The sequence below is a fragment of the Amia ocellicauda genome, chromosome 5 (assembly GCF_036373705.1).
Source record: "Amia ocellicauda isolate fAmiCal2 chromosome 5, fAmiCal2.hap1, whole genome shotgun sequence".
Lineage (NCBI taxonomy): Eukaryota > Metazoa > Chordata > Actinopteri > Amiiformes > Amiidae > Amia > Amia ocellicauda.
Window position 1 is genome coordinate 33963991 of NC_089854.1, and position 144179 is coordinate 34108169.

Here is a 144179-nt window from a genome sequence, read left to right on the forward strand (position 1 = left end):
TTTAAAAAAATTATCCTTTCTAACAGTATTAAGAAACGTGGTTCGAGACAACGAAAGGCCTTCCACATCGAGGGCTTGTTTCGTTTTACCTTCGAGAACCGTAACCTTTCAAGAATCTGAAAGGCCGTCAGCCCCTGTATCTGATAGCGGTGAGTATACACTCACCTAAAGGATTATTAGGAACACCTGTTCAATTTCTCATTAATGCAATTATCTAACCAACCAATCACATGGCAGTTGCTTCAATTCATTTAGGGGTGTGGTCCTGGTCAAGACAATCTCCTGAACTCCAAACTGAATGTCTGAATGGGAAAGAAAGGTGATTTAAGCAATTTTGAGCGTGGCATGGTTGTTGGTGCCAGACGGGCCGGTCTGACTATTTCACAATCTGCTCAGTTACTGGGATTTTCACGCACAACCATTTCTAGGGTTTACAAAGAATGGTGTGAAAAGGGAAAAACATCCAGTATGCGGCAGTCCTGTGGGCAAAAATGCCTTGTTGATGCTAGAGGTCAGAGGAGAGTGGGCCGACTGATTCAAGCTGATAGAAGAGCAACTTTGACTGAAATAAGCACTCGTTACAACCGAGGTATGCAGCAAAGCATTTGTGAAGCCACAACACGTACAACCTTGAGGCGGATGGGCTACAACAGCAGAAGACCCCATCGGGTACCACTCATCTCCACTACAAATAGGAAAAAGAGGCTACAATTTGCACAAGCTCACCAAAATTGGACAGTTGAAGACTGGAAAAATGTTGCCTGGTCTGATGAGTCTCGATTTCTGTTGAGACATTCAGATGGTAGAGTCAGAATTTGGCGTAAACAGAATGAGAACATGGATCCATCATGCATTGTTACCACTGTGCAGGCTGGTGGTGGTGGTGTAATGGTGTGGGGGATGTTTTCTTGGCACACTTTAGGCCCCTTAGTGCCAATTGGGCATCGTTTAAATGCCACGGCCTACCTGAGCATTGTTTCTGACCATGTCCATCCCTTTATGACCACCATGTACCCATCCTCTGATGGCTACTTCCAGCAGGATAATGCACCATGTCACAAAGGTCGAATCATTTCAAATTGGTTTCTTGAACATGACAATGAGTTCACTGTACTAAACTGGCCCCCACAGTCACCAGATCTCAACCCAATAGAGCATCTTTGGGATGTGGTGGAACGGGAGCTTCGTGCCCTGGATGTGCATCCCACAAATCTCCATCAACTGCAAGATGCTATCCTATCAATATGGGCCAACATTTCTAAAGAATGCTTTCAGCACCTTGTTGAATCAATGCCACGTAGAATTAAGGCAGTTCTGAAGCCGAAAGGGGGTCAAACACAGTATTAGTATGGTGTTCCTAATAATCCTTTAGGTGAGTGTATATCTGCCGCCTGTAAGAGGTTAAAGCTTTTTATAAAGCGGGGTGGTTAAAGGTTAAACATGTCTCTTACCTCCACAGAAGTGCAAAAAGCTAAACCAGCCGAAAAACATAAGAAACGATTATTCTTTGGAGGTAAGTAAGATCTTTCAAACTTTAATGTTTTTAAAAGGGCTTTGTTTGCCCGTTGAGGGCTAATATTTAAGCGATGGGTGCCCGTTTCCTGTAGGGCGGGGGGTTCTTGGAAAGATCTTTAGAAGTCCGGACAGGTCTAGGCTTGTTTCTGGGGCACGTGTTTAGAAATGACCGATTGCCCTACCGTCTGGATAGGAAGTAAAGCCGTCCGAAAGGTTTTAGTAAGTTGTTTGGCTTATCTCCTGCAATTATACTTCTGTTTTAAAGTGGTTGTAGGAAAAGGCTTGAAGGTGTTCATTGTATTTAATATTTAAACAGATCGTGAAAACGTTTGTGAAACAGGAAGTCCCGGGATCAGGAAGCGTTTACACTTGGAAGGTTCGTTTAAAAATGAAATGTTGTGTGTGTGTATAAAAAGTGTTTTATTAACAATATTACAGTTTTTAAAGAAACATTTAAGAAACCGTTTATTTACAGAGGCTTCTCTGTTTTACATTTATTATCAAGTCCTAATAAATATATTGTCTGTAAATAATAAGGCGTTGTAGTGAATGTCTAAGCCTATTTTCAAAGGTCTAAAAAAGCTAAAGGTTTTGAAGGTCCTGGACATGTTGTTTTAAGTTTGATTTCTGTCGCCGTTTAAAGATGTAAATGTAAGGTATATTTTTATTCTTCCCAAGACTCTTGGGATAGTCATTCTGTGGATGAGCTATTGAGGACAATTACCCCGTCTAAGTGGGATCAAACATCTTCCCCGGAAAGATCACCGAGAGGATCCCCCACGGTGGTCTTGGAGACCCCCCAACATCTACTCAGGCCACAGCCTTCTGGGGGTAATTCAACACCCCAGATTCAGCCCGCCGCATTGTTGGGCGGAACAAATACAGGCAACCAACAACCTCAGGGGTCGCCGTCAGTCAGGGTTGACACACCACCCAACGACGGACTGGTTTCAACATCGTCCCCCCAGCCCCGTTTCTTGGCTACAGAAACGCGGAACAGTACCCCGCGCTTGGCCAGGGTGTCACCGCAAAGGCCTTCTTGGTCTCCGTCCGTGAGTATACGCTCGCTCCCTGCCTCCTTCGACCGAGATTTACCGGAGCGACCATCCTTTGAAGCTGAGCCAGGCCACCATCCCCCGGAGCTACTTCCTGAAGGTCGGCATGAGTTGCTACATACTTTGTTACAAAATCAAAGACTTGTGTTAGTGGGGCAAAATCTTGTGATAGAGAGCCAAAACACCCTTATTAATACCCTTACTAACGAATTGTACCGTATTTAATGTTTTAATAGACACAAAACGCCTTACTATTGTGGGTTGTTGGAAAAATAAAAAATAAATAAAAAAATGTCCGGACTTGGTAAAAGAACTCACAAACTAAAGGATTATGAACAAGTTAGGGCCCCAAAAAGACCTTCCCGAGAGAACATCCCCGGCCCTGTTGTGAACTCCTCTGATGTCCCAATGAACCAAGAACTATTACAAATGATAAATGATTTAAATAACCCCCAATCACCACCGATAGAATGTGAATTAACAGACTTACCGGTGAACCCCGACCTGTTACAGATGGTCAATGATCTAAATAACCACCTCCCACCGGTAGCGCTTATAGAGGTTCAACCCCTAGTTCACCCCGATTTGTTTGAAATGGTGGAAGCTTTGGAGGCGCTACCCCGACCAAATTCTGCCCCTATTATAAATGATTTGAGACAATTAGAACACAGTATGGCGGCAGAAGCAGCCGTCACTATAGAGGAGGGTCTTGACATTAACCGGTTGGATATCTTTGAAGGACTTTTACAGGCTTTAAATGAGCCTCCTCAAAAAGGGGGTTTTGTAGATGTCAGCAGTGGGGGTGTTCGGAATGTGGAGGGTTCTGAGACTGATAAGGCTGTGGAGGACATGCTCTGTGAGAATGTAGGGGGTGAAGGCTTTGTTCAAAATGATGATGTGTCCAAGAGTACCAGTGATCCCGTGATAATAGATAGACCGGCCTATAACAATTTTGAAATGATTCAGCGTTTTAATTTTGCAGAACTTTTAAATTGTGACAATTATGCAGAAATATTTGTCAACATACACGAGGCCTTGCAAAACATGCTTGAACAGGTTGCTGAAAGGGTCAGACCTCGAGATGTTGTACAGTTAGAACTCAGAGGGGATGATTTGTTTAGCAACCTATCTGTAATGCTGAGTGGAGATAATTTAGATGTTGATGAATTTCTGGCTAAAATCGAAGCGTTATTGCAAAGTAACGCAGCCATCTTAGCTGATGAAAGTCTGTCTCTGGTAATGAATGTGGTTCGTAACCCTGAGGGTGGGGCGCTTAGAAGACTGTCGAAATGCTTGAAGAACGACATAATTAGGAACAAGCTCAGGCAATTAGTGGTGAGTTCCAATGGGGACAATAAGCTCTGTTTTGCTTACAGTTTAATAAAACTACTCACCCCCGACATGCCTGAACCCCAAGCTATGCAAGAGGCTTTAATGCTTCATCAGAGGGCCGGCTTAAACTCTCAACAGATGGTTGCCTTTTCAGACATTACCATGTTTGAGGAGTTGTTGTCTTTAAAAATTGTTGTGTGGTACCGTTGTGAGGTAAAGAAGTATTTGTGAAATTTCAGACACATCCTGAAACCCATACACAGAAACTGTTTCTCTTCCTAAGTGATAGTCATTACTTTGGAATAAAGAGTTTGACGGCTTTTTTGGGTTGTTCGTATGTTTGTCATTGGTGTTATGAGGCCTTCAATGATAAGCTTAAGCACCGCTGTGACGGTTACTGTAACGTCTGTTTCAATCCGCAATGTCGTAAGGGTTTGGCCCCTACCATCCGATGTAAAGATTGCTTAAGGATTTGTCTCTCAGCGTTCTGTTTTTCCGAACATAAGGTACAGAGGGCCGCTGCTGAGGGGGTTAAAAAACGGAGTTATTGTGATCAAACTAAATATTGCCCGCAGTGTTGCCTCCAGTACCGTTTTCATGAGGTTAAACCACACAAATGTCTGGAGCCGAGATGTAGGATCTGTAATGCTGATTTAACCCCGGGGTCTGAACACCAGTGCTTTATTCAGCCGGTTAAAAAGGAGCCGCCGCACAACCGGTATGTCTTTTTTGATTTTGAATGCCGGCAAGAAAACGGGGTCCACGTTGCTAATTATATACACTGTATTGACATGTTGGATCGTGAGTGGTCAGCTAGCGGTGAGAGTTGTGTCAGGGATTTCTTTACGCGGTATCGCGGTCCAAAATACCTCAATTACACATTTATTGCCCACAATGCTAAGGGTTATGATTCTTACATTTTGATGAAGTATCTGGTGGAAAATGGGGTGACCCCAAAAATAATAGCTCAGGGTGGCAAGATCATGTGTTTCACCGACGAAGCTTTCAACCAACGTTACATAGACTCGTTAAATTTCCTCCCCATGAAATTGAGCGCTTTGCCTAAAGCTCTGGGTTTTGAGGCTCAGAAGAAAGGTTGGTTCTGCCATTTTTTTAATACTAAGGACACTCAAAATTATCGAGGGTCCTACCCGCCCGCCTCTTATTATGGGGTTGATACTATGATGTCTCATGAGAGGGAGGAATTCTTTAAATGGTACAATACGGTTAAGGGAGGTGTTTTTGATTTCCGAGAAGAGATGGCCGCTTATTGTAAAAATGATGTGGTGATCCTTAAAGAAGCCTGTTTGCGTTTCCGCGCCGAGGTTATCAACACATCGGGTCTCGACCCTTTGCAAAGTGTGACCATAGCGTCTCTCTGCATGAAAATGTATCGGTCCAATTTCTTGCAGAAAAACACTATAGCGGTCACCACTTCTGACAACTATCGTGCTAGACAAAAGAACTTTTCGACTGTCTCCATACAGTGACTGGAATATCTGAGTGCCCGGGATAACATCTTCATCAGACATGCTTTAAATCAAGGGGAAGTTAAAATGGGGCCTTACTACTTAGACGGTTTTAGCGACGTGTCCGGGCGGCGTACCGCTTATGAGTTTGCTGGTTGTATGTACCATGGTTGTCCTCAGTGCTTCGACCCAAACACCTTTAACCCCGTAACACAAAAACTCTGCGGTGATATGTACTATGATTTCCAGGAACGAATTGAAACTTTAAAAAACACCTATGGTTTGAATGTGCTGGTGATTTGGGAACACGAGTGGACGACCCTGAAGCAACAGGATGCGGGGGTACAACGGTTTATGGAAACCTTGGACTTTCCTGAACGTCTAGAGCCTAGGGATGCGTTATTTGGGGGTCGTACCAACGCCCTCTGTTTACATTATGAGGTAAAGGAGGGTGAGAGAGTAGATTACTATGATTTCACCAGTCTGTACCCTTATGTCAACAAGACCAAAATGTACCCGGTGGGGCATCCAACCATTGTTTATCGTGACTTTCTCGAAATCGGACAGTACTTTGGTTTGATCAAAGTCACCATGTACCCTCCTCGCAAGCTGTTCTTACCCGTGTTGCCTTACAGGTGTTCGGGAAAATTGATGTTCCCTCTGTGTAGAACGTGTGTGGAAACGGAAAATCAAAATACCTCTTGTCTGCACAGTGATGAAGAGAGAGCGCTGACAGGTGTCTGGTGTAGCATTGAGCTTGATAAGGCGGTGGAGAAAGGTTACAGAGTCGGTAAGGTGTATGAGGTTTGGCATTTTTCTGAAAAATCTGATACTCTTTTTGCTGATTACATTATGACCCATCTGAAAGGGAAACAGGAGGCATCGGGCTATCCCTCATGGTGTGTTGACTCCGCGGCCAAAGAGCGGTACGTTCAGCAATATTTTGAAAAGGAAGGGATCCGTCTAGAGCCGGGGAACATAACTGTAAACCCCGCCAAGAGACAAATGTCCAAACTGATTTTAAACAGTCTGTGGGGTAAGTTTGGGGAAAGAAATAACCGTCTAAACACAACCTTGATTAAAACCCCTGAACAGTTTATAGAATTTATGTTTTCCAAACAACATGCAGTATCACACTTTCAATTCTTAAATGACCACGTGGCACAGGTCCAGTGGAGGGCCCCTAAAGATTTCCTCACCAAACAGGGGAACGTTAATGTTTTCATAGCAGTTTTTACCACGGCTTACGCCCGGCTTGAACTGTACAACTTAATGGATCAGCTGCAGGAACGCACGCTCTATCATGATACTGACTCTGTAATCTTTGTCACCAGGCCAGGGGATTGGGTCCCTCCCCTCGGGGACTACCTTGGGGAGTTAACGAGCGAGCTAGATCCTCAGGACCACATAGTGGAGTTTGTTTCAGGGGGTCCTAAGACTTACGCATACAGAACGGCTGCGGGTAAGACATGTATGAAAGTTAAGGGTTTCACTCTGAACCATTGTAACAACAAGCTCATTAACATCAAGTCTCTGACAACCCTGGTACAAAGTTTTGTAACCGAGAAAGACGCGCCTCCTTGCGAGATTATTACAGCCGGAAATCAGATCTATCACAATAAAAAGGGGTACACAAACGGTTCAGGGTGGTGTACAATAAAAGAGTGTTGAAGACTGATTATACCACTCTGCCTTATGGATATTAGCGGTGGTTTTGATAACAGACTTCAACACCCTTTCTCCTGTATTATAGCCGGTCCCTCCAATTCGGGTAAATTCTTATAAAGAACATCATAGAAGATGTGGACGCAACCGTGTCCCAAGCTCTTGACAACATAGTGTGGTGTTACTCTTGCTGGCAACCTCTCTACGATGATTTGGCTTCGAAAAATAATAATCTGAAATTTGTGCAAGGTCTCCCCGCCTCGTTGTGTGACGATGACTTGTTCCCGCCCGGACAAACTAATCTAGTGATCCTTGATGACCTGATGGAGCAGGCCGGTGACAACAGTGAAGTGGAAAAAGCTTTCACAAAGTACACTCATCATAGGAATTTAAGTATTATTTATTTAGTTCAAAATCTATTTTTTCAAGGTAAAAAAAGCCGCACTATTAATTTAAATGCCAATTATATAATTCTTTTAAAAAACCCCAGAGATAAACTACAGGTTACCGTCTTGGCTTGTCAAATGTACCCTAACCAGACCAAGTTCTTTTTGGAGGCATTTGAGGATGCCACCAAAAAACCCTACGGGTACTTGATTGCGGACTTAAAAGCACAAACCCCAGAAGACTTTCGCCTCAGAACAGGTTTGTGCCCGCCCGATTGGCCGGCAGTGTATGTGCTAAAGAAAAGGAAATAAATAAGAATGTCTGTTCGGATTAAAAGAAATCTGCCGCTTTTGCAAATGTTATTTGAGGGGAGCCCGCGCCATAGGAAAGCTGTGCTGGCTGGGGCCCCCTCAGATTTGATCGAGACCCTGTGTGAAATAGCTTTTAACATCTTACGCGGTAATATACCCCTAACCCCTTCTCAACATTCTAAACTCAAAAAACAAAAAGCGGTTATCAAGATCATCGCTAATAAGAAGTATTCTATTAAAAGAAAAAGAAAGAAGATTAATCAAACCGGAGGTTTTATAGGACCGCTGTTGAGCATAGCCGTGCCTTTCCTAACCAGTCTTCTAGCTTCCAGAGTGGGTTAATAATGGAATATGCTCAGAAAATGTTTTTGATCCCTCAGGAGCAGCTTGAGAAACTGAGAAAAAATGTTGTCGGGCCAGAGCCCATTAGACAAACGGCCGAAAACAACCTGGACTCTGAAATGAAAGCTATACTGGCCAGGGCCGATTTAAATCAGTATTCCAAAGCCCAGATGTATAGCAACACGTTACAGCGCTACCTCCGTCTGGTTAGACAGGGTGAAAAAGATCAAAACATTTTAACTTTAACCATGGCCTCTCAAGAAAATGGTTCTGGGGCTGATGCGGGGGGGTACGGTTGATAAAGATGTTGCGGTGACCGAACCTGTTGAGAGTTCAGAGGGAGATGTTGTAACGGGTGTTTTGAGAAACATGCCGGCCAGAAGCAAAAGACATGCAGAATATATTCTGCACAAAATGGTTCAGAAACCGCGGGTAACGACTTGGAATGAACAGGGTGAATTTGTTTTTAAAGGACAACTGATCAAAGGTTCACACATGTTTGATTTGTTGAAGAGTGTCACTAGCACTAATAAGGTACCCGATAGTCGCCGACCTGTAGGCTGGAATGCTTTCCTACAGGCGATGGCCTGTCTGAACATGCCCCAATCAACAGTTCCTAACCATGAAACGCGACAATAAATCCGTCTGTGTAAAGAGGTGGTGACTGATCTGACTCCGATATCTCATTACTCTGACCGTGCTGAGCAACCATCCTCAGGATCTATCCATCGTTGGGAAGCTTATTAATCTCATGTTTTTATTTGTCTCCCCTGTAAATAAGGACCCGACAAACTATTTTTTTTTTTTTTTTTTTTTCAAATGTTGTACATTTATTTATAACATAACCCCTGCTTTGTATAAGATTTCTGTTGAATAAAAACAAAACTAATGATTCAAAGGCTGTTTTCATTATTTTTTCACTTTAACACGCATGACATCTTTTAAAATCCTCACAAGAACACCCCATCTGTATACATGGCTGGCTAGGGTCGTAAGTCATTGTGTTATAAGGGGGGGTCCACAGTGTCCTGACAAACTCTGCCACTTTTTTATCATTTTGGCCTAAATCCTCACTGTACAATGCCATAATATCGGGGTATGACCTTCCTTTAGATCTATGATATAAGAAAAACACACAGTGTTGACCACAAGTGAAGGTCTGAAGACTTTGTACTTGACAACCGCTGTAAATGGTTTCTTGACAGTTGTTGAGCAGAAAGTTATTGATCTTCCGAGGGAAAGGTCTGAAATCCGGGGGGTTTCCATAGGAATCAAAAAATTCACCACGGCGGTCCTCCCTTAGATAAATAGCCAGCCAATGTTCTCCGGGCATATTTTTAGGGTGTGTGTTGATTATGTACATTGCAGGTAAATTCTTGATCTTAAATTTAGGCAGCTGGTCGCAGGCGTAGACTCCTTGAAACAGTTTCCGTGAGCCGGCCAGGGCATTCATGATGTGGTTGAGCTCTCTGGTGTTCATTTTAATAATAATCATACGGAACGTTTCTCCTCTGATTCACCTCAATAATGTTGTCAAACACAGCATACACGACCATATTTACAGTGCGTGGTAGAGGCTGCTTGAAATGCATCTCCAAACGCATATTGCCCGTCTTCATCAGTGAAAAATGTTGTCCAAACTCTTCGTCAGGGGTCAGGTTGAAACCGTACAGGGTGTAACCGCTGCAGTATTCCCGGCGATCGATCAGCAGAGGTTGATCCTTGAGATGGCGACCCGTAGCCAGTACTAGACTGTAATATTCACGAACCGCGTTGCCGTTTTCAAAGTCAGGTTGAAAAGGTCTGGATGGAACCTGCACACCATCGACGTACAGCGCTATAAATTCCGCGTTATAATGTTTAAAGTTAAAGGGGTTCTTGTTGTAAACCCCGGTAAATGCATCATTATCCACGAGACCTATAATAACCTGTTTTGGGAGCTGTCCTAGAAACAGATTTTCCTGGTTCATCACCCGTGTCCCTGCGGGGATACTGTGGACTTTCATATAGACTCTTTCGATCAGGTACTTGGCGTTTGCCGTCATTAAAGCCTGCACATCTCCTAGTTTAACCACTGGGGAGACGGACACTTTTTTCACAAACAGCGAGGCCGATAATATGGTCAGTTTATATTTTTCAGTATCAGGGGTCATCAGACAAAAAGCACTTTTACTACGGATCATTTTAATTTTAATGTCTACCCCGTTGAGCATGAGTTTTTCTTGGAAAAATATGTCTGCATGGATATGTCCCATTAGCTCAAAGGTCCTCCCTTCTGTTGAAAAGGCCGTTCTTTTTTGCAAACCCTTATTGAGTCCCTCTGGATCCTTGTCGTCCATAGCTTCCGGGGTGTCTTTGAAGAAAAGGCCGGAGCTGAACTGTTTGCTTAGGGTCTCCTCACTATAATTAAGGATACACTTCATCATGGCCCTATAGGGGTAAGTATTGCTGCTTTGACTAATGAGCCGATCTCCCAGGGTCACATCCACCTGTGAAAACATGGTGGCCACCGGGTAATTGATGACCCCAGCGTTGGCCGTCTTCTCGATTGCATCGCCATCCTCATCAGTCACTTTACAGTTCATTAAAATAAATGTGTTATTCAAATCAATATAATCCTCGCCATTGCCAGCTATAAAAAACTCCAGAGCGGCCGTGTCTGAAATTGCGGAAAGAGGGGGGATCTCTACATATATGCTCTTATCTATACTCGTTTGAGTGTATGGAACTGTAAACAGATCCAGTTCTGATTTGACGCATTCTTCCGATAGACTGTGGACAAAAGACATGTTTAAAAGATGTATCCTGAGGCTCTATTTGTCTTTCTTTGAGACTTTCTTTTTGCAGGTTTTTTCTTGTGCTGCTTCCTTCTCCGAGTGTTTCCACGATATGTTGGAGAATGAGAGATTCTTCGTTTTTTGTTAGCCACGGATCTTCGTCGCCCTGGTGGACACATGCTGTTTCTTCTTTTACCCCCCCTCCTCGCCATTACCATGAGACCCGAACCCTCCTGATGCTCATGGCTAGCTGCCCGGTTCATAACATTGGTGAACACGTCACTAACAATATTTTTAGCCGCTGATTTCAAGTGGGGTCTGGCTATAGCAAAGCCTCTGTTAAGCAGGGGTACGGCCATTCTAAAGAGACCACGAAAGAGTCCTCCTAGACCGGCGCCATACATTGTGGGGGCTCCTACAAAACCGGGCAAGCCGTTCCCGGCTTGCATCTTGTAATAATCCACATAGGCGCTAGGATCTACATAACCCCTCGAGGTAGCCATTTTAATAATGTACACACTGTTTCAGGGGTCGAAAATGTAGTTTGACAATAACTTTACCGAAGCGGAAGGGTACGTTGATATTCTGATCCGATTTTACTTCGATCGTGATGTTGTCAAAGTGGGTCTTTGAGACTGGTACGTAGTGTGGCTTGTCATAAGTAATTGTGACCATGTCATTGCTTTTACCTTTAATAAGTACATTTCTCAAAAGGGGGACATAACTATCCCCGACCCTCTGGTGGGTTATGATATCCGTATACACATAAAGAGTGTAAAAGCCGCCCCTGATGTCAGCCGGGAAGGGGGCCACCACTTCTGAGAACCTGCTCTCTGTGTCAGAATAGAACCCTAATATACGCCCCAGTTGGCCGCTGGTTTGAATGCTAATACCAGGTTTTGACACCTTGTACACTCTGTTTTTAATAGGGTTGTAATATAGCTTGATGTTGGGGGTGCCTTCTGAGAACTGTTTATGCATCTCATCTAATATCTTATCCACATTGTCATAATAACCTCCTTGTATCGTGAATGTCCATTGACTCTTTTTAACATCATCAAAAATGGCGAAGGTGGCATCCTTATCTTGTAAAACAGCCCAAGTGTAAGGATACTGTATTTCCACCAACCCCACTTCCCACGACCCCCTTAGATCTATAGATTTTCCAAATTGTACCGTGTAACTGGATATTTCATTTTTAGGGTATATATCGAGAGAGGCGTTACTGGGTAGAGTCACGTAGAAGCCTCCTGATTCCATCTTGAGTATCGAAAGTAATGCCCCCAACACACCCGCGGGCATGTTGTTATAAGGCTTGAATATCACAAACCTGTTGTTCCGGGACCCAACTATTGAACTTTTCAGGCCATCCAAGCCATTTCACCAACACATATTTTTTCCGGTTCTGGGTTTTTTCAGCTAATATCTTTTCAACTCTGTATACACTGTCTTTACCCACAATAATTTTTTGTAACTCGGCTTCGTAAAACGTTCCTTCTATATCCTCCCCGTCATAGTCTTTTAACCGGTACACGGGGGGGTCTCTAGCCAACTGTTCGGTAACTGTAAAATATTCGTCAGAAAATGTTTGTTCATAACCTTTGGCAAAAGAACTCCTTAGCTTTGAAACGCGAACCACATCACCGATGTTGAACTTATAAGTAGTTTTTCCCTTCTTAATAAATGGGCCGTATAATTTTTTATAGACCTTAAAAGAATTACTTTGATCAACATCTATAGGCTTCATTTTAATACTGGTGTGATACCCTTGGTTGTAAGCATCGATAAAATCCTGAACTTTATCAAAATACTTGAACGTGTTGACCGCTGTAAAATATCTCCACATTTTGGTCTTTATGGTGCGGTTAAACCTCTCCACCACCGATGCCTTAAGCTCATTACCGGTGGTGAAATGATGTATTTTGTGTCTCTTCAGTAGATTCTGAAATTCTCTGTTGAGAAACTCTTTTCCTTTATCAGTCTGCAGTTTTTTAGGACATCGTCCCTGGGACAATATATCCTCAAAGGCCCTTGTCACCGCCCGACCTGTTTTATTATGTAGAATGCGAGCCCAGGCATATTTTGATAACACATCGATACACATCAACATAAATTTGTGACCATTGTTATGTTTTGATAAATTTGACATATCGACTAGATCCATTTGCCATTGTGAGTCTATGTCAGTTGCATATACGCGGTTTCTTTTAAAGTTAATCCTGAGAGGTTTATGTAAGGTATAGGCGTCTTGTTCCCGTAACCATTCTGAAACAACCACATCATTAACCTTCACACCGGCCTCAGCGAGTCCTCTTTGAAAACCCTTCTTACCCGCCAAACCCCCAATCTTGGATGGGTTGTATATAGTTCATGCATTTGGGGAGCTTGCCGAGTCATTCTGTCAATTAAACACACAGACCCACACTATGCACAAAGTTTTTATACAAGGTTTTTTATTCAACTTCAGGAGAGCAGATACCCCTTTTTAGACATTTGAGAAAAGTATAACATACACAACAATTTTTTCTACGGTCCAGACAAAAAGAAATCAGATGATTGGTTACTTGATCTATATCAACAAATACCTGTTTCTTTATCTTGTAGGCACACACCTCAGTTACATATGTAAATAAAACAACAATATGACCTATTTTAAAAGTAAACAGAGGGGTATTAAACATGCTCAGTAAAAGGTCATACAGATGTTGATGAAATGGCCTAATATCATTCTTGGCCCCCTTGAGCGCTTCATCTCAGTGTTCGTACCCCCCGGTCTTTGTTACAGCAACCATTAACTTTTCCAGGTTTGAAAGTTGATCCTCATCGATGGTTAAATCTGTAGAGAAAAGGCTCGCGTTGGCTACTTTTCTGTCAAGCACATGGTGTAATAGCACTCTCAGGTTAGCTGCAGAGTGTTGATGACAGAACCAGTTGCAGAAGCAGTCCAGAACATTCCCCATGTTCAAAGTCCCTTGGTTCAGGTCAGAGTCTGAATCCGTGGCGTAGATGTCGAATTCTTCGTCGCTGCCCCCAGCTTTAACTTCTTTACGGAAGAAATAAGCTTTTAGCTTGCCAGCGGTTTTTCTACTCGGCTCATCCAGGTCATTGAGCAGCTGCCCAAGTTTCTCTATTATAAATGGCTCCTTTTTCAGATCCAGCAAAATCTCATCTATGATTTTCTGGACTTGTCCCGCAGTGACATGTATGTGGGAGTAAGACAGCGCCTTGATTAGTGCCGGTTTCAGCCACAGTTTGTTCAGTCTTCTGTAAAACACGTTGAAATAGAACAGGAAATAGTAACGGTCTGGTTCAAACAAACAACTGTGTCTCAACTGACTGGGGTGATTCACTTCACACCCCCGACAGACTTCTTTCAGAGCTCGGTCGATGAGAGCACTCAGAATATACACCAGGGTGCTTTTAACCACTCTGCTTACTTGGTCACATACCCCGGGCATAAATCCTGCATCTTCATCACGCCCCTGGGACAGTCCGATGCTCATTGGGTCGCCTGGTGGTTTGTGGGGTGTTTCTACCTCCATTGGACTGACCCCCTCCTGAGACACCCAGACGGTAGACAGTTCGGCAAAATCGAGGCCCTCCATGAGCTCCAGAGGCTGGGGATCCCCGAGACTCATTTGGACATCCATCGCACCGCATGTTGTTTCGTCCTGAGGGACCGGGGTCTGAGGTCTTGGAGGGTAACCGCAGTCAGAGGGTTCCGGAGTGTATACAAAATCTGGGGAATAGAACCAGGGGTGATCCCGGGTTTGAAGAGGCCTGTAGAGCCTGTCGACGTCCGCAGCTTTCGGGTAAGACATTCTCTTTAATTTTAAACCATGAATGAATTGTTGCGCCTTTTATCCTATCTCTTCACTACGTCACGACACACCGCCCTCTTAGAAGAGAGTAGCCCCTGAGCCGTCAGACCCCCCTCCAAAACCCCACACGTTGTCTGTTTTATCATCGTCGTCGTCATTCAAGGGGGATATATAATCCATAATCCAGCATATTCTCCTTCTAACCGAATCCAGTTGCGAACATTTGGTCAAGATGTCAAAACCATCATTTATACAGTTTATGACCTCTTTCAAGAAAGGCCAGTCCACGGCGTCAAACATAATTTCAGTAACCTGTTTTTCTGGATCCTCCACAACCCCTTCAATAGGGTTTGTAATCAGGGTACTGCTAAACAAAACCTTACGATCTGTAGTTAGAGATAGACTCTTCACCACTCTACCGTAGTTCTGCAAGCTTTCCCATTCACACATTTCAAAACCCTGAGTCGGAGACTCCGTTTCGCATTCTCTTGGACCCTCTTGCAAGCCTTCTAGAGTCTTATCCACAAGCCCCAGGTCTCTCCAGGCCATCACCTTCAACCAGTCCTCATAAGAGTATTCAATCACCGTCTCAAAAGGTTCCAACGTACCCTCCTTCTCTCCCAAAGCAAAAAGCTCCACTCCAACATAGCTGGGATCCCTTTTAAAGCGGTAACCCCGTCGAGCCCCCCAGAACAACACCCAGGAGCGTTCAATCTTCAAATTGGTGAGTACAGGAACCCTTGCCCGGATTGTTTCTTGCAGGGTTTCATGTTGATGTCGCTGGACATGATGAAGAAGTGGGATGTTTCAGATGCTGAGAATTAAAGAGGTATTGCCTAAAAGCAGCGCGGGTTCTTAAATAGAGAGGAGAGTTGCCTTCAGAGGGGTGGGGGTATTTATGGGTGGCCTTGTTGTTCAGGGTTTTATGGGTGTACACTTTCTGACGGATATGACGTAGGAATAATTAAGGAAATAACTCTACCTAAAATCACGCCCCCCAATTTTGACATAGGAATATTAATAAGCTTAGGGCATACGTCATAACAAAATAGGCCGCGCCCAAAAAACCCTACTATCTACTGAGGGCAGCTGGGAGTTTGGATCTCTTCCACTTCTGTTCAGCGGCATGCAGACTGGATTGGGTTGAGCAAAGAATGGAAGAGATCCAAGGCTGAGGAGAGGAGGGACAGACAGGATTGGACGTGAGAGGACAGAGAGAATCAAGGGAGGAGGTGAGAGAGGAGAACAAAGAGGAGGTAGCACAGTTAACTGACAGATGGGAAAAACAGTCAATGGAAGGTAAAAGAGTGAGAGCAGTGGAGGCAAGGGTGGAGGGGGAGGGGGAGCGGAGATTACGGTGGTGACAGATGGAGTGGGTGGGGTGGGGAGGGAGGGGAGAGAAAGGGAGAAAGAGATGAAGTGGTGGTCTGAGATGTCCAGGAATGTCACGGAGAGCGTCAAAGGGGAGCAGCCTCTAAAGAAGATGAGGCTGGTGGCCTGCCCGGTGAGTCGGGGGAGACGGGGAGAGAGAGACATTTAAAAGAGTGGAGGAAGGGATGAAATCCGGCAGAGTGGGAGGGGTTGGAGAGGTGGATGTTGAAATCTCCCAGGAGGATGGTAGGTGAGGACAGCGAGGAGAGGGAGGAGAGAAGAAAGTCGAGTTCATCCAGGAAGAGGCAAGTGGAGTGATAGAGGAGAGAAAAGGGGGACAGAGAAGAGAAAGCCTCGTTCATCCTCCCTGCCCGGTAAGACGGGGGGAGTGGTACAAGACAAACAGGATAGGGCAGCAGGGGTGGTTTCAGTTGTTGTTCATGGCTTGTATAAAATGTTTCTTTAAATAGTCTTATGACTAGACTCTGGCAATCTTACTTGATCAAGTTAAAACAGGTGGGCAGTGAATGCGTTAAACAGTAAAAATATTAAATATTAATGTTTTTAATTAAAGGATATGTCAGACAATTAAATATCCATCATCAAAGCACGGGTTTGAAAGTAGCATTAAAACTTGAGTGCTGACACTTGGACAATTGTCCAATTTCTGTTATTTATTTCCCTTTTGTTACCTATTTCACAATACATAATGTAGTTCTCAGAAGCTGATTGTGCAATTTCTTTGCAAGAGTAATATGCATTGAAAACTCCTCAACCATTGAGATGAGTCTTTTCATTTGTTCAGTCTTTGCAGGTTTGTAATAATCATTTTTTGTTCCTTCAACTTCCTCCTTTGTATAGAACATTGAACATTTAGCTCAGACTCATTTCAACCACTCATTTAGTTTGGTCTCTTGGTTTTTACAAAATGGTTGCATTCACAACCAAACTTAGTTCTTCTCAGTTCAAGATATGATCACTACAAAAACAACAGCTACAATTAATAATGATAAAAAAAATATTTTGAGTATCATAAGTAGTTGTTCACTTAGTATGATAAAATTGAGCATTTAGCCCAGACTCATTTAAACCACTTGTCCTTCGTTTAGAGTGGTCTCTTTGTAATTACAAAACACTGCATTCACAAACAAACACAGTTCAAGATATGATCACTGAGGAACTGCATTTCTTTCTGTGTGTCTGTGTAAACAAGGTCACTGTCTCGCGGCCTTGCTGTGCTATGGTACTGTGCCATAGTGCAACACTGATACCCAGAGGAACAGAGTCTGATAAGACCCAGTTTTCTCCAGCAATTTGGGCCTGATACATCGTACAAACCCCCTTATATTAAACATTACATATGCCTTACATTTTCCCCAGTTTAACCATATATGGGTTTTCCTAACGAGTTGTCAGGCAGAAACCAAACGTCCACTCATCACAGGACAGACATGTGGGTCCTGTTATCTTTCTCTCCTGTCTGCTCTGCATAAAAGTGCCTGTAGTTTGTAACTTCTCTAAGACTGTTCTTGAGATCGCCTCTTGAACCTCTTCTTTGCAGCTGCTTGTAATAAAAACGTTTAATTGGAAATATATATCTGTCTCTGGATTTCTACGACTCTTCAATAACTGTTAAAACAACAGCTGCAAATAATGTTGAGTGTCATAAGTTCAACAGACACTCTATTAAATAGTAATAGAATACTCAAAAGATGTTGTTGTAACTAATTGTAGCTTAGAAGTGTTGTAACTAATGAAGAACATCTGGAAACTTGGTAGGAAGGGGACATTATTTTCATGGCAGACATTGTCAGTATTTTTATTTTATTGCAAAAATAAGTGGCTTTATTGCACATCAACTAATGTTTGATTATGTCATATAATGTTAGCTTTGAGTTATTTCTCTAAATAGTAGACTCCTTTTCTATGACAATAACAATAAAGCCAACGACTGGCGCACTGGGTGGCGGACACGATCTGGCTCACCTCAGGGACTGCTAATGTTCCCATGCCTGAACACATCTCAGGCCACTCAACGAGAGGACAAGCCACATCGTGGGCTCTCTTTCACAGTGCCACATTGAAGATCTGTGCAATGCTGCAACCTGGTCCGGTCAACAGACCTTCACAAGTTTCTACCACCTCAATGTGGTGGACCGGCTGCACCCAAGCTTGGCCTCCCAGTTATTTCAAACTGCTAGCCCTCAGGCACTGTGAGGCTCTACTATCCTTGTCATTGTGGGTTTAGGCTTAGTCAGGTGTAAGGACTGGTATAATATAAGGCTCTGGTATAATCTTCCCATTAGGTAAGGGCTGTCTTTCGATTCAAAAGGGAACGATAGGTTATTATCATAACCCCGGTTTCCCCGGTGCCATTACTCTTCAGGGGTCGCTCGACCGGACGACCTTCTTGATGAAGAAATGGCAGGGAGCTGCAGTCAGGAAGAGACTTTTCACACACACCGGAGCCGGGCCTTCCTCCTGCCACCAGGGCCCCTATTGGGCAGCTTGGGTACATGCTTTCAGTGATTGGCAGGTCAGAAGGCTCTTCCCATTAGGTAATGGCTGTCTTTCATTTTCAGGGAACCGGGGTTATGATAATAACCTATCGTTACCCAACATGATCATTGTTTCCAGTAGAGTTAAGTGTATTATATGTCAAAGAAAAATGCAGGGGGGTGGGGATTTATGACACTCCTTGACTATAGATAAATGGCATATTTTGTAACATCACTAAATATTTGTGAACTACCATGTGACGGTGGGGCTGAATGAACCTCAGCTTGGTACAACTAAATGGCAAGATAATGTCCTTGCAATAAACAAGTCCATGAGCACATGCATGGTTTGTCTTTTACCATATCACAATTAGAAATGTAACACAAGATATTTTCATTTGTTTGATTCAGGTTCCAGTTCAGATTTTAAGTGACAGTAATTGGTTTCTGTGGGGCCTGTAAGATTTTGTCTGTAAGATATATTTTATGCCTGTTTTGTATACCCAGTTCAAAGTCTACATCAGTAGTATCTGCCACAGATACCCCTGAGGTGTTATTAGAGCTGTCTAATCATGAACCTGAACCATTAACTTTACATATATTAAGACACTCCTGTTTCTGATGAAGAAATTCAAATACAAATGCAATCTTTAACCTAATCTACTAACTTTTAACACTTTTTTAAACAGTAAACAGTAAAATGAATGTATTACATGCAGTTAAAGCCTAAACCAAATACTGAATAACTCTGTATATAGCAATTAAAAATAAAATAAATATGGCTGTTAAGTGTTAACACATGTAAAAGATAAACTGCTGCTTAAAATGGTGTCCGGTCTAATCATCTTGTAATATTGTTTAGGGAGAATTAGCAGGTAATTATGTATTATACTTGGTAAAAGTGCCTCTTGCTGCATATCCTTCTAAGGACAAATTTAGTAAAAGAGTGCACTCCACCCATCTATGACACAAATTATTTCAGTTGTGTCATCCTTTATCCTGCCAGGGCAGCTTCCTGTTCAATTTGTTTCCCTGATGTATGACATTAAGAAAAGAAAAAAAAAGAAAAAAGCATGTTCTTGAATTCTGGAAAACTCTATTACTGCTACTACTATCGATTGTGAATGTTTTGATTGCAGAATTCAAAACAGGCTTTGCTTAGAACAAAATTAACCAAGCCAGAATACACTCTGTGAATGGTTCTGCTGGTGGAGCATGAAGATTTACAACAGAGCTTTAAAAAGCTTTGATGTGCTCTAATGATTGCTTGCTGTATTCACAAGCTGTGAAATAATGTAGGAGAACAGATGTGAAGCTTGGCCAGATTTCTTTATTAACAAAACATGTAGCTATATATTTATTCAAATGTATTTATTTATTTTCAAAATTGGAGTTTCTAATGGAGATTCTTCACAGTTTTTACCATTTTACTGGACTTGGATTCTCCATATAATCCTAAACTGTTGTGGAGCTTTTTTATTATCATAAATCTTAGGAACAAATATAATGTGAAATCTAAAGGTGACAGTATAAAACAGCTGGAGCATTATAATCTGTGTAACATTAAGTTTGAATGGAAAGCTCCATTATAACATGCTATTTATGGATTATATCATATAATCAAGCAGACCAGCAAGTGTGTTGTCACAGTTAATATCTGTTGAAACCCCACAGGACGTATTCCAGTAAAGTTACTGAATGTTTACAGTTTCTTCCAAACTTAACTCTATGTTGGATTTAAACAGAGCGAATAACAATACAGAAAAGTTCAATAGTTTACAACCCCAATTAAGATTTGGCATGAGCGATTAGTAATGTGAAGGCTTTGGCTTAACTCGCTTGGCTGAGGGGAACGACGGCCTGGTAGAATGGGCCAGACCGTCACCCCCAGCACAATCTGATTTTTTCGTGTTACTCTGACAACTGTTTGTGTTGTTGCTACCACTGGAACAAGAGCAACACAACAAAATCAGATTGTGCCGGGAGAGAAAGGAACAAAGAACATCCCCTTAACCAATCAATGTTAAGATTACTAAAAGTTTTTTCTGAAAAAAATAAATGTGTTTTCCTAACCTTTTCCTCCATTAAATTCTTTGGGAATTTTTGTGATTAAATGTTTATGTTGAAATACCACTCAAAATGGAACTTGTTATTTTTGGGTGAAAATAGCATAAGACAGGAAGGCATAATGTGTATTTGAAACCTAGCCTATGCAGACAAGTTTTGAGAAAAGCTGTACCACAAAATACGCACAAAGGTGTGGCCCTTCCATTTTAAGGGCCACAAGCTGTTATGTGCACAGCCTTGCGGGGGGGCAGTGGCTGAAACAAATGAAGGGGCAGATCAGTCTGGGAGTGCTGATGAAGTCGAAGTGCAGTCCGGGGTGGGGGTGGTGGGTGGATTGATGAAGTGCGGTCCAACTTTCTGGTTGTGGGTCAGGGGAGGGGCAATCGGGGCACAAGTGGGGCACTTCAGAAGGTTAATAATAGCATTATTATTAATTATGAAAGCTATGATTTCTTTTAATGAAAATTTAAAAAAAAAATGAATCTGACAATTGTTTATTGAAATACTAGTTTATTGGAAAACTGCAACTTATAAGACAAACTGGGTGACATTTTGATAGAAATTGAAGGAGTTTTATTAAAAATAACAATGCTTGACCCTGTGCCAAAAAGTCTTCATTCATAATGAATTCCAATTCAGTAGCTTACAACCCCAATTAAGACTTAGCAGAGGTGAATGTCAGTCAGGCCAAATAGGCCGCACCATTCAACCCCCCAGTATGAACAAACAGACTCCTGTACTGCCAACACACAATCATTTTAATGTGCTTGTTTTAGGTCACAACATTTCTGAATTTAATTTAAGAAAGAGTCCTCAGATTTAAATGGCCAGGATATGTTTATATGGAAGAGCATTAGGGCCATTTAAGAGAAAGAAAATATATATATATTTTGAAAAAAAAGTTGAAAGTTCAGGTTCAAACACCAACAGCATGGATATGGTGTTATAAGGGGACTGGGTAAAACCCGAAATGGGTTCTAGATGAGGAGAAGGTTATCGTGTTAAAAAGACTGTTAAAAAGACTGTGTAGAGCTGTATTGAAATATCAAATATCAAATGGACAAATAGTATAAACTATTTTGGGTGTATGTTTCCAGTTCCAAAAATAACTCCCCAGCAAAAACTACTCTACCTTAAAAAGGACTACAATGATTTTGGGGAGTTGTCTTTTCAATATTAGAAAGCAACCCTTGGAAAGCTAACAACCCAATCTAAGACACAAACTTGTGGCAAACTTGTGGGGACACTTATTTGGTTGTCTCTTCCCAGTCCGACAAATGGCTACTCACCTAAAGGATTATTAGGAACACCTGTTCAATTTCTCATTAATGCAATTATCTAACCAACCAATCACATGGCAGTTGCTTCAATGCATTTAGGGGTGTGGTCCTGGTCAAGACAATCTCCTGAACTCCAAACTGAATGTCTGAATGGGAAAGAAAGGTGATTTAAGGAATTTTGAGCGTGGCATGGTTGTTGGTGCCAGACGGGCCGGTCTGAGTATTTCACAATCTGCTCAGTTACTGGGATTTTCACGCACAACCATTTCTAGGGTTTACAAAGAATGGTGTGAAAAGGGAAAAACATCCAGTATGCGGCAGTCCTGTGGGCGAAAATGCCTTGTTGATGCTAGAGGTCAGAGGAGAATGGGCCGACTGATTCAAGCTGATAGAAGAGCAACTTTGACTGAAATAACCACTCGTTACAACCGAGGTATGCAGCAAAGCATTTGTGAAGCCACAACACGTACAACCTTGAGGCGGATGGGCTACAACAGCAGAAGACCCCACCGGGTACCACTCATCTCCACTACAAATAGGAAAAAGAGGCTACAATTTGCACAAGCTCACCAAAATTGGACAGTTGAAGACTGGAAAAATGTTGCCTGGTCTTATGAGTCTCGATTTCTGTTCATTCAGATGGTAGAGTCAGAATTTGGCGTAAACAGAATGAGAACATGGATCCATCATGCCTTGTTACCACTGTGCAGGCTGGTGGTGGTGGTGTAATGGTGTTGGGGATGTTTTCTTGGCACACTTTAGGCCCCTTAGTGCCAATTGGGCATCGTTTAAATGCCACGGCCTACCTGAGCATTGTTTCTGACCATGTCCATCCCTTTATGACCACCATGTACCCATCCTCTGATGGCTACTTCCAGCAGGATAATGCACCATGTCCCAAAGGTCGAATCATTTCAAATTGGTTTCTTGAACATGACAATGAGTTCACTGTACTAAACTGGCCCCCACAGTCACCAGATCTCAACCCAATAGAGCATCTTTGGGATGTGGTGGAACGGGAACTTCGTGCCCTGGATGTGCATCCCACAAATCTCCATCAACTGCAAGATGCTATCCTATCAATATGGGCCAACATTTCTAAAGAATGCTTTCAGCACCTTGTTGAATCAATGCCACGTAGAATTAAGGCAGTTCTGAAGGCGAAAGGGGGTCAAACACAGTATTAGTATGGTGTTCCTAATTATCCTTTAGGTGAGTGTATTATTATTATTATTATTATTATTATTATTATTATTATTATTATTATTATTATTATTATTGGTGTTGTTATTGTTATTATTAGTATTAAAGTTCATTATTAATATTATTTACATTATGTAATACAACATTTTCAATTAAAACACAAATTTCTGAAATCCCAGAATAAGTATTTTTCTGTTTTAGACGTCTTTGTAAATCTTTCCACTGTTCTGACATTTCGGGTTTTACCCAGTCCCCTTATTACACCATATCGACGCTGTTGGTGTTTGAACCTGAATTTTCTATTTTTTTTTAAATTTTTATTTCACCTTTAAATCTCAAAACTTTCAACTTTTTTTCTCAAAAGTTTATTTCGACTTTAAATCTCAAAACTTTCTTTCTCAAAATATATATATTTTTTCTCTCTCTTAAGTAGCCCTAATGCTCTTCCGTATGTTTAGCATGGATTGATGATTAGTTAACGATTAGTAGCAAAGTGAGGCATTTTGATTTTTATAACATGGGGTGACAAGAGCGGATTTATTGGTTACATGTACTGGCCAAGCTGTCAGAGTGCATAAGGGCTGTATTTGTTTTTTAGTTAAACTCGAAAAATGAGTAGCGAGGGCAAAATGGTTAGAGCCCGTGTGACATTGTTGGGGTGACTGGGAGGAGGAATGATAGAGAAGGGAAAACAGGGGTCCGGACCATGCCGTGTCGAATGACAGTAAGAATTGGAGTGAGGGAAATGAATGCATGACGCCAGGCCCACAGGTAGGCAACCTGAGTTGGAGCTGTGTGGTGAGTGCCTGTTGTGGCAGGGCTGTAGTAATGGAAACCGGGGAAGACTGTTGGCTTGGACTGGGTCGGGTTTGCACCTTGAGCGTGCCAGTGAAAAGTGTAAAGGAGAAGCAGGGAGAAAGGAAAGCTGCAAAGACATAGAGGACATTGCTGGATGGGGTGGGTGGAACAAAGGGGATGGAAGAAGTCAGATGGGTGTCACAGCAGGTAGAGTAAAAGAAGCATAAATAGCAGACAGATAGACAAGCATGGTGGAGAAAGGCCTGTATCCTTTCAGGAATCGTGGGATGGGATGATCTCATCAGAAGAGTCGGATTGAATGTCTCAGTTGCCATGGAGATCTTGGCAAGCTGTTTGCTCATCTGTCAGGCTACCTGTATAGAGAAATTGTAGTTTGGAGAGTTCTAGGGAATTGCACTCTACATACTTTAGAGATTTATTACAGGCAGGTGACAGTCCAATCCTTATCATTATAGAACCGAAGACTTAGGAGCAGCTATATTGAGCTAGGGTAATGGATGTAACTCTGGAGGGCTGAGGGGTGGATAATTGAAGCTGGATTTCGGGTGAGCTGTGAGCTAGGAGGCTTACTGACAGAGCTGGGAAGTCGGCTTCCAGCTGATCTGGGAATGGGGTAGCGTAGACTGCTTAAGCCACTTGGTACTGACAGATGTCTGGCAATCCATAGAGCGACCTGCTGGAGTTACAGGAGGGGGGTCAGTTTGTAAGGCAGAAGATCCAGGGGCCAGCCTGTGGTATAGCAAGATTGTGCTGGATGCTGTCTGGTCCATAGTCGACCTGCGTGGTGGTGGGAGGGGAGTCATGAGTATGGTAGTGCTGATGAACAGTAGAAGATCTAGGACCTACCTGCAGGAGAGATTCTCTTTTTTGTTCTCTCTTGCCCAACACAAGATTAAGTACTTTTGGTACAACTTACAACTTTTAGTGCCTATTTTTAAGTCTGCACTTGAATTATCCTGAATTATGTTATGCATTTAGCTGCTGTACTGTCCTGCATGGCTGCTTATTCTGTTTTGTTTGATGCAGTACTGTTGTCATTAGGGTTTTGACTTTTTTCTATGCACTGCATTATATTTATCAATACTATGTACTTGTGAAATATAGTGACATTGTAAATATTATATACACCGATCAGCCATAACATTATGACCACCTGCCTAATATTGTATAGGTCCCCCTTTTGCCACCAAAACAGCCCTGACCCATCGAGGCATGGACTCAACTAGACCTCTGAAGGTGTGCTGTGGTATCTGGCACCAAGACGTTAGCAGCAGATCCTTTAAGTCCTGTAAGTTGTGAAGTGGGGCCTCCATGGATCGGACTTGTCTGTCCAGCACATCCCACAGATGCTCGATTGGATTGAGATCTGGGGAATTTGGAGGCCAAGTCAACACCTTGAACTTGTGATTCATCAGACCAGGCCACCTTCTTCCATTGCTCCGTGGTCCAGTTCTGATGCTCACGTGCCCATCGTAGGTGCTTTCGGCAGTGGACAGGGGTCAGCATGGGCACCCTGACTGGTCTGCGGCTACGCAGCCCCATACGCAACAAACTGCGATGCACTGTGTGTTCTGACACCTTGCTATCAGAACCAGCATGAACTTTTTCAGCAATTTGAGCTACAGTAGCTCGTCTGTTAGATCGGACCACACGGGCCAGCCTTCGCTCCCCACGTGCATCAATGAGCCTTGGCCGCCCATGACCCTGTTCACCGCTATTCCTTCCTTGGACCACATTTGATAGGTACTGACCACTGCAGACCAGGAACACCCAACAAGAGCTGCAGTTTTGGAGATGCTCTGACCCAGTTGTCTAGCCATCACAATATTCACTATTCAGCCTCTTTTTCCTATTTGTAATGGAGATGAGTGGTACCCGGTGGGGTCTTCTGCTGTTGTAGCCCATCCGCCTCAAGGTTGTACGTGTTGTGGCTTCACAAATGCTTTGCTGCATACCTCGGTTGTAACGAGTGCTTATTTCAGTCAAAGTTGCTCTTCTATCAGCTTGAATCAGTCAGCCCATTCTCCTCTGACCTCTAGCATCAACAAGGCATTTTCGCCCACAGGACTGCCGCATACTGGATGTTTTTCCCTTTTCACACCATTCTTTGTAAACCCTAGAAATGGTTGTGCGTGAAAATCCCAGTAACTGAGCAGATTGTGAAATAGTCAGACCGGCCCGTCTGGCACCAACAACCATGCCACGCTCAAAATTGCTTAAATCACCTTTCTTTCCCATTCAGACATTCAGTTTGGAGTTCAGGAGATTGTCTTGACCAGGACCACACCCCTAAATGCATTGAAGCAACTGCCATGTGATTGGTTGGTTAGATAATTGCATTAATGAGAAATTTAACAGGTGTTCCTAATAATCCTTTAGGTGAGTGTATATATATATATATATATATATATATATATATATATATATATAGATAGATAGATATATATATATATATATATATATATATATATATTTTTTTTTTTTATTGAACATTGTAAGTCACCTTGATCAAGGCATCTGCCAAAACAATGTAATAATAAAAATGAAGAAAGGCTACAGAAATGTGTATTCATTATTCAGTACTGTGTGGAAAGTGACAGAAGGTGACTGACTTGGCTTAGATAATTAAACACATTACCAAGTTTTGAGAGTTAATCTGGCCTTCTTGCTTGATCTGTCCAACCAATGTTTCATTTTTACTGCTAGGCATTCCTGTGGAGTCTTATTAGGACCACTTGTGAAAAGCACAGACTAGTACAGCTCATCACAACTTATTATAGGAAGTGCAAGAAATGCCAACAAAGGGAAAGGGATCTTGGCAGATAAGAATATACTTCATCCTTGGAAAATCATAATTTCAGCATCCTAAAAACTTTTAAACATTAATGAATATCATCTCTCCTGTTTTTTTAACCCTATACCTTTTCAAAGCTCAAGGGGTTTCTTGTTAAGTTGTAACTTTTCTTGTTAAGTTCTTAACTTTGATCTCCATCGTAGCATTAGGGGTTTATGACCAATGTTTGCTTTCTGTTTTGTAAACATGTATTTCAACTGCACAATCCATACAAAATGTAGCACTCACCCCCCCAAATTATTGTTAATATCTTAAAAAAACATAACCACTGGAACTTTTGTTTCAACTGCAAAATGTAGCACACACAACAGACACATTTGGTTTCATTCTGTTGTTGTTGGGGAGCTGAGTGAAGTCACTCACTTAAAAAAAAAAAAAGTGAATATCTTAAAAACATAGCAGGACAAACGTTTATTTAATATCATTATTATAAACATTTTAATAACACATACAATAAGGGTACAATTTTACAGTAGTATTCTGAATAAAAAAAATCTTCAGCAATTAATAAAGAATGCAAAACTTCAATTTAGAATCCAGTTGTTCTCATGTACATGCATTTCTAAATTACAATTTCTAAATACAACACATTTATAAATGACTAAATATAACAAAAATACTTTTCCTTTCAAAATAATTGAGCTGATAATTCTGTGGAAGGATAGACTTTATGAAAGGCTAGCATTCCAATCAGTGGATGTGACCCCTTGGATGCTTCCTTGATTTAGCTGTAAATTGGATGGTAACATTCCAGCAGGGTTTGTTAGCCCACATATTGACCGATGCCAATCGTGAGAATGTAATACCATTTCCTCCTCCTCTGCAGTGGGCTGCTTTGGACAGGTGGATCCTCTCCAGGAGTTTAAAGGTTACATTTTGATGTGACTCTGTGTAATCTAGACTTCCCAGGCAGTGAGCTGCCAAAGGGAATTCTAATGGAAATGTGGAACATAGTTCTAAACCACATATGGCTGAAGCAAAGCTTCTCACAGGCAATCTTAAGGCTGAGCTATTCTGGATCCTTTATTTTGATTTTCCCCATTTGTATTTACTCCTGTTTGCACTTAGCATGAGAAAATAACTCATCTAACCTATCTATGTTCGACTATGTTTGCCAATGATAGGGCCTTCCATAAAGCACTTGTGCGTCATTTCCATTGTGATCAAATTTACTCGGGAACACGAATGCAGGAATTTAGAACTTAAAAGGCGTGTATGTTGTCCATTTTATGACATCCTCATGCATCAGTTATAACCCACTCAAGTTTCAGGTATCAGGATCATTACTCACCCCTCCCTTAGTCAATCGTCACGTCTCCTCCTCACGCATCACACCTCACGTTTCTTCCTCATGCATCACGCCTCAGATCTCCTCCTCACTACTATTTGATTTATTTTATTTATTTAATGTTTGTTTGAAATCACTCATTACCACCTGATTAAATTAAACTTTACTTAATGCTAACAAATGGACTAAATGGTGTGGTTAGGTCACTGAACTCCAGTGAGGGAGACCAGTCCAATCCCTGATGTAATATATTATTTTTTACATTTCTTAATTAGTAGAAATACGCATCTTTACTGCAATTAAATGTGTTCATTTAACAACCTTGTGAGTTGTTTAAATTACTGTAATGATTAATTTTGATAATTTTAAGAATACATTATGGAAATCCAAACCTGTATCCTTTAATGGCAAATAGTAATTGCTAATTTAACAGAAATAACATTATATGTCAACATATGTATACAATGCGTAAATCAGGGGGTGAAGAGTGTTTTTGTGAGGCATGATGTGTGAGGAGGAGACATGACGATTGTCTAAGGGAGGGGTGAGTAAGGATCCTGATACCGGAGACTGTTAGAGAAGGTTAGCATGGAAAGAGGTATTGTGGATCAAGGATTTTCTGTCAAAGCAGAATTAGGAAGATTTAGAAGCTGTGCTGAAAGCTTGTTAGAAATTTACCGTGCGAATACCAGTGGTCTGAAAGTGGAATTCTTCTGCCAGCTCAGATGGTATGTAAATGCTCTACTGGATGGCATTGCTTCATAACCATATCCATCACTATGTGTTGGTCTTAACACTGGGGAACAGCATTTATTTAAAAGGACACTTGACTTCCGTATCATTTATCCTTGGTCAGTGTCTGCAGTATATAACAAAACATTTTCACAGGCTTTGTGGAGACTTTATTTCTCGCTCTCCTGAGGTTAGCAGAATAAAATGATGTCTTTATGCCTTCCAACATAATAATCCCCCCCCCCCAATAGTGCTTTTAATATGTTGTAGAATTATTGCAATCTTCCCTATAGGGGCCATGAGTCTTATGAAGCCCAACCATAGACAGGATTAAAGGATGAAGATTATTATCCTTTGGTGTCAGTGATGACAGTCCAGAGTTCATATCCAAGTCCTGGGGTGCAAATGCCCTTTGTTTGCAAACAGAAGGCATTTGCACCCCAGGACTTTGCTAGAGCAGTGGAGAAGTCACAATGATCCACAGAGTGGCTGATTATTAGAGACTATATGATAATTGTCACACCTTTAAAAGCAATAAGCAGAGAATAAAGAGCTGTTGAGGGTGGCTTTGCTGTGCTGCAGCAGCAATGGGAGCAAGATTTACTGAATTGAAGACTGTAGCGAAACAGATTTTTTCTAGCTAACAGATTTCTGATAAGAGATTGAAGCATTGCCTAGAGGACTGTTATGGACATTGATCTGATTTATTTAAGCTCCCTCTGTAAGCACAAAGGCTTAGTTATGTTTGCAGTGAAATAAATGGACAGGTGAAACAAGAGGCATTTTATTTTTGCATGTTCCTTTCATGGTCTTCACAGTTTTCAGTTGTTTCTGCTCCCTTTAATTTTTTTTAATTTTTTTTTATAAAAGTGACCCAGCAGTTCTGTGCTGAACATCTCCTGGCCCCTCTGCTGTACCACTGTAGCCCCGATCCCACCTTCCCACAGCCTGTGAAGAGATGAGCAATGCAATGTATAATTACTGTACTGTGTAAACAGAAATAATTGTCATTGTATGGCTCCTAAGATTTGCTGCTTTTCCCTCTCTCTCTCATAGGTTTGTTCTGCCCCTGGTTGGTCCTGGCAGCTTGCAGCAGAGTTCACACTGTTAGGAGGCAGAGCTTGGAAAAGTGTCCCCAACTCAGCTTGAAAGTGATTTACCTGGGATTATTGAAGCTTTGTCCAGTAGCTTTGGAAGAACCTGGAACCACATGGATGAAGACAAAACACTGCGGTTATTTTGTGTTATTTTTACACTATCCATTACACTTTTGTTTCGTCATAGGTGATGCATTTGTTAGGTAGTTTTACACTGCTGTAATAATTAATTGCTTGATAGAGAAAGCATACAATGAAACATACCTGTCCATGTTGTGTGCCCAGAGAATCTGCTGAACCTGTGTGGTTCTTTTAAAAGAACCATTTAAAAACATACAAGCCTATCATATTTACTTATATATTTACATATATAAGTATTATATTAATAGTACTTATATATATTTATATTGACTATTACTCCCACTTCGCTGAATACTTGCTGAGCATGGGCTGAGCCAAGGATGCCAGGATGGAAAAGCATGTTTGATAGTTTTTTCCCCAAAACAGGTGGCCATCAATGCTGTTCTTATTGAGTTGTAATGCAAAGAGAGTTGCACCCAGTTAAATCTTTCTCTTTTGCCAGTTTGTGATTCAGCGTAGTTAATTAACAGGGTATTTCATAGCCTGCCCATCAATGGTTCTGAAAATATTTGATTCACCAACTGACCCATTACCACAGCCCTTTCGTTCTTTCTGACAATACTCAGGCAAATCAAAATTATATGATGTTTGATTATTTTGAAAACAAAAAGCTTGACAATATAACCTCACTTTAACTAACACTATCTGTTGATTTGGGATGGTTATTATATTGAAATGCACCAAAATGCCTGACAAGTAACGTACCTTTTTTATACCTAGTTTTTGTTTATTTTTAAACATATTGTATTATATATTATATATAACTAATATGGATTGCCTGTAAAGGTAGTTTTAAATGTACTTGAAATGCACTTCAAAATACAGTGAGGGAAAAAGTATTTGATCCCCTGCTGATTTTGTACGTTTGCCCACTGACAAAGAAATTATCAGTCTATAATTTTAATGGTAGGTGTATTTTAACAGTGTGAGACAGAATAACAACAAAAAAATCCAGAAAAACGCATTTCAAAAAAGTTATGAATTGATTTGCATGTTAATGAGGGAAATAAGTATTTCACCCCTTCGACTTAGTAGTTGGTGGCAAAACCCTTGTTGGCAATTACAGAGGTCAGACGTTTCTTGTAGTTGGCCACCAGGTTTGCACACATCTCAGGAGGGATTTTGTCCCACTCCTCTTTGCAGATCCTCTCCAAGTCATTAAGGTTTCGAGGCTGACGTTTGGCAACTCGAACCTTCAGCTCCCTCCACAGATTTTCTATGGGATTAAGGTCTGGAGACTGGCTAGGCCACTCCAGGACCTTAATGTGCTTCTTCTTGAGCCACTCCTTTGTTGCCTTGGCTGTGTGTTTTGGGTCATTGTCATGCTGGAAAACCCATCAATGACCCATTTTCAATGCCCTGGCTGAGGGAAGGAGGTTCTCACCCAAGATTTGACGGTACATGGCCCCGTCCATCGTCCCTTTGATGCGGTGCAGTTGTCCCCTTAGCAGAAAAACACCCCCAAAGCATAATGTTTCCACCTCCATGTCTGACGGTGGGGATGGTGTTCTTGGGGTCATTCCTCCTCCTCCAAACACGGTGAGTTGAGTTGATGCCAAAGAGCTCGATTTTGGTCTCATCTGACCACAACACTTTCACCCAGTTCTCCTCTGAATCATTCAGATGTTCATTGGCAAACTTCAGACGGGCCTGTACATGTGCTTTCTTGAGCAGGGGGACCTTGCAGGCCCTGCAGGATTTCAGTCCTTCACGGCGTAGTGTGTTACCAATTGTTTTCTTGGTGACTATGGTCCCAGCTGCCTTGAGATCATTAACAAGATGCTCCCGTGTAGTTCTGGGCTGATTCCTCACCGTTCTCATGATCATTGAAACTCCACGAGGTGAGATCTTGCAGGGAGCCCCAGACCGAGGGAGACTGACAGTTATTTTGCGTTTCTTCCATTTGCGAATAATCGCACCAACTGTTGTCACCTTCTCACCAAGCTGCTTGGCGATGGTCTTGTAGCCCATTCCAGCCTTGTGTAGGTCTACAATCTTGTCCCTGACATCCTTGAACAGCTCTTTGGTCTTGGCCATGGTGGAGAGTTTGGAATCTGATTGATTGATTGCTTCTGTGGACAGGTGTCTTTTATACAGGTAACGAGCTGAGATTAGGAGCACTCCCTTTAAGAGAGTGCTCCTAATCTCAGCTCCTTACCTGTATAAAAGACACCTGGGAGCCAGAAATCTTGCTGATTGATAGGGGATCAAATACTTATTTCCCTCATTAACATGCAAATCAATGTATAACTTTTTTGGAATGCGTTTTTTTTCTGGATTGTTTTGTTGTTATTCTGTCTCTCACTGTTAAAATACACCTACCATTAAAATTATAGACTGATAATTTCTTTGTTTGTGGGAAAACGTACAAAATCAGCAGGGGATCAAATACTTTTTTCCCCTCACTGTAATAAAATAGCCTGTACTAATAGTAATATGTGTTTATTAATAGGTGCTTATTGAAGTTCTTATGTAGAAGGAGGCAACAGCTACTATCCATGTTTACAGATCTAAATCAACGTTCAGAACAAAATTTGAGTATTTAACCATAAATCCAGCTGGTGGATTATTGACAAAGGGTAAAATCATTCTGTAACCTCTGCTCTGTGAGGTTTGGCTTTATTATACAGCACCACCATTAAGTTCTTAATTTATTCAACAATACAGCACTTCGCTGCCCCTAGGTGGATACCAATGATTTTGCTCGGAACAGAATGACAGGGAAACCTTTCTGCCTTTTCATTTTGAATTTAGTTTTGAATCTTCCGAGAAGAAAAAAAAAAAAAAAACAGACACATGCTAAACAACATTTCCATTCTGAGAGGGTTTCCGAGTACAAACGGTCTTGGGATTGGCATGACATTTTCCATGCAAAGCAGCAGTGATAAGCTGCCAGTTTGCAATGATTTTACTAAAAGGCATCATTTTCATTCTTTGTGTTTTGGTGTGTACTATTCAAACTATTCCAGAAATAAAAACAAATACAACAAAGCAAGGCAAAACAGTTCAAATACCACATACTTAGACTCAATCATGCAAGTAAATAATTCCCTAAGACATCTCCTATCCTTTTGCTTTGTAGATACTAATTGTACAAGTTAAATACATACATATAGTGAACAATATATGGAGATGATGATGATAACAGAGAAAGACAAAGCAAAAATAGAACAAACCATGAACAGAACTAATGTAAAATTTCCAGTCTGCAAAAGCTACTTAAAGATACGAGACCCAGGTGCAGGAGCTGTATTGAATCCACAGTCATTTAAACTCTAAAAACAAATTAATTAACTTGTCTGAAAAGAAAATCAGACCTGGTTTCAATTGTAATTTAAATTTGCATGTATTTTTTTATACTACTATAATAAAACACTAGCACAAATCCAGAAACTGGCATATATAACTGTATTGTTTTCAAAACCATCGATTCACAAAAGGTTTGCATCAGCAGAACACAATTCTCGATTAGGAACGTAGCGATATATTAATTCTGCCAAATAAAAAGGTGCTGTCACAAGTGGCAGTGACCACAGGACACCATAGTTATAGTTCCGCTACGCCACCCAAGTAATCCCCTGTGCTGGTTCGGCAAAATCTCAGGAAATACACCACGGACACAAGCAGTCAATATTTTTTCAGTATAATACGTTTTATTCTAGTTAATTTGATTATATCCACAACACAATCACAACAGGGTCAGCTAGCAGGGCACAAAGTCTGTCAGTCCACTCAGTATTTCTCTCACAGTTAAAATTGCCTTCAATCTGTCTGAGCAATAAAAATATTAAAAGCAATACAAAAACAAAAAATAGGAAAATAAACTATACTAAAACCCTGATTAAAACTAAGCCCAAACGATAACCCCCGAGTTCACTAACAGCAACGGAGAAGAAAGGAAAGAGAATGAAGATCCCAATGCACAGTCCTATATATGGCAATTGCCACCAGTCACAACCTGGCTCACAACCCGGCTCCTGTCCCAGGCTGGAAATGAAGATCCTCACAACGACACTCTCATCCAAGCAGCCCACTCGTCCATGCATCCAGGAAAAGAGGGAGAGAGAAAGAATGGAACAGGCTCAGGAAAAGGACACACTCACTCAATGGTAAGTGCTGCAATCACACACACTCGCAGATGGTATTAAACACGTCCCTTTCTCACCCTTTACTATGCACTTCTCCCTCTATGCTGCTTGGTCCGGAGCCCGAGGTGTCGTCTGCTGCCATTGAACTGGAAGCCACAGAGCCTGCAAAGGAAGTCCGATACTACATGCAACCAGCATATACCATTGATTCAAATGTCTTTCACCAATTATAATCCCTTATGTTCTTTTGCTGCACTATAGACACAGCGTTCAGCAGCTAATGTTTCTCCAACCAGCCTCCTGTCCGCAAGGACCCGCTCTGACCCATGGAGACTCAGTTCCCACCGGATGGCACCCTCACAGCTGCTATATGGTCCTCCACAGCTCGTACTGCCCTCTCAATACGCCCTGCGGTCACAGTTCCTGCTGGCATTCAAAAACTGCCTTTTTCTTCAGCTTCTCCGTTCCTCTTCTTGTTCTTGTCAGGGCAGCTTTTATCCAATGCTGAGTGCTAACAGGTGCGGTGACTGTGAGTGAAGGGTGGGGCGCTGCTTAGTGAAACAGGTGCACTGCATTAGCCGTCAAAGTCCCGTGTATTCATCCATAAGTGAAAACAAGTGGAAATCAATTAGTGGAAAACAATTAATGAAAATTAAATCAATCAGTGAATAATAGAAATCAAATCAACAAGAAAGAATATAAGTGCAATGAAATGAAAATAAGGATTTACACGGAGCCTTGGCATCCTTTGTGACACTCCCCCCCACCTAACAGATAGTCGTCCCGACCGCCATCCTCAGCCATATTCTCCCGTTGAGACCTCCGGACCTCCCTGCTCTGAACAAGCGGAGGATCTAGCGCTGGGTCAGCTTCTGGATCATCAAGGTCCCCCTCCCTTGGATCTCCTAGCCTTGGGGCCACTAGCTCTGCTGGGAACAATCGTGGGACAACCCAAGGAACAATCCTCATGGGGAGGGGATAACACCACATCTCCCCTCCTTCCCCCAAAGGATTCTTGGGAGCTAGTGCCACGGGAGCCTGGGGCACAGGGGCATATCAAACTTGCAAATACTGCCTATGTAAGGTATGCTCTGGGCCCTCCCTCCCCTCAGGCCAAACTCAATAACCAGGACCCCCCCACCTAACGGTGCTACCACCACAAAGGGCTCTGGCACCCAATAAGGCCCGCCTGCGAAAGTTACGAACCAGGGGACATTCTTAGCTTCTCGGTCCCGGAGCCAACTATCTTGGGACTGTTGCTGATGGGTCTTACTGGCTGCTGCACTATACACATCCCATAACCTCAGATTATGACCGGCCACCCACCCTTCTAGCATTTGCAGCACTTCTGCTGGTAATGCTCCCGTGGCCACATCCATGGGAAGCCAGGCCTGCCTGCCAAACATAAGAAAGAAGGGTGAGAAGCTGGTACTCTCATGTACTACATTATTACACGCTGATAATTCCAGAAGCTTATCGGGCCAATGTTGCTCCTCCTCCCCCAAAGTCCCCAATAGGGAGTGCAGGGTCTGGTTCATCCGCTCACAGGCTCCGTTACCCTGCGGATGATAGGGGGTGGTCCTGCTTTTCCGTATCCCCTACATATTTGTTAAATCCGCCATTAGTTGGGATTCAAAACCAGCCCCTCAGTCACTGTGGAAACGTTCGGGACAGCCGCACGGCTGTATCACAGTCAACAGTGTTTTAACAGTGGTGGCCACTGTCTGGTCACGAACTGGGACTGCCCATGCATACCGAGTAAACAAATCAATAATCACCAAGAAATAGGGGAAATAATCTTCAGGTCTTCCCAACAACAAGTTGCCACTATCTCTAATGGATACGAGGTTACAATAGGCACTAAGGGGGCACCTCTCTCCGGCCGTGCCTTGGCCCAGGAGCACCGGGTGCACTCAGTCGCCCATCACCTAGAATCCTCTCCCATCCCGTACCAGAAGTAGCTCTCTCAACACGGACAGGGTGCGTAGGCTACTCATGTGACCGGCCACCTCGTGGTATTAACCCTTGTACATAACCCATGTCCTCTGTTTTGTGGGATGATGATCTGTGCTGCTCCTTTTCTCCCAGTTGGCCGCCGATGTCAGCACATCCTTGCAGACCTTAAGCTCCGCTCACTCTTGAAGGATCCTCTTTGCTTCAGGTAACATGGTCCAAGATACCACCAAAGGAGGTGGGCACCCCACAGCAACCCATTCACACACCTGCCGAATTGTGGGGTCTCCTGGCTCCTGGGATATGGGTCCATCCCCAGCTTCCACAGCCTGCACCCGAAGTAGCTCTCCTCCAAGGTCCTCCGCTAGGAGTCTAGACAAAATGTCTGCATTTTGATTAGTCTTGCCCGGCCGGTATTTTATCTCAAAATTAATGTTCGATAATTGGGCCATTCAACATTTCTCTTACAGCCCCCAGCCGGGCTGTACTAAGGTGAACTAATGGATTGTTATCCATATACACCACAAAGGTGGTTCCCCAGTGGAAATCCTTAAACTTTTTTGGTTAGGACCCATTTAAGCGCCAGCAGTTCCAGTTTAAAGGAGCTCTAGTTCTGATCATTCTTCTCCGGAGGGTGCAGGCTGCGACTTGCATAAGCGATGACCCTCTCCTTCCTGTCTTGAACCTGGGACAGGACTGCCCCCAACCCCTTCAAGCTAGCACCAGTGCATACCACAAATGTATGTGTAAAGTCAGCATAAGCTAGGATAGGTGCCATAATAGCTGAGCCTTAAGGCACATAAACACCTACTGACAGGCAGCAGTCCAGTGGACAGGTGCAGTTTTCTTAGTATGGGCGGATCCTACGAGTAGTTGATTTAAGGGGGAGGCCACTTTAGAAAATACAGGAATAAAGAGATGGTAATAGCCCACAAACCCGAGGAAAGATCGTACCCGTTTCACCCTGGTTGGCACTGCCCATTCTTCTATTGCACTCACTTTCTCCGGGTCAGGAGCCATCCCACTCCACCTGACCTGGTGGCCCAGATAACCCACCTCCTTCTGCAAAAAGAGGCACTTCCACGGTTGCAAAGGGTGATGAAGACCTGCTCCAGATGCCCAAGATGCTGTTCAAAGGTAGGGGAATAAACAATGTTATCGAGATGGATCAATAATGACTTGTTTACCAGTTCTCCTAAGCACCTCTGCATTAGCTGCTGGAAGGTTGCAGGCGCGTTGCAGTCTTGAATTCCTACAGTCCTAACGGAGTAGTAAAGGCCATCTCCTCATCGTCCCGCAGATCCACTTCAACTTGCCATTGGCCAGGTCCAATGTGGAATACCACTCAGCGCTGGTCAAATTGGTCAAAGACTCTTCAATACGGGGCAGGGGGTAAACATCTTCATGGGTCACGGAGTTGAGTTTTCTATAGTCCACACAAAACCTCCATGAACCATCCTTCTTCTTGACGAGGATGACTGGCAAGGCCCAAGGCTGCTCTCTTATTATGCCCTGGCACTCCATCTGTTGCAGTAATTCGTGTAGTTCTTGATACAAAGCTGGAGGAACTGGGCAGTAGCACTCTCAGGAGGGTGGGGCAGCTCCAGTAGGAATATGGTGGTACACCACGCTAGTCCACCAAAAGGTCTCTTCATGGGTGGCAAATGTACTCTGCCACTTCTGCAGGAGCACTTGCAGTTGTCGTCGCTGGTCCACCGTCAACCCGGTACATAGCTTGTACTGCTTCCACCTCCAGCCTCCTGCAGAGTGAAAAAGCCTGTTCCCAAGACTCTGTGTCCCCGGTGGACCTCTGGAATTGCACCCAATTAGTACTTTGACCTTCAAACAATTGCTTCCAGATGCCCAAAATCCCTTTGCCCACGAGTCACACTATGGTCTCTGGAAAACTACCACAGTCACCTGGATCCACTACAGGTTTTTTTTTTGGATGGCTGGACCCAGCCCCAGACCATTTACAGCGCCGGGCAACCCCAGCTCCTCCCTTAGGGCTCGAATGAGTTCCCAGACTTGATGCTGCAGTTTCTCCCTTACCTCTAGCAACAATAATGCCTTCTATTCCATCAAACTTGGGTGTGCCTGGTCTTCAGGGACAGTCGAAGTCACCAGCCGAACCGCCACCTCTACTCCCAGCAGCGGTGGCTCCTCTTCCAATGCCTTGGCCTCATCTCAAACCTCCTGGAAGGTAAGTCTCGTGTCACGGCACACCCCCCTTTGAAGCTCTCTCTTCACTGGACCTGCAAGCAGCCCAGAAATCCTCTGTCTCCTCCTCTGAGCGCCACCTGGAAAACAGTTTGCGAAGCCAGAGAGTAAATGCCCGCAAGGTCTCCACCTTCTCCTGTCTACTATTAAAGAATTGAGCTCATAATCTTGCCTTTGACACTCACTCTTGATATAGTCGGGCTAACACCAAGAAGACTTGGTCTTTATTTACCCTATCCCCAGACTCCAGCAGACTCCAGTTGTTTTTGTCAGGGCAGCTTTTATCCAATGCTGAGAGCTAAAAGGTATGGTGGCTGTGAGTGAAGGGTGGGGCGCTGCTTAGTGAAACAGGTGCACCACATTGGCTGTCAAAGTCCTGTGTATTCATCCATAAGTGAAAACAAGTGGAAATAATCAATTAGTGGAAAACAAACAATTAATGAAAATAAAATCAATCAGTTAATAATAGAAATCAAATCAACAAACAAGAAAGAATGATATAAGTGCAATGACAAGAAAATAAGGAATTACACTGAGCCTTGGCACCCTCTGTGACAGTGCTAGACCATGCAGTAACTTAAAAGGAAGCCTGGGTATCTCTTCTGTGATCCACTGGTAACAAATAAAGGCCTAAGGGGGCTTATATGATTTCTGACAATAAATATCACTGTAGTGATGCTGTTTTGATTAGTTTCCATCAGTGGATTACATGTTTTGAATTATGATATTTCATTAAAGAACAAGCAGTTCAAATTACAATAGTAATTTTGTAAACTACTTTTTTATTGTTTTGTATTGTTTTTTTATTGTTCTACTTTTTTGATTTTTGTTTTTAATTGTTTACAATCTTTATTTTTTACATCTTTATTGATGGAATAAGCTATGGCTTTAAATGACATCCCTCTGCACTCTATTCTCTGGTCTATTTTCCTTTCAATACAGTTTGAAATGGTTTGACATTGATTTAAAGCATAATGATAAACACACATTCTAATATGTATTGTCTTCTTTATTATGATAAAGTGACTATGACAACCTAAAGATGCAACTGTTTATTTATGTGGATGATAATTTATCCATTATCTTATTTCAACATGATCTTAGTGTATGTACAGTATACACTACATTTATTTTTAGTGCTTCTCGTGGAAAAAAATGCAAATAATAATATGAGGAAGGAAAACATACAACAGATGTTAATGCTTTTGTTTATTCCTAGTTAATCCAGCATTTCTTGAATTGGATGATGTGGTTGGTATATGCTGTGGTGTTAACACCCTTAACTTCTTAATGGAATTACAACACCACCCCTTTTATTTACGAGTGGGGAGGGGGCACCCTCGAATCTACCACTTGGCTTAATTAAGTTATCAGCAAGACTCTGGAGCTCCCACAGTGGACAAACTGGACAGAACTTATTTTATTTATATGCACATTCCAAATAAAGAAAAAAAGCACATTTAAAGTGCAAGGTATAAAGTCTGCACACATTCAAACCGCTAGGCTATTATAACAATGTCTTTAGTAGCTAAATAAAGCTTGACCGGCTCTGTCTTTCAGGGTTGAGACCAGATTCTTTCCTAGGTCGATGTCACTGTCTCACTGCCCCTGCCAAGCCTCCTCTCTCCCTCCAATTTTCAGCACCAGATCAAGACAGATCTTCTCCCAACCGTATGACACCACAGTATAGAAGCCACCACGAATCTACAGACAAGTATAGCTTGTATCCTGGTTTAATGCTCAACATGCCAGCCTCTAACTCTGTTCTTTACAGAGGCAGCAGTGCAGAAAATATGGAGCATACAGCAAACAACAGCGGAGGCAATCAATAAACGCATTTAAAGTCACTTTAGGCTGTGAGACTCATTTAAATAGGTGGCAGGAATACCTTTGCACTTTAATTTGCACCGCTGTAATACTTTGCTTTTAATTCACCATCCATCGGGAGCCCCCTGCAACAGATACTCCAAGGCAGTCTGTCGACTACCAGTACTCAAAAGTCCTCAAAACCAGCCATAACCTCCCTTTGTTCTTCCAAGGTACAAAATCCTTATAATTCTCTTCTCAATTTAAAAAAACAAATCTTTATTTTCCACAGCAAACAGTCTCATTAAATCACCATTTTGGGCATATTAAGTTTCTGGTAGTTTTAGAACATACAAACCTCTAATTGGATGCTAATATCTTCACAATGTTGTTTTGATGTTGTTGGTAATGATTTTAAATGTACTGTGTAAACCCCTCTGAAATCAAAGATCTTACAATTAAGAACACTATTAAAGGGGGCAATATAAATCATACGGTAAATGTTGCGTTCTGTCCTCAGCACTTCTTATAATTGAATAGATGTCCCTCACGTTGAAATGACACTCAGCAAGACTGGATTATAATTGACTAATTGCACAGTGTTGTCTAATGCATATTTAGTGTTGCTTCTATTTTCTGAAGTGTGGAATAATTACCCTCAATTGAGTGTTGGCTAAACAGGTTTTCCGTGTCTTGCATGTTATGTCTTCCGAAGCTCTTCCGTAAAGAATGTAACACCATAGTGTTGATCTGCAGGGCCTAGAGTACGTGGGTTGACAACATACTCACATATTTATGTCTAGTAGGAACAGAAAAAAGAAAATTAAATTCCTTTGAAAAAAGGTAGAGCAATAGAAGATTAAATAGGTGTCAAATTCCCTTACAAACTAATAACAAAATTGTTTATAGTATGCACCAAAGGTCTTTAAGGTCACTGCATACACCACAAAAGCAAAACATTTGACAGAAGAGATAGAAAGGGGAGCAGAAGTCAATACAGCAGGGCATAAACTTGTCTAAAAGCTTCCCAGACTGGGTGGGATTAGTTTGACTAGGATATTGTTTGCCTGTAACTCAGCAACAACTCCTGTAGCTTTTTGGGTTGATGTGAACAGTGTACCAGAGAGTGCTTTATTAGTCCTCCTCACTATTCTATTGCTCTGTTTAAGCTGTGGACATGCAGTGTGGTAAGTAGGTTTAGGAGGACGAGTTAGTGTGGTACTTACCTCCATCACACCTGCATTACACATAGGAGATGTAGTGGGCTGAGCTGACAAGAATTGACACATCTAAGACGGGAGAGCATAAAAATAAAGAAACAAATAATGAATATTCATTTTAGTAGCTTTTGGTAGCCTACTCCATTACAGCTGTAGAAAAACATAAGAGTTTTAAAATGTTTCATACAGGGAGAACTGCATTGACAATTCATAATTACAATTAAACCTTCCCATCAAGGAATTAAATTTGCATTCGGCTTCATATGACTCATCCACTGAGTTATTGGAAAAGCCCAGGAGATTATGTACAATATTGGTATTCATCACTGAAATTAAAACAAAACAATGATCTTTCTCAACAAACCAATCCATGCTTCTCTTTCCCAAATTATTGTTTAAAGCAATTAGTAGTTGAATCGACAGGTTTCATCTGCAGACCTCCACAAAGAGTCCCTCCTATCTTGTGAAATGTACTGCTGCCTGATCATCTCCAGATGCATTATCTAAATAATGATGAGAACAAAATGTAGATTTTGCATGACTCCAAATGCAAAGCTGGAATGTTCACCAAGCTGCAAGGCACTACACTGGAAATGCAGAGATTCCCCATCTGGTTCCGTGACCATTCACAAAGAAATGTGGATGCTGTCAAAATCAAATTGTTATCTGTTTCTGTGCATTATAAAGAGCCTATTGGGCAATAGCTAGATGTGGTAATTTTGGTCTTTTTAAAAAACAAAAATAAATTTAAACAAAAACCTGACTTCAAGCTGTACATTTGATAATGTATTTCAACAAGTTTTGAATGATCTGAAAGTCACTGCTCTTTTGTTCTTTTTACCCTCCTTACCTTTATGTACCTGGATAACTCACAGTCCCTTGTTTTCAGCAGCAATTTAGCCTTTGCTAAGCAGATTGCTACAACCTGAGCTGTGTCAACATGTTCTGGAGTCATGGAACCAGGTGACTGTGAATTACAGCACTATATCAGAACGTTTATCTGTCAGTAATGGTTTGCATCACAGGTTATGTACCATGTAGATGGTTGTGTGTGGTAGACCAAAGGCATATGAAGGCAAACTGCAACTTGTTACAGATGTGCTATCACTTGGGTTGACATTTCAACATGGACTGAATGTTAGTTGCTATATTGCACATATGGCTTTCCAGTCTCCGGAGTTCACTGCAGAGAATACTTTATGGAAGTTGAAGACTTTGGGACTGGATATTGGACAATTTACAGTTCAGGAAGGCCAACAATGCACTGTGTCACAACATTTTGTGGGTAATACAGCAGATCACAGAGAATTGCATTGCTCAGAGTTCTGATCTCAATCCCAACAGAAAACATCTGAAATGCAACATCAGGAAGAGATTGAGAATGTTGCTTTTGTCTTGGGTCACATGCAGTAATTTAGGCAATGGGTGGACTTATACTTAATTTAACTCATTGTAAACATCTGTCTTTTGTCACTTGGTCTGTTGTTCCCACTGCTTTTTGTATAACACGGTATACATTATAATCAGTAGGGTTACTGTCAGTGTGGAACATCTAGAAAGGCATTTACAGATCCAGTAACTACTGGTGTCTAAGCTGTGCTGTTATAAATCAATCAAAAGTACAAAAGCATGAGCATGTGAAACCTGACATTTAAGGATTATGAATTAAATGTTACTAATAAAATAGCCATTTGGTCTTTAAACAAAATAAATACAGGCTTGTCTTCACTCAATCATGTTATTATTGTCAGAATTCTAGTGTATAGTTTCTGTATTCAATGAACCTTACTTTTGAGTAATCTTTGAGAGAAAAAACACAGATTCAGTGGAAGGTGGTTAATTCCAAATGTGACATTTTATATGAGAGAGAGTGCCAGTAAGTGATATAGTCTAACAAGTGGGGAGGATGCTGGGGATGGTGGCCAATTTATTCATTTCCTGTCTTTGATGCTGTTATACACTTTATACACTATTCTGTCAAATCCATCTAATATCAGTCTACAAATATGGAATAGTTTATGGCATGTTCTTTACAGGCTATGGATTAATTTCAGCAGATCTATATATCATAATTGAAAAGTAGTACATGTATGCCATGCCTATGTCTTGAACTGTTATGTAGCTTTGGGTTACATTTAAACAGATTGAAAGTATTAATTTTAATGTATGAATGTCTTCATTTGGACTGTGTGTGACAAGGAAGCCTGGTCAGAGAAGTCCTTGAGCTTTCCATGTCATTGATTAACAGAAATAGCAGGGGTGAGGGGAGAGTGGAGGACACATTATCAGCATACCTCTTTATAATCCCATCCCCTTCCCTTCCACTCTCTCGCTCCCTCACCTCCCTCCCTCCCTCTCTGTCTCAGCTTGTGTGTGTTTCTCTCCCTCACACACAAACACTCTCTCTCTCTCTCTCTCTCTCTCTCTGTCTGACTGAGACACACTGATTTCAGTATCTCTTGCAGTACATTACAGTATCTCTGCTTGAGATAGCTCTTCTGCAAAAGTTTTTTTCTCATTAAAATCTCAGGCATCTACCTGGACTCCTGGGGCAGGAATTTCAAGGGCAACAAAGGAGGAACAATAATAAAAAGATCAGATATTTTAATTTTATTTTTCCTTAAATGCGGGGTTAAAATGTGAATGACATCGAACCAGGTTTATGATTGCAGCTCTTCAGTGACTGAAAATTCAAGCTTTCTCCTACCTTTTGTTTTCCTTCTATTTTTCTTAATACTACATTTGGATGCCTACATTTCAAAATGATTTGAAATTCATCAGACTTCAAAACTGCTGCCACTGATAAGCTAAGTATTGACTGAGTTTCAAGATTTGTTATAAATAATGCAAGCTGGATGCTGGATCTTAATGCTTGAGATTCAAACATAATTTGTGGGGTATAATAAGCAATGAGTTAATCCGTGCCTTAAAGACTGCATTTTAATTTTGAGTTAGAAAGTAATTTGTACAGTCTGATCCCCACAATTTGAGTGAAAAGATAAGCAGACTGCCACAAATACAGTTTATTATCTTTAAAGATGTTTTACTTCATCGTTCTTGTAAATAATTAAGGTGCATTTTAAAGGTGAACTAAAAACTTTTACATTTTGTTTAAAATGAAATCTGTCCTTTGACAGTCATGTAAAATTTGGAAGGCAACACCATTTTGCACTTTTAAATATGTTTCTTCTTGCTTGCACATTATCAAAAGTAACTACATAAACTACAAAGCAGCAAATCTGAGGTGGGAGAAACATACAAAGTGAGAATTTCAAAGCAGAATGTAAAGATGACTTGGTCAAAGAAGCTCTGATCTGCTCCATCTGCTGCAATGGCCACAGAATCCAGTGAGTATATCCTGGCTGGGGAAAGAACTCTGAATGGTTCCCTGAATGGATCGACCCCAGATCTGCAGGGGTCCAATTCCATGGAGGACCTGGCTGCCACCTTCACCATCGGGGCCATCCTTTCTGTCATGTGCCTGATTGGTGTGACGGGCAATGTGTACACTTTGGTCGTGATGTGCCACTCCATGAGATCAGCTGCATCCATGTACATCTACATTATCAGCCTTGCTCTGGCTGACCTCCTGTACCTGCTTACTATCCCTTTTGTAGTCTGTACATACTTCATCAAGGGCTGGTATTTCGGGGATGTGGGTTGCCGGCTCCTGTTCAGCCTCGATTTCCTCCCCATGCATGCCAGTATCTTCACACTGACAGTGATGAGCACTGAGCGCTACTTTGCTGTCCTCAAGCCCTTGGACACCGTCAAGCGCTCCAAGAGCTACAGGAAAGCCATTGCCTTGCTGGTGTGGCTGGCGTCCTTCGTGCTCACTCTGCCGATGATCATCAGCATCCAGCTGGTGCAGGTTGGCAACAAGAACATCTGTCTGCCCACCTTGAGCCGCCTCTCCTACAAGACCTACATCTCCATCCTTTTCTGTACCAGCATCGTGGCACCCGGCATGATCATTGGTTACCTCTATGTCCGCCTGGCCAGGACTTACTGGATCTCCCAGACAGCCACTTTCAAGCAGACCAAGAAGCTGCCAAACCAGAAGGTCCTCTATCTGATATTCACCATCGTGTTGCTCTTCTGGGCCTGCTTCCTGCCCTTCTGGATATGGCAGCTCTTGGGCCAGTTCCATGACTCGTTCCCCATCTCCTCCAAGGCGAAGAAGAACATCAACTACCTGACCACTTGCCTGACTTACAGCAACAGCTGCATAAACCCCTTCCTCTACACGCTGCTCACCAAGAACTACAAGGAGTACCTGCGGAAGCGCCAGAAGGCCTGGGCCACCAGCAGCTATTTCAACCGAAGGAACCGCTTCCAGAGGTCATCACGCAGGTCCCTGTCCTCCAGCAGCCAGCACTGCACAGAGTCCTTCGTTCTAACCCACATCTCCGCGGGGAACAGCTTCTGAGGTAAGCCTTTTTACACCTACATTTCTTTCAATACAGTTGCAGCTAGCAAATGAGAGATTCAAACATGATCACTTGGTTAAATCTTAGGATTCTATCTACTCTGCATTGTGTATAAGGAACTCTGATACAAAAACACTGTCTTTCACCCTTAATTTCAGGCTGGCTAGCACATATAATCAAATCCTCTACCCCCCATTGCATACCAGCCCACTTTAACAAATGTGTATCAGCACTGTTATCGCAATAACAGGGCGTGGATGTCAGTAAGAAATCAACAAAGCTTCCGGACAGTTAGTTGCTTTTTAATTTACTACAGCTGCAAAAACAACTGCTGTCAAGCACAGAAATGCTTTGGCAATCACAGCAGTATTTCCAGAGGGAGTGATCATTTCAGAGTAAAGGTGGTGTCTCTGTGTTATCAGTGAACTACATATTATCATATAGACATTAGTTTGCCCGACATCTGCAATATTAAAAGAGCAATTAAAAGGAACCTGTGATATATTTTTTATGATAGGAAAACTCTGGTAGCATTCTAATGCTAAGCCTTTTTTTAGTGCAGGTGATGAGAAATGCTTTATTTAGCTTATGCAGCACAAACTTTAAAATTACTTAGCTGGACTGCAGTACGCACAGTTACTGAACTGAAACTGAGGAACTCAATGTGGGAGATCAGTAGAAATGCTAAGGATGATTAATTTTGGTTTTGTTGGTGTAAAAATACATTATTTATCTATTCAATATGAAATTTAAAAAATGTAAACAGAAGAAATAAATATGTTCGAAGATTATTAGTTTAATCCAGTTTTTAATTTTAATTAAATTGTTGATCATTTGAACCTTCCTTTTGATATATTTTTAGTTTTAAGATTTCAGAATATTTTCTTCATTATATTGCTGAACTTACTTTCCATTTTATACATATATGTAAACACAGTTATTGAAACACCTTAGATTTTCAAAGAATTATGTCGGTCTCAAAATAATTTGATAGCTTCCATAAACAGAGTTCTAATACCTAACCAAAAAGATAAGCTATGGGCAAATTCTTCATTTTTGTTCTCCCAAGAGTGCTGTTAGCATGGTTTGTCAATTATTTATAAAACAGACAACAGTAGTGTTACTAAAATGGCAGAACTGAGAAATACTATATGCCTAATATGCCTTGAATTAAAACAAATCTAGTTAAGACATATTTAAAGCCTGGTCTTTTAACTGAAATGGGGTCAATTCTGTATTTAAACTTTGATCATACAGAAAGTGACACACTGTCCCAAGACAGCAGTGAAAACTCAAACTCCTGCAAAGTATTCTAATTATAAAGAAACTCCCATGATATATTTTTAGAGCAGAATACTATTATTCTCATTTTGCAAGTTGTTCTTAATTTTTATTTGGCACTGAATACACTTTTTCACTTGATCCCGAGTAGTTTCTAAGGCAAAATAATGAATGCACTCTGCTCCTTTTTATCTTTTTTGGTCCCTTGGTTCAAATTTGTGTTGAATTTCGATGACTTTTGTAGTTAGCCCCAATACAAACTGAGCAATTCCCTAATGCACCCATAAGAGAACATAATTCAGCTCCATCAGATCAAGTCTTCTCAGAGAAATAGAGATTTCTGGTATTTATTTTTTATTTTTTGTAAGTACATTTCTTAAAGAGATGTTATTTCTCCCCCCCCTTCAATTATAGCCTGTAGGTATTTGTATGATTTCATTTAATGATTTATATTTCTCAATAGTTCAACAGCATTTGTATTTTATTAATCTTGTATTGGATTTGTTTTTGACTATTGCTCATGCATAATTGAACTTATTACTATATGATCATTTTTTTGCTGGGCTTAAATTATTTTCTGTAAAACAAGTGTAACAGTGAAATGGCTCAACAGCATAAAAGTCTTCCCTCGGGGGATAGGTTAAGCCCTACAGTCCAAACAGTGTTGGTTCTAATCTGCATTTGGCATAGCCTTCTGTGCTTTAACAGGGAGATGTGGAATGTGGGTACAATCCAGTAGTGAGGGGGCAGCTGCAGGCAGTAGGCGACTGGATTTAAACCTCCTCCAAACCTCCTGTCCCAGAAGATATTGAGATGCTGGACAGTCCACATTGGTCTTCTGACATTGGATCGTGCGCTGCAGCCGGGTGTGCACTGCTTGCCAGACTGCAGCACTGCGGCGAAACCAGTCATCCAGCAGGAACAGGACAGGCTGGTATCCAAGGGTGCACTGGAATGGGGTGAGGCCAGAGGAAGAGCTGGTGAGGGAGTTCCGCACATAGTCAGCCCATGGCAAGAAGCGACTTCTGTCAGTCTAGGATCTGCTGCAGTATGAGCGCAGAAACCTACCGATTTCCTGGTTCAGGCGCTCAGTCTGTCCATTAGACTGGAGGTGATATATGGATGTGAGGCTGAAATTCACGTGTAGTGCCTTGAAAAAGGCAGATCAGACACAGGAGGTGAACTGGAGACCTTGGTCGGAAACAATGTCCTCTGGCAGCCCATAGACACAAAAGATGTGATTGAACAGCTTCGCAGTCTCGAGCGCAGTGGGGAGTCCCTTCAGAGGAATGAGCCAGCTGTCCTTGGAGAACTGATCAATGGCCACCAGGATGGTGGTGTAGCCCTGTGATTTGGGGAGATCTGTGATGAAATCCACAGCAATGTGGGATCATGGACGGTGAGGGACAGGAAGTGGCTCTAGCAGACCGGCGGGGAGGTGTCTGGAGGCTTTGGACTGCATGCAGGTGGAGCAGGCACCAACAAACCTAGTGAAGTCACGCACTAAACCGGGCCACCAGAATTTTCCCAGGAGGCAGGAGTCGAATTAATCCAGCACAGTAAATCGGGTCACGCTGATGACGGAATGTAGGTACGGTTCGCTGGACAGGTGGAAGGAGTCGGATCAGAGGCGAGTCCGCGCTGAATCTGGTCCCAGATGCTCCACTGAATGGGAGCCAGAATGCAGAATGCAGGAGGGAGACAGGATGGATTCCATGGACTGAGGAGCAGAAGAGGAGTCAAAACTGACGAGAGAGGGAGTCTGCCTTGAGATTCTTTGATCCCGGGCGGTAGGTGAGTGTGAATTGGAAGCGGGTGAAGAACAGCACGGGTGATGGGTGTTGAGTCGTTTAGCTGACTTGATGAACTCCAGGTTCCGGTGGTCAGTCAGAGCCAGGAAGGGATGCGCAGCACCCTCCAGCCAGTGTCTCCATTTCTCAAAAGCCAGCTTGACTGCGAGGAGCTCATGGTTGCTGATGTCATAGTTGCGCGCTGCCGGTGACAGCTTGCGGGAGAAGAAAGTGCAGGGGTGAAGCTTGGGTGGCTGTCTGTGGCTCTGGGAAAGCACAGCCCCCACTCCGGATTCAAGAGGCGTCCACCTCCACAATGAACGGGAGAGAGTGGTCCGGGTGTCTGAGGATGGGGGCTGTCATGAACAGTGTCTTCAAACGGGTGAATGTGGCAGCGGTGGAGTCTGTCCATGTCTGTCCGAGCCTGGACATGGCACTGAGCCGGAGTGACAAGCGGGTACAGTGTGGCACTCACAGGGTTGTCAAGGGAAGTGACGGAGGAGGCAGAACGACTCAGACATGCAACCCGGAAATGCCCCGACTGTCCACAATACAGGCAGAGGCGCTGTTGTAATCTCCTCTGTCTCTCATCAGTGGACAGGCGTGTTCTGCCCAGCGGCATGGACTCTGTCTCACACACGGGGTTGGGTGCGGGGCTGAGGCTAACAGGCGAACAAGACACAGCAGGAGTGGACTGGATTCCTCTTGACTTCAGGTTGTCCATCCTGACCACCAGCTGGATAAGAGCCTCATCTCGGCACACGAGTTCCACTTGTAAGTCATGGTACAGTCCCTGATGGAACACAGAGCCCAATCACCCCATCTGCTGTTTGCTGCCAGAGTCCAGAACCTCAGGGCATAATCAGCAGCAGACAAGGAGCCTTGTCACAGCTTGCAGTGCAGTACAAAGCCCTTGCAGTGGTCAGGGGAGCTGTCGTATTTCGCCAGAACAGCCAGCTGTACAGGCTCTGCAGGGGCGACAGCAGGAGCTGGAGCAGCAGGAGCCGGAGCAGCCATCTCCAAGGAAGCAGGCGGTTGCTCAGGTAGGTGCTTGAGAAGCTGGTCCAGTCTCAATTTTCTGGAACGTCTGCTCATGCTCCCTGAGCATGGCCCTCTGGGTGGCGAGGGTGGTCAGCACCGCTGTGTCCATTAGTGGCAAAGTTTTCTGTTGCGTACCGCGGGCACGGGAACATGGGAACCCAGTTGTGGTGCTGGTGGCATGGTCAAGACAGGCAGGGGTCCAGATATCAGCAGGACAGGGCTATCAGTGGCAAGGCAAAGATGTGGCAAGGGTCAGGCGATCAGGCAATCAGTGGAAGAGCAAGGTCATGGTCAGGATTTCAATCAGGAGGTGAAGGCACAGGGAGACTGCTCGGAGATATAGCCAACAGTGACAAAACTTTGCAACTTGTGGCAGACAGTAAGGGGTTTATATGGGGACCAGAGGGAAGCAAGGAACCAGGTTTGGGAGGTGCATGGCAAATGGGGGCAGAGGGTAATTGAACAAGTGCACATGGTGTTCAGGTATGTTGATTGATTGATTGATTGAAGGGAGCTGGGAGAAGTGACTGGTAAGGAAGGTTGATGGTGACATCTAGTGGGGAAAAGTTGAAGTGCTTGGACTGGGAGAAGAGTGCTGGTCTGTGGCCATGACAGTAACATATATGACACTCTTTATTACATATTTATTAATGATATATACTAACAATTAACAAGATAACAAATCTGGATATAGCAGTGTTCTTTAAAATTAATAATCAAAAATATAGTTAATTAAATAATACATAATAATACTGTCTGTTAATAAAATTAATGCATACATTGGCTTCTTGTTTTATTTTAAAACAGGTAATACATGTCCCTAACTAAAAAGCATTACCACTATTTTCTTAGACACATATTGGCTTTCTCTTGCAAGTAATAATTTTCTAACCAACCAATCAGGGACATAATAGCCATACAACGTGAAAATAAGAAAATAAGAAATTAAATTAAAAACAAAAACACAATATTGCTGGACAAAAAAAAGTAATTTGTTTTGTCTTTGTTTTATAATATTGATAAAGATTATTCTGTTGTTATTCTGACCCCAGTTAAAACGTGGCACAACAATACTATATCTCTTCACAGTACAGGGCAGAATTTTGTATTTAATCTGAGTGTAGCTATACCACATCCATTTGTTTGAATGTAAATACCCTACTTTTTTTGTACAAAACTACAAAAGGGGTGTGGGGATGCAAGGAAGCAAAATGGAGGGAAAATATTTATAGTCTTATGTCTTGTTTTCCCTTGCTGACATTGTAAAACACAGGAAATTAAAAAGTATTTTAAATATAGTTATCAAGAGCTTAGCACTTAAATGAGCCATGGCCCATGGACAATGCTATTAGACCTGTTTTTAACATGTATGATCCACTATAACTGTGAAGAACCCAGTCTGGATGCATAGATGGTAAATGTATTTATTTAACATGCCAGGCCTGGAAGGGGCCCGACGTGGAAGTACTCTACCTCAGCAGAGACTTATTGAACAGCAGAAGTTTACAGCCTTTTATACAATGCATGACATGTTGGTCTGTGGGAAGGGGCACAGACAGATTTCCCAAAGTGTTGTCTTGAGATCAGGTTTCTGAATGTTTGTGGTGGTCTTCCTGAGCAGTGGGGGTCATCATGGAAGCAGGTGTTTTCCTGTTGTGGCATACAAACTGCCCAATCTCACATTTTCTAACAATGGACAATGAGGTAGTCAATAAGTGTAATGTAGCATCTTCAGCCTCGAGAGAAGAACAGGAAACCCCAAACAAACTGGTATCTGTGGGCTATTGATCTGTTTGGGTGTTCCTCTTATCATAATGAACAGAAGTCAAAGTGGAGAGGAAAATGTCCAGAGCATATTCTCTGGACAACTGCCTGTTGCTAGCTTGACAAATCTACTTTGCTCAGTCTGCATATTATTATTATTTCTAATATAAAACATTAATAACGGTTCTACAACTGCAATTGAAACAAAAAAAACAAAATGAGACACTTTCAAGATATTTACAGAAGCACTCCCATCTCATTTGTATTCCTCCTTGAAGACATTTGAGATTTTGAGATCGGCATACGTACAAGGCAAATGTACTCTCTATAGACGAAAGAGTGTTTGTTCCTGATGCAAACATTTATTTGAACGCACTGAAGCACAGAGCTATTTTAGAAGAAGTGTAAATGCATACTGGTTTTCTCTCATGCATCTAGTATTGTAGTGGCAAGGATTGGTAATTAGATTCCTATACTAAAATGCATATTAAAGACATAATTAGTTTCCACATACACCAACTAACAGTAAATAGTATTTTAGTGACCATGATAACACTCCATTATTGTTATGTCTGCTTTAATACTCAGTCACACTTACAATCAACAAGTACTCTACTTGCTGTCTGCTTCTGAAATACACAAATGTCAAGCGATCATGCAAGGATTTTGTTCTTGTAACTGGCATATAGGTAGCCATTGCAAGTCGATACAATCATAAAGTTCCAGTTCCACAAAATGCTTTTTTAAAGTATTTCACAAATTACATGTATTTTGAAAAAGTCAGTTTTACCAAAGATTCTAAAGACTGCCCAGAGTGCTGGGCAATTATAGCTATCTGTAAAATATCAGTTTAAATATAATTGCCAGGCAGTTACAGTTCTCGTTTGCTTTGCTTTTCAGACTCACTCACACTGCCAGGCAGATGGTGACATTCTGCAGACAGTTCGGTCCTTTTATCACATCAGGTCCTACATCTTTAAACCATGAAATTAGGCTCAGTCCAATTTTTAATCTCAGAGTAAGGATCTGGTTCACTGTTGAAAGCCTTTTTGCTTTGCACTGTTGTGTTTGAGTTCAGTAGCAATGCCCTGCATAATAATGTTCTTTAATATTTTGGATCTGTTATTCACTTGCTGCCCCTTTTCCCCTCTCATTGTGGTAAACATGACAAATATTGCGCTTGTTTTCTGATGGCAGCTATTGTTCAGAAAAGGTGTTTTTCCAGTCTTCGAAGGGGTGAAGTGACACCCTCACCCACACACACACACACACACGCACACGCACACGCACACAAACACACACACCTACAAAATGTACCAAAAGCATGCTGGTGATGATCTTCCCAACAGCTACTTTAATGAAAATGAATTGTTGTTTAATTGTTTCCACTACTAATCGATGGCTCAAAATGGCAGAAGTGGTGTGGGGGGTTGGGCCTTTCACATCAGCATAAAAGCTTAGAAACCATATTATAGACAAACAGCAGACAAAGGCAAAAACAGCAGCCTGATTGCACGAGGACAGCTGGCAATGTTTATTGCACTGTTGTTGTTTTGTGCATATTCTTGTAAATAGTTTTCTGGTGACCCTCAATAACAGCATCTGGCACAGGGCATTTAAGATGGACTTTTTGTTTATGTTGTTTAAATGTTGTTTGGTTTGTTAGCTATTGCATATGTGGATGGAATTGACTGGGCTTCCAAATGCCTTTATCATCAAAACATAACATTTCGGAAAACATTAACTATTAACTTATGATGAAATCTTGAGAGTAATCATGACAGAAAAATCATCATCAATTTTTGTGTGTTAAAATGTTTAGTCTTTGCAATTTCGCCAGGTGTCTGGATAGCTGGCACAGAAGTTATGAATGAATTAACACAATTTTATTTGAAAGCACAAATATGTCAAATTGTATTCTTTGAAACGTATTCATTTTCTAATGCAGTTGAGTAAAGTATTTCATTTGTCTTTTACTAGATTCTGCCAACAATGTCAGACCATTTTTGCATTCAGACTACAAGCATTTGTTTCTGTAAGAAGATTTAAGCTTTAGACATTATCACTGGACTGAAGTCTTCACCAAGCTATTCAGACATCCTAAAGTTTAGGGTATTGCATTTTGTGATATCAATATTACTGTTGTGCAGACGATTTGACAAACAAAAAGCTGGATTCTAAATAGTTAAAGGTCACAGATCTCAGATTTATATGCAGCAAATATCTGATCTGAACTTTAAGCACATATGCTTCAAAAAATTAAACAAGAAAGACATTGTCAAAAAGACAAAAATATTTAGTTGCTAAGTAATGAACATAGGCTAAATTAACTGAAAATTATATTTTAAATGATAAAATATATAAAATGAACTAAGAATGTTGCTGTGCTGAATCAGTGTTCAGCAAAGTGACAGACTAATGAACTATATTATTTATTTTAAACTTAATGAATCACCAAATTACATTTGTTCAAAATGATTTTGTACTTTGTACTACAGCTGTAGTTACAGACAGTATGTAAAGAAGTATCAACTATGTTTGCATTGTCCAAATAAGGCTTGATGTACAGATGGATTGTGCATGTTTAAGAATGGTTAACCTGTCACAAATGATTCTGAAATGTTTATGCTTATTCTGAACATGTTTATAGAAATAGATCACACACCCGTTCTATGAATGCCCAGGTGATGTGTGATTTCCACTTTATGTATTGTATACTGGGTCAATCCATAAGAACAGTCAAATATGAAACATTATAATTTTTTTTAATGGCAGTGTATTAGTTAAGTATACTTGCTTTAAATAGTCACAAATGTGTAACTGATGTCACACACAAACCCCTATATATATATATATATATATATATATATATATATATATATATATAAACCCCTTTAATCTGCCTCTGTGCCAGCTTTGTTTTAAATTGTTCAATACATTGAACTTTTGTATATGTAACTGAGTTGAGTAAAAGCGGATAAGAGATATTGAATACATGGGCTCAAGACCAGAGTAATGTAGATTCACAGTACAATTCACTTGCCACTTTTTAATTTTTGTCACAAAGCTCACACAATGCTTCTCACACAAAGACATTATTAAACATATTTAAATCAGTATTTTGTGGCTGTCTTCATTCATATAGTTTCTCTTAGTACATAGATTGTTTTAGTACATAGTCTTTAGTTATAGTACATAGTCTTAGTTTTAATTCATAGTCTTAGTACATAAATTGTTTTATTTTATATTTTGACTCAAGCTATGTATATATTTGTGCACAAGAAAGACTCTGCTTGTGGTATGTTTGTGCTGCGACTGGCCATTCATAGTACATCTATTCCATAGTGTATTGTTTGCTGTCAGTTCCCAGTTTGTGGTTTGTGTGGGAACCTTGTCACAGCAGATCAATTTGAATCTCAATCCCAGAGAGTTTTGTGGTGAACATGATGGTACAGGCTGAGGTTTTAACAGTTAATCTAGAGCTTTCTCTTCATAATCGAAGAGGTATTCATGAAATACTACCTTTCAATATTTGAAATAAAAAACAAAAAACAAAAAAACATAAGGATTGTAGTCAAACCCACATACTAAATATGTCTTACTGAAAAGAAGGAGAATGATGTTAGAAGCTGTACAATATAATAAACACAATAATACTAACAAAAGTAAAACGTCCCTGAACATGCTCCTCCTCAGAATTTCAAATCTGAAAAAATGAGTCCCTGAGATAAGCGAAATAGGTTCACATGATGCACTCCACCACTTCCTTCACTTCTTCCACAGGCACTTCAGGAGGAGAGATGAGGGGACTGTATTTAAGACATGTGCCTGCAGCCACATAGACTTAAGTTCGGTCCTGCAGAAATGTAAAGCTAGCAAATCCCTCCAGTACACTGTAAATGACTTTCTGGGAACTGATGCAGTTTATACTTTTTTCTTTAAACTAGACCTTTGCAGTATGAGAGTCCATGCATTGCTTAGCCTTTATAGAAAACACATTACATGTACGTGAAAATCACTGTCAGGAAAATGCTAATTGGATGAATAAAAAATAAACAGAACAAAATATTTGGACTGGATGAAGTATATTCTCGAACTACAGGAAAATCAAGACTTCAGTTAAAACATATTACATGGCTTTTAAAGTAAACTAGGGTAAGTCTGGGTATTTATTAAGCATCATTGACATAAAAGTCAGGATAGCACCTATAGATTGTGCTGCTTGAAGAGTTATTGGTCTTTATGATACCTGAATCTGACCTCTTTTAACCTGGAGATCTTGAACAATGCAGAACCAAAGTCAAAAGGAAAAGGAATGCTCTGCGTGCTAAAGCCATGCTTTATCAATTCAAGTCCTGCGGTTTTAAAAACATGCTGAAAAAAGCCTTCAAGGATCTGTCTATCTATTACTCTCTATTGTAAAATCAATGAGGACATGATGCTCTGTAATGAAACGTTTGCATGTGAATGTTAATTATAATTGTATCGACATGATTTAATATAGACACGAATCCCTGATCTCTTGAAGATATCAGTAGTTAATTTGAAGATATCTGGAAATCTCCAATTCTGTTAAAGATGTCTCCAAATGTTTCAAAATGATACTTTAGCAAGTCTGGATTATAATGAATTAAGTTTCAGAAAAGAGTTTTAAAACAGATTGCAGAGAATCTGGTGAACCTATAGTCAATCTGATGGCACCACTCAAGTACTCACAATTTTGGATTTCAAAAGGCAAAGATGTGAGCACACACAACAAAATAGCTAAGCCTAAAAAATTAACAGGAAAAATCATCCCAATGAGACATGTTTAGATGTCACTTTCAGCAGAAACTTGAATGGTTGAAAATGAAGTTAGGGGGTTCTCTTATTGAGGTCTGTTTGTAAGTTTTGGACACTAGCTAGGTGTTGAAATAGTTTTAATACTCAAAGTGTTTGCAAACCCTTGACTGACATTTCTTAGAAATTATTAACTAGTTGATTAGGTATTTATTAATTAGTTATTAATTATCTTGGCAAATGCCGGATTCAAGTAAGCATAATGTTTTAACATCTATGGAAATCAAATCTTATTAAAACTGGGTTAACCCATAACTCAGACAAAAACACCAAAAGCATATACCTCAGTTTTACTATACTGATGATTAACATCTCCAATCTGAGTGCCCAGGCTGAGCCTTGTTTAGATGAAGATTCAAGATTGTATACTAGATGGCAATGTAACTTTGCAGGACCTTATCAAAACCAGCTTGTTAATAAAAAATAATTGAAGAGCAGATTGTACCACAGATCTACAATGAAATATATATGTGGGCTGGTATTTCACTGTTACAGAGTATATACAATCAAAAACAAAAACAATAATTCATGTTTCTTTCAAAAATCAAAACAAATCATTGTGTAATGGCACACAAACTGCATCCTGATTGGAAATTTGTTTTGTGTGTGTGTCTTTGATGAAAATAAATTATTCCTTCTGGGAAAAAAGATGGCGTTCCAAGAAAATACTATCTTTGTTTTGTTTTTTGCTCTTTGCCAATTGAACTTTGATTTTTTTAGTTGCATTTCATTTTTGACATTTATGACACAGAAGTAGGTTAGTAATGATTCTGTTACTGTTTGAAGTCATTTAAATTACTTACATTTATTTATTAATAATTTATACATTTAAATGTATTCTCATGATGGCCAATAAGTATAGAGCTTTCTTGGGTGTATTAGGATGTCTGAAAATGCACTGCAAAGATTCCATCCCAGAACATGCATACACATAACGTTTTTGTCAAAAGCCCCTGATAAATAAATATCAAAGTTATTAGTGGTGCTAAGATGATGTTGATTAAAGGAACATATTCACTTCATTATAGCCATTTATATTCCATTATGTTCAAAAACATAACTGTACATTTTGTGCTTGGAAAGCTAGTAGCAGATGCAGAAGTGTTTGGGTCAACAGTCCACCCACCAGTACAATAGAGGGCACTATAGGTGAGAGAAGACCTCCTGGGGGCCATAGAACCATCTCTCCCTTTGGCTGCCATCATGGTGACGAAAGGAGAAACAAAAACATATATCTCAGCTCTCTGTGGTTGGATCTCAAACAGCTTTTCCTTCCAGCTGGAGCTATTATCAACTTAATTAGCCATACTATTTGTTCAATAACACGTGTCTTTTTGTTTATATGTCTTTTATCATTGATGCCTTAAAATACTCTTTCAATGTGCAGTAATTGCTAAAGAATGCACACCCTGTTAGATAACTATTGAATAATCTAGCTAATCAACTAATGTTAAAACTAGGAGCTTGATTGGAACAAAAAAGATTTGACTGTGCCCCTCCAGTGATTCGATTTGAGAACCCTGTATTATATCCTCCTACTGGAGGTGGGGGGCTGAGTTACAGGCATTGTTATACGAAAGCGGGAACTTTCTTGTCAAACCTTATTTGCATGGTCCAAAACCACTAGGTTTTTTGAATTTGTACTGGGAAACATTTACTGTGAAATTCAGTCCCATATGAATCTTCTATTACATTTTATTCCAGATCAAACTAACTCATAGAGAGAAATAAAGAGTAATATAGTTAATACAAATCTAAATCAATTCCTTGTTTTCTGCATATGGATGCTCTATTCCAATACTTCAGTTCTAGATTTTAGTAAGGTCAGTAGGGTTCAGGAAAAAACCTGGAGCTATATTAAAGAAAACCTTAAAGACTAAAGTTGTCGGTCTTGTAAAGCAACCATGACTTTAAAACAGCTAAATTAATAACAAAGCTGAAATGTATGTAAATTCCTCTCCCCACCTAGGTGAGCACCTAAGGCATTTTTAGGACTGATTCCAGTCTTACATCTGCACAACCTACATCTGTTAGACTACCAATAGGCGCCAGCAACTGAAGCGTAGCTGTAGACTCCATCTGTGTATGTGTTAATGAAGTGTCTGAGATTGTTGGCCAACAGTTTATACCCTATACATTTTCCAGAGCTTACTTCCATTTAAAAATTCCAGTGTACTTTATAAAGATGCCAATCATCAGAAAATATTTTGTATAAATACTTCTTAATAATCACGGCAAAAGGGTGGCTCAGTTTAGGATTGATTCTGACTTCATTTACAAAATATTAATCCTTGTATACCCTAAAAGGAAATAAAACATTACAAAAATAAAAATAAAATCCCTTCAGATTCAGGCAACAACATTTCAATGAACTGGGCTTCCACTGGGAACTGGTTGCCCTTTGGGAATGTGTTTGCTCTGAAATTTGTATTCCACTTTGTCAAACCATAATTCAAGATCCCGAGCAGAACTGGTGACACTACGTCAATGCTAGCCAAGCAAAACCTAGATAATGTGTTACTTTTATGGGCACAGATTGTATAAACTGTAAACCTCTGCCAGCCCCATTGCTGAAATCTTCAATCTTCATTTCAAGTAAATCGCTAAATTGCTGACCAATTGGACTGGTTCCTTTAAAAAGTTATGTGTACCTTAGAGTTGTTACACCCTAAAAGGTATCGTGGGCATGTGACTTCACATATGGAGAGAAGATAGGTGTAGAATATTGTTATTGAATACTGTGTAGTTGTTAGCTGACTTGTAATATATAGGCCTATCTGGAGTAAATAGGAGTAAATGGAGTCAAACCCATGGGTTTACTTTGGTTATATTAAGCATGCTTTGTTTTTAAAGGTTTGTAGCCTGGTTAACTTACACTTTCTCTTTGCTTTCCAATACTTTAGAGAAAAGTGTATAGCCTATATTATTAGAGGAAGAGGTTAAGCCACAGGTCTAGTCATCAGATAAGGTAGGCTAAACAGCTAAGTAGTAAATAAGATCAGTGTTTTTGCTTTTTTTCCAATTATGTTTTTTTTAAGTTTTGTTTTTCTTGCAGTGGGATTAGATACATTTTGTCCTGTTTGATTTAGAGTGGATACTATATTAAATTCCTCCTGGAAATTGTACAAGTCTAGCTTTTGCAAACTTGTCTGTTTTCTATCCTCAGTTTGACTGGTACAATTCAGCAACCTAATACTGGAATAAGTCTTCCAGAAATGAACAATTGAAAATATTATTCTGAGGCCCCGGCTACTTATGATAAAATTCTGTACCAGAGTTACGTCACTGTTTTTCCACAATCTGTTTAGCAGTATTTCCAATTCCATTTTTCTTCTGGCTTAGTAATTCTGAACTTCACCTTATCTGCTGTGTAGTGAGCTGTGGGCATTAAATGTCTGCCTGGTGTCATTCAAAAGAGTATTTCATTTCAGCGATTGAAGAAATCATTCCCCTTCTATCTGTGAATTACCTATGCTTCACCCTAGTTTAAATGTCTATGCAATTACTAATTTCTTTGCCTCTCTAATATATCTTTCCCCTCCTATCCATAAAGTGTTTTGGAATCCCCAAAGTTTATAATGATGATGATGATTTATTAGTACCACATGAAATTCAGATTTCCCTACAAAATCAGCTTTAGAATGAGCATTAACTACTCTACATCCATTGTACTATGGTGCCTGCATCTTAGGTTAATAATCATAGGTTCCCTGAATGGCTGATTCTGTTAAAATTATCTGTCCAACTCACTGCTACACTTCTTTAATTGTGTGTCTCTGACAGCAGTGGCAGCATCTTAAGGATATTATAGTTCCCCTGACCACAAAGACCCCAAATACTTTACAACAAAGAAATGAATACCTAATAATAATGCTTAATTTATCCAATGTACATCTTGGTGGATAAACACCAAGTAAAGACAATTCCATCAGATCAAGGCTTAGAGAAAGGTTGTGTGGGAAACCAGCCAGCAGCCTTGAGGATACAATCTCTCCACCATAATCAACTGGAATATTGAATGAGACTGAGGAATAACTGCTGATTCTAATTAAAAACAATACAAGTTGCCATATCTTCTGTCTATTACTTTGATAAATCAATTTTTAAATAATTGTCTACACTGTCTACAGAATTTAGTCTGAGTATGTACAAATTCCCTACATCTGGGGTAAGGTTATAATTCAGAATTACATAAAGATGACAGTTCCAAATAGGGTTGGGGGTGAGTATATATGAGTTTAAAGCCAGACTTCTTTCACTCATGACAAAAAAGGCCAAAGACAACTATTTCCTATTCTGTAATAAAAGTAGAGAGATGGCAACTCTAATTAAAGCCGGAATGGACTGGAAGCCAATGTTGTTTGATTAAATATTCTGCATTAATTTACACAGTGGCTCTTTCAGTGTTTTCTTGTTTATTTTTTGGTCACATTTCAAAATGCAGCTCTGCACTCATAAATCTACACTTAGTAATGCTCTCGGAGGCTTTGCAAAGCATGCTAATTGAACAATAAATAACTTATGAGGTCAGAACTGCAAAAATGCCATTGAATAATGTAAATATTTAGTTCACAGTTGAAAATACTACCCAAAGGGGGAGGTGCCATAGCCTGCTAATGGGAAATGCCTCAACTCAACCAATAATAAAGTGCACTGTGTTACATTATGTGCAGTATCGAAATGCACCATGTAGTACTCAGCTGCACCAAGGTGCACTGTATGCCAGGCTGTGAGGAAGTGCTTTTGCAATGCTGAGGCCGATAAGCACACACTGCAAATAGCAGAGATGTAAATCTAAGGCTCTTCGAGGCATGTAGAGAGTCCTATGAGGGGACAGATCTTCGATTGTATGTGTAACACAGACAGTGACAGTTGAAATAGCTGCTGTGGCTGAAAGTGGTCCCTTTCCAAAAAGGAAAAAACATTTTTTTCCCCAAAAAGCATCACAGCATTTGCAAGCTGTAGGATCTGGGCATGAAAGTGAAAATACAGACAAATTTGATTAGAACCCTGAAGTGATCCAAATGGAGTTGCATTTTGGAAATCACAAATCTGTTGTTTTTCTAGTCTTACAGCTTTATGCACTGGATGGACATGCCATACCAACTTATCAGGCATTTACAGAAAGAATGCTTAGACTTTGTGAAGAAAAAGGGAGGAAAAGAACAGGCAAAGTTATCTGGGAAAGATGTGTATTTAAACACACAAAATCATGATCTGTTATTTTAAAGATGTAGACTTTTCCAGAAAACTGTGCCTTGTGTTTTGCACACTATTAAGTCTGTAAACCTGGCATAAAAGATCATAAGGTGGGAAGTCTACCTGCACTTAAAAATATATATGCTAATTTAGTTTAACTGTATATATTTATAATATTCAAATATCTCCAAAATATTCTTACTACAAAGTTAATAAACTTGTGATATGAACACTTCATAAATCAAATACATTTCTAAGTGTATTATAGTGATTTGTTTTCTAATTTTATATAAATATATATTAATTTAAATACAGTGCACAAAATGGAAAAGAAAGATGACTAAATTCAGACTAAATATCTAATGACTGAAACAGGACTAAATCTTCTGACCAAGACAAAGACTCTAATACAATTTAAAACTAAAACTGGAGTGAAATATTGACAGGTTTTCTTTGACTAGACTAAGACTATGACTAAATAAAACAATTGACTAAATCAACAGTGGTGGGCTGCATATTTAGCCACATTGTTAGGTAAAAATAGCAGTTGATGAAGTTAAAGTAAGAATTGTTTGATGCAGGGAGTGTGTTGAGGCTTGGCTTTGCCAAACAGGTAATCATAGAGATGCGAACAAACCTAAGCAGAGTTCTGATAATTGGACGTTGTCAAGATGCGCTCACTTTAAAAAGACTTTCACTGTTCCCTATAGGGGCTTGAGTCTGGAGACGAGAAGCTGCAAGCAAGCGAGTGAGCAAGAGCAAGTGAATGTTTTTGAAAACAAAGTGCTTCATTGCTGACTGATTATTTCTTATTGTTGGCTCACTTTCTTATTTTATGTTATTTATTTATGTATGTATTTATTTATTTATTTATTTGAATAATTTTCGTTGTAAAGCAGTCTCAGTCCCTTAATTTTTAAATGTTTTGTTTTAAATCATTTTATTACATCTCACTCCCTTATTTTATGTTTTATTGTGGTTGATTTTAAAATAAATACTTTGTTTACCTATACTGTAGCCCTAATTTCTCATTCATGGGTAAGAAATCATGCAGGACACATCTCTATCAAATAATTGTTAAAATCACCTCATTATGCAATGATTAATTTAATGCAGTCTATGCTCAAATGCATCAAGTGCTTTACAGGGTATACATATTTATGCATATGGTTGGGTGGGTGGGGGGTTATAATATTATTGTTTTGTGAAATTATGTTATACATTTTTGCATAAACATCCTGTTTTACAACCCGGTATCTGTAACCAACAGACATTAGCAAATTGAATAATTTATAGAAAACATGCCTGTAAAAAGATTTACACACTATTTTGATGTTTGGCACATGGACATCACACAGTGCTGGGTTTTGTTTATTTGAAGGAAAATTTAAAATCATTATATTGCTATTGTATTATTATTATTATTATTATTATTATTATTATTATTATTATTATTATTATTATTATTAATAATAATAATAATAATAATAATAATAATGGGTAAGATATTAATACTAAAGCACCACAACATGTAATCACTCAGGGAAGACAAATGTTGTTTTTCCACTAAGTTTTTCCTATCCAGAAAGTTATAAAATGGCACAGAAACCCCGAAATAACATGTGTCAACTTTGTATATAGGTGATTATTTGGAAAGTTTTACATTGTAAAGTGTATGCTTTCAATAAACAGTTTTGCATTTCATCATAAAATTCTGCACTCTCTGAAAACCAATACACTTTCTAAAAACCTAAAAGCTACTGACTTCAGGACTGAAAAGCATAGACATGAAAACCTGTAAAACAGCCCAGATAAATATTTATTTTCCCTTTTTTGTGACTTATGACTCTATTTGCTGTACACATTAAAGTAATAGCAGTCTATGTAGCCATGTCAGGAACCTGAATTCCCCAAAGTTGGAAAACGGACAGATTTAATCTTAGCTTTCCATTTCCAGTGCTCCAAATTAAGATGAATTAGTTTTCTCTGGAGTACTTGTATGCTTATCTTTAGTCCCTTTTTGGGGTACCTTCAATGAACAAATTGCTTTAGCTAAATATGTAATATACTTAGTAGCAGAGAGGTGTGAAATCCTGGTCGACAATCCTGCAGGATTCATAAGTGACCTGGAAAGACGTGGAAAATATTTAAGTTTGTACTAAGTAAACAAATATTTGGTCCAGTCATTCAGAGCTCAGCTGTACTGAAAACCAGAAGACCGAGAGCTTCTCCAATAATTTATATTCTCTCTGCGTCACTAAGCCAATTTGCTGTTATCACAAAACTGGGGTCATGCTATAACAACACTTTCTAGAACCACAGGAAAAAATAGATCATTACATATCAGTTCAACAACAAAACCACCATCTTTATTTTATTTCTCTATCCTGAAATTTAGTAACAACTAGACCATGTGTTTGACAGGGGGTAATCAAGCCAATTTTCACAGTCAACATTTATATATTCCCTTAAGACCTAAGCTACAATGTATTATCTGCAAAAAAGCCTATATGTTAGAAAAATGCTAGAAAAAAACAAATCTGAAGTCTGCTAAATGGTCTAGACATCAAGGTATAAAGTATGATTTGTCCTACATAATTCTCATAAAGAAAGACAAAAAAGAACAAAAGAACAAAAGCTTATGTATTTAAATATCGCAATGTGAAGTGTACCTAAAATATATTCACTGACTCAAGTAAAAATATTCAATATATTTATATAAAAAAAATATATGTAACTGGAATTATAAGCTAAATTAATGAGAAAAATAGTCTGTATAATTTATAATTTAAGCTAAAATACATTGAAAACTTAAAAGTTAAATAAATTGATATTCAGTACTGCATGATAACCCAATCTTTATAAACTTAAAGATTTGCAATTATAATTTTCACTCAGTAGAATTAAAACACATAAAAATAATAATGACTGGGGACCAACATAATTACTTTCAAAGAGCAGCAGATTCTGGAAAAAGCTCATTGAGACTCGGCTGTGTGAACTTGCAATCCCTGTGTGGATTCTGGATCTTTAGAGTAATTAATTTAGAGATTGTGGGGGGAAAACAAAAAGTGAGAAAGCAAATTCATTTCAGCGTCATGGGGCACAAGGCTGAAAAGCACTTTAATTTGTTTGTAAAGGCATTAAAACATTATTAAAGACATGATGGCAATTATGCATTTATTACATTTGTCTGTGCCACATATATACTATATATATACTTTTGTATTTAAAAATAGAAAAAGGTAGGACATACCACTCTATTTGAAAGTGTGTAAGTGTACTTAATGACAGCTGCAGTCCTTATAGTAGAAGATTGTATCATCCCTCTTGCAGTGCTGTTTCTAACCCAGCAAAAGAAACTGGTCCCTTCCTGATTGACTATTCCAGATCATCCCAGAGGTGTTCTATGGGTCTGACACTCTGAACAGGCCATTGAAGTATATATTAAGGATATACACTCACCTAAAGGATTATTAGGAACACCTGTTCAATTTCTCATGAATGCAATTATCTAACCAACCAATTACATGGCAGTTGCTTCAATGCATTTAGGGGTGTGGTCCTGGTCAAGACAATCTCCTGAACTCCAAACTGAATGTCTGAATGGGAAAGAAAGGTGATTTAAGCAATTTTGAGCGTGGCATGGTTGTTGGTGCCAGACAGGCCGGTCTGAGTATTTCACAATCTGCTCAGTTACTGGGATTTTCACGCACAACCATTTCTAGGGTTTACAAGGAATGGTGTGAAAAGGGAAAAACATCCAGTATGCGGCAGTCCTGTGGGCGAAAATGCCTTGTTGATGCTAGAGGTCAGAGGAGAATGGGCTGACTGATTCAAGCTGATAGAAGAGCAACTTTGACTGAAATAACCACTCGTTACAACCGAGGTATGCAGCAAAGCATTTGTGAAGCCACAACACGTACAACCTTGAGGCGGATGGGCTACAACAGCAGAAGACCCCACCGGGTACCACTCATCTCCACTACAAATAGGAAAAAGAGGCTACAATTTGCACAAGCTCACCAAAATTGGACAGTTGAAGACTGGAAAAATGTTGCCTGGTCTGATGAGTCTCGATTTCTGTTGAGACATTCAGATGGTAGAGTCAGAATTTGGCGTAAACAGAATGAGAACATGGATCCATCATGCCTTGTTACCACTGTGCAGGCTGGTGGTGGTGGTGTAATGGTGTGGGGGATGTTTTCTTGGCACACTTTAGGCCCCTTAGTGCCAATTGGGCATCGTTTAAATGCCACGGCCTACCTGAGCTTTGTTTCTGACCATGTCCATCCCTTTATGACCACCATGTACCCATCCTCTGATGGCTACTTCCAGCAGGATAATGCACCATGTCACAAAGGTCGAATCATTTCAAATTGGTTTCTTGAACATGACAATGAGTTCACTGTACTAAACTGGCCCCCACAGTCATCAGATCTCAACCCAATAGAGCATCTTTGGGATGTGGTGGAACGGGAGCTTCGTGCCCTGGATGTGCATCCCACAAATCTCCATCAACTGCAAGATGCTATCCTATCAATATGGGCCAACATTTCTAAAGAATGCTTTAAGCACCTTGTTGAATCAATGCCACGTAGAATTAAGGCAGTTCTGAAGGCGAAAGGGGGTCAAACACAGTATTAGTATGGTGTTCCTAATAATCCTTTATAATGGCTTTATAATGGCTCCTAGCCAAATTCAAAAGGACCCCAGACTTCTAAATTACATTAGCATAAAGCACCCAAGTCATGGTGGTGGCAAAATGCTATTGGTTTGAAGGGAACCTTATAAAAAGGAAAACAAAGAGAAGTTTAGTCTTAACTTCATTCTGCAAGGAGACACAAGAAAGAGCTGGAGAGGAGAGACAGAGAGAGACACACTGCTGCCTACATGACCAGACCTAAAGCTGCCTTGTGAGAGGACAAAGGAGAAAATTGGTATTATCTATTTTTTACTGTAATCCAATTTTCAGTAATATAATTGAATGATATTAGTTTCCTATTTTTGTCAAAATAAATGATTATTGCACATCTGTGACTTGACCACATCTTCCCTCTAAAAATAATCTTAAAAGAGAAACCAATTGACCTATGAGTTTTCAGTTCAACTATTTATTTAGATTGACTGAAAAACCAAGCATATCAAATTCTCTTACACTGCCCAAACCTTTTTTTTTCAAATCCTTATTATAAATGACCAATAATATCTTATGAAGGTTTCTTTATAATTTATACATGTTTTATTGATACAATATAAAGTGTTACCCTGATTTATAACACAATATAAGCATTTAAATGTTTATTTTTATTTTTACTAAAACATCAGGTACACTACCAGTCAAAAGTTTTAGAACACCCCCATTTGTCCAGTTTTTATTTAAATTTAAGCACAGTTTTTAAGTACAGTTTCCTACACTATCAAAAAGCATTTGTAAACTGGAGGAAACTCTGACAGGAAGAGGTCTGGCAGACCCAAAGCCACAACAGAATCAGAAGACAAGTTTCTGAGAGTCAACAGCTTGAGTGATAGGCAGCTCACAGGACAACAGCTCCAAACACAGCTTTACACTGGTCGAAGCAAGCAAAGAAGACTTAGAGCTGCAGGTCCAGTGGCAGTAAGAAAGCCATTGCTAAGATGGCAAAATAATAATAACAGGCTGGCCAATTAATTATTTTTTGCTCATCAACCCCGGTTTTATACCTATGCCAAACCCAGGCTAGCGTGGCTGAGAAATCGTCCGGGTTCCCAGGGTTTTCGGGACCCTGGGTCCCCAGGCTGGAAACGCTAATTGCATATGCATGTAATTCATGCTTCATTTAACAATTATATATATATATATATATATATATATATATATATATATATATATATATATATATATGCAAAGATTGAGTACAGAGATGCAAGAATACTGGCATGACTTTTAAAGTAGTGGATTTTATTCACAACTCTAGCAATAATTAAAGCAACAATGAATGGCTAGTCAATGTTGCATTTAAGCATTTAAGGCAGAATATTATATATACCCATTCCCATCCCCCAAGTCTCCCTTTTTGTTATAAAGGGAAACTAATTGATGTGTACTGCAATAACAGAAAGAGGACAAACCAGTCATACAGTTAATATTTCATCCAAATTAAGTATTCATCAAACTGCTCTATGTGGAAATGGATAAAACATACATCTGTAATTGGTGTAAACTTAATTAACTGATAGGAGAAGCAAACAATAAACAATTAGTATTTTAATGTAGTATAAAGTGAAAGAAATCCAGATGGAGACTACTAGAAATTACTCACATGCCACAGAATATTGAACATTATTCACAGTTCAAATCTTAATATCAAAATCCTATCATTTAAAGGCTGTAAAATATATTCATAATATATCATTATGTTTAGAGTTGGATTTGGTTGTCACTCTTTTCTTATGAATCATTCAAACAGTTCTCATACATCTAATGTTTGCATAATTCATGTGGATTCATGAAGATAAAACTACTTTCTGTACTTGAACAGGGGATGTATGTGTAGACATGATAAATGTATATTTTATATTAGTACAAATCAGCCCAGCCAGAGACCCAAGGGATAAAGTAAATAGTTAAGCACCCCATAGATATTTTGAGAAATAAACAGAAGAAACACAGACAGAAACTTTTCTGGATGCCACAAAATGATTGCATCAGAGGAGGTAAATTTGTGTGAGAAGGCACTGATTTTATTTTGTGTTGTACTTCACGCAGCTCGAGTACCTTCCTGGATTGCAGAAAAACTGTATATTCACCGGATTTTTCTTCCCTGTGTCTTGAGTCATTATTATCAAGTAAACCAAGCGTTAGGGTTTCTTACTTCACATTCTTACTCCTTGAAAGTAATTATAGTTTCCATAGACAACATGAAGTGTTGCTGTGTCCAGGACTCAATCAACTTTTGATTTGGTCTGTATTTTCTTTCTTCATAGGTTCTTTTGTTTCTTGAGATTTCTCTAAATGTTGTGGTAATATAGTGAGTCCTCCAAATTCCTCCATTAGGACTTCTCCAGGTCCATTAATTTGTGTTGACTTTTTATTTAAGTGCAAATTCCACTAATCAATCAAGTATTGCATTCCTGTCTCCATATCCATATTTACCTACTAAGGTCTCATCATGTTTTCCAATTTTTGCTTTGAAGTCTCCCATGATGATTTTAAAATGTGCTCTTCCTTTTTCATGTAGCATGTTTTCTCATCAGAGAAGTTTGATGTAGGTGCATAGGTTTGGACAATCAGGAGTTGATATCTCTTTGTTAGCTGCATAACTATTCTTGCTGCTCTGTCAGAAGTGCTGTCATATTTGATGATTTTATTCTTCAGTCTCCTATGCATAATGAATGCAGCACCACTTGTGCAACAATTATTTGTTCTATGATAAAATTAAATATGTCTAATTCAATTATTATTTTCATTTTCTTATGAATGTCCCTATAATGTCCCATTTAACTTTACTGAGTTGTTCTTCAAATTTTTGAAGTTTTGCTTCATCAGAGAGAGTTCTGCAGTTGTATGTAGCCAGGGTCAGAAAACTATGGCAGCCTGTCAAGATATTTACACAAAACAAACAGCCCTCTGTCGATGGAGGCTGGATTGCCACTGACCAAGGCAATTGTCAGGATAGCATGAAGGCAGAGGGTGCTAATGCTGTATATATATAGAGAGAGGGAGAGAGAGTCAGATAGATATACAAATATGTTATTATTTTATTTTAATTCCCTTTAACCTGATCTCATGACCCAGTTTGAATCATTCTCCAGAGGAAATTGACTCCCCTGCCCCTCTCCCCACGAGTTTATATTTGAGCAGCTATCTCAATCTTTGAAATTCCTTTCCATTACTCTTAGTCCAAAAAAAGTTAAGAATTCAGTGAAAGTCAAAAGGAAAATATGTGTTCATTAATATTAAATTAACAGTGCAGGCACAATTTTATCAAGAAGGTTCATTAGGTTGTCGCTACAGCCGGGGGCCTTCAGAATCACTTGAACTTTTTAAAGGCAAGATGTAATGTTAAGCATTTTTTTCTTGTTAAAATGTTTCTTTCTTGGGAACCAACTCAGTAATTCAGCTATTTTAGTAACAAACTTATGGGTAGTCTCACTTTACTGAAAAGTGTTTAGCAAGGTCTTATTCCAAAGCAGTACTTCTTACCCCTTTAAATAGTTACATTTTGCTTCTCAGTTGCTGACATGCTATTCCTGTAGAATGAAAGGACATTGTGCGTAGCACAGGCTACTAATGCTACAGTAAAACATTAATGTCTTTCTGCAATTTATTTTATGATGCATTTGCAACTTGTTTTACTGATGTATATGATTACTGGGCCGTAGCACTGATGAAGGGCAGAGTGCAATAGTAGCTTTATCTTATGTCTAATTCCAAGAAAACTGTGCTTTTATCCAGACAGCCAATAGAAATGATTTTACATACAGTACTGTGCAAAAGTTTTAGGCAGGTGTGAAAAAATGCTGTAAAGTAAGACTGCTTTCAAAAATAGACATGTTAATAGATTATATTTATCAATTAACTAAATGCTAAATAAGTGAGTGAAAAGAAGAAAATCTACATCAAATCCATATTTGGTGTGACCACCCTATGCCTTCAAACCAGCATCAGTTCTTTTAGGTACACTTGCACACAGTTTTTGAAGGAACTCGGCAGGTAGGTTGGCCCAAACATCTTGGAGAACTAACCACAGTTCTTCTGTGGATTTAGGCAGCCTCAGTTGCTTCTCTCTCCATGTTATCCCAGACAGACTCGATGATGTTGGAATCAGGGCTCTGTGGGGGCCATACCATCACTTCCAGGACTCCTTGTTCTTCTTTACGCTGAAGATAGTTCTTAATGACTTTTGCTGTATGTTTGGGGTCATTGTCATGCTGCAGTATAAATTTGGGGCCAATCAGATGCCTCCCTGATGGTATTGCATGATGGATAAGTATCTGCCTGTACTTCTCAGCATTGAGGAGACCATTCATTCTGACCAAATCCCCAACTCCATTTGCAGAAATGCAGCCCCAAACTTGCAAGGAACCTCCACCATGCTTCACTGTTGCCTGCAGACACTCATTCATTGTACCGCTCTCCAGCCCTTCGGCGAACAAACTGCCTTCTGCTACAACCAAATATTTCAAATTTTGACTCATCAGTCCAGAGCACCTGCTGCAATTTTTCTGCACCCCAGTTCCTGTGTTTTCATGCAAAGTTGAGTCGCTTGACCCTGTTGCCACGTCGGAGGTATGGATTTTTGGCCACAAGTCTTCCATGAAGGCCACTTCGGACCAGACTTCTCTGGACAGTAGATGGGTGTACCAGGCATCTTCTTGTTCATAGGCTTACTTTAGTTAATGGCTTACTTTAGTTGATGGCATCAACAGATTAATCAAATCATGACACTACTACTATTACTACTGCCATACATTGATAATTTCTCACTTAGCAGTCAAATTGCTTTTGAGAAGGAAACTTTTACTGTTCTAAACAGTATGTCCACAAACAGTGTATTATTATTCCGGTTATGTTATTATTATTATTATTATTATTATTTATTTCTTAGCAGGCGCCCTTGTTGAGGGCGACTTACAAAATATAAGAGCAATACAAAGTGCAATAATACAGTGCAGTTCAAGGCATAATACATTTTACACATTTCCAATTTACACAAGATATACAGTAAACAATATATAAGGTCTTACATCCTAGATTGTAAGAGCTGATAAGTGCAGACAAGATGTTAAGTCACAGTTAAGAGCTAAGGGAAAGGGGGCATAGGGGAAATCAAAATAAACAATATGAGTACTAGTAATGCAAAGCAAGAAGTATTACAAAATGTTATATAAGTGCAATGTTACAGGATAGAAAATGACAAAATTTGAAGTACAGTCTGAAAAGATGTGTCTTGAGTAAGCACCGGAAGGAGGTCAGAAACTCTGCTGTTTTGACTTCAGTGGGAAGACCATAGTGGTCTGGAGGGGAAGTATGGAGAGTTGAGGGTCTGAAGGTAACTCAGTGCAGTCTGGTCCAGACAGCGGTAGGTGAGGGTCAATGTCTTGAACTGAATGCGTGCTGGTATCGGGAGCCAGTGGAGCAGTGGAGTAGTGTGTGCGAATCGTGGCAGAGAGAATACCAGATGAGCCGCGGAGATCTGGATGAGCTGGAGCGGTGGATAGTAGTTGCAGGCAGGCCGGCCAGGAGGGAGTTGCAGTAGTCCAGGCGGGAGAGGACCAGTGACTGGACGAGTAGCTGAGTCGAGTAGTCGGTGAGGAAGGGACGGATCTGGCGTATGTTGCTCAGGAAGAATCTGCAGGTGCGTGTCAGCGTGGTGATGTGCTGGTTGTAGGAGAGCGCAGGATCGAGGGTGACTCCTAGGTTCTTAGGAGAAGAGGAGGGAGATAGTCGTAGTTTCCAAGGGGATTGAGATGGAGAGATTGGCAGAAGGTGAGGAAGGGGGGGGGGGGGGGGAGATCGGATTTGGAGAGGTTGAGCTTGAGGTGGTGCAAACGAGGAAATCCAAAGAGTGGTGGGAGGCGAAGGCCTTGTTGGGAGCTGAGTGTCAGTTCCACAGACCTCCAGAGAGGGGAATGGAGGGGAGGGAGCAGGAGGGGAGAGGCAGGGAGATGAGGGATTAGGGAGGCAATAGTGTGCAGGTGCACACTGAGTGGAAGGAGAGAGCAGGACTGGAATCGAAGAGATCGTCATGGTTGCCTGGTGATGCTGTGCGGCGTCTCCTCACAGTCTTCTCCTCGCTGGAGTCCAACCGCTTGCGTCCCTGCCCTTTAGAGATGGGGACCTTTGGAAGGGGGCGCACTGAAGGCTGCTGGCACAGAGGTCCTGGGATCTGTTAAATACTCCACCTGTAACTAATTATGACGGTACACACCTGCGTTGCATTGAATGAGACAAGGCTGTCAAGATGGCGCAATCCCTCCAGGCAGGGCTGCTAATAGCACAATTAATGGCTGCTTTAGATATGAATACAGACAAGGGAAGTGCTGGACACACACAGTTACACTGATCAATAGCTCGCAACAATGCTAAATAATAAAAGCCTACAATGTAACTGCTTCTGATTTACAGAAACTGCATTGATCTATGGACAAAGTGTGCTAAGTAAGTCACTAATTAACCCACTAACATGTTGTTGATGTTCTTTGCAGCCATCTAGTATCCAAAACCATTCACACACACAGTCAACTATCGACTTATGTAATGCCTAGATTCACAGCTTTTGCTTGAAGCTTATTGTAAAACATTTTGTCGCTGATGATATTCTGAAAAGGTGGATTACTCAAAGATCCTTCATGATTTCTAAGATTGTTTTAAAAGCAAAATTCTTTAAAAACATATTGTAAAAACATTTTTGTCTTGCTATTTATTTTCATTTCTTTACAGATGAGAATAATTATAATATAAAAAAAAAACTTGAAAATATAGACTCTCATTTGACTTGTAGGCCTTTTATTTTCTACAATGGTGTTTTCAAGGGTGGAAACCTAATTACAGTGAGGGAAAAAAATATTTGATCCCCTGCTGATTTTGTACGTTTGCCCACTGACAAAGAAATGATCAGTCTATAATTTTAATGGTAGGTGTATTTTAACAGTGAGAGACAGAATAACAGCAAAAAAATCCAGAAAAACGCATTTCAAAAAAGTTATAAATTGATTTGCATGTTAATGAGGGAAATAAGTATTTGACCCCTTCGATTTAGTACTTGGTGGCAAAACCCTTGTTGGCAATCACAGAGGTCAGACGTTTCTTGTTGTTGGCCACCAGGTTTGCACACATCTCAGGAGGGATTTTGTCCCACTCCTCTTTGGTCTTGTAGCCCATTCCAGCCTTGTGTAGGTCTACAGTCTTGTCCCTGACATCCTTGGACAGCTCTTTGGTCTTGGCCATGGTGGAGAGTTTGGAATCTGATTGATTGATTGCTTCTGTGGACAGGTGTCTTTTATACAGGTAACGAGCTGAGATTAGGAGCACTCCCTTTAAGAGAGTGCTCCTAATCTCAGCTCGTTACCTGTATAAAAGACACCTGGGAGCCAGAAATCTTGCTGATTGATAGGGGATCAAATACTTATTTCCCTCATTAACATGCAAATCAGTTTATAACTTTTTTGAAATGCGTTTTTCTGGATTTTTGTGTTGTTATTCTGTCTCTCACTGTTAAAATACACCTACCATTAAAATTATAGACTGATCATTTCTTTGTCAGTGAGCAAACGTACAAAATCAGCAGGGGATCAAATACTTTTTTCCCTCACTGTATCATCCCAGGCAATAAAGTTCCAGACAATAAACATGGAGAAGGCGTTGTGGAAGGGATTGCTCACTGGAATAGTTGGCTAGCATGACAAAATGACATTCTAAGCAACAGTAATTTAATGCATATCATGTGATGTTTGCCAATAATTACATTGAATAAGGCATTTAAAAGGTTACATAATACATTTAGCAATTCATCAATTGTGTTTATAGAGTGGTGGCATTGTTCTGATTCTGAAGGAATTTAATCATAGACAGTGTAAAGTAATCTATGAAGTTATCTGATTTTATTTGAGTGCAGAGTAGTTCTGCTATTCATATAGGATTAATACAAGATATGGCTATCTATTTGTTTGCAATTCTTTTGAATCAACTGATTTTCAGAAATAGTTCCACACATATTTCATGTTTTTTCCATTTTGAAAAATGCAGAGTATCATCTATTCTCAAAACACAGACCAATTAACATCCTGGCTGAAAGAAAAGCCCCAACCAAAAGCACTGGGAATATTATGATGGGAAAAAAAGCATTAGTATGTGTCGGGAAGCCAACTGGGAAGTCCCCTGTTGGATAGAGAACCACCCTCGCATGCAGTATTAAAACAGCTCCTCGGGCTGATATCCAATCTCCCATTTATGTATAATACTAAGCAACTAAACACATTTTTAACACGTTTTCACTTAAGCCGGAGAGGTGGTTAAACATGAAACAATTAACCCATGAGTTAATGAGAACTGTCAGTCAAACTTAGCATCAAATTAGGAAGTAACACACAAAGTTGGCAGACCTAGTCCTCTTTGTGTTCAAACTGTCCACTTCTAATACGCCATTTTCTAATTTCTATCTTATATATCCTCAGTCAGTCAAGAAAGTCAAGGTTTGAATCCTCAGGTCCACTATGCCAAAGGCCAAACACATATTACAGAACACCATATTCCATTCTCTACCTCATTTATAGGATTGCCCCAACCTCTTGAATAGCAGTATGTGAAAAAAAATAAGGAATTGCAGTCTGGCTTCTGTCCTGGTTTAAATCAATACTTATTTGATCTCTTGATAGATCGCATAATACTTGGCAAATACTGCTTATCCTCTTGTATGAGTATAACTTTGGAGTTCTTATACAAGATGTAAGTGCTACATTACACACACTATTGCTCTATTCTCCTGAAGGGCTTAAGTACGCTTCTGATGGGAATATTAATTGATATTAACTCTAAGGATTCCTGCGTGTTTTCATAAACCTTGTAAGACTTGTTATATGTAATACATAATGTATAAGAATCGTATTCTGTGGCTCAATTTGTATTCTTTAAGAAGCAGTAAAACAAGCTTCCTGCATTCCCTTTGAAACACTATAGCTAACACCTGGATACAAAACAGTACAAAAACAGTCATATCTTGTAATGTACTGAAAAACTAGTGGACAGTGCTGCACAAAAGTATTATTTGACTATATTAATGATGTTTTCTTTGGGGGAACACATTAATACTGACTAGCTGATGGGCATTTTACCCTGTAAGAGTTTGCATTGATTCATCTGCACTGACAAAACAGTGGTTGCCCATTCAAAAGAAATGGTGACCATCTAATTTATGTATCAAGTTAATAACATAAAACGTGGAAATGAAGCTTGAATTATTATTCATTTTTTATATAAACATAGCATTTTGACCTATAGCATGTTTTTAAAGATACAACATAAGGAATCCCTGCTAAGTCTGATTTCTAGGTGTATTCTAACTAGGCAAAGTTGGCTTAAACCCATGTGGGGTAAAGCTGAGCCAGAGCAGTACAGTGTGACAGTCTTTGCAATGCCGTATGGCTGACACTATGGATTACAAGTTAAAGTGGCACTTAAACAGTTAGAGATATAATGCAGAGCTTGTCTGATGCCTGCCCCTGCCAAATATATCTGTGACAAATTACTTTTTTATGCGGGTAATTGACCGTCTGCATGGTCTGGAATTCAGTTCAGGCCACCAGAGCAACAGGACTTTTCTAGGTCTGTTCAAATTATGATGAATGGTCATTTGTAATGCAAAGGAGTGCTTCTTTTGGGCAGTGAATTATTTCTACTTGGTGAATGGCTAGAAGAAATAAGAGGTTGCACATACAAGAAAATATTCCAATGTTTATGAAACATTGACCTGAATAACTTTTTCATGAAAGCTGTTATGTCATTTTTCACGTTAAATTTAAATGACAACTAGACAGAACAGTTTTAGGAGCTGTGGTAAACTTACATAAACCAAGATACCAAATGTTGTGTTTTATAACTTGCATTGTGTTATATCATATAATTATTCTTGAGTAGAGTTAATTTTTAGTTGAAAATGATTATGGACTATTCAAGCAAATAATTCAACTAAAATTATAATTGTCTAATTAAGAATTCAGTTTAATTGAAAAACAGAAAGACATGGCATTCCTCCAGGACTTGTCTGGATAACCCCTGATCTTAACTATGAATATTATGTATAGGATCTGTCGCACTGTACAGACATTATGCTTTTTCATCTTCAATGCATTTTGGATTCAGAAATGTATACTGTGATATAATTGCTTCCAATAATCTGCATTTCAGACTCATAATGAAATACCACAAATAAATGATGTAATACTGAAGGAATGATATAATGAAACACACACAGAGCAAACCAACAAATACAAAATACAGTCTTATACAGCATAAATGAAAAGTCATTAAAATGTATTCCTTTAAAGATGTTTATTGACAATGTTGTAACTAAAATTACAGGCCTGAGTCAAATCCCAGGGGAGTTAATGACCTGTGTCTGACATTCCCAGCTTGAGTTTAGTTGAGTTGAGTCACCCATCTATCTCAAGTCATTTAAAAATATTAGTTCTGACAGTTCAAGACAATTTGACTGAAAACAAAATACAGGTATATAAAAGAACATTTCAAATCACAATAAAAATATATATAGAGAGATAATAATATGGTCATACTTGAATGATGTTCAGAACCAAAGGTCCATGTTTTCTGCCCTGTATTTAATCTCTGCATTAGATGTAATGAATGATATCCAAAACAAATACAGCTTTTTCTCCTGCTTTATTTCAGTGACACTACCCCTATAAATACAGGTAGACTTCTTATACTTTGAAAAATATGTGAACAATTATCTGTCATATAGATTGTGTAAGTATACGTTACACAACAATTAATTATAACAGTACAATAATCATAGTTCTTCAAACACAGAAGTTGCGTGATGTTCCAAGATGTTCACTTGCTGTAGAATTGCAGTGCTGGCAATATAAATACTGCCTGTTTCTCTCTATACTTCTACTTTATACTTATTAAAAGTGAACGTAACAGCAGCAGATATTTTTGATTTGTCATCCATGATGTTTCTTAATGATGCTTATCTTCCCCAATAAATGCAAAAACTGTATAGAAGGAAATGATCAGTAAAAGTCACTGAAACGGTTTATGATTTAAGAGCTTGCTTAACAACAAAGCTGTTTACACACAAACCATCAATATAACTGCAACTGTTACAGAGATACTGGTCATATTGAAAACTAAACACCTGTGTAACTGAATTTAGTATAAAGACTATAAAAATGAAAAGTCAAGTCATTTGATGTCACCGAAAATTGGGACTCAATTCAATTGCATTCAATTAGAGCCCAGAAACTTTGTATTTACATTTTGATCACCAAGAATTCCAAACTGCCTTAAGAAACTTTAACTTTCTTTCAGTCTCAAGAGGTTTAATTATGTGTTTTGATGTAATGTAGGCTTGGATGACTTTACATTTTTCTTCAAATGTATTTCAATAAGCACACGAGAACAATGGCACCAGAGCAAAAAAGAGGAGAGACAACTCTTTTGATCTTGCCAATGGATGTTTCAGTAGAGAGACTAAAAAAGAGAAACAATGATGTACTAACCAAGATTTGACAACTAATTAAAGCACTCCTCACTGAATTGTTTAGAAAAGCAACAGGCGCATGGGGTACACAATGAAGAGATTTGTTTTTGTTTTGATTGGAATGTCCAATTTTATATTGTCCACACAGACACAGACACATGTAAACGCCTCCTTATTTGTAACCGTCAATCAACTCACTGCCAAGAGCCTTGTTCTAAAGCAGGAGAGGACTAATCCAGCTCTCACTTATAAAACTACAGAGCGCACAGGCACTCGATAAGACATTGTAGAACAGAAAGCTGAGCACTCCATAGCTAACTCTGAGCCCATCACAACCCTGCACACAATAATAGAGCAATTCAATTATAGGGATCTGCAAATAGTGAATGTTTTTTAATTTTACATCCAAATATTATCTCTCAGGTAATGAAACTCTAAGAGGAAGTGTCTTAATTTCAGTGTTTGTCTTTATTAGGTATGCATGTAGAGAGGGAACTGTTTGGCTCAAGAGGATTTTAATTTTGATTAGTTTTCTGTATGTCTGTTTTGTTTGGAGCACCCATGCACTGTACATAAATAAACCACCTCTTTGCACCATATCCCTGCCTCAGTGTTTTGGAAGCCCCAACAACATGTCTAACCCCACACGCTGTCACAGTGTATAAACCTCCCTAATCCAGAGACCTGGGGTGCAATTTCAGTGCAAAACGTGTGCCGCACAGGAAAAATGCGACTTGGCCAAAAATAGAGAGATTCAAACATGCATTGAGCCTTCACGATATAGTCCCCCATTGTAGTCTATGGAACAACTACCGCAGGTCCCTATTAGAGGCACAAAAACGCTGCTTTATTCTATGCTTTCCCGGCCCCCCAGAAGTTGGCATTCACTTGCTTCAGCCTTACATCTTGCAGCTTCCAGGTGCTGCACAAGGCATGCTTTATGCCACTGACTGCAAAGTATTGAAGTATTGAAACTCATAATTTAATTCATAATTATGTTAGTTTGTCCAATTACTTTGAGCCCCTAAAATTGGGGGGACAACATATAAAAAATGGGTATAATTCCTACACTGTTCACCCAATTTGAATGTACACTGCTCAAATAACTTAAGGGAACACGTCATCATCACCGTATAACACCAAGTCAATTAAACTTCAGGGATATCAATCTGTCCAGTTAAGAAGCCTAAGCGATTGTGAATCAGTGTCAACTGTTTTGGTGCAAATGAAAGTGACAACAGGTGCACTGGAGAGGCAACAGCAAGACAACCCCCAAAAAGGGAATGGTTTTGCAGGTGGTGGCCACAGACAATTGCTATCTCCTTATCCTTCCTGACTGATTCTTCTCTAGTTTTGCATTTTGCTAGTGTCCTTATAACTACTGGTTGCACGATGTGGTACCTGCAGCCCATTCACGTTGCATAGGTAGTCCAGCTCCTCCAGGATGGCACATCCATACATGCCATCACAAGGTTTGCTGTGTCTCCCAGTACAGTCTCAAGAGCATATAGGAGATATCAAGAGACGGGCCGTTACACAAGGAGAGCTGGACAGGACTGTAGAAGGGCATCAACCCAGCAGCAGGACCGGTATCTGCTCTTTTGTGTGAGGAGGAACAGGAGGAGCACTGCCAGAGCCCTACAAAATGACCTCCAGCGGACTACTGGTGTGCATGTTCTGACCAAACTGTCAGAAACAGACTCCATCTGTTGGCAGAGGGCCTGACGTCCTCTAGTGGGACCTGCGCTCACAGCCCAGCACCGTGCAGCTCAATTGGCATTTGCCAGAGAACACCAGAATTGGCAGGTCTGCCATTGGCGCCCCGTTCTTTCACAGATGAGAGCAGGTTCACACTGAGCACATGTAACAGAAGTGGACGAGTCTGGAGACGCCATGGTGAACATTATGCTGCCTGCAACATCATCCAGCATGACTGGTTTGGAAGTGGGTCAGTGATGGTCTGTGGAGGCATATCCTTGGAGGGTCGCACAGAACTCCACGTGCTAGCCAAGGGTACCCTGACTGCTGTTAGGTACCGGGATGAAATCCTCAGACCCATTGTCAGACCTTAAGCTGGTGCAGTGGGCCCTGGGTTCCTCCTGGTGCAGGACAATGCCCAGCCTCATGTGGCCAGAGTGTGTAGGCAGTTCCTGGATGACGAAGGCATTGATGCCACTGACTGGCCCTCACATTTCTCAGACCTGAATCCAATTGAGAACCTTTGGGATGTTATGTATCGGTGCATCCGATGCCGCCAAGTAGTGACACAGACTGTCCAGGAGCTCACTGATACCCTGATCCAGGTCACTTTGTTCTCAACGATTTACACAATGTACAGTAAAGATTTTGATCTTTAATATATTTCGTTCATTGAGATCCGATGTGTGATTTAAGTGTTCCCTTAATTTTTTTTAGCAGTGTAACTACCCTCAAATTAAAGATGAAAGTCTACACTTAAAGCACGTCTTGATTGTTTCCTTTCAAATCCATTGTGGTGGCGTACAGAGCCAAAAAGATGACAATTGTGTCACTGTCCAAATATTTATGGACCTAACTGTATATATTGAGGAGCTCACAATGCGTAAATCTGGCATCAGTCCAGACTGTGCAGTGCATTCGAGTCTGGACACATCCAGAATGCATACCTCCTCGGTAATATAGTGTACACCTCTATGTTATTGTCATGAAAGGTCATAAACGAGGTAGTATTTCAGTACAAACTATCTATATATTGTAGACATAATAGTAATAAATATATCTCAATACCCATAATGGTCTGTATGTATGTAGGTCATCACAGAATCAAACATAATGCTAATATGTACATTACTGCTGCTGCTGTGTGTCCAACATTAATGCGTCCAGCACGTAATGCAGTGCTGTGTAACCGGAATATCTTTGGTGATTTATGTAAGTAAGCTATTCATTAGCTAACTTACTCAGAAAGTGAGTTTATGTTTATCTTTTGAAAATACAGTGCCTACAGTGTGCTTCTGCCAAAGTTAATGATGATTTATGTATTTATTTTACTTAAGCATTGTTATTAAATTCAGTGCATATTTGGAGGTCCTATTATTATTATTATTATTATTATTATTATTATTATTATTATTATTAGAGCCATACATGCTCAGGTAGGCCGTGGCATTTAAACGATGCCCAATTGGCACTAAGGGGCCTAAAGTGTGCCAAGAAAACATCCCCCACACCATTACACCACCACCACCAGCCTGCACAGTGGTAACAAGGCGTGATGGATCCATGTTCTCATTCTGTTTACGCCAAATTCTGACTCTACCATCTGAATGTCTCAACAGAAATCGAGACTCATCAGACCAGGAAACATTTTTCCAGTCTTCAACTGTCCAATTTTGGTGAGCTTGTGCAAATTGTAGCCTCTTTTTCCTATTTGTAGTGGAGATGAGTGGTACCCGGTGGGGTCTTCTGCTGTTGTAGCCCATCCGCCTCAAGGTTGTACGTGTTGTGGCTTCACAAATGCTTTGCTGCATACCTCGGTTGTAACGAGTGGTTATTTCAGTCAAAGTTGCTCTTCTATCAGCTTGAATCAGTCGGCCCATTCTCCTCTGACCTCTAGCATCAACAAGGCATTTTCGCCCACAGGACTGCCGCATACTGGATGTTTTTCCCTTTTCACACCATTCTTTGTAAACCCTAGAAATGGTTGTGCGTGAAAATCCCAGTAACTGAGCAGATTGTGAAATACTCAGACCGGCCCGTCTGGCACCAACAACCATGCCACGTTCAAAATTGCTTAAATCACCTTTCTTTCCCATTCAACATTCAGTTTGGAGTTCAGGAGATTGTCTTGACCAGGACCACACCCCTAAATGCATTGAAGCAACTGCCATGTGATTGGTTGGTTAGATAATTGCATTCATGAGAAATTGAACAGGTGTTCCTAATAATCCTTTAGGTGAGTGTATATATATATATATATATATATATATATATATATATATATATATATATATATATATATATATATATATATATACACCTTGAGGGAAAAAAGTATTTGATCCCCTGCTGATTTTGTACTTTGCTTCTGACAAAGGGCTTCTTATTTTACTTAAGCATTGTTATTAAATTCAGTGCATATTTGGAGGTCCTATTATTACATATATACAGTGAGGGAAAAAATATTTGATCCCCTGCTGATTTTGTACGTTTGCCCACTGACAAAGAAATGATCAGTCTATAATTTTAATGGTAGGTGTATTTTAACAGTGAGAGACAGAATAACAACAAAAAAATCAAAAATGTTAATGAGGGAAATAAGTATTTGACCCCTTTGACTTAGTACTTGGTGGCAAAACCCTTGTTGGCAATCACAGAAGTCAGACGTTTCTTGTAGTTGGCCACCAGGTTTGCACACATCTCAGGAGGCATTTTGTCCCACTCCTCTTTGCAGATCCTCTCCAAGTCATTAAGGTTTCGAGGCTGACGTTTGGCAACTCGAACCTTCAGCTCCCTCCACAGTACATGGCCCCGTCCATCGTCCCTTTGATGCGGTGCAGTTGTCCTGTCCCCTTAGTAGAAAAACACCCCCAAAGCATAATGTTTCCACTTTCATGTTTGACGGTGGGGATGGTGTTCTTGGGGTCATTCCTCCTCCTCCAAACATGGCGAGTTGAGTTGATGCCAAAGAGCTTGATTTTGGTCTCATCTGACGACAACACTTTCACCCAGTTCTCCTCTGAATCATTCAGATGTTGGCAAACTTCAGACGGGCCTGTACATGTGCTTTCTTGAGCAGGGGGGCCTTGCGGGCGCTGCAGGATTTCAGTCCTTCACGGTGTAGTGTGTTACCAATTGTTTTCTTGGTGACTATGGTCCCTGCTGCCTTGAGATCATTAACAAGATCCTCCCGTGTAGTTCTGGGCTGATTCCTCACCGTTCTCATGATCATTGAAACTCCACAAGGTGAGATCTTGCATGGAGCCCCAGACCGAGGGAGACTGACAGTTATTTTGTGTTTCTTCCATTTGCGAATAATCGCACCGACTGTTGTCACCTTCTCACCAAGCTGCTTGGCGATGGTCTTGTAGCCCATTCCAGCCTTGTGTAGGTCTACAATCTTGACCCTGACATCCTTGGACAGCTCTTTGGTCTTGGCCATGGTGGAGAGTTTGGAATCGGATTGATTGATTGCTTCTGTGGACAGGTGTCTTTTATACAGGTAACGAGCTGAGATTAGGAGCACTCCCTTTAAGAGAGTGCTCCCAATCTCAGCTCGTTACCTGTATAAAAGACACCTGGGAGCCAGAAATCTTGTTGATTGAGAGGGGATCAAATACTTATTTCCCTCATTTCTGAATTTTTTTGTTGTTATTCTGTCTCTCACTGTTAAAATACACCCACCAAAAATACTGATCATTTCTTTGTCAGTGGGCAAATGTACAAAATTAGCAGGGGATCAAATACTTTTTTCCCTCACTGTATGTTCTATGGCTCTATGATAAGTGAATGCACTCATGATTACATTAGGTAATGTGGAGAACATATGAGGGGGCGAATTGTCTGTGTGAGGCCAGTCACCCTGCAGTATATCTTCGCCCTTGTCGGGGTTGCTGTTGCCAGGTGTACAGTGCAGCATTACTGTCCAAATGTCCACAGACACGCTGCATGCTACTATGTTTCCTATGTATGTATGTATGTATGTATGTATGTATGTATGTATGTATGTATGTATGTATTGCCAGTCAGTAAAAAAAAAGACAGTTAGGAACTTGTTCTGGTGCAGCACACATACAACCATAAAGACAGAGACAGCCCCATTGCTGACTGTGCGCTGGAATGTCGCTGTCCAGGAGCTGTTCCCTGGAAAAGTGCTGTGCATGGAGTTACCGCCACCCTTTTCAATGTGTTATTTTGAACATCGCAAACCTGTTTCTTGCGCAGTGCACAGCTATAAATATAGTAGGAATCATACATCATTTCAGCCACTCCCCCCATTTTGTGCCTTGCATACAATTAAAGGGTGAACAGCACAGAATGGATTGTACCGCACAAAACAGGGTTTTGAATATGCCAAATAATGCGCAGTTTTGCACGATAGCCATTTGCACCGTGCAAACCCTATGAATATCTAGCCACTGGTCTTTTGGTGTAGGGAGTTTCTCACTGTAGTACTGTATGGAGCTGTGTGGTGCTAAGTGCTCTGAAGAGTGCCTGTGGTGTGTGGTACAAACAGGGAGCTCTGACCTGCACATGTTGCATATGCAAGATAAATAATTATTGAAGAGCTGGGTGCTAGTCCAAATGTTTAAGCAGAACACATTGGTGTGATCCATGCATACAGCGCATGTTTCTATTTCTTTCAAACCTCTTTGTCCTTAGATTCTGGCAGTTCTACTTCTCTCACACACAGAGATTTTGTCAGTAGCTGCAGGAAGATATATTGGCAGGAGCATAGAGTGGCAGGGTGATGGTGCCAAGCAGAGCTTAAGATTTATGACTGGCTTAAAAGTGGTTGGCAGTGGGGTCACATGGTCACTTCATGGATAGCCAAGGACCTTTCCAAAATAATGTGTTCAAAGGCAACAGAGTGTCTCTCTTTTTCTTTTAGATTTAAATAATACAGAATGCATCACATTGAAGCAAGGCATGGAGGGAAGCACAGAACTAGAAACCTCAGCTGAGTTGCCAACCCATTTCCAAACTTCACAACATTGGCATGGGAATTCTGGGACTGACTGGACTTACAGTTGTCCTGTAAACTTGGAAAACATTATACTGAACTTCAAAAACCTGCATGGATTCTCAACTGTAGGGAAGTTCAAATGAATTAAGAGAATCAAACCAGTTTCAGTCTTTAACTATCCAACTGCTTATTCACATGGAGTGCAAACAAGTCACAATTTGCCAATTCCAAAGGAATATGGTACAGGGGCTTCTCCATGCCTCTGGAAATATTCTTATGTGTCTTGGCATGCTACACTAAGTCAATAGGCAGAATATACACTATTGTTTCCTCTTGATTTGTTTAGATACATTTTGGATCTCAGCTGCATAATGTTGCATTTGTAAACCATTTTCCTTAATATAATAAAACATAAAACAAAAAAAATGTAATGTGCCAATTGCTTACTTAAAAGCTGAATTTTCTAAATTAAATCTGCAGCTGGGTGGGTAACATTTTTTACAGTGGAAAAAATATCAGATCTATATCTAACGTTAGCTCACACCAGCAAGTGACTTATTTAATGGTAGTATCATTAAATAGATAACAACTCTCCCAAACCCATTGCTCAATACCATGGCTCCTTTTCATACTACATGTTTTGAATTTGCTTGTGAAAGGGCATTGGAAGGACATGACATATCTAGGATCATGATCTAGTATGTGGGTCTAGACAGAAAATATTTACATAAGCTTTGTGATTTCACATGTTCAAGCAAGGATAAGACAGTGAGAGAACATATCTAAACCCAAGCTATTATAGCATACATTAAATAAATGATAATGTGATTTAGCAGGAATATCAACATACTATGTCACTGTCATTCTCCCTCTCTCACTTGCTATTATACTGGCTGTGTTTCTTCATTCCCTTTGTTTAGTCATTGCTGATATTTATTTTGATTAAAACATGGCCTGTGATAATGTCTTCATTAAGTACCATGTGAAACTACAAGTTCAACCTCATTTGTACTTCTATTTCTCAGAACAATACCAACTCAAAACAGTTATCTCAATAAAGAGAAGTGCATCATTCTGACAATCATAGCATGTTCAGCAAGACAATATAAATGATTAATGTACTTACAATTGCAGCATTGTACACAAGCTTGGTGTGAGACATAATATGTCTGGAGGATGGTACTTAGTTTTAGATGCAATGCAAATATTCAGCATCTGTCAAAGGATACATTTCACAGCTTGGCAAAATTGCTTAACTGGATGAAAAACTTTGGTGACGTGAAATGTGAATGAAAGATCATAATAAAAAAATCAATCAACATTCTTCAAGATTTTCAAATGAGGAAAAAACAACAAGCTTGATGGCTTCTCGGATGTCAGAGTTCAATGAGAAGATATTGCTAGATTTTTTTTGCAGGACTTTTTCATTTGTTTAGCAGAACAGACACCTGGCCCAATAGACAAATATATTCATACCCTTGATTAATACAAAAAGTTGAGATATCAGAGGAAATGCAAGTGTGCATTCATTTTTTCACAGATGCATTAAAATATTTAACATTTTAATACTTTAATACTTTTAATAGTTACTATTTATTCACCACTGTGAATATCACTGGATAGTATAGACATATACACTCACCTAAAGGATTATTAGGAACACCTGTTCAATTTCTCATGAATGCAATTATCTAACCAACCAATCACATGGCACTTGCTTCAATGCATTTAGGGGTGTGGTCCTGGTCAAGACAATCTCCTGAACTCCAAACTGAATGTCTGAATGGGAAAGAAAGGTGATTTAAGCAATTTTGAGCGTGGCATGGTTGTTGGTGCCAGACGGGCCGGTCTGAGTATTTCACAATCTGCTCAGTTACTGGGATTTTCACGCACAACCATTTCTAGGGTTTACAAAGAATGGTGTGAAAAGGGAAAAACATCCAGTATGCGGCAGTCCTGTGGGCGAAAATGCCTTGTTGATGCTAGAGGTCAGAGGAGAATGGGCCGACTGATTCAAGCTGATAGAAGAGCAACTTTGACTGAAATAACCACTCGTTACAACCGAGGTATGCAGCAAAGCATTTGTGAAGCCACAACACGTACAACCTTGAGGCGGATGGGCTACAACAGCAGAAGACCCCACCGGGTACCACTCATCTCCACTACAAATAGGAAAAAGAGGCTACAATTTGCACAAGCTCACCAAAATTGGACAGTTGAAGACTGGAAAAATGTTTCCTGGTCTGATGAGTCTCGATTTCTGTTGAGACATTCAGATGGTAGAGTCAGAATTTGGCGTAAACAGAATGAGAACATGGATCCATCATGCCTTGTTACCACTGTGCAGGCTGGTGGTGGTGGTGTAATGGTGTGGGGGATGTTTTCTTGGCACACTTTAGGCCCCTTAGTGCCTACCTGAGCTTTGTTTCTGACCATGTCCATCCCTTTATGACCACCATGTACCCATCCTCTGATGGCTACTTCCAGCAGGATAATGCACCATGTCACAAAGGTCGAATCATTTCAAATTGGTTTCTTGAACATGACAATGAGTTCACTGTACTAAACTGGCCCCCACAGTCACCAGATCTCAACCCAATAGAGCATCTTTGGGATGTGGTGGAACGGGAGCTTCGTGCCCTGGATGTGCATCCCACAAATCTCCATCAACTGCAAGATGCTATCCTATCAATATGGGCCAACATTTCTAAAGAATGCTTTCAGCACCTTGTTGAATCAATGCCACGTAGAATTAAGGCAGTTCTGAAGGCGAAAGGGGGTCAAACACAGTATTAGTATGGTGTTCCTAATAATCCTTTAGGTGAGTGTATGTATAGAAAGCATATACACATAATGTCAGCATTTACACATAATGTAACCTAGGGGAAGTGTATTCATAGAAAAATATAAATAAATATTCTCCGTTGTTGCATTTAATGATGACTGCGGCTCTGTGTAGAATCAGAGCAAAGAGTCCATATGTAATGACCTTTGTGACCTTCTGGAGTATTGTATGCTATTGGCATGCTTTTGGAGTGATTTTAGTTTGATGACCACTCCTGGGAAGGATAACAATGGTGTTGAATTGCTTCCATTTGTACACTATCTGCCTGACAGTGGATTGATGGATGCAATGGTTTTGTAACATTTTCCAGCCTTTATTTCACAAATCTGTTTTGTGAAGAGCAGACTCTAACAGTTTGTTTCATAGAGAAGGGCCCCTCAAACTCACACCTGTTTGTCATTTAATTGATTTGAACATCTGACTCAAATTACCCCCTTAATAGAGCTGATAATCCTAGACATTCACATACTTTTTCCAACAAAGACAATGAAGGATAGATCAATTTGATCAATAAAGACATGCAAAAGTATGTGTTGCTAATGCAGGAATACAGATAATACACAAACTTTGTCTCATCACTTTACCTGCAGACTGAAGAAGCTCTTCAAACCTCTGTAGAACATTTACCCAAATGGTGGCAAGCACAATTGTGGCAAAATACCTTTTTCTTCAGATATGCCTTCGTTAGACACTTTACTAGATTTGATTTAGCTATCTAGAGCTTCAATAATACTGGGAAGGTGCTTTGCAACAGAACCAATATCTTAAATTTGAGCACTCTACATGGTTTCACGCGAGCATTGTAGAGAGAAATTTGCTTTTTGTTTAAAATAGCCACCATTTTTTGGGCTACCACTGAAAAAACATATGGAAACAAAATAAAAAAGTGGCTATTTCGAAGCATAATTCTACACTATGCACTCCAACTACATTCAGAGAATGAGAAGCATGAGGAGAACATGCAGCAAGTGTGATTTTTTTCCACGGATATGAGTTTGTGCACCCTTGACGTTTGTGTACATATTGGATCCATTGCCAAAATCTTGTCCTTTGCAATCAGTGAAGTCAAGGCCATGTTTTTGCAATACTTGTTGTTGCATTTCTGCAATTTCCTGAGGATAAGTACATTTTGTTCTAATGGGAGAAGTCTGCAGTAGCATCACATCACATATCAAAGAAAAATTAATAGATGAATTTCTCTCTTTCACAATCATGTTCTAAACTTGCTGACTACATAATTTAAAAAATATGTTCAGACTTTCCCAAGAAAGATAAAAAGCTTGCATTTTGGTCCCCCTTTTTTTGACAGTTTTACATTATGTGAGTGATAACGCAAAAAGGGGTCATAGAAAAAGGGGTCATAGTGCAATATTAGTTAATGTACACACATGAAATTGACACTGTGAACACTGTTAATTGTAGGACTGCTTCCTTGAAATGCCAAATTTCTAGATGCTTGAACCAAGGTCACATCCAAAAGTCTCTCTAGAGAAGATTTATTATTTTCTGCTTCTGTCTGAATTTGTCTCTAAAGCTGGCTATGGATCCCTGTATCTGTAGGTTTCTCAATTGACAGTAAAAATCTTGATGCTGACTACTTCTCTGATGTTGGGAAATCTGTCATATAATTTGCGTCACTTGCCTGTTGCACACAAATCCTTCATGTTTGTCCAGTGAGCTCCAAGATGTTTTATTCAGTCCATTACAATAGCAAACAAGGGATACAAAATAAGGCTCTTTTAATCTTGCTTCATGTTGCCCTATTTCTCTTCACCTTCTCACAGCATATATTTAGTCAATTAACTAGAAATAACTGATGCTAATGGGCAATATAATAGGTTTTGCCTATTTTGGAAAGATAATGTTTTTCCTGTGCACTGCTCATAGGTATTTTTTTTCTACAGGCGACATAAACGTTTTAAAAGATAGTCTAGTCCATCATCAAAATACAGGACACAAGTGCCAATGACTCCAAATTGTAACACATTTATGCAACACCATTAATCACTCAATGTACTACAGGGACACTAAAGACATGCAAAGCCCAACAGACATAATTTAAATAGATGAATGTATAATTAATTGGAAATCACTGGATAGCGTGTACATACTGGGTAATTTCACTGTTAAATGTCACCTTGTTAATTTGGAATTGAGTTAACACTGATTATCTGCAGTCTAGCTCTCAGTTATCTTGCAGTCTTGGGGCTTTTGATTAAAGCCACATGTCAGTGGCGAACAAAGGCCAAGCTGCCTTAGACCGGAATGGCCAAAAAAATTATTAAAAGGTAAACAGTTCTTTAACCTGCACTCAACTCTCTTATTCAACACATACAGGAGAGTAAGCATAGTTATGACCACCCCAACCTTATTACTTAGAAGATGCCAGCAGATTTGACAGAACTAACTCTGCATAGGTTTTTCTGTGATAAAACTCCAAACATTGAAAAGTTGCCTGTAGTTGTTAAAGGAAATGTAAGCAAAGGGATTCAGTATTGTATTGATAGGTTTATATGAACCACTTAAGTTATTAATTTGAGCCTGTTAAGTATCCAATGACACTCATCGTTTGGAAATTGAAAAGCCATTTTACACCATCTCTACCACAACTAACTAAGGTTTTTATAAAAATTGTTATTTAGATTAAACATTAGTTTTAAACTAATGCAACAGTGTATATAACACAAACTCAAGAGACACCTCTTGACAACATTTCATTCAGTAGAGATTATAAATAGATAATTATCTGGAAGTTATCATATCATTTTTTGTCTGAATAACAAATCAGTCAACAACAGGTGAAATGTCTGTGTAAAATGTAAAATTCAACCAACTCCGACGATGGTTTCTACAAATTAACATATGTATTTCTCCAAGACTGCTTTTACATTTTTATTGCCTAAATAATGCATTAAAAAAAAATATATTTTAATATATGATATTCCTGAGGGATCTCGCAGTGCTTGGGTGAGGAACAGAAAATGTATACGCGCTTTTATGCTTAAGTAATGCTATTATAGCCTCAAAATGATAAAATATTTAGTTTTTTGCTATGCTGCAAAACTGGGAGTGTGTTTTCAATTGATTTTAAACAACATTTTAAACGCAGCCCTTTCCATGATTAATTTAGGAAGCCCATTTGTTAACTTCTGGCATCTAGATCTTGTGGTTTGATGATGAAGCAGAATGTGAGGCACTGTTCAAAATTTAGTTTAAACTCCCTGCCCTTTAATTGAATAACAATGCGGTTAACCGGTGTCCGACTCAGCTTGGATAGAACAATTCACTTTTAAAGCCAGGGATTTAGTTATAGTGATTTCTACTCAAAACTTAAAGTTACAAAATAGTGCGCCTTCTTAACACATAGAACTTATAGTGAAGTGTTCTTTCTAATGAAGCCATATACACTCACCTAAAGGATTATTAGGAACACCATACTAATACTGTGTTTGACCCCCTTTCGCCTTCAGAACTGCCTTAATTCTACGTGGCATTGATTCAACAAGGTGCTGAAAGCATTCTTTAGAAATGTTGGCCCATATTGATAGGATAGCATCTTGCAGTTGATGGAGATTTGTGGGATGCACATCCAGGGCACGAAGCTCCCGTTCCACCACATCCCAAAGATGCTCTATTGGGTTGAGATCTGGTGACTGTGGGGGCCAGTTTAGTACAGTGAACTCATTGTCATGTTCAAGAAACCAATTTGAAATGATTCGACCTTTGTGACATGGTGCATTATCCTGCTGGAAGTAGCCATCAGAGGATGGGTACATGGTGGTCATAAAGGGATGGACATGGTCAGAAACAAAGCTCAGGTAGGCCGTGGCATTTAAACGATGCCCAATTGGCACTAAGGGGCCTAAAGTGTGCCAAGAAAACATCCCCCACACCATTACACCACCACCACCAGCCTGCACAGTGGTAACAAGGCATGATGGATCCATGTTCTCATTCTGTTTACGCCAAATTCTGACTCTACCATCTGAATGTCTCAACAGAAATCGAGACTCATCAGACCAGGCAACATTTTTCCAGTCTTCAACTGTCCAATTTTGGTGAGCTTGTGCAAATTGTAGCCTCTTTTTCCTATTTGTAGTGGAGATGAGTGGTACCCGGTGGGGTCTTCTGCTGTTGTAGCCCATCCGCCTCAAGGTTGTACGTGTTGTGGCTTCACAAATGCTTTGCTGCATACCTCGGTTGTAACGAGTGGTTATTTCAGTCAAAGTTGCTCTTCTATCAGCTTGAATCAGTCAGCCCATTCTCCTCTGACCTCTAGCATCAACAAGGCATTTTCGCCCACAGGACTGCCGCAGGATGTTTTTCCCTTTTCACGCCATTCTTTGTAAACCCTAGAAATGGTTGTGCGTGAAAATCCCAGTAACTGAGCAGATTGTGAAATACTCAGACCGGCCCGTCTGGCACCAACAACCATGCCACGTTCAATATTGCTTAAATCACCTTTCTTTCCCATTCAGACATTCAGTTTGGAGTTCAGGAGATTGTCTTGACCAGGACCACACCCCTAAATGCATTGAAGCAAGTGCCATGTGATTGGTTGGTTAGATAATTGCATTCATGAGAAATTGAACAGGTGTTCCTAATAATCCTTTAGGTGAGTGTAAAATAAATACATATTGACTTTGGAGGACCAACAAATGTTTTTCCAAGATCTGTGTGGAAATATAAAAAGGGAAGATGCCAGAAGAGATTCTCCCTGCAAGGAATGCCGAAGTACTTGCCACTTGACTGGCTGCCAATTCAAGTCCAGCCACCAGCAGGCCTGTGTTGTATTAATAGCAGCTTGTTGTTTTGTTTCGTTGACAGGGCAGGACAGAATCTGGCGACGGTGCAGTGGAACATGGCAAGCCAGTGTGAAAGAGAGCTCTGAGAAGGACATCTTGTGTGGAAGTGTATCCTGATGGGCTGTGGATCCTGATCAGATCTACCTAGAACAACTATTGGATAGTACTAGCCCCATACCTAGCTTGCCAATTCACACATTAAGGACTTTGGCTTTGACATCTTAGCTAAAGGTGTACATATAGTCATGACCGGCTAGAAAAATACCAGCCAACTTGGTCCAGCTACAGAAGGTTTGTTCAAAGGCAGCATTCAATCCACACTTGCCATAAAGTTGTGCATTTTGTGGCCATGTCTATCAGTCAACGGGAGGTTTGGTTGTGCACTTTCCATCAGTGTTGGAGGTTGCCAGATGAAATCAGACACACTAACTGACTGCTAACCCTGGCCCAGCTGAAGTCATTTATTTGAGGGGAATAACCCAGTCTGGGTGTGGAAAGTGGAGTCCCAGTCTCCATTTAAAAGACAACTTCTGTCACTGCCAAGTTCCTTTACTGTGTTTGCAATTTACTGGACAGAAAAGGACAAGCTTGTGAAAATACACCAGGGATCTATTTCAAAGGGAAGAAGTACATTTTTGTTGTTGTTTTTCTTTGGTCGCTCTTGTAAAATTACATAGCGCATTGTTGTCTTCTGGGATTCTTCCATTTTGAAATACTGATAGAAAATAATGACCTATATAAGATTACTCAATAGGGAATTCTCAAGTGCTCCAATACTATAGTGCACTAGTGGGAGTTTTTTCAAGTTGGTCAGAGGAATTACCAAGTATGAGAAGTAACACATGGAGAACCGTGTAGCATCTGGTTCAAAAGTAATGTGTATTAAAAGCCAGAACAGTGGCTGAGAAATGATAAATGAAATGTATGTCTGCCTATGGGCTATAAATGTAAAATGCAACCAACTGAAATCAATTAAATAGCATGTAAATGTACTTCTTGTAAACAACAAAGCTTCTCTCTCTCTCTCTCTCTCTATTCTTTTTTTTGCCTGCATAATGCGTTTGGAAAAATAAATGTACAAAAGAAACATTTATTTTCATGCCTTCCTGGGGAACTCACAGTGTTGGGTGAGGAGCAGAACATTCAAACATGCTTTTATGATTTAACAATATAATACAATGGACTCAGAAATATATACATGTATTGTATATACAATGCATATAGGAAGTATTCACGCCACATTTTGTTGTGTTTCAACTTTAAATCCTGATGCATTTAAATTGGATTTTTGCTTTCTGTCCTACACAAACTGCTCCAGACTTTAAATGTGTGAAACAATGGGAGGTGAAAAAACAAATCAATAAAAAACAAACACACTGAAAAGTCTTAATTAGATGTATTCAGAAGTATTCAGCCCCTTTCCTCTTACACTCCTAAATAAGCAGTCAAAGCCCGGACTTGAATCACATAGAGAATCTGAGTCATGACTTGAAAATTGCTGTCCACCAATGATGCCCTTCCGACTTGACAGAAATTGAACAATTTTGCCAAGAAGAATGGGTGAATACTGCACAACCCAGATGTGCAAACCTGGTAGGTGGTAGAGAGTTACACCAAAAGACTAAAAGCTGTAACTGCTGGTGAATGGTGGTGAATACTTATCTAACCAAGACATGCAAGTTTTTAATGTTTCATTAACTGTTGTTTCACAATAAAAATGATCTTTCCTCTTCAATGTGTTGAGTAGGTTGTGTAAATCATTGGGGAATTAATCATGTTAAAATGCATCAACATTTCAGGATGTAACATAACAAAATGTGAAAAAGTAATGTGCATTCCAGACAAATAATTCAGAAATAAATCATGTGGTGTGGTCATGCAGTATGTGAGCCTTATTAAACATTTTGTTTAACATAATTGAAGAAGTGGTTATGTAGTTCATCCTTAAATAAAGCAAAATCAACCTGGGGACTATGCCCAGGTTCATCAAGTGACACCTGGTCCTGGTTTCATTTTCGGATGTCAAATTGTGCTTGAGATAGATTATCCACCTACTTTAGGAGTTTGAATACCTGAACAAAGTACCAACAAAATCAGTGTGCAGGATCAATGTGATTCAGTTTCCTTAACTCTAACACATTCAGTTGAGTCCAGGGAGTATTCTACTCTATAAATTATCTGTTTGGTACCAAAAACGCATTTAAAAAAAAAATAGGATCTTATTAGAGACTATATATTCAACAAGAACTCGCATGGGCCAAAAGTCAGGACTGTGGAGTTTACCCCACTGTGCCACTGACAGAATGATTTCCTTGAAGTACTACAGTAAGGATCTGCAGGTGATTTTTGATACCGTTTCCAAACACCTGCAGATATGTAGCAACAGTTATAATGGAATAACAAATAATGGACCTGCCTTTCAGTATGATCATTTGTGTGTTTTGACACTTCATGGCCTTTAAGGCACCTTTATAATGCAAATAATCTAACGCTGATGCATTATCATGATTGGTATTTTTTTGCCTTCAGAATTAACCAAAGTTAATATGAATCAAACTATTCTGAGGGTGGTGGAGAGGCTGAAGCAGCTAATTAATTGAGTTTTCCCACATGGTTTCCTTAGAAGTAATATCTTAAAGGCTTTCATCTTTCATTTACATGTTTTCATTTGTGACTCTTTTTTGGGAAAAGGGAACGATAAAGATACTGAACACATTCTCAGGAGTTGAATATGATCACCACTTAGAAATGATCTCAGACATTTAATTTGGTGAAACTAAGAAATGATATATATATGTATAGGTGTATATATTAGGGCTGTCAAACAATTCATTTTTAAAATTGTGATTAATCTAAATTGTTCATGAATTAATTGTGATTAATCGCTTATTTAATCATGTTAAAATGACTTTATAATAAGGTCCCCATATAAATGCTTTATTAAGCCTTAACAGATAATGAACTCATTTTTAAAGAATTAACAAATAATTTACAATCATGAATAGACACTTTATTAATGCCCTTTTTCTAGTTTATAAAGCACATTACTAAGGATTTAACTATCACTTTTTAAACCATTAATAAACACTGCTGTCGATGTTACTAAAGCCAGTTGCTGCTACATGTGTACTGCAGTCTTACCTACATAGGGCAGTAACAGTATCCAGTCACAATCATGTTCTTTCTGCGGCATACTGGTAGCTGATTAAAGCCATGCATATATGAATTAATCTAATGGAGCATCATTACAGCACTGGGTAAAAATAAAATGCCTAGAGCCATAGCACAATAACAAAGTATTTGATAAATCAACTATTAATTGGGAAGGAAAGGGTTAATAAAGTGTTTATTGCTTACATTTACAGAGCATTAATTTTGACAGTTATAACTTGCTTGCAGAATCGCATGGATTTGTTGAATAAATAGACTCAATTATAAATGGCTTTAGTAACATCGACAGCAGCGTTTATTAATGGTTTAAAAAGTAATAGTTTTCTTTATAAACTAGAAATAATGGCATTAATAAAGTGTGTATTCATGATTGTAAATTATTTGTTAATTCTTTAAAAATGAGTTCATGATCTGTTAAAACTTCATAAAGCATTTATACGGAGACCTTATTATAAAGTGTTACATATATGAGTGTGCAAAATGGGTGTAAAATAATCCCAAGACAAGGAAATCCATAAATAAATTATTATTTTAATAACAATTCCAGCAATCCTGTACTGTACTGTAAAAGACAAAAGGCTGCCAAGTCTCAGTCATCTGCCTCTTCATTATAAATGTACAGGGGGGTCATGCTTGTCATTGTTTAATTTACCAAGGTTTTACAACAACATGGTACAATAATTAAAGAACAAATTAACTTAGCACAGTTATATATTGTTTAAGTTTATATATATATATATATATATATATATATATATATATATATTTTTTTTTTTTAAATAGTTTTATTTATTACATACATTATATATAGGGTTCATATGTTCAGTATTTTTTGTTTCCTACACTTATTTACCGTTATTTATTTCTCACTGGCTTCCATTAGTACGCATCTTCTTTTAAAACATGTATTTCTGTGGAGAAATGGGTTTAGTTTAGATTTCAGCAGCACGGTCATTTTCTACCATCTTAAGTGAGACCTCCCTGTACTGATAAATAAAGGACTATGTAAATGCAATTAGATCATCAAATTCATTAAACAAAAAGTGAATGAAGTTCAAATGAATTCTGCACTGCATCTTACAGACTTACAGTAATATAAAACCATAGTATTGCAGATCACCTATATGTTCTCACTGAGCCATTTGCTCAAGACAAACTAGTCTGTAAACAGTCTGGTGCCAGGTCCAAACAGTCAGACCACCAAAAGTAGCCTACTTGATTGATGTCCCTCACTTCTGATTTAATGTCTAATCAAATGTCCACTAATTGGTTGAGTGGTCTGGAGAATTGTTCAGTGATTAAATCAGATTGGGTGAAACTCTGACAAAGATGATAGAGGAACTAGTGTTGAGTTATTATATGTCAATTTCTATCAATAAATGGTGTGTCTGCGGGTGTGGCTCCTTTGGAAGTAACAGAGTAGCAGGAAGCAGGTGCCTTGTATCAATTTATAAGTAAATGCCTGATAAATGTACTTGAATGATATTTGAATGGTGGTATTAAAGCGTGAAGGATGACATTGTTGATGAATCAAATGAAGGAGGGGGGGTGGAATGATTGTTTTATAGCTGATTGGTAATAGGATGTTGTTTGTGAAATAATGAGGCGTAGCAGTGTGGTGTGGTGACTGGAGCACTCATTCTTCATACTTCTGTCACAGACAAATGCTGTATGTTAGATACAGACACTTAAATAATTTTCCTGTTGAACAGCAAACAGTGCACCTTTTAGAGAAGGTTCTGTAAAAAGACTGATGGTGATGCTGTAAGGAGTGTACTGGCATACAAGACATGCTGATGAGAGTTTGCAAGTGTGTGTGTGTGTGTGTGTGTGTACTGGAGCTGGGGTGCAGGGGTGCAGGGGACATCTCTGCAACAACATAACAAGATATAACTTGGAATAAGTGGAAACATGACTTGTCAACTATGTCCCTGCAAAATCCCTTTCCGGCATGTGTCAAATTAAGTAATTTTAAATAGTGTGCTCTTGTAAAATTGTGTTTGGCACCGTCACAAATGTCACACTTCCTTTTCTGTGAAATCTATCTCCTACCCGGTTCTTTGGATGTATTTCTCGCTTTCTCTTTGTCTTTCTACAGATTCTTCCCTTCTAGCTGTCCTGATATAAAGAGACTGATTTGAAGCTTCTGGACCAGTATCTGACCTTCCAGCCAATTGTGCCGTGTGTGTGTGTCTCATGAGTGACTATTCAGCTTACAGATACCAGTCGCCTCTGCATTTGAACCACCTACAAGTGCATATGCTAGTATTCACTGACAGGTACATCTAAGATGCTGGGAGTTTTGGGGGTTAACCTGAATAATAGCATTTGGAGATCAAATAAAATTGCTAACACTTCATATTATAGTGTCATTAATTATTGGTAAATAGTTCATAGAAAAGTTAGGAAACATTAATTCAATTTATAAATTATGACTAAAACGATTTAAGATATAATCATGAAGAAATTGAAACAAAGTGTATTTTGGGAGCTACCAAAATAGTATTTTGGTTTAAATCTTTATTATACATTATTAATTTGATAATTTACAAGTTTAATTAATTGTTTCTAACTTACGAACTATTTACCAATCATTAAATAACACTAATATAATGTTATAAACAAATCTATATTATGTGGCAGCTACCGTAGTGGGGACAAGGGAAATGAACAACTGGCTCTCTATGTGGATTATGCCCCAATAGACTACGCCACCCTTAGTTTATATAGAGTAGAGGTAGGGGACCTCTGGATCATGACCAATATGGGTTCACTCACAAGTTCCTTCAATCAAATGAGTTTGTCAAATAGTTTTGGTTTTGCTTTTACAAACCAGTTTTATTAAAAGACAGGAGAAAAAAAGACCATAGGTCAAAGTAGTTTCCTAAATAAGTTAGAGTACTAGTTCACTTTCACTAATATCAGAATTAATCAAACAAAGCTGGACTGCAATAGTTTTAGCTGCAACAGATGTTTAAGAAAACCTGACCATAGATTAAAGGCTGAATCTAGAACAAAGGCAACTACTCCACAGAATGCATGGAGGGCAGACCGTGGACCAATGATTAATATAGAAATAAAAAAGGGGGGGGAGTGCAATAGTCAACTAAAACAATTAAAGTGACAATTCAAACACCCACATTATATCAAAAAGTGACACTAGTCATGTGTCTGCACAGTCCATGCAGACTGTGGGGAGGTTGTACTCTAGGTTGTATTTAAATGGTGCAAAAGGCACCGTTTTATATTAATAGACTTCACTCTTACTAATACTGACTTAACATGCAGACAGAGGATCAGTAAATTGCAAACTAAATAAAATCACGACAATGATAAAAACCAATACTAAAAATAAACTGTACTCTAAAAGCAATAAAATAAATAGTACAATTAAGCTGTTAGTAAACTGTATTCGGCGCTCACTTCCTACAAAAGATGAGAAACACATGTAAATGCATAGGTAAATACGGCCATTGGTTCGTTTCCATCTTTGAGCAAGGGAAAGAAAGAGTGACGAAAGCGTTTAATGGATGAGCGAGGGAGTGGTTTTTTGCCGCATATAAGGGTAAACTGATTGGCTCACTACAATGCTGGTGATTATGCTACAGCGTGATTTGTAAAAATCATATCTAGCTAACCTGAAATGTTAATTACACGTAGCTCTGTGTAATTATTCCCTCCAATTATGATAACAGTAATGGTGTCTGTGGGAAATACAGTTAAAGTTAAAAGTAAATGTTATTTATAATTGTAGTGTGGTAAAATTAGGCACAAATAATAAAGTAGAGTACAAATACTAAAAAAAAGGACTTAAGTACAGTAACACATACTTTGATTCTACATTCCAACCAACACACAAGGACAGAAACCATTGTTTTTCACAGCATGATAGTTGTCCTTTTAAACTAAAGATCACAGTCATTCCACTGTCCCTCAGGGTCCAGCAGGCTTATGCAGGATATTTGAATAATTTCCTGCTTTAGACATGAGAAAATTGTTAATTGAGTGCAATGAAGTACATAATTAACTCAATTAAGTGCAGTAGAGGAATGGAAAGCAGAAGGCGCCATGACTAAGTAGCCATAGTGGAGCAAGTTCGAGTTATGATTAAGTCTTGTGTAGTTTCAGCACAGTAACACAATGCCAGGCACAAAAGGTGAACAAAGATCTCATAAGCACAGCCTTAGGAGCTGTAAAGGCATAATGTTATTGGTAATATTAGGACATAAACAAACAGACACATCCCTTCAAAGATCTGAGGCTGGGTGACAGGTATACAATTCCCCTGCAGATCAAGGCATTTTTAGTTCTCCCAGAGGATGTGGGGGTTAATCTTTTTTCTGCAAACCAAAGCAAAGCTAGAGCACCAACATTGGAAGGGGTCTTTAGGATGGTACCAGTCAAACATGATATTGAATTCCCCAGAAACCATCCACAAATTCACAAGGGTTTGAATGTTTTCAGATATTTTATTTCCATATTCAGGATTTTGCACACAATCTTTTTAGACAGTGCTTTGAACTCAAAAGCACCTTATTTAACAATATAGTGCATGGAAATTACATGGACATTTAAGTGGTGTATGCTGGCAATATACACAGTGTTATATTTTGTTTTTCCTTTGATTAATTTAGATGTCATATCTTCAATATACACTATAATCATACAATTCAGTATATCTTTATATGACTTAATTATTAATAGTTTGTTAATAACATTTATATTCTGGCTATACATCTTCAATCACAATGATAATTCAAATGCCAGGCAGGTACATTTGCATGCAGGCCCCAGTGTATTTTCAAGGGAGCACCTCAAAGCTGACAGTCTAACGTTTGAAGTGTTCAGCTAAAAAGGTAAATTTAAAGTTGGTTTGCTAATGAATTTTGAGCTTAAATACATGTGCTATCTGTTATTTTGATGCACAACGTGATTTCATTCTCCTTGATTAAACAATGCACCGATTCCTGCAGCTTTACATTAAATTATACAACCTTTTAATCGCTTCCACACAGCAAATGTCTTTTTATTTATTCATTTTTTATATATTTTTTTGTAGAAAAATTATGCCTAAATTGACCATTAGAGAGAGAGAAAGAGAGAGAGAGAAACTGTCAGGAAGTCCATGTCTCTAGCTTTGTAGACCAACTCATGAATATTTTGAATGATAATTCTGGCTTTCATTCATAGAAACAAATATTTTGCCTAATGAGGAGAAAGTACAAATCCCAAATCCTCTTAAGACTTTTCTTCAGATTCCAAGAAAATTCTACTCACCAGAAAATAAAAACACATTAACATATACGATAGCACTTATACAACGTTTTGTCATACTACTTGCCTTGCGTTACTAGTATTCGTATTGTTTTTTATTTCCCCTATGCTCCCTTTCCCTTGGCCCTTGACTGTGACCTAACATGTTGTCTGCATTCAGCTTTTACAATCCAGGATGTAAGACCTCATATATTGTACACACTTGTGTAATGAAAGGTTTTGAATGCAACCCCGGTTATCTGAAAAAGGAAGCACTGCCCAAGGGGGAGGGGTTACTGTATAACCAAGCCGTCGCAATGGAGGAGGCAGCGAGCTGATAAGGGAGCCTGTCCCGAGGTGTACCACTAGGGGCCTCGGCAACACAACTCCAGCCAGGAGCCACAGAGACCCCATGGGGCCAAACTGGGCTGTCCAGGAGCAAGGACTGTAGTAATGCTCTACCGGAGACTGTCTGCAATCAGCAAATACAAAGCGGGGCTACAGAAGTCAACTCTTATGCCCTCCACTTACAATGGCAAGGCCGGCAGCTCTAATAGTGCATCTAGGAGCAAGGCCGTATATCTACTTGCACAATATATGGCGTGGGCAATCAAGCAACTTGTGGGCCTTCCGCGCATTAATGTGGCAGTGAACCCCTGATCCTGCAGGAGCGGGGCCACAGACTGAATAGTACAGAGTGGAAGAGTTCTAATGTGCTGACAATTAGATTTCATACAACGAATTACATACATCACAGGGTGCATGGGCCTGCTCATGCACCACACGTGGGACATCAGAGTTGTGGCCGCTTGCTCCACTAGCACAGCTAGAAGCAAGGCCACACCAGCTTGACCATGTCGTGACAAACGAACTGTATACATCACGGGGTGCAGGAGCCGGCTCAAGCGCCACACGTGGAACATAGGAGCAGTTGACACCTGCCGAATAGTGCAGCTAGCGCAGGGCAACTACAGCTCTTACCGTGTGAATAAATTAACTATGTACACAGCGGGGCACTGGAGAAACTCAAGCGCCCTCCGCTGGAGGACAACAGCAGCGGTGCCCTTGCTCCATGGCGTACATAGCCAGAGCGGGCCACAGACCTGCTGACCAAGGAACTATATAGACAGCGAGGCAGCGAAACTCGAGCGCCATCAGCTGGGAACAGCGGCAGTGAGCTGCACAGGTCAGCCGGAGCCACAGTCCTGCTGATTAACACAGTTTATATATATATACACCGATCAGCTATAACATTATGACCACCTGCCTAATATTATGTAGGTCCCCATTTTGCTGGCGCCTTATCCTGCTGAAAGAGGCCAGTGCCATCAGGGAATACCGTGTCCATGAAAGGGTGTACATGGTCTGCAACAATGCTTAGGTAGGTGGTACGTGTCAAAGTAACATCCACATGAATGGCAGGATCCAAGGTTTCCCAGCAGAACATTGTCCAAAGCATCACACCGCCTCCGACGGCTTGCCTTCTTCCCATAGTGCATCCTGGTCCCATGTGTTCTCCAGGTAAGTGATGCACACGCACCTGGCCATCCACGTGATATAAAAGAAAACGTGATTCATCAGACCAGGTCACCTTCTTTCATTGCTCCGTGGTCCAGTTCTGATGCTCACGTGCCCATTGTAGGTCAATTTCGGCAGTGGACAGGGGTCAGCATGGGCACCCTGACTGGTCTGCAGCTACCCAGCCCCATATGCAACAAACTATGATGCACTGTGTGTTCTGACACCTTTCTATCAGAACCAACATTAATTTTTTCAGCAATTTGAGCTACAGTAGCTCGTCTGTTGGATCGGACCACACGGGCCAGCCTTCACTCCCCACGTACATCAATGAGCCTTGGCTGCCCATGACCCTGTCACGGTTCACCGCTTTTCCTTCCTTGGACCACTATTGATAGGTACTGACCACTGCAGACCGAGAACACCCCACAAGAGCTGCAGGTTTGGAGATGTTCTGACTGAGTCATCTAGCCATCACAATTTGGCCCTTGTCAAAGTCGCTCAGATCCTTACGCTTGCCCATTTTTCACACATCACCTTTGAGGACAAAATGTTCACTTGCTGCCTAATATATCCCACCCACTGACAGGTGCCATGATAATGAGATTATCAGTGTTATTCACTTCACCTGTCAGTGGTCATAATGTTATGGCTGATCAGTGTATATACAGAGCGGGGTACAGGCCAGACGCATGCACCACCAGAACGCAATGCATAATGAACAAACTATATACAGGGCGGCCTCGTAAGGCAATGTGCCTGTAGGCTGCATGACACACCCTGGGAACACATCGACAGGGCTGTCAGTAAATCCAGGAGCAGGTTGTATGGGTGCTTGACTGGAAGGCATAGTCTGGTGGAAGGGAAAACACGGTTCACTCAGGATGCACTTAACAGGGGCGGACTGGGAGAGGAAAAAGCAGGAGCCAGAGCCCGTAGGCTACTGGGGCTCGACTGCAGCCAATACCAGATTCCCAATGGAAGGGACTGGTCCTGTTACGTCCAACCTGTAGAACTGGGCAAATTTAAGCAGTGAAGCCCAAGCTGCAGCTGCACAAATGTCTGTCAAGGGGGCGCCTTGAAAAAGGGCCCAAGATGTGGCAAAGCCTCGAGTCAAGTTGGCCACCAGGTGTTCAGGCACTGGTGTCCTGGTGGACTCGTAGGCCATGGTAATGGTGTCCACAATCCAATGCGAGAGACACTGCTTTGAAAGCGCCTGGTGCTGTGTCCATGCTCCATAAGACACAAACAGTTGGTCTGAGCGCCGAAAGTCCTTAGTGCGTTCCAAATAGCACCTGAGGACCCGCACAGGGCAGAGCATTTGAAGATGACTCTCTTGCTCTGAAGCAATGGGAGGAGTATGAAAAGCCATCAACTCAATAGGCCTGTTGACATGGAATGGAGACAGCACTTTCGGAAGGAATGCAGGGTTAGGCCGTAGCGTGACCCTGGAGCCATCTCCCGCAAAAAGGACACATGATGAGTGTACGGACAGGGCGTGTAACTCGCTCACGCATTTTGCAGAGGTGATTGAAAACAGAGTCTTAAGCGTCACCAGCTTCAGCTCAGCTGAGTTCATTGGCTCAAATGGGGTTTGGGAAAGTGCTTCCAGCACTACATCAAGACGCCATGCGGGCAGTGAAGGGGTGCGAGGAGGCCACAGCCGTTGAGCTCCCTTTAAAAACTGCACAGCCAGGAAATGAGACCAAGGGGGCTCACCATCAATCCGGACATGACATGCAGAGATGGCCGCCAAATACACTTTGAGCGTGGACAGGGACTTGCCCTGGTTGCAATATGACCCCAATGGGGCAATGAATTGGGTCTTGACCATCGTCTTGGCACCAGGTGCTAAATGTCCGCCAGCGGTAGGAATACTGCGACCTCGTAGAGGGAGCTCTCCCCGACTGAATAGTGGCTACTACCGCGTCTGACAGACCCCAGGCAATCAGTCGCTCCTGCTCAGGGGTCAGGCCCAGAGCTGGAGGAGGCCCGGGTTGGGGTGCCAAAGCATGCCCTGCACCTGGGACAACAAGTCCACTCTCACTGGGAGCTGCCAAGGCTCTCCGTGGAGGAGGGCGATCAGGTCTGCTAACCAGAATCTGCGAGGCCACCGAGGGGCTATCAGCAGAACTGTTGCTCTTTCTCTCCTGACCTTCTCCAGGACCACTGGAGAAGGAGAAGGGGGAATGGTGGGAATGCATAAAGGAGACAGCTCGGCCACATGTGGGCTTGTGCGTCGATCCGTAGGGTTCCTGAGCGTTCTGCTGAGGCAAGGAGATCCATGTCTGCCCTACCGAACCGGCTCCACAGTTGCTGTATCCCAAACAGGTGGAGGCGCCATTCTGAGACCGGGGAACCTCCCTGAGAGAGGAGGTCCGCCGCCGTGTTGGCCAGGCCTGGGAGGTGAACTGCGCTGATGGAGCCTTCCAGCACGCCAGAGTAACTGTGACTCGGCACAGATGAGGGGGAGGGCCTGTGATGCTACCACTAGGAAGCCCAACAGCCTCTGGCAATGGGACACCCTGACCTGAGCTCTCAGTCAGAAGAGGGAGAGACATGCGTGTATAGAGACAACTCTTTCTGGCGCCAGCACATAATTGAAGACTTGGAGCCCCTAGCAACGCAAGGGGCCGAACACGACGTCCATGCACTTGGAAAAAGTCCGTGGGGCTAGCAACAGACCGAAGGGGGGAGCAGCATACTTGATCGCTTGGCCCTCTTAGGCAAAGTGGAAGAACTTCCTGTGCACCTACGCAATAGGGATGTAAAAGTAAGTGACTTTCAGATCCATTGAAATTAACCAGTTGCCGGGCCTGACGGCCTGGGACATGGTTCGCAGGTTGAGCGTGCTGAAGAGCAACACCCTGAGATGGCAGTTCAGGTGTCTCCAATCCAAGATGCGGTGGAAACCGCCACTTTTTGTGGGAACTAGGAAGTGTGGGGATGAGAATCCCCCATTCTGCCCCAGTGGGGGTGCTTCGCAAATTGCTCGCTTCTCCAGGACAGTGGCGATCTTGATTGCAAAGTGCCACACACTGCAACGGGTCCCTCACTCACGGCCACAGCCACACCTCACCTCAGAAGGGGGGTGGATGGGCCTGAAACTACGGGGAGTAGCCAATTGTTACAGTTTGGAGTTGCTGGGAGGTGTACGGGTTGCCGCAGAGACCACTGGAATGTCACAGGTCAAGGCGCAGGAGGGGAAGGGGGAAGGGGAGGAGGTCCACCAGCCGTTCTCCTGATGCATGTCATGCCGGACCGCCGGGGGTCAGGACGTAAGGCCTGGAGCCAGGCTGCCGTGTGGGGGCCTGCCTGCCGGTTCGCAGATAAGAAGGGGGGCAGGATTGCTGCCTGGGCCGCTGCCTGGGAGTCAAGGTTGAGAGACATCGAGCTCCTGAAGGCTGCCTGCGAGGCTGGGCCGAGGGTGTAACTGGGTAGACCCTGGCTCACTGCAAGGACTGTTCCCTCTCCTGGGGAGTGTGCGGAGGGGCCAAAAGTAAAGCCCGGCGATATGGGCGCGTCTAGGAGGCGGGTCCTGTTCGTGACAGGCACTCGTCTTGCCCGTGCCACCACAATAGCTGCCAAGGAGTGTCCAGTTGCCTTTGCGCAGTGACGCATCACATTGACCAGCAGGTTGGCTGACATTGCTATCTCTCTGATAGGGGGCGGGTCCTGTGATGCAGTGGCTGGGTCAGGGGCCTCAGCCAGTTGGGCCAGGTAAAAAGCCAGCAGGATTTCGGTGTTATGCAGGCCAGCCGCTTGGGCTCCAGCCTCGTAGGCCCTCCGGTGCAGGGTCTCCGTCACGTGACATTGCCTGTCAGGACAGACCAAGTCAAGTGACTCCGCGGACAGCAGGGTTAAGGAGGTGGAGTTCACTCGGGGGAAGTCCACCAGGCCCGTTCCAGCCGCACTCTGGGTTCTGGCATAAGTCTGGGTGGGGGCCGTTGGCGGACATTCCCAGGTGGCTCTCAGGTCATCCAGGAGGTCTGGCAGCAGCAGGAGGGCCTGAAAGGTCAGAGAGGCTCCCCTCAGAGCCCCGTGGTACATGGGCTGGCAGTGGAGACTCGAGATGTGGGGGGGTCAGGGGGCTGGGCTGCTGTTTGCTCTGTCTGTGCAGACAGAAGGGCGCAGATGTGGTCCATCCTGCTATTCAGGGCAAGGATGGCCTCATCTCTGCCTCTGTCTGTGAAGCTGGTTCTCCATCGCCGATGGCATGGTGGGGAGGTTCTAACGACGACTCAGAAGAGGGGGAGGAGCCCGTGGGCGTCGCTCCGCCACTCTTCCCTGTCGTTCACGTGCTTGTGCAGGGGCGCATGTGCGCGTCCATGTGCATGTGGCCTTAACGGTGCCCACTGCGGGCACTGCAAGCAGGAGCACCAGGGCACACAACAACTGAAATGCCTCTGCAACAAGTGGAGCGCCTAGTGAGCCCGCCGCTGTAAGTGCTCCACCCGGCAACGTTTATATACAGGGGAGTGCTGCGACACTAACCACACGCAACCTTGCTGTTGCCGGACTGAACACTGTGTATACCAAGCACCAGGTGCAAGATACAAGAGCCGCATAGGCCCATAGGCTTAACCACACTGTGTGTGTTGGAGTTTCCAGGGACACTGGGTGACACGGAGTCCAGGGTCCGCGGGGGCCGAAGGTAGTTGACCACCAGCCGTAGCGGGGTCTAAAACCGAGGCCTACACACACGGACCGGGAGGGCTAGCAGTGCTTGTTCTCAGCGAAACTGAGAGAGCGAGATCTCCTACAGCCACAGTCGCGGGCTGTAGTGCGGACGCAAGCCGACGGATGAGCACCTCTCTCACAAGCTGGGCTGTGTATTTTACTGCCGCTGCTAGCGCCCCTGCTGTGGAGGAAAAGGTCCTGTGGACAAAAAACCAACACAGCAAGCAGTCTGAATATATATAGCACTATATAAACACGACTATTATTTTTAAAAGGCTCTTCTTGTGAATGAAACTGAAACCAAAAGCGCAGCTGGACCTCCGGTGCGCGGATGGGACAGAATCAGGATTAGCTATCAATAATAACTAAACACACACAAGACAAAGATGATGTGTAGCAAAAACGGTGGTGAACAACACTATGAAGTGAGCCAGCCAGCCGAAATACGCATTTTGAATGTTTATTATAAACACAGACACAGAGAGCTTACGTTGTCGAGTCCAGCGAAATGGCAAAAGAGGACGAACCTACGCTGACGTCACGTTTTATAGAACACGAAGTGTTAGGGTCCTGTTCTGAGTGACGAGCGCAGGGGCCAATGGCAGCTTCTATAGAGTGACATTTCGATCGATGGAAATACACAGAAACCCCTCCCCCTTGGGCAGTGCTTCCGACTTGAAAGATAACTTGTAAAATTTGTAAAATGAATTCTTTGAATTGCACTGTATTATGTAAATTGGAATTTGTAACATGTTTTATGACTTTGCACTTTGCAGTTTTTGCCCTTTGTATTGCACTTATATTTTGTAAGTCGCCTTAGATAAGGGCGTCTGCTAATAAAAAATAAATAAATAAATAAACAAAATAATATAATCCCTATAACAAAAAAAACCTAAGCAACTCACAGCAACACAATCCAAAACCAAATAATACATTAAAAAAAAAAATGTTTACATAACCAAATACACAAGAAACAATTGTATTTGAAATCCAGTTGGGGAACAATTTAGAAATATTTATTGCAAAAGTAGAAACAATTTGTTCTCTTCTGCAAACTGCTCATACTCCACAGATGGGATTGTGTGTAACCTAGGGTTTGTTTCTACTATGCAAAAATGTCCTAAGGGAATCTCAATACTTTACACACCAAACTAAACAGGCACACTCTGATTAGCCAAGAACATTTCTAATATCTTGTACAGCCGAGTGGCAAGCTAAGGAAACTGGGACATTCAATACCCGTCAAACAGCAGTGAATTGTGCATTAACCCAATGTGAGTCCTGGTGCTAGTCAACTAAAGAGACACCAGTTCCAGAATCAAAATCAATAAACCCTGGGCTACAAGACCCAGTCTGGATATTAACTGTACACCTAATCTAGTTATTCCACTTTGATATCTTTGGATAAGTGGTTTGTATTAGTCACAAAAATGAAAATCTAATTGAAATCTGTATATACAGACACTATTCAAACGTACTGGAGATACAATCAGAACTTAATGAATGTATCTATGTTGCTAAAGCAGGGCTGCATGCTTGAATGGGCATACTCCCAAGCAACATGCAACATTTTATTTTCTGTTTCTGTACTGAGATTGGATTAGCATTCCACAGTTTCTGCTGTTGTTCCTGCACGTAAGTTCAGCCACCAGAGACAGATCTGTTGCTTTGTTATCTCTGTTGCTCAGTTATCTCTAGCTTAATGCTGTCAGTGGAAGGGGGATACTAATCAGACTTGTGATGTTTCTTGATGTCTGGGAGTTGCCTGCAAAGTCACAGAGTGACATTTTAGCAGTGTGCCTAAGTAATTGTGTTCTGCTTATGGCTATAACATATAACTATGGCAATGTAATCTACTAGACTTGCATTTTAATTAAAAGGTAATGATATTATAATATACTGATATTATATGGTATAAGACAGTTTCTTTCTATTGCTTTTAGATTTGTTTTTACTTTTAAGATGCCACATCTGTTCTGATTAGGGCTCTTTGCCTTCTTGAGAGAATACAGTTGCTTATATATATATATATATATATATAATTATTATTATTTATTATAAAAAATAGCTTTAAAAACTTTTATTAGTGTTGCTAACTTGTGTCCATATCACAATAAAATCAGAAGTGCAGAAAACATTCGGTCACACTTTAAAATAAGGTGGTGTGATTCCTCATGAATTAATATATGAAAACCACATTCAAACATGAACTCATGAACAACAACATCAACATCAAATGAACCTTAACTCTAACCTCTAACCTTACCCTAAAACCTAACCCTTTATACATGTGATTGACATCAGAACTCAGATGAAGTGCATGACATATTCATGTGTAAATCACGTGATATTCATATATTAAATCATGAGAAATAACACCTTATTTTAAAGTGTGACCATACATTCTAAAAGGATATTTCTAAACTGCAATCAGGTGGCAGAGGGATGATACAGTAATGAATCAGTTATTATCCCATGACACTTCTCTTGTCAAAAAGGATTTCAGTTTAAAAAATATTTTTTACTAACAACTCAGCTAAGGAGATACCTTACTACCTAGGGCTTTTTACAGGGTGTGTCTGATTGAGAAGTTAAAAGGTACAGCTGCAGGCAGACAAGGTAATCAATGCCTCACAGCATGCCAAGCCTAGTGGCCATGGTGATGAACTAAACCGTAAGATAATTAAATGACAAAAATAAAACCAATCAATAATAAGCTCACAACAACAGAACTCCTTGTGCAAGCAAAAAAGTGAATAGTGAAAACCAAATCAAAAATAACAAATCTATGAGCTCAAGTTAATTGGAAAATAAGGCAATTTGACCTAATTGACATTAAGGTGAGCAGGCAGAGCACAGATCCATATTGGAAATAAGCAATCCTCAGTGTGGTTTCTTTCTATGATTTAACTTCTAAATAAACATCTAACTGCTTCATCAAGTTCTGTGGATTCTCTCCACCAGTGGAATCAGAGAACTTACCAGTGTGGAGACACTTTGATATGTGTTCATGATATCTGATGGGAATAATGTTCATTTTAAGTCCCTGGTTTACCAGTACATTTTCTCCATTCCTTGGAGTGTTATGCAGCAAACTAGAATGTAATGGCATCCTTAATGATTTTCACAGTCCTCTTCCAAAGGCATTTTTTCCATGGCAGATTAAATTTGATTACATGTTAACAAGTTTGATTATGCCTTTAAAGTATATCATCCTTTTATTATCATTGTGTTTACATAAGAATAATTAACATAATACTATTATTACTACTACTACTACTACTACTACTACTACTAATTATTATTATTATTATTATTAATTATTTGTAGGTGTATATTTGGTAATAAAATAAATATCCTGTATGCTGCTTCTAAAGATTAAACTGGAACAAGAAAATACAATAAGAAGAAGAAGAAGAAGAAGAAGAAGAAGAAGAAGAAGAAGAAGAAGAAGAAGAAGAAGAAGAAGAAGAAAACACTAAATGTTAAATGTTTGATTGCTTAAATTACCCAGCTAACTCCTGAATCCCCCAACACCCCTGTGTCTTCAACAAAGTTTCATAAAGCTATGAGGGAGTGAATACAATTTACGTCAATCATTTGCATTCTCTCACAATTAATTAAGAAAAGCGTCTTGCCTGAAACTGTAAGCAGGCAGGAACCAATAACAAAGCCATGATACACAAAGTAATTATTATTGCTTTACAAATTTATTTATGACTTTATGTTGGCGTGTAGGAGTGAGTACAAACATATTGAAAATGATTGTAACTCTTGAAATACACACTTTGGGTAGACAATTTTTGTTTCTTCTTTAAAACACATTAACTTTTTGTTTGAAAAAAAAGTGTTTTATTAAATTCCACTCTGTAGGGAAAGTAACTTGATCAAGTCCAGCATCCTGTCATTCATGCACAGCTGAGAGTACCCAATCCCACAGCTCCACTAGCAGTGCGACAAACCATACTAGGGCAACGGTCCCCTGATCCAGGAGCCTTGAATGCCTTACCAAGTTTAGAGAGGGATGACATCACTGTAATCACATAGTAACTGGGATCCTTCATTAATGGAATGTGTCAGCTTACTGATCACCCTCCCTACTGTTTTGTAATGCTGGAGGGCAACAATTCAGTCTATGTCAATAGTAAATACCATAAGAAGAAATCAATATTTTATGGAAGGCAACTTGTGGAAATTGATATCTTAGAAAGCACTTTGTGTTTTTAATTCTATTCAAGTCTGCCACAAATGTATCTTAAGTGGGATCAAATCAGTGCCAGAGAATGGGTACTTATTTGTATTCAAATAGAACACTGATGTAACAAGGCAGTAATGCAATGAATGATGAATGAAAGGATCAGTGATGCATGATTTACAAAAACACAAAAGGAACACTCATTTAAAGCCAGCACACTTAAAGAAATCTAAAGAAAAGCTGGTTCTTGCTGGAATAAAAATGATCGTGCCAGCTTACCTGTAGTTACATATTTGTATGCAGTGCTGTGTCATATTGAAATTAATGAAAAAGTTCAATTGATGTTTAGAAAAACTACTACTACAAAAAAATATATACCACACATTTTTTTATGGAACAAGCTTTTGTGAAATCCAGTCTTGGTGCTGCTACTCTTCCACTTTAGTCTCTATTCATACTGTTCAATAAACATAGCATTGTATCTAATTGTTATGATGGTAATACATTGTATTTTTATTTGTAGTAGTGACAGTAGCAGTAGTATTTGCCTGGATGATGCCATTTGAGTTTAGTATCTTAAAAATATATATATATTTTAAAAAAAGAATTCCATTGTGAACTTGCAGCAGCAGAGTGCAAGTGGACAGACTCCTTATTTAAGACTCTGGCCATTGAATGATAGCAGAAACCAGTAGAGCGTTTCATGCTGGAGCTGGAGCCAAAGCTGCAAGGAGTGGCAGCTGTAGAAAGCGAAGTGATACATCTCTGATAAAAAGTATGATAAGCTTGTGTGCCGTGTACATAAGCTTCTATTAAAGGGTGCCCTGTTCATGAGCATATGATACTTGGGGATCAAGGGGAGTCAAGAGATATTGATAAGCAAAGGACTTGTTTTCTTGATGCAAAGAAAAGGAAGGAAAAGACACATTAGGGTTAACATTGTGCTTATGTGGAATAAATAGAAGTATATAAAAAATACAAGTTGTATTTTGTACTTGCCTATATGTGGGTGCTAGGAGATTCTGATCAGAACCTGCATATGGGGAACAGTTAGTTAGTGTGGTGATTTGGAGGTTCCCCACCCTTGTAAAATCTTGCAGTGGTGTAGTGAAATTAACAAGAGGGTCAGTGGCATACATTACCCTTAACAATAACTCCTTTCCCAAAGAATACCACGCTAGGATTATAAAGCCCTTATTTTTTTCACCTGATCTCAGGAACTCTGTAATCAGCTATACATGAATAAGACTCCTATCCTCACTTTCAATAAGCACATTAGGGAGTGCCTAAGAGAACATTAAATAAGAGAGGAGATAAAAAATAAATGGGAAATCATTACTTTGAATGTCATAAATAATGGCATAATAGCCATTCCGTGACGCCATAAACTGAATGGAAGATAGTCATCAATATTATGTTTTCCCTGCCAAACATGAACAATAAAGTAGAATGTCAGCAAGTATTCACCGTCCACCTGCACTACATTATTTATTAGCTATTGCATCTATATTAACTTTTGATTTATTTCTTACAGGAAAGCAGTTTTTCAGTAAATTGAATTTCCCTTAAATTAAAAAAAGGCATTACCAATGGAATAACAGAAAAATGTGAACACTCATACACATTTCTGCACATTTCACCCACTCCCTCTTGGAAGTGGTGCTAAGACTCAGGATGTTTCAGTTGAATGTATGGGTGGTGAAATATGATATACCACTCTATGAAAGGTGGTGTTTAACAGCTGCTGTTATTGTTTTCTGTGTATTTGTGTATTTATTCAGATGAGTATGATCATGTTTATTACATGTATGCAAAATGAAACAGTTGTGCTTAATATACAATGTCCAAGAGAGGGACCTATGGTTTGTGTAGTGTTATTGTGCAGCAAACAGAGAACATTAACCACTCTGTGGTCAGGCAAATAGATGAATGCAACAATTTTATCACATGGTAATAAGAATAATAACCAGCAGCAAAGATATGGAGAGAAAACCCTGGAATAAATGTGGTTATAACAGTAAAACGAACACACTAATATTCAATAAATAAGTTATATTGTTACTTTAAAGAAAGAACAAACAAACAAAACCAAACTTAAAATACTACTGTGAAGATGAAGCCCCACACCCTAACAGTTGTAATAATAGCAAAAAGTCTAAAATGCACAATAAGCGGCCATGAAATGGGTAGTTGCCAGCATTTCACTCCAAAGAATGGTGGTTCTTTTGGAAACTGAGCAATGCAAACAAAGGCAGAACGTGCTCATAAGAAGTGTCTTCCCAAAGGGTGAACTGCAAAACAGGAAGCGCCTATCAGCAGTTTTGTTAGAAATTTTCAGTACTTTCCATTGCGTGTAGCAATGTCCCATAGTCCCCTTGGGAGATTTTTTCAATTTGAAAGATAACTCTTATGACTGATCTTCTGCCTAAACAATTCTAGCACAATTCCTAAATTCATAGACTCATACTGTAAAATACATGATGCCACATTTACATTTTGTTTCTCATGCTTTGACACAAAGTTCACTGTTCAAGCACATTGCTAATAGGAAGACATCTGCAGAGTATGTGGTCAGACCCCTGCTCAGGTTTGAAATGTTTCTCTGGCAAACCTCTGAGACTCTTGATCAGCACAGCCCAAAAATGCAATGATAAGAGACCTGTTCTTTGATGTAGAGCTTTTGAACTCTGTACCACATTGAGAGGGATGCCAAATGCCATATAAACCATCAGCCCTATCACAATATCATGAGGTCAGTCAAATTTTGCCCATAAAGGGAAATAAAATAAATATCTAGTTCAGTCAGGACAACTTATGCGATAATGTCAAGTTTACTGGCAATGTGTTACAATTATTTTACATAGACTTTTGGCTTTGGCCTCACCTTCAAATTCTTCAAATATGAAGAAAGATGAACCAAAAACAGCACTGTAACTGGCATGGTGGGATCGATTGTGCTGACAGGAGAAGCAGAAACAAAGGGAATTTGATGGGTTGATGTGTGAGGCTCTTTCACTGATTTTGAATAATATGCTTCCAAATAAATTGAAAGCCATACAGCATTTCAATGTGAAAACAACGAAGAAACATGGAATGAATATAGCTGATTTTGGGTTCCCTCAGTGTTGTCTTAGAATCAGCAACAGCAAGACAGCAGTGAGACAAATACAGAAAGCCAACTGCACAGCAGGAATTAATTCAAATGCACTAACCTTGTCATTCACCTGCTCTTTTTCGTTTCTCAGTGATCTTTTTCTGTGGTGGTCAATGGGCTTATTGATTCTGTGTGCGATTAAGGGAGTTGCCTGCCTGACCTCTTGCTTTGCTTAATTCGGTGGGGCTTTTCTTGATAAAAACATCATATTAACTAATGTTTTGTTGTCTGTTTGATCTCAGAAAAAGAGAACCAAACATACACATCTACATGCTGATATGCATACTGTGACAGGCTGCTGTCTGTCACGGCACGGCTGCTGCTGACTCCCGCTGATGAGGTGCTCATGTGCCGCAGCTGTGTTGTCGCTCCCTCGCAAACAGGCTGCGGAGTCACGGCTGCAGGCGATGACCACTGAGGCGACTGTGACGTCAGCTGCAGCTGTGCATTGTCTATTTAACCCCTCTCCCTCCCCGATGGGGGCAGCTAACCGACAAGAAGGAGGACTGAGACCGCCAACCCTAACTGCCTGGAGCCCCCTATTTTGTGTGGACGTTTTTGTCTTGTTTTGTTTTGTTTTGTTTTGCTTTGCTTGTTTTACCCACTTTGTTTTGTCCCCTGTGAACCCAATAAGCCCAGACAGCACCAGAACCTGAGACTCTCTCCCTTCTTGTGTCCGGCTTCTACACATACATTGGGGAAACAGTTATTCCATTTGTTAATTATTTTAAATCCATTTGTATCTAGGCAGGCATCAAGAGTGAATGGTCTATCGTTCAGTCATTCAAGTAGGGCAATTATTTGTGCTCCTAAACACAGAAAACTTGTTGATGTCATGATCTATGCTGCCTTTTAATACTTCAGCCAAATCAGCTACATCTAGCCTATGGTGAGTCTTAACTGAAATTAATGCTGATTAATCACATGGCTGTTTTGAATAGCTTTTCCAGCCTTTTTTTTTAAGGACATGTTTATTTATTGCAGGTTCAATGCACACCAGCTATACAGTGTCTTATAAATCTTGTCATCTAATTCCCTTGGCTTTGGGTGTCCTTCCGCTGCAGAAGTTTCAAGTTTATTTGAGGCTAACTGAACTGTGTCACATAAGGCTGATCTCTGGGGCAGTGTAGAGTAGTGATTAAGGTTCTCTTTTAGCTGAAGGGTCATTGGTTAAAATGTATACATACATTAAAAACAGTATGAATGAGAACCCATTCAGATAAAACAGTCAACCAAATAAATTAATGACAAATAGTAAACAACACAATGAATACATGTGCATTACACACATCACTGTGCTGCAAAACAAATAAGCAACCTAAACGACTTCCACTTCCACATAATGCTTGATTTTGCTTATTTGGAAGCTTCAGTTAGTCATGCTAATGACTCTGCGTGTATGAAACAAAGCGAGTGCCATCTGAAGCACACATCAAAGCCACCCACTGCAAATCCAGAATGCTCACAGCCCAGTTTTTACACCAATTGAAGCATTTGATGCAGATGAAAACTAACAATCTTAACCTGCTTGTTATATACGATCATACATACTGTATATACATATTTTAACTGTCATCTGGACTCCATAGATTAGCTTTTAGTAATGATGTGAAGGGTTTACAGCATTGGCAGTTTAAAGAGACCTGCAAGATACACATTCTACCTTTCTGAGAGAACATTTCTGCAGTTGGCTAAAAGTGTAAAAGCAAGAAGATGGTAAAAATGTATATTGCTGATAATCTAATTTACAGTGAGTTTATTATTTTGTTCCACTTGTATGTATGAGGTGTAGTGTCAGGTTTAACAGCTGGGTTATGCATACACTTACAATCAGATTTCTTTAACTGTTGACTTAGTTAATAAAGTGTTAACAACAAGTACATAGAGACACAATAAATGTATCTACTAATAATGTAGTAATTGGATTAGTGAAATTACAAATGTGCTATATATGAGAAAATAAGATTTGAAATGACAGACATTTATTTAGTTGTATAATAGATGGAACATCCAGGAATAAACAAAGCAAACAATACGTAAACTAAATAAGCAATATGCAGACTAAAAGACATTGTAGAGATGAGAAATAAAAGTGGCTCACAGATAATTAGTTTAATATCTGTACATGTATATCTTAGTAGATATTATTAATAAATAAGCTGATATGTAACCAGTGTTTCTGTATTAAACCATGTAGTAAATGCAAGAATTGCTCTTAAAATAGCATGTGATCCACAACACAGTTAAGTTCCTTTGAAGGGCTAAAACTTTATATTAACAGTTTCATTGATATATGATTGCTAAATAGTTTATAAAACAGTTATGAACCATTAATAATTCAATTTATAAATTGTAAATAAACCTTAATATGATATGATTCATAATTTATAATAAAGATCTGAAAAACTGTGGTTTGGCAGCTTGGAAAACACATTTTTTGATGAATGATAAATTATATATTTTGAAAGTTTATTGATGATTTATAAATTGAATGATTAATGGTTCTGTTTTATAAACTAATGACCAATTGTTTTTAATGACACTGTAATATAAAGTGTAACAAACAGAATAACAGATATACATTAAGAAACCAGTATACTTACTAGATCTTGTAAGCACTGATGAATCAGAAAACAGTTGATGATTTATTTTGAAAAAATAATCAAGTCTGAAAATAATAACCACTCATTTTCTTAGGACTCAGGAAAAGACCAAACCAACTATTTGACTGACCCACCAACACACATATAAAAAGCCTAGTACTTGATGGGAGTTAGTGGATGGATTTAAGTGTTTTTCAAAGATTACTGGCCACTAGATCCAAAAATACAATGAAATTCTCATTATCACAGCTATCGAACATGAACCATTTTCATTCCATCTGATGGTGTTTAAATACAGTTGTGAAGGAGTACCATACAAAATCCAATAGTGTGACCATAGTAAATTATAACTAAAAATCATTCTTTCACTTCAATATGGATTGGAATATGTATTATTATTAAAAAAAATCTATAATATGGTATCAACAGTGTTGAATTTTTATAGTGCTGGTTTTCTCATGCATTTACACGTAACAACATAAAATGAAAATCGATAACTGTGATAACTAGGCCAGTGATTTACGGAAATTGCTGACATTGCTGTGTGTTTTTTCCGAATTTACCTTTCATTTCTGAAATTATCCGATTACTTCCGATTTTCACCACCTACTTAAAAATGGTTAAGCCTGAAGATCGAGTACAAGAATTCGGAAAAGATGTGCTCCATGTTGATGGAGGTAAGTTATTCTATTCAATTTGTAGAAAGTTTTAGATTACATTAAAAAGGATTGTATAGTTGATCACATTAGAGGTCCTCAACATTTGGCGGCAGTGGAGCAAAGAAAATGAAGGACAGTGAGGGGATGTTACAGCAGTAAAGTGACAGTGCACAATTACAGGAGTGCTTGCACATCAATATGAAAATCAAAAATACAGAGAAAAGATAGTGCAAGACTGGGTGGAGGCCTGCTGTTGTGCGAACATACCTCTTAAAAAAATGGATAATCCGAAAATGAGAGAGTTTCTAAACGAACACGTAAGAAATGGGGGCTGTATACCGCAAGCTAGTATACTGAGGCGGAACCATCCTCCCCGGGTCTTTGAACAGCACAAGCAACAGGTGATTGCGAAATTAAAGGGTAACACATAGCTGTAATTGTTGATGAATACACAGACAATATGAACCGCTACGTGGCAAATATTCTGTTACAGCTCATGCAGACCTGCTATTGCCAAACTCGTAGAAATGATAGGCTGCGTATGCAACCCCGGTTATCTGAAAAAGGAAGCACTGCCCAAAGGGGATGGGTTTCTGCGCTCTTCCGTAGGAACCCGATCGAAACGTCACTCTATCAAAGCTGCCATTGGCCCCTGCGCTCGTCCCTTCCACTTCCTGTTCTATAAAACATGATGTCAGCGCAAGTTCGTCCTCTTTTGCTGGGAGCTGGGACTCCTTCGCGACCTTGCAACCCTTGGGCAGTGCTTCCTTTTTCAGATAACCGGGGTTGCATACGCAACCTATCGTTATCTTTTAAGTCGGAAGCACTGCCCAAGGGGGAGGGGTTACTGTATAACCAAGCTGTCACAATGGAGGAGGCAGCGAGCTGATAAGGGAGCCTGTCCCGAGGTGTACAGCTAGAGGCCTCGGCAACACAACTCCAGACAGGAGCCACAGAGGCCCCTTGGGGCCAAACTGGGCTGTCCAGGCGCGAGGACTGTAGTCACGCTGTACCGGGGACTGTCTGCAATCAACATATACAAGGCGGGGCTACAGAGGACAACTCTAACGCCCTCCGCTTACAATAGCAAAGCCGGCTGCTCTACTAGTGCATCTAGGACCGAGGCCGTATATCTACTTGCACAAAATATGGCGCAGGGCATCAAGCAACTTGTGCGACTTCCGTGCATTAACGTGGCAGTGAACCCCTGATCCTGCAGGAGCGGGGCCACAGACCCCCAGTGAATAACACACAGCTGGCTAGTTCACTGAGTAGCCACAGCTGGACATAACAGTATACACAGCGTGGCAGCAGGAACATTCATGCTGCGTCTGCGCAGCACAGGAAAATCACGTTCACTGAACAGTACACAGCACTCAGTTCCACTGTGCTGTCATAACAACTAAACACATCACAGGGTGCAGGAAGCAAATCATGCACCACCATGTGACATGGGAGCAGTTGTCACCTATTAGCGCAGCTAATGCAGGACAACAGCAGGCTCTACCATGACCATCAAACCATAACATTGCGGTGTGCAGGAAACCGTTCATGCACTCTTTGCATAACTTGGGAGCATTGTCCGCTTGCTCCACTAGCCCAGCTAGGAGCGAGGCCACACCAACTCTACAATGTTTTACAAATGAACAACAATATATATTGTGTGGCAGCAGGAACATTCATGCTGCCTGCGCACAGCACAGGAGCATCCAACTCAACTGAATAGTACAGAGTAGAAGAGCTCTACTGTGCTGGCATTTAGATTTCGTACAAACGAACTTTATACACCACGGGGCGCAGGAACCTGCTCATGCACCACACGTGGGACGTCATAGCTGTGGCCGCTTGCTCCACTAGCACAGCTGGAAGTAAGGCCACACCAGCTTGACCATGTCGTGACAAACAAACTATATACACCACGGAGTGCAGGAACCGGCTCATGTGCCACACATGGAACACAGGAGCAGTTGACACCAGCCGAATAGCGCAGCTAGTGCAGGGCAACCACAGCTGTACTTTGTGAATAAATGAACAAAACTCTAGCGCCATCAGCTGGAAACAGTGGCAGTGAGCTCCATGCTGCACAGGTCAGACGGAGCCACAGTCCACAGCCACAGCCACATATATAACACGACGCATGCACCACGGCAACACAATGCATAATTAACAAACTATATACAGGGCGGCCTCGTAAGGCAATGTGCCTGTAGGCCGCATGACAGACCCTGGGAACACATCGACAGGGCTGTCAGTAAATCCAGCAGCAGCTCGCACGGGTGCTTAACTGGAAGGCATAGTCTGGTGGAAGGGAAGACATGGTTTACTAGCTCCCTCAGGATGCACTTAACAGGGGCAGACTGGGAGAGGAAAAGGCAGGAGCCAGAGCCCATAGGCTACTAGGGCTCGACTGCAGCCAACACCAGGTTCCCAATGGAACGTCCAACCTGTAGAACTGGGCAAATGTAAGTAGCGAAGCCCAAGCTGCAGCCGCACAAATGTCTGCCAAGGGGACACCTTGAAAAGGGCCCAAGATGTGGCAACGCCTCGAGTCGAGTGGGCCACCAGGTGTTCAGGCACCGGGGTCCCGGTGGACTCATAGGCCATGGTAATGGTGTCCACAATCCAATGTGAGAGGCGCTGCTTTGAAAGCGCTTGGCCCTGTGTCTGCGCTCCATAAGACACAAACAGTTGGTCTGAGCGCCGAATGTCCTTAGTGCGTTCCAAATAGCACCTGAGGGCCCGCACAGGGCAGAGCAGGTGAAGCCGACTCTCTTGCTCTGAAGTGAAGGGAGTAGGATGAAAAGCCATCAACTCATAGGCCTGTTGACATGAAATGGAGACAGCATTTTCGGGAGGAATGCAGGGTTAGGCCGTAGCATGACCCTGGAGCCATCTCCCGCAAAACGGACACACGATGGGTGTACGGACAGGGTGTGTAACTCGCTCACGTGTTTTGCAGAGGTGATTGCCAGCACAAACGCAGTCTTAAGTGACACCAGCTTCAGGCGCCTGCCTGCCGGTTCGAAAATCAGCAGGGGGGCGGGATTGCTGCCTGGGCCGCTGCCTGGGAGTCAAGGTTGAGAGACATTGAGCTCCTGAAGGCTGCCTGCGAGGCTGGGCTGAGGGTGTAACTGGGTAGACCCTGGCTCGCTGCAAGGACTGTTCCCTCTCCTGGGGAGTCAGCATCTCCTCCATGGAGGGGCCAAAAATAAAGCCCGGCGATATGGGCGCATCTAGGAGGCGGGTCCTGTTCGTCTTGCCTGTGACAGCCAGAGCTGGCGGCGTGTCACCACAAAAGCTGCCAAGGATCGTCCAGTTGCCTTTCCGCCGTGACGCATCACATTGACAAGCAGGTCGGCCGCCACTGCTATCTCTCTGATAGGGGACGGGGCCTGTGATGCAGTGGCTGGGTCCAGGGCCTCAGCCAGTTGGGCCAGGTAGTGAGGGCGCAAGCCGGCGGATGAGCACCACATCTCTTACCACACACCGAGGCTCTGGCCGGGCAGCCGGGCCGTGGATTTTACTGCCGCTGCTAGCGCTCCTGCTGTGGAGGAAAGGTACCCTTTGTAACAGAAAGGTACCCAGAACAGATTTCTGAACATTAGAGGAGCCCTGGTCGTATGTCTTGTATGCTGGCCTTACAGCATAAATCTAAGAACACTCAGGCCATGGACTCAGCTCTGGTCAAACAAATTGCTGGAGAGACGGAATACTGGAAAGAGGAACTGAAGCGTGTGGTGGCTGTGATAAAGTTTTTAGCCAAAGAGGACTGGCGTTCAGGGGGGATGATGAGCTCTTAGGTTCGCCTCACAATGGTAACTTTATAGGAATTTTAGAACTAATATCTCAATTTGACCTGTTTCTATCAGAGCATATTAAAACGCGTGGCAAGAAAGGAAGTGGAAATGTATCTTATTTGCCCTTTACTATATGTGAGGAGTTTATTAAAGTAATGGGAGAAAAAACTAAACAAGTAATTGCGAATGAATTAAAGGATGCAAAATATTTTTCAGTCATTGTTGATTCAACACCAGATTTGTCCCATGTAGACCAGTTAACATTAATCTTCAGATTTGTAAATGAGAAAGGGAATGTGATCAAATGATTCATAGCTTGTGAGCCCATTTCAAGTCACACAGGTGAGAGTTTGTGTGATAACGTCATTAAAATGGAAAACAATCTTGGCTTGGACATATTAAACTGTGGAGGCCAATCGTACGATAATGCAAGCGATATGTCAGGCAGATACAATGGACTGCATGCTCACTTAAAACGGATAAATCCATTGATCCATTACATCAGGCCCGGTTCTTGCCAGCTATGGAAGGGTGGGCTGGCAGATATCCTAGGTGGGCAATTGTGGGGATAAATTGAGATTTTTTTTTTTAAATACAGATCACGATTCTCCCATTATTCTGAATAGACAACTAAACAAAACATGTACTTTACTAGAGTTCTGACAAAATGTCAATTGCTGCAGTCTATTTAAAAAATATTTCATTAATTAGATTTTTTTTATGGGTTTGGATGAATGATTCAATGACTCTCTCATAAAGACTTCACTGGTTTCGTTACTGGTTTCGTTACTGGATCAGTGTTTTTGAACAAATCCCTTGAATGAATAATTCAATGACAAATAATTTTTTTAACAGTCACTTGTTTAACAGTTACTGGTGTAACAATGTAATTGACACAATCGTTATTTGAATCATCAAGTTACTTCCAAAAGGAGATTTACTCTATTTTGATCACTACTGTAGACATCAGTGTTTATATCCAAACTATAAACTTTTAACCCTGGACTTCTGTGATAATTTGAATTATTGTAACGCAGAAATAATGATATTGTGTGGTTGAAAAGACTATTTGTGAAACTGTTTCATATGACAACTGCTCTCTCTGCAGCAGCGCCAATGCAGATTTGAATGTTCACTGTGATCGTAATTGTACTTATAGATAGATAGATAGATTTTTTTTAGATTTATTTTAGATTTTTTTTTTTCATTTTATAGATTTTTTTGGTGCTACGTTGATGGCTATTTCATGGAAAAAACTAAATGCAGTGACAAACAATAAACTATTACTACAACTAACTTCTAAGTGTATGTGTTTTGTTTAATGATTGGATTAGATTACATTGTATTGAGTTTATAGAAAACAAATAGAAAAAATGTTTTGAGGAGATACTACTTCAATGATACAATATCATCTACGCATCTACAGCATCAGTCTCCTGTTTTTTTTAGCAAAAGTTCTAACAAATTCAAAATCTAAGGTACTAGAGATGGACTTGTCATGGGCCAATATAACTAAAGGACTCTTTCTTTGGCGTAATATACAGCGACGAAAAGGGGTCAGAACCCATGACAGAGTTGAAAAGGAACTCTCACATGATGCTGAGTACACCCCAATGACAAGGGCAGTTACATAAAATTTATGTAGCTCTGGAAATCCATCTTTGTAGCTTTGCAAGTGGTTTGCACAAAGTTGACAGGTCTGTTTCACCAGGAAATTGTTTTGTAAGCACAGGTTTGGCAACATGAATTTCATTTGCCAGACTTAGACTATCTGCAGTGCCAGCAAGCAAATGTAGAGGGCTCAATAATGTGGCATCTAGAAATGCACTAGACGTTGGCACAAGGCAAGATACGGCTTTCATCAAGTCAACATTTTTTGTGTAAAATCTATTTTCCATTTCAACAATGGCCCTGTCGAGAATGGAATGCAAGGATCTCTTCAGAGACTGACTGGGTATTGTAGAATTATCACAGTCAGTGTGGCCCACTGTGGAATACACAACAACGTCATCTAGTTGTGTATTCAGTGTTCTTCTTCTCTTGGAAGGGTGTAAATCACCACATGTCTGAAACTCATCTCTGCGAATTGCCTTTAGGGACTCCAAGGATGCACTGACAACCTCACCAGCTTTACACATGTCCACTGTCTGAGACTGGAGAATAGCATTAGCTGGTTTCAGGACGCCAAGTACCCGGACTAGAAATTTCCCTGTTTCAAAAAATTGTGCCTTTTGATTTGGATTAAAAGGCCTGCTGCCTCAGTGCTCAGATCAGTGGTGGCAAAATCATCCTCTGCAATGTTTGAGAGGATGCTGAGAAGAATGTCTTCATTCTCAATAATGCACCTTGTCACATCATAATGGTTTGTCCATCGAATTTCCAATAATCATTTAAGACAAGGACCATCATACATCTCAGCCACGTAGTGCTGATGGAAAAAATTGTATAGGGAACTGGCAAAGTCAAAAAACTTTTTCCCACATGGATCACACTGGATGGCATGCACAACTGCTAAATGTAGCTGGTGGTTATAACAATGAATGTAAAGTATATACCGATCAAGCTTGTTTTGCAGCAGGGCTTGTACACAGCCTCATATCCCACTCATCACTGAGGCACCATCATAGCACTGACTAACTATGTTGAGGTGGCTCAATATTTGAGTGAAAATGTATTCAGTGTCTAGTTGATGCCAGTCAAGCAACCCAATCAAATGCTCCTCTGGCAAGGAATTTCACACAAACCAATCATTACAGACAAGTTTTCCACATTACACTTGTCTCGTGTCCCATCACTTTTTAAGTTTTTCAATGATTTTGTTCTGAATGTCCTTAGAAGTATACTTTGCACGTTTTGGTATACCCTTTACTATATCAGCCAGAAATTGGTCCTTTTATAAGGTGTATTCAAACAAGTTAAGGAAGAGGCCTGCAGATGTATCATTGTTTGACGTTTCTGTGGTTCCACGCAGCCCTTGCTCTTTTACACAGAGAAATTTAACCACAACTCCAATGCTTTTCACATAATATCAGTTTTTTTCCAACTACATTTTGCCCACTAGCATGCAGTCTATAGTTTCTCCAGACGCCTCCCGACATTTTAATTCGGACCAAGATGCCATAGACTGCAGGTGACAGTGGCTGGATGCATGTTTCTGCAGACCCCTGTCGCGCTCCAGTGCTGCTTTCCAATTGGTATAACCATGAGAGTTAAAAATGGCATCTCTCTCGTTAGCGACTCCAAACTGACGACAGGGGAAATAGAAGCACACGTCCTGCGAAATGCTGTATTCAAGCCATGGACGTAAACGGTACCATTCAGCATTAAATGACCGTGATATAGACCCAAATGCACGTTTGGGGTAGCTATTTAATATTGGCTGGGACGGTGAGTTTAAATTTAGGTCCAGTATTTCGCTGCCACCGACATCGTGATTTTAGGGGGCTGAGGTGGAGGAAGACAGATTTATTTCTGAAGTGGGAGCTGGGGAAGATGGAGTTTGTGAAACAACAGTGGCCACATCATGGTCACTGCTGCCGGAGCCACTAACAGACTTCCTTATAGGCACCAAAAATCTCCACATTGTACGCAAATACTCCTGCTTGTTAATGTTATTGCTTGTGTCATGTCTGTCAGAATCCACTTCTTTGCTACTGAAGGCAAGTCGTGAGTGTGGAGTGCAGTTGCTTTCAGCCAATAAAAACAGAAAAATACTGCAATTTTCTGGTGTTATTTTTTGATTGGTTGGGGCAGTCTACAGCCCTCCCTCAAACTTATCAACACACAGCCCACCTCAGATTGCTTTTAACCAATGCACAAATCATAAAAAATAAAAGATGAATGCAGTCTTAATTCTGATTGGGTGGGCAAGACAGATGTTTGGGTGGGCTCTGCACACCCCTGCCCATACCTAGATCCGGCCCTGCATTACATAGCGTGTACTGCTCACTCATTGAATTTAGTAGGTGTAAACAGCATACACAGCAGTAGCCCAGAGGTGGGAAAGTACTTTAGTCTGTTACAGTCGCTGTATTAATTTTGTTCTGCATCAACTCACCGATGGGGAACAGTATTCAAAAATACAAACTTAACATTCAAGCATTTGTCTAATACTCTGTGGAGCTGTAGGGCTGAGTCAGCCAAAGCTCTTTGCAAAAATTACAGTAATATAAGAGAGGCCTTAAACAGTATAGCTGCAGATGAGTCCAAAAAACTAGAAGCACGCAACGAAGCATCAGGACTGTGTGCAATGATGGACAAACTAGAAATGGCATTTATGGCACAGTTCTGGAATTCTACACAAAAAAGTGATATGGACCTTCTGACAGCGGTGCGGCTGCTTGAATCATTGAGTGAGTTTGTATCAGCACAGCGAGAACTATTTAACCACTATGACAGGGGCGCCTTAAGTGTGTCAGGTGTATGTCAGTCCTATAAGGATGAAGTCCAATGAATCAAGAAAACAAAAACTTTTGCAGATGAGACCACAGATGGTGATGCAGGCTTTAGTGGAAGTCATACATTTCAAGTGGACACATTTAAAGTTACTATTGATAATCTTGTCAACTGCCTTGATCACAGACTGGATGCCTATAAACACACAAATACTCTTTTTGGTGTTCTATTCATGCCAGACTCAGTCAGACAGCAACATTATTACAGGAGGCCATAACCTTTCCTCTGCTTACCGTGATGATTTGAACAGTTGTCTTGCTGATGAGCTGATTCAGTCCAGATCTTTCATTTCAATGGGGGTGGATAGATCACCATCAAAGATGTTCAAAACAATGATGGATTATGGACTGCCATCGGTTTTCCCTAATGTGTATGTTGCCCTTAGGCTTTTCCTTACACTGCCAATCAGCAACTGTGAAGGAGAGCGTTCATTTTCTCTCAAGGCAAAAGTCAAAAATGAACTAAGAACCAAAATGTGCCAAGGGCATCTAAACTCACTGTCTTTAATGGCCATTGAATGTGAACTGGTGAGGGAACTGGATTTTGATGACGTTGTGGAAGAGTTTTCTTGAAGGAAAGCAAGAACGATACCCCTCAGCTAAGGTTAAACCATTTTTTACTAAGCTATATGTCTTTGATGATGATATTGCTGCTTGTTTATTCACATGACCCTGCTTAGATGTTGATAGATATTGGTGAGATATAAATGAGGCAATTTGTGGTGTGAAACAGAATATTGTATGCATTCACCCCACTTATTATTGTCATTGTAAATCCTATATGATGGGGCATACAGGTGCAACACCGCTGTGGAAAAATTTGGTGCCAGGGGGGCCTTTGGGACATGTGTGCCCAGGGCACATCAACGACTAAATCTGTCCCTGGCCCTAAACAATTTGTAGGTGTCAGTTATTGCATCATAACACCATAACTATTATTAAAACGTATTTCCGAAATTGAAAGCTTTGGAAGATCCGAAAAGTCTTTATTTTCTTCCGAAAATCACTGGCCTAGGTGATAACAGACTTGGATAACTGCCTAGTTTAAATTAAACTCTCACAACAGCAACAATGTGTAATCATATGGGAAGCCAAAGTATAATTTACAGATATCTTTAATTCATTTAAAGACATCTGCAAATATTTCAAGATATCTTCAAATAATTTCAGATATCTTCAAATATTTAATGATATCTCTAAATCTGGGTTTGCTGATGATACTTTCTCCGATATCTGCAAATCAATTAGGGATATCTGCAAATCATTTAAAGATTGCATTTAAAAGTACATTTAGAGATATCTTCAAATCACTTCCTGTATGTAGACTAAGATTATCACTTATCACTTCCTGTTAATTTATTCATTAATTTCTATGTAACTGAATGAGGAAACAGGAAGTGATAATCTCAGACAAAATACAGGAAGGTATTTGAAGATATCTTGAAATGATTTGCAGATATTTCAAAATGAACAGGAAGTAATTTGCAGATATCTCTAAATGATTTGCAGATCTCTAAATCATTTAAAGATAACTTCAGATCATTTAGACATATCTTTAAAAAGCACATTATTTAGTTATCTCTAAATGGTTTAAAGATGTCTTTAAATTATTTAGAGATATCTCAAAATATTTGAAGATATCTTGAAATGTATCTCTAAATGATCATTTGGCTTGCCATATAATCATGTGTATTTTTAAATAATTTAAATATTAGTACAGATGTCTAATTTTACTTTTGTTTCCCCTGTATGTATTAGGAAAAGTCATGCCCTAGCTCCTTTGTGTGTAATTTGTTTCTGTTACATAAGGAAAATTCTAAATAAATCTCTCATACGGGTGTGCCGAGATCCAACCTGACCCTGTCTGGGGAGTGTAAGGATGTTATAGAGGTTCCCCATGCTCATTAAAACATTGGGGTGGCATAGTCAGTGTGTTTTGGGACTTTTATATAGTGTTGTAGCGTTATGTTGGGTGTATTTTGAGAAGAGCATGTTGGGCTCTGAGCTGAAGCACTGATCTAAAAAGACCTCTCCCCCCCAAAGTTATCAGATTTCCTTAGCTCATCAGCTTGGAACTGGTTTGCATCAAAGTGACAGTTTTGGGGAGGATGGCACTGAGAAGAGGCCAAATAGTTTGGAATTCTGCTATGTGATGTCTGGAGAAAGGGGCCTGTAGGTGATAAAAACTCTTTGAAGTGGAAGAGAGCCGAAATCCCGACATAGAGCTACGAACCCAGGCCAACTGGCATTTCCAAAAGATGGCATGGATTGACATCAGTCATAAATCAAGCCCCCCTCCAATAGGACACTGGGGGCTGAAACCGAAATCCAATCTCAAGAACTCAGGAACCAATCACCTATTGATCTGACAGACTATAAGGAACAGCTGAGCGTCTTTCTCTCGCTCTCTCTCACCTGAACCAGTAACTCGCTGCCACAGCTCAACCTGTAGCTCTGTTGCCAGAACCGGAACCAGAAACCAACCAAGTCTTTTCCGGAAACAGAAGAGTTAAACTGGGAGAAGGAGATTGAGCCGTACGAAGAATTCTTTTAAAGGACTTTATTAAATAAAGAACTTTACAGACTGCGCTGCCCGCCTGTGCCCACCTGATCAGTGGAGTTGTACAGCTGGACAATTGACTAAGTCGACTGTATACGAAAGTGTCAGTCATTTAAATAGCTATTGAGTCTTAAGAAACTTGACCCTTGGAACAAACAGGGCCCTGCTTTCCTCAAAGACTTCGTCTTCAAGTAACTACGGTGGAACCCTGCTTACAAAGAAGATTTTGTGCACAACCTTGGAGCCTTCAAACCAGTGGAAAATCTGTTTGGAAACGACTCTACTTTCGCGAAAACCCAACTTCCAGGTGCATCGACTGAGTGGAAGTTCTTGGACAAAGCCGAACCGGACTGCCTTTGTTCCAAACCACACGGACCTCGTGCCGTGTGCTGTTAGCTGAGCCTGAAGACAGAGAGGCCTCTCTGCGACGAAGTTCAGATAAGTTTAACAGTTTGGAGTTCATGATTCATGACATTTGAGAAATCAATTAGAAATGTTAATCTGTGATTCATAACTCTAGAATGTGTAATATCATTTAGTTTTCTTAAATATAAATGTGTGTTGCATTAAACTGTTTTGTTGATAATTTTAGAAATAAAATCTGTCAACGCCGAGAAATATCTTCTCATTCCTGTTTAACTGTTTAGTCTGAAATTGACACAAGTTAATAGACATTAGATTATTGGTGGCCCTGCCTATCCTTAATCATTGAATAATAATCAGTTAAGGGAAATTGTGGTAACAAGTAATGATAGGATCTTTCTCGGCACCTAAACGTAAATGAGACTGATATATATATAACGAGAAGTTACCTGACATAAATACTAACCTGCGTAGTTATTTAATGTCTGACTAATAATACTAATGAAAGACTCACCTTCGTCTTACTAACCGGTATTGTAGTCAATGTGTTTATAACCTTTTTTGTTTAACGATTTGTGTGTTATCATATGTGATCCCATGGTCTTTGATTTGGTCACGGAAGTGATTTCTCTTTGATTTGTTGATCTAGAGTTGAATTTTAATTAGTTTTTCCCTTTTGTATAATTAGTGTAGTGCTACATTTAGTCTTTGTATTGAATACATTTGACAATTTATATCTTTGGAATTGGTGTCTGCGTCCAATTATTACAGAAATTGAGTTCTACAAGATTCCAGGATTCGTGATAAGGTGATACTATAAATTCACTTCTTTAATTGAAATGTATAAGTGTACCTTATGCTACAGTGTGTTTTATTTTAGTTTGAGTTAATAAAACAGGAATAGTATGGAAAAATTACTTCTTTACTCAGTGAGTTGTGGGGGGTCTTGAACAAGCTTCTCTGCCATGTAGTGGATGCTAACTCTCAGTATTCCTTCAAGAAACATAAAAAATCTATTCATATTGAAATTAATATGCACTACATTGAGTACAGGGTCATAGTGAGCGGGAACCTCATACTGCAAACAAAGGACACAAGGCAGGGTGCACTCTGAACTGGACGCCAATCCATTGCAGGTCAGTACACTCACATGACTCTTGTATGGATGTGCTCTTAGGGTAGGTAGGGTAGGTACTAGGTCTACCTGAGATACATTAATAATTCAAATATAATTTTCTTTCTTTGCATAATTTCAGTCTTATGCTCTTTCTTTATTATGACAAGAGTTCATTTTCAGAGGCCATTATACACATCTAGAAGAAGGAAAAAGGCTGTGAGATGATGTGCTTTTCTTTCCCAATAAATTGGGATTTAACCTCAAAACTATATAAAATACAAATAAAGTGGATAATAGGACCAGAATAAGTATTTAAAATGTAGCCCAAGAATCTGTGATTTTGAGGTATGTATTGAATTGCAACTTGTACAAATTGAATATGATTATGATTTGAGATGGGGCTTAGTTAATTTTCCATAATGCAGAAGTGTGGTATTGATTTGAAGTTATGGAATAAAATGTGTTTAATATCATTTGCAGGTGATTAGATATGATACCAGCTTCTTCAGGAAAGTATTAACTGCACTGCACTGGACTTTAGAGTCAATCAACCTAAGCAGCATGAGATTAAACTAGAGCACCTGGTGAAAACCCACGTGGGAAGAACATGCAAACTTCACACAGGCAGACATGAATGGCCAGAATCCATGTGAGGCAGCAATGGTAAACACTGTGCCACAATCCTGCCCACTTCAAGAAACAGTTAGATACAATTCCGGGCTTGTCTAGCTGCTAAAATCCAAAGAAGCACATGTTGAATGTACTGCTGCTTCTACGGAGAGCTTAGCTGCTCTGACACATTCAGCTTTCCACCAGGACCCTGTATCAGCTAAATAGCTCAATTAATAAAGATGAGGATAGATTAATACAAGTTTGCCAATGACACCTTGCAAATGTTCAGCACAGACTATGGTTGTTTACAATTTGATTTTTAAAAGAAAAGTACATGTATTTTCTAATAAAGATAATCCCTGTACCAGGTAATTGTATAATGTAGCAAGGCTGTTAGATCCTGGTTTTAGAAACCATGTATCTTCTGACCTATGTTATAGTGTATCCCAGATTTAATGCAAAGGATGCTTAATCCTTCAATTAGCCAGACTGACACCACTGCCTAGTGCATATTATTTGAGCTTGACTTGTCATCGATTTAGGCCTTTGAGAATGCCTGAGTAAAAAAATCATTATTGGAAGTCCCCTTGCTATTAATCTTTCCAACACTTTTGATAATTTCCTAACAGTGTGTTTATCCAGTTGGATTGCCCAAAGGAGCAGCTTCGCCAAGAACACATCTGCATTGTATAAGCCTAACGTATCCCTTTATTTTATGCAGATGATAAAGGACACTTTAGAGAGAGAGAGAAAGATTATTTATTGGGAATGAAAGAAAGAAACAAAAAGCAAGAACAAATCAGTATTCGGGAAGTGCAGTAAGTGTTCCATTAGCAAAATTGATCTTCCAAACAACTTTAGCTTCTATTATTTTGCCTATTTGCTTGAAGGCTTTGTTCCAATGTACACTCACCTAAAGGATTATTAGGAACACCTGTTCAATTTCTCATGAATGCAATTATCTAACCAACCAATCACATGGCAGTTGCTTCAATGCATTTAGGGGTGTGGTCCTGGTCAAGACAATCTCCTGAACTCCAAACTGAATGTCTGAATGGGAAAGAAAGGTGATTTAAGCAATTTTGAGCGTGGCATGGTTGTTGGTGCCAGACGGGCCGATCTGAGTATTTCACAATCTGCTCAGTTACTGGGATTTTCACGCACAACCATTTCTAGGGTTTACAAAGAATGGGGTGAAAAGGGAAAAACATCCAGTATGCGGCAGTCCTGTGGGCGAAAATGCCTTGTTGATGCTAGAGGTCAGAGGAGAATGGGCCGACTGATTCAAGCTGATAGAAGAGCAACTTTGACTGAAATAAGCACTCGTTACAACCGAGGTATGCAGCAAAGCATTTGTGAAGCCACAACACGTACAACCTTGAGGCGGATGGGCTACAACAGCAGAAGACCCCACCGGGTACCACTCATCTCCACTACAAATAGGAAAAAGAGGCTACAATTTGCACAAGCTCACCAAAATTGGACAGTTGAAGACTGGAAAAATGTTGCCTGGTCTGATGAGTCTGGATTTCTGTTGAGACATTCAGATGGTAGAGTCAGAATTTGGCGTAAACAGAATGAGAACATGGATCCATCATGCCTTGTTACCACTGTGCAGGCTGGTGGTGGTGGTGTAATGGTGTGGGGGATGTTTTCTTGGCACACTTTAGGCCCCTTAGTGCCAATTGGGCATCGTTTAAATGCCACGGCCTACCTGAGCATTGTTTCTGACCATGTCCATCCCTTTATGACCACCATGTACCCATCCTCTGATGGCTACTTCCAGCAGGATAATGCACCATGTCCCAAAGGTCGAATCATTTCAAATTGGTTTCTTGAACATGACAATGAGTTCACTGTACTAAACTGGCCCCCACAGTCACCAGATCTCAACCCAATAGAGCATCTTTGGGATGTGGTGGAACAGGAGCTTCGTGCCCTGGATGTGCATCCCCCAAATCTCCATCAACTGCAAGATGCTATCCTATCAATATGGGCCAACATTTCTAAAGAATGCTTTCAGCACCTTGTTGAATCAATGCCACGTAGAATTAAGGCAGTTCTGAAGGCGAAAGGGGGTCAAACACAGTATTAGTATCCTTTAGGTGAGTGTATATGTTTGTATACACATAGGCCTACAGCACTCTACCATCTGAATGTCTCAACAGAAATCCAGACTCATCAGACCAGGCAACATTTTTCCAGTCTTCAACTGTCCAATTTTGGTGAGCTTGTGCAAATTGTAGCCTCTTTTTCCTATTTGTAGTGGAGATGAGTGGTACCCGGTGGGGTCTTCTGCTGTTGTAGCCCATCCGCCTCAAGGTTGTACGTGTTGTGGCTTCACAAATGCTTTGCTGCATACCTCGGTTGTAACGAGTGCTTATTTCAGTCAAAGTTGCTCTTCTATCAGCTTGAATCAGTCGGCCCATTCTCCTCTGACCTCTAGCATCAACAAGGCATTTTCGCCCACAGGACTGCCGCATACTGGATGTTTTTCCCTTTTCACCCCATTCTTTGTAAACCCTAGAAATGGTTGTGCGTGAAAATCCCAGTAACTGAGCAGATTGTGAAATACTCAGACCGGCCCGTCTGGCACCAACAACCATGCCACGCTCAAAATTGCTTAAATCACCTTTCTTTCCCATTCAGACATTCAGTTTGGAGTTCAGGAGATTGTCTTGACCAGGACCACACCCCTAAATGCATTGAAGCAACTGCCATGTGATTGGTTGGTTAGATAATTGCATTAATGAGAAATTGAACAGGTGTTCCTAATAATCCTTTAGGTGAGTGTATATGTCAGTGCAAACTATTTTGTGATAAACTGGCAACACAGAAGGACAGCATTATAAAGGAGGGAAAACTACATGTATATATGTAACATAAACCTAATTATGTGAAGGATTGAAATTAATAATATGTAATGTGTTAGGGGAAAAGATAAAAGGCTGTTCATGTAGTATGGATGATCAAATGTCCATTTAATAACATGTACCAACTGAGACCACCACACCAAACCAAGAATTTAAACCCAACTACAAACAGAATATACTAATCAGAGAAATTGACAAGAAAGTGGAACACAAGTTGGTCAGGACAGATCATGTGAAGTTATTCAAGTTCAAACGAACATGGCTATGTTATCTATTAGAGGGACCACTAGTGACAAGAAGCTAATTCTCATGAAGAATATTTTTACAAACAATACCAATCAACCCCCCCCAAAAGTGTGTGTAACAATTAATCTATTTCTAGATATGCAGATTTGGGTCCTATGTCAGTGCTGTAAAAAAGGCCTTTCCAGTATGCTGAACAATGTTGTGTGTCACCTGCCATCCAACAACACTAAGAGCATAACAAAGCTGAGAAATTAAAATGTGACTAATCAAAACACAACAGAGGCAGATTGAGAGACAGTGGCTATGAGCACCTCTGGAAAGCAGAGAACATGTGTGTCAGCCTATACAGACTTTACAGCTTGTGCAGCTATTGAAGGAGTACTTTGGATCAGGAACACGATGTGTTTGAGGATTTGCATTTGTCACTCAGACATGATTCTGAGATTTTTCTGAGGTTGAGTGTGGAGATAAAGAGAGAAAGGACAGAGACATTAAGGTTTTATTAAACCCAGCAATTAAAGTCAATAGACTTGACAGCAGTGCAATATTCTGCACAGTACAGAAATGTACACAATGTCCAGCAGCAATTAAAACACCTTCCTAAAAAAACCTACTCAAATAACTTGCATTAAAAGCTGGGCTAATAAAACTAAGCTAAAATCCCAAATAATTAATGAAAGAAAATAAACAAAAAAAACAGAAAACTCCTAAAAACTATTATTACCGCACAGTTCCTGACCACCTTCTGACGATCACAACCATCTGTTCAGATGGTTCTAGTAATACACCACCCTAATCTTCTGTGCTGCTCGGCACTCTTGCCATTATGCTCTTTTTTAACTATGCTTCCTTATGCTCCTGTGTACTTATGTCTTGTTAGCACTTAAGGCCACGATACACTGTGAAATTTCCATGAAATCTGATTGCATGCAATCCGATGCATTCGATTTCGTTGGATTTCATGAAATCCGAATGCGTGAAGTCGCACGATTTCATAAGGTGAAATCAGATGAAATTGTGATGCAATCTCACACTATATAGAGGGAATTGGGAGCGAGACTATGTGGTGAAGTTTGTAGTTTTGAAAGAGAAAAGCAAGAAAGATTGAGACTGTAAATATGATCTGTATATGCATATTTAGTTATGGCAGATGGCATGCTGTACATTGTAGCAAGAAGAAGACGCCTTCACTCACGTCTATTCAAATGTACACTCTGTGTTTGTTGCAGAAATTAATAAAAACAATACAGTATTCATTATTCAAAACCTGGACTTTAATATTTTTGTGATATCTAACAATGATAGTCTTACATTGTTTCATGTGTGCATTTATTTATACAAAACTAAAACAAACAAAAAAAACTAACATCCTGAGTAAGTTGGTAAATCAAAATGTCGAGCAGATTAAAATAAATAAAAATTTCCATTATAATGACTGGTGATTATACTGTAGCTATCCTGGCGGGTGTCTGCAGGGTGGGTAAGTGTGTGTGTGCATGTGTGTCTATGCCAGTAGTCAAAGGAATGGGGAGGTGTAAAAGTGTGTATTGTGGGTGGGCGGGTCAGTTCGGGGACCCTGTCTGTCTGTATGTGTGCATATGTGTATGCGTGTGTATGTGTTGTTATTTTGGGTTAGGGAGGGATGTTTGCGGGTGGAAGGGTCATGTGGCTTCCCCCGTCTCCTGAATGGTATCGCCGGGGAGTGGCAATTGGGGGCGAAGGGGGGTCATGTGGCCCGGGGGGGTATAATAGCCAGCAGTGACGTGCCACTCGAGGAGTTGGAGTGGGAGGGTGTTAAGAAAGGATCTGAGTGTCTTTGAGAAGGAAGTATTGGAGGGAAAGTGGATGTACCACACAATTCAGCTAATAAAGCCTCAGTTTAGTTTTGGAAACTCTTTGCTTGTGTTTTTATTTATCACAGTAATTACCCCAAACCCTGAGGTCACTACAATACGGTTAACACTAGAAGCGCTATTTTGAACTACATACAAGACAATAGTATAACAATGTTAGGAAAACTGTTGAATAAAACTTGCACAAATGGAGTAGGGTATTTCAATGGAAATATGAATATTAAACAAAAATTATTGGTATAAATGACATCAAAGCACTTTTTTTTCTAAACGGGTACACTGCACAGTCAAAACACATAGATGAAACAAGTGTTTATTTGTGGGGTAATCAGTGGCACCACCAAGGGGTGACAACCCTCGTGACAACACAGACAAAATATCGTCAGCACCCACCCCCCGCCCCTGGCTAGCACCACAGACAAAAAACTGTCAGCACCCCCCACCCCCTCACTAGCATCACGGACAAAACACTGTCAGTCCCTTCCCTCCCAGAACCACAGACAAAACACTGTTAGCACTTCGGCCCCCCCCTAGCACCACAGACAAAACACCGTCAGCCCCTGCTAGCGTCAAGGACAAAACACCCCCCTAATGGCCCCCCTAATGTTACAATTGGCCCCAGCCAGGCCCCCAGAGCTGAAATGCTCTAGAACCACCACTGGGGGTAATCACTCTCAGGGTACAATCAATCTGACTTCAGTTGTAAGAAGACAATTGTAATGCTATTCAAAGCGTGTATTTTTCAAGCACATGAAAGACTGTAGATGAGGTAGGTGAGGTACAGATCTTGATTTGTGTTTATGCAGCTTATTTTATACATATATTTAGGAAAAGTCATGAACGGATATGCACAGTCTATTCAGCAACACATAGTAATTCAAATTAAATCGGTCAAACTGACCAGCTCAGCGCTTCTAGTGTTAAATTATAAAGGCGAATCATGCAAGATATCACATCACAAGTACAGTACCTGCGCACAAACTGCAGGGTTACAAGCCGCTAATGGGAAAACTAAACTTTGGATTCAAACTGGATTTCTAAGGAAATATTGAAGACAAAGGAAAGGTTTTGTTTCATTTGCATGCAATGCTTTTCTTACAGGGTCAGTGTAGTAGTAGTTTACTGTATCATTTGTGACCACAACACCTGTTTGTTGTAGCAATTATAATTTAGTTTGCTGATTGGTGTTATTTTTTAAATATACATTCCAACTTCCTATCTGCTGTTCAAGGTTCCCAGTGACGTCGTAGACATTTTCATGTGACTCCTTCTTGTTCTTGTTCTTGCCCTCATAGAAGGGAAAATTAATGGAGCAAAGTATAGGAACATCCTTGAGGAAACTCTGCTGCCCTCTGAAAGCTGAAACTGGGACAGAAGTTTACCTTTCAGCATGACAATGACCCAAAGCACACAACTGACCCAGGAACAAGTGGCTAAGGAACAAAAAGGTCCTTGATTGACACAGTCAGAGCGCCAACCTAAATACAATTAAAAAATGTATGGCATGACTTTCTGCTGCTGTCCATTAATGCTTCCCAAGAAACTTGACAGTGCTTTAACAGTTTTGTAAACTGAATGGCCACAAATTGGCAAATCTAGGTGTAAGAAGTTGGTAGAGACCTATCCCAACAGAACCACAGCTGTAATTGCTGCCAAAGGTGCTTTCGCCAAGTATTAACTCAGGGGGGTAGAGATATTTAATCTTTGGATTTTTATTATTTTTTACCACAATAAAAAACAATTTTCTCCTTAACAATGTGGAGTATGGTGTGTACATAAGTGGGGGGAAAATAATATATTTAAATGCATGAAACTGCATGTGAAAAAGTAAATTGTATTATGTCTGCACTTGTTACCTAAGTGCACTTGCATGTATGCTTTTGTAATGATTGTACTACTGCAATTTAAAATATGTCACCATGGATAAGGGTGTCTGCTAAGAAATAAATACTCCCAAACCTGCAACCCCTTATAGGCTTTTCTTATAATTTCTACTCTCTTTCCTATAACCCCAGGAAGGTGAACTCAGCACCCAAGTCCTGGTAAGCATCCATAACTACAGGCATAGGACTCCTCCTCTAGGCACTATCCTGATTTATGACTCCTGTTTCCCTCCAGTGGTCGCCTGAAAAAGCTTAATCCATCGGGGAGAGAGAGCAGAAGTTGAAAGGAAAATCACAAGATGCAAAGAAAATATATACAGACGGGTGATAAATAAAAGAAAAAAACAACATGAAGTGTCTCAGTAAGGTGTTGGGCCACCACGTGCCACCAGAACAGCTTCAATGCTCTTGGCACAGATTCTATGAGTCTCTGGACTCTACTGGAGGGATGAACACCATTCTTCCAAAAGATATTCCCTCATTTGGTGTTTTGATGATGGTGGTGGAGAGCGCTGTCTAACACGTCAGTCCAAAATCTCTCATAGGTGTTCAATTGGGTTGAGATCTGACTGCGAAGGCCATAGCATATGATTCACATTATTTTCATACTCATAAAGGGAACAAGTGGACCCAAACCATGCCAGGAAAATGCCCCCCACAGCATAACAGAGCCTCTGGACAGTCAGGCCTGTACCGTTCTCTTGGTGTTGCCACACATGCACTTGTCCACTTGTCCAGAACACTAGCCAGTTGAGCGTCTTTGTGACTGAAGCTCCTGCCATTTGTGCCACTGTAGTGGGAAAATGTACATTTATTATTTCCTTTATATTCTGTATATATTATTAATTGTTTCATGTTGTTATAGTATACATTGTTTCAGTTTTATCTATGAAGCAATCATTAGGTTGTATTTATTCTGTCCGAAAGGTTACTTCAGTCAAGCATTGTCTTCTCATGATTTCATTCAGCCACTGTCTTCTAGCATATTCAATCAGCTGAAACAGTCAAACAGTATAGAGATTGTGTGTTTTGGGGCACAGGTATTTGGTTAAGGGCTTACAACAATGTCTTTGATAAACATCTGCTGCCTAAGAATGCTGACCAGCACCAATCAACTCATCAAACACTTCAACAACAGTAACAAACTTAGGTCTGTGTTAATTATTATGTATGTGGTAAACTATGTTGTACAACTGTATTTTAATGAGATGTAATCACTTCTGACAGAGAAGACTGTAACCCATTGTCTCTGAAGATACAAAAAGGCTTCTACAGCTCACATCCTTAGTTATTTTCTTCACTTCATGTGAGAGGAGAGCTCCGGGTTAACCTGTATTTATGTTTTCTGTAATAAACTTGTTATTTCTTCATCGGTGTATCCTGGGACTTACTAAAACCACTACACCACAATAATGACCCCTCTTTCAAAGTCACTTAGATCCTTTCTTCTTTTCCATCTTGATCCAAAATCAAGGTAAACTGGGCCTTCCCAGCATTTTTATACATGCTAGGATTTCAGGATTAATTGCTTATTGGTTATTGTTAATTGCTTAATTGTATCATGCAGTACACCTCTTTGGAGGTATCTTCATTCGTTATGTTCCTCCACTCATTTATTCAGGTTTTTCCTTGAATTTGTCACCCGTCTGTATATACATATTATAACAGTTTTGGCTTGTTACCAACCGTTCTGGGTCCAAAACAAGGAGTCAGACACCGTTTTGGCAAACGTGCTCTTTGTTTCTCACATGCACTTATGCTCCGCCTTAATAAAGACATAAAAGTCAGTAGAAAGAATTGTCAAAAGGCAGGGAACATGCTGGGGATATTCAAAGCACTATTATTTGAACACAGGGGGGTGAACCAAATGTAAAACAGGCATACAGAAAAAAGGGGAATAAACAGCACCAATACACAACCATACAGAATGGGGAGAACAATTACAATGAGCACAACATTAATCTTTTACAGTCTTTAGGACCACCTCCCAGCTGTCCTTGCGTATATGCCCACATATTAATCAGCAAGGCGGTGCTGCCGCTCCTTCTCCATTACAATATGTTCATATTCCCATTCATGCACTTATATGCACTTACATATCACTTTCTCCCCACAGTTATCAGCTCTGGGTCTGGACCTGGAGTGTGGAACCCGGGACCCTCACGCTGCCACCAGAATGGGTAATGTGCTGCACTGCGCCAGCCTAGTCAGGTCGAATATGCCAGTGGAAACATTGGTATTTTTGACTGGGGCTCAGTAAAACAAAAGCTTGCAAGTGATGATATTATTAAACAGGAAAACAAGGCCCAATAATCCTAAAATATCATAATATAAGGAAAGAAAAAAAATATAACTAACCGTTAGTCACCTCCTGTGACATATTACCTTTCATATTAATGTAGATTAAAATACTACTCTCTATCCCATGTCTCAATTGTAAACTCAGTGCCTACTTGGATTGAAGTAACAGCTAAACTCTTAATCTTCTCGTCTTATGTTATTAACTATTATTAGTTAGTATTTAACTATTCAGAAACTGCAGCACGCTCAGTTATGCACAGACATACGTCTAGGCTTGTAGATTTACTTGCACTTAATTCCTGTTTAAATCTTGTGGCTCTATTCTATATGTAGTTTTAAATTAATTATGCTGGAAGACTATCAGTTGCTTTGCAGATAACGATTAAAAAATCCAAAAGTCCCTGTAGTAGTCTTTCATCCTTGCTAAAGAGATTGCATAATATTAAGTGGTCTAGTATGACATACTATTGAGTCTTATAATTAGTTATTTTGTTTCCAGTCTTCGAATTTCATTCCAGAGCAGCAATATTATGTTTTTTTTCCTGCTGTGGAGAGAGAACAACTCTACACAGCAATTAAGTTGAAGACGCATTGAGCATTTTACAGCTTTAGTATAACTCCTCTTGATTTGGATTAAACAATTCAATAGTGGCACAGTCTTCACATTGGATTTGTAAAATTTGCATTAAATTCATTACCTTTCCATTACATTTTCCACGTTAGCTTACTTCTGAATCTGTTCTTCATTCATTTAGCATTTTTTTCTTCTATCAAGTTCTGGCTTTATTATAAATAGCTTTTCAAATTCTGGCATCTGCAAGGAGTGAAGAGTTGGAGCGATGAATTCAAACACAAAGTCATCACAAACATTAGAGGTACGCTCTAGTGTCTTTAACATGGGTACACCAAATTTAGGAACTCACTAAAAATGTACTAAAATGAGACAATAATTTAAAATGCAAGAACCCTAACCTGAACTATCAAGCAAGACACACACCCTCCTCAATTATTCAGCTGGTCTTAGAAGGATGCACTGTGACTACATTGCTTTAATACTTCTGTTCAGCAGTGTATATAGGGTGTGTTTTTTTAATAGGAATCATATATCTGTTCAGGGCATTACAATCTCCAGACCAGTTCCAGATCAAACCTTTCTGATCAAGACTTCAGTGGATCAGACTTAAACTTGATACAATTAACCAAATCTAGTACCCAAATGGTTGTGAGACCTTTTACACTGAAATATATTGTACCTATTCTGAAAATAACATTTAAAGCTTAATGTCTTGTTTTGACAGCTTTTTCTCTGTTAAAATTGAATTTATTTTTTCCATCTGTTTTATTATCCACTGTTATTATAAGTGGCTCCCACGTAGGACTGCAAATTTTCTTTTTTATGTGAATCAAGCTTAATTTGTGCAGGGACCGCCTCAAAGTCCCCTTATATTGCTTTAAGAAGACATTCTGCATCTTGAATTATGCACTTGAGATACATTCTTAACAAGCTTTTCCACCTGTTTTGATTAACTAGGACAAAAGGTCTGGAGGTCAGAAAGGTTGTACATTTTATTCTTGCATAAAATAAATAAATAATAATAATTTAAAAAGCTGTCATTCACACATCTGGCAGGAGCTGGGAAATGTAACTGGGTTCACTGTGCTCCTCAGATCCATCAGACAGTAGCTTCTGCTGCTGGGAAGGCAATTATTTTAATCTCTTCTCCTGGAGGTGCATCTGTTAAGACACCTGTAGGACATTTTCATTTTGTCTTTTACCTTAATTTAATTATTTTGTATATATATTTGTATTATAGGGATACCTTTATCTATATATATACCTATATATACCTTGTTCTATATATGTAGAACATAGTTGGTTCCAGTTTGTAAAACAAGGCAAATCATCTTGGATAATGGCTAAATCTGCTAAATTACTAAAAAATAATAACGAATGAATGAATGAACATGTACATATTTGCTTTTAATTACACTTGCCTGCCACACTTTAACACACACACCACACTCACATGATTACAAAGCAATTAAGAGTAGCTTAAGCAGTGTCTCTTTCAGATGTGGGGAGGAATCTGCAGCACCTAAAAATATTTCACTTGAACCATTGGAAAAACCAGCAAACTCCAGAAAGGCAGACACGCCAGGCCAAAATCAACCCTGGGTCCCAGGAGCTGTTAGGCAGCAGCGCTAACAACTGCACCACTGTGCCGCTCGATATTTTTTATGTCAGTATATATGATACTGCATTGCCCATCCCTATCGCAAGGATTATTAACTCTGTGTATGGGACAGATGGCATTCTGGCTTCCTGCTGGCAAGATTTAGACAACTTTCGCCTCAGTCTAAGAAAAATGTGGGAACAAGGAAAGTTTACAGCAAAGAGATCTCTCATCTCATCATCTCTCTGTTTTTTTTTTTCTGTACCAGCAGTTCAAAAGCAAAGCCTTTACTTAGTACTGAGCGTCTGTTCTCCTGGAACTGAACTGAACTATTGGTGAGGACGTGTAGATACTGAGGCATCAAAAGTAACATAAAAAGAGAAAGTGCCTGTATATGAATGTGACAAAGTATAAATATCTTTGTACTTTCATTGATAGACAGTCCTATTAGCATATGAATTCTAATGCACATAACGTAGAAAAGCAAAGGCTTTATTTTATGAGAAGACTGAGGTAATGAAATATTGATAACTTTTTTGTATTTGAAAATAATACAGTGAATTCTGACATTTTCTGTGAATAGTTGTCCAAAATACAAATTCAAAACAATTCTTTAAAATGTCAGTACAATTGACAGGGTTGCTTTCTTTCCATCCATTTTAAACCCAGCTTTAAAAATCTTGACCTTTATATTTAGCAAAAATAATATAGGTTGTTACCTCTGGTCAGCGGCGCTTAAAGGGAAATTTGCAGACTTGTTTAAAAATATTTTGTGGTTCTTCTTTATTCCTTATTTTATTTAAAATTAATATTGTATACATTTTGTTGGTTTCCTTTTATTATCGTTGAATTGTGTCTTTCCTTTGTTCTGAGTTAGTGCAAAGTGAGGCGGCAACGAGGAGCTAATTTTGGGCTCATACTGGGAACTATTGCTGTGGAAAACTGAAAGGCAATTGAGTAACTTGGAGAAACTGGGAGACAGTTTCATAATGTAGGATTTCATAACGTAGAGCTGAAGCTGTGACAATTGCCAGTTTGGGAAAGCTAAGTATAATTCTTCTGTGCATATGTAAAGAATGAGCAAAGGACAGTTTGATTCCTACACAAGCTTTATTTGTGCTCCAGTGGTTGCTGTCACTCCTTGGCTCTGGAATCCAGTGAGAAAGTGATATACACTGGCTGACATCTAGAAGAGTGAATGGGAATAGCTGATCATTGAAGGCCACTTGCCAACTTACTGTTGTGTTGCTGAGGCCTCCTGCACTCTCCAAGGTTCATTCTTCATTTGGAGAGTTGAGGTTGGAGTGGTATTAGTACTGTAGAAAAAGATCCAGACCGGCCTGTTATACTGCCCAAGCTACAATTACCTTGATTTTTACTGGCTGGGGACTTCTGTTAAATGGCCTGTGGAGTAAGAAGGACATATCTGATGTAGATATTGTGCTTTTTGCTGCTGTGCTTTCTTTTGTTTAATATTGAAAAAGGGGGAGTAATTAATTTTAGTTTTAGGGTTTTTAGCATTGTTTAATTTTTTCAGTTTATTTATTTTCTAATTTTGTTTTGCTTAGTTTGCTCAATTTTTTAACAATTTTAGCAATAAGTATTTAAGGTAATAGTATGTGTTTCAGACTTCGTATCATGCATTTTTTTCATCCCTCTTTTGCCTGTGAAAAAGAAGAACAATAAAATAAAATGTCTTTGAACTTACCTGGAGTGGTGTATGTCCTGAGATCCTGCACAGAGAGTCATAATAGTGGTGGTAGTGAGTTTCTCCCTCAAAAAGTACATTCAATACATTGGATTTGTAATGCCTACATAATAGCCCTTTCTGAAACAGACAAGCTGATTGCAACTATTAAATATGTATACAATGCCCAAACAGAAAACTGCATTTTAAAGACCACCAGACAGAAGCAATACAACCCATACATTTGCACACCTGAGCCATGCATAACATAATGGAGCACTTAGTATTCTGCTGCTGGATATCATTTCAAATACATCACTTTGTACACAGGCATTGTTGAATAGGAAATGCACATTCTACCAAGCACTGAATACAAATTGATTACAGATGTGCAAAATGTAAAATTAATTTGCATTAAAGCTGAAGAATTACTACCCAATTTTATACGAAAGTAAAAAATATTTTACAAAACAAATGGTCATCTGTTTCCAATTTTGTAGATGCTGAAAAGTGTTTCTTCTCATGGCCAAGTTTTTATGGAATAACTTAAATCTCTGACCAACTGATGCTTACATTTTCATGAAACTTTAAATTACACGTAAGGTACTTCTTGCCAACAACCTTGCATTATTATGATGTTATCTTTGCAATATATATGTTACAGATTTGATGTTTTGAGTTCAGTGTTGGGCCAGCCAGAACTCTCCTGAGTTTCCAGACGGCTTGCCTTGAGACTGTGGTTGGGGCACCCGGCAGACCAGGGCTATGTGTCCTCTTTTCCCGCACCATTGGCAGATAAAGTCCCATAACTTGTTGGCTGACTCTGCAACGCAAGCCATCTCCTCGTCATCT

At 40.3% G+C, this 144179-nt stretch overlaps 1 protein-coding gene across 1 annotated transcript; it reads left to right on the top strand.

The window, feature by feature from the left end:
* Nucleotides 1–43720: 43720 nt before the first annotated feature.
* uts2r (urotensin 2 receptor) lies at nt 43721–93261 on the top strand. Its single transcript, XM_066704874.1, has 2 exons — nt 43721–45741; nt 92197–93261. The coding sequence occupies exon 1, from the start codon at nt 44643–44645 to the stop codon at nt 45738–45740; it is 1098 nt and encodes a 365-aa protein (XP_066560971.1). The 5' UTR covers nt 43721–44642; the 3' UTR covers nt 45741; nt 92197–93261.
* The last annotated feature ends 50918 nt before the right edge of the window (nt 93262–144179 follow it).

What these genes read in the sequence shown, in the direction of transcription:
- uts2r (XM_066704874.1), top strand. Translation starts at nt 44,643, where the DNA reads ATGGCCACAGAATCCAGTGAGTATATCCTGGCTGGGGAAAGAACTCTG.